The following is a 144,179-nucleotide window of genomic DNA, read 5'->3' as shown; positions in this document are numbered from 1 at the left end:
TAACCCATTTGTCAGATATCCCAGTTGTAAGATACCCCATTTGTCAGATACCCCAGTTGTTAGATACCCCAGTTGTCAGATACCCCAGTTGTTAGATACCCCAGTTGTTAGATACCCCAGTTGTCAGATACCCCAGTTGTCAGATACCCCAGTTGTCAGATACCCCAGTTGTTAGATACCCCAGTTGTCAGATACCCCAGTTGGTAGATACCCCAGTTGTCAGATACCCCAGTTGTCAGATATCCCAGTTGTCAGATACCCCAGTTGTCAGATACCCCAGTTGTTAGATACCCCAGTTGTTAGATACCCCAGTTGGTAGATACCCCAGTTGTTAGATACCCCAGTTGTCAGATACCCCAGTTGTTAGATACCCCAGTTGTCAGATACCCCAGTTGGTAGATACCCCAGTTGTCAGATACCCCAGTTGTCAGATACCCCAGTTGGTAGATACCCCATTTGTTAGATATCCCAGTTGTCAGATACCCCAGTTGTCAGATACCCCAGTTGTCAGATACCCCAGTTGTCAGATATCCCAGTTGATAGACAGTGGAGTTAAGATTGCTTGTCAGAACATATAAGATATACTTGTTGTGGTAATGGACCAGTCCTAATAGACTTAATCATCTGTACAATGTAGTAAAGTAATAAATAAAGTAAAGTAAATAACGTCGTTTAAAGTTAATGGGTAAAATAATTGATCTACTCAGATGCAATGGGATTATATATTGTTGTATCTTCCATTTAATTCGAAATAATGAAACATTTGATCAAGAAAACAACTTTTTAAGTTCTCACCTCAGCTTCTTATCAATTTACATTTTTTCACCAAATTGTGCTTGTATTGTCAGAGATATCTGAATTTGTCACAGACATAACAGAATAGTTTGCAGAAAGTTGACTTTGTTACATTGCAGAGAGGTACGGCTCAGGGGCTCTTCCAATATCAACGCTACAGCACGAACAAGAGGATGAAATTATGTGTTCACTGGAGATGTGTCATCAAAGCATTATAGAAATCGGGTTGACCAGTAATCGGTTCCAAACAGCCAAATGATGTATCTTGATGTATTAATACATTGCAACTTGTGGAATTATTTATATGATTATTGGAGCCTATGAAACACAATTAAGGTCTTTTTATCTATATAAGATATTAAAGTCTAGTTTACATGTAGTACTTTAACCCATGGGGTATTTTATCCATATGGATACGAAATTTAACAAAAACATGTTAATTGGACGAAATATACCCCCTGAGGGTACATTTTGCCCACTGGGGTAGATGTGTGCATGTAAACCATGCTTTATATTATCTGGACAAGTGTCTGGACAATGCCGTTAACCATTTTGGTAACAAGCACTGGATAGTGAGAGAGAGAGAGAGAGAGAGCATCATTCTGTGTTTAAACCAGGTGTTAAACCAAAACATCCATTATATGTGCCTAAAGACATATGTGTACTTTGTATGCGCCTGAAGCCTTTTACTGAACCTTTAATCAGTAGGTACGACCATTAGAAATAACATATCTCGTCATCACTTATCGAGTAGACAAGATATTTGGTGATGACACTTGTGATTGAATAGACCACAAGAGTACCAATTGCGCCCTACTAAATGAACATTAAATGCCGGATTAAGCAGCATGTTAAAACAAAATGTTGTTTATTGATACAGATTGTGACTTATATTAAGCATCAACAAAAGCACACTACTTAATCAATGTCTGACCGTTGTTATATTAATGGTCTTGTAGTTCATTGCAGCTATTCTGTGTCGTGTCGATGCTATGGGTCACTGAGCGTGACATTGAGCTGATGACTTTTTGATATTTGTGTTTAATCTTTTATTATCCATATACCTGTAGATCTAAGATAAGAGTAAGTACATGCATCAACGCTGGCGTAATGGTTGTGACGTCACACTATACGAGTGAGTGAGTGAGTGAGTAAGTGAGAGTAAGTGAGTGAGTGAGCGAGTTTGGTGTGAGTGCGTGGGTCTTTTCGGGTGAGTAAGTAAGTGAGTGGGGCAATGTAGCTTGACGCCGCGTACATCAAGGCGTATAAGGAAGGAAATTCCAAGGTACATCCGTGACTAATGATAAAAATGTAAACTAGGACTGATTATATGCAAATGTTTATTTATTCCTGACCTCGTTTCACAAAAGATCTAAGGCCTACATCCACATGTACATGTAATTTATTTTGATTAATCGTTTGCGGACAAATCAAGAACACACAATAATAGGTTTCTTGTGTGCAATAAGGGACGCAACTTTTGTCTCAGCCGTGTCGCTTTTATATACACACTGTGACACACTGTTAAACGTTTAAACAAACACATACAATATGATCACAGTTATGAGCTAGAATCATGTTTTTGGAACTTATAACCACGTACATGTACTGACCCTTCTCACACTTCGCCATCTTCGATTGAAAACGCGGTTTGGGGTGCATAGCTCTTAGGGTGAATATCCCACTCATATACAGTATACTGAACTCCGTGGCCGACCATTGTTTTATCACCTTAATGCCGCTCTACCACTAGATCACGGAGGCGGTCTCTGAAACACAATTCAACAAGTTTCTGCTCTCTTTTGGCCCCTTTTGCAGGATACGTTTTTACATCACCCGTACTTACTTTATAGATGTGATCCCAGTTGATAGAAGGTACATTTATAGTGCCATATTGTTGGTCATATTTGAACATCTGACGAAGGCTCTTATTGTCATCAAAGGAGAAGTCATGTCATAATATGACCAACAGGTCGGTAGCAATATGATGAGTCTTGGTAGTGACAAGTAGTGAAGTCCATGTTCTGCAACACCTTCCGATTATTGATCAACTTGGATGAGATGGTGTATAACGAAATGAAACTGTTGGTGATTCTTGAAATTTGAAATATTGTGAAACATTTAAGGAAACCGATTTTTTGTCTGAAAATGTTAAAAGTGTAAAAATAATGAATGCATACAATGCACGACTAAGCTGTGTAACATGGCAGTGTTGTGAAGCAGAGTTTGAGTTTTTACATGTTTTTAATACACTGAAACATATATGACGGCACCACGTTACTACTCAGTCCTTCTGTGCATCCTATATAGAAACCATCTATGACAGGATATGCGTGCCAACGTACATACCCTTTCTTATGATAAAACAATATTACAAATATTGAAACAGACGCTAATCTGTAATGCCATAATCGATATTACTGATAAGAGGAATTTAGGTCAAAATCCCTGCGCTGCAGATGTTGAAAGGCTCCGCGCCTTCAGGAGAAGATGGGATAGAGATAATTGGACTTGCTAACTTCTGAAGGATCCCTCGACGCATCATGTAAGATGTGCTAATGAGGTTACGGGAAAGCCGTCTAGCATGCCGTCCACTTATACCGGCCATTACTGCTTCAAATCATGTCAAGGCCAGTCATGATGTCGATGGTATTGCTTGTTGGAGATATACATTATGGAAATCGATTGATAGAGTAATATCTTACTCGTGCTTCCCTGCAGTTGCTTAGCTATGATAATGAAGGTGACTGGATGGGAAAGAACCTTATCTCAACAGGTGATATGACGATCAAAATGGATTCATAGATGCAACGTTGGCAAATATACTTCTTACCTATGATTTCGTAAAATTTGTAATCTTGTAAATCAAGCCACAAAGGATAGGGTTTGATACGGACATTTAGCTTGCATGGGGATATTTGCAATTGCCGGAAGACATTGCATTGTTAGGGCAAACAAACCTGCATCTTGCATAAACTCATCCATTAACTTTCTTGCCTTATGTACAGACTGTTTATTTCTTTGTCGCTTTACGCCCCAGACAACACTACGACAGCTATGTCACGTCGGCCTGTAAATCGAGACTGCATTCGACAAACCAGTGACTGGGAACGTGGGTATCGATCCACGCCAAACCAGTGGTTCATAGCAAGATCAACGTCCCCATCGGGGTACCATGATCGTTATTCTGAACTGGAATCCCAACAGGGTCGATACTGTCGGTCCGATATTGAAGTCTTCGGGATGATACCGAGTAAGAGTGAGTAAGTTTTGGTTTAACGGTTCTTCGAACAGTATTTTAGTGTCATGATCAGTTTGTCAGCTTGATAAAGGATGAAAGCCAACTGGTCCAGGTCTTAGACATTTACTATTGAATGAAAGAAAAATGAAATCCACAAGCATGGGTATGGCTCTGACAAACCTAGAAACATAACCAGGGTGATTCTGCGATTCGAACCCACGATCGATAAATATCTGACGCCCACCAGATGTCCCTGACCCAACTCTGCACAGTGAATTGCGCTCACTTAGAACCTTTGACAATTACCGTTATCAATTAGAAAAAAGAGTTATATATGAAATATATATATTCGGGAATGTTATTATTTTATTTAGTCAAATTGTATTTAGGAAATTGTATTTGCAATAGTAGCATGCACGCGACATCCGTATACTTTCTGCGTTGCTATTTGTATTTCCTGTAGTATACGGTTTGCAGATCCACTTTCTCCAGTTGTACAAGACACAGATCCCCGTAGAGATACTATGTCGTTTTCTTCTAGATAACCAAATACATACATATCGTCTACAAATACTGACAGGCCATCCAAAGGTTCTAGATGTGTTCTACCCAGATTTCCTTCCAAATAGCCTACCTTGGATATATCTGGTAGCAAGTTGTCTTCGTATGCATTCTCCACTAGTATATGTTGGAATAAAGACATTTCTGCGCGTATTTCCATGCTCTCCATAGTTGTATATTTCGCTTCTTCCATTTTTGTTTACTTAGGGACAAAATTATCAAAAGGAGAGAATTACCACAAGGTATATATTATATCAGTGATATCAAACCAACCAAATACGGTCATCAATTGTTTCTTTCCAATTACCAAGAAGAGTATATAGTCTGGTCTCCTAGTAAAATGAACGAAGAACTTAGTAAAAATGTTGAATATCACTTCATTAAAAATAATGGTATACGTATTAGTAAAAATAAAAGAGAATATTTTCATTACAATTTAGTTTAGTCTCATCATCGTTTTTGTACTAATGGAACCATTGATTGACCCCAGGTGGTGATGCGCTAGAGTCAATTTAGTTTAATCTTATGACGATCGTTTAATCGCATCATCATTTTTGCATAAAAAATTCCCCCTGTAGTGGTGGTATAGGTATATAAATCTGGCTCCAATGGAGTTGTGGCAGAATCACCATTACCTATACTACTTTTTGGGCATCAATGATCTGACTATACACCCGAAAGGTCGTGTCTCGGTGGGTATCGGGGACATGGGTAAGTAAATATCAAGGACATGGTGTTATGAATCTTTCAACTCATTACATAAACACCTTTTGTATTTTCTTGTGAAAAAGTAGATGATTGATAGACTTTCTCCATTAGCGGGGTCTCACACCGGAACGCACGACAAGAGTCGATTAAACTCACATCTATTTCCCAGAACTGAGGGCGTTTGGGCACAGATCATTTAAAGAATAAGAAAAAAAATATAATTAGTTACGTATCGGCTTTGCCTTGTTTAGATGGTAGGGCACATTACCCAATGTTACGTTTCTCAGCACTCCGTTGAATATATTATATTTTTTGTTCACCTGCTACTATAAATGTTGCCAGTGTGTCTAAAATGCGCGACATGCAAAACCTAAATGCCTACAAGTTTGTTTTTTCTTTCAAACTATAACATACAAAACAGTTTAATGAATATCGACATCACTTGAGGTTTTACCAAAGTCGCAAACGTCTGATACGTCTTAGAAGCAGGCATATCGCGACATAAGACAAATACTGTTCAAAACGGCGTTCCTCTCAATTGGCTCCTACAAACCTCAGTCATATGAGTCACACATATAGTTGTTGTTCTTATGTTGTCAACAAGGTAACGTGTACGCCGATGTGACGTCAAAATCGCCAAACTATTCCCCTGACGTCAAAAATGACCTTTGTTGTGTACATGAGCCTGCCAGTCATACTCTTCTGCCCTCTTCAATACATCACCCGGAGGAAAGCTGGGGATGAAGCTAAAGAATGGCGTGTACATTTAACTGTTGTTGCTCTTTGTTTTCTAGACAGGCATTTTATGCTGGAATAGTGTTTCATTATAATTGAATCAAGTGTCTCCTTATTAAGAAATGCCGTTTTGATATACTTATTTAAACTAAAACGCAAATACCGATGTTGAAAACGATGTGACGAGTAGCATGCCTTGTCAGGTTGCCGTGCAAATGCACTAAGGGGAATAATGCTTGTCTAGTTATAATGCAAGATGACAGTGGTGCTTGGGGTTCATCTTCTCCCTGATGAGGCAGACGCACTATGATAGGTAGAGTTTTATATCAGATTTCTCTTCGAAAAGGTTAGCTCACCTAACCAAACACGTTTGTACCAATCAGCGAATTTTATTTTTATCCACTTTACTTCGATCTCTGCACCAATAAACCCTTTGTCCTATATACTTCACTCAACACAAATACAACCATGTGAATAAACACAGTTTATAGTACAAATCTGAGGATTCTGATTTTCAATCCTATCGTTTTAGTTAGGTGCAGGCTAGCTTCAATAAACTTAAAATCATTTTACGAAGAACTGTGTCAATGCAGAGCAAGGAACAGGTGGCAAATTATCTACCAATTAGTAGTCTATCGGTCTCATCTAATGGACGCTGTACTCCGCCGGCATAGGAAACCTTAAGAGACAATCACGGTACATCCAGGTCACGTCCTTGGAAGTTCGCCTCGGGCTAAGCTTCTTGCCGACGAGGAGACATTAAGTAGGACTTTCCAAGATGGCGGAGGCTACAGACCCGACGCTCATCTTTTGTCGCAAAGGTCACGTGACCGTATTCGCTCATAAGCTTCCTGTTTCCCCCTAGCAATTTTCGATATCGATTGGAGAAGAAGAATGCTGACCGCATGCATACAGGTTCCGTCAAAGGTTTTCATACAGTCATTTTCCTTTCTCATTACGTGGGGTCGTATAAAGTACGATGTTCTTTTCGTAGGAAAATGACGTGGTTCGATATTCTTTGTTAGATGGTTGTAAGAGAAGAACCTATGCAAGAATATATGACCTTGACTTTTCAAGACGTGCATTAATTATTCTGACAGATTTGATCGAGATTTGCTTGTCTGATCATATAATTCTGTGATCACTAGAACGACTGTCCATTGTGAGCATTCCATTAAAAAATACTTTACACGTGAAATGAGCACTCTCTCCTTATCGAAATATACATCATTATCGACTCTCGTGCAGAGGGCAGCACGTTTTAACTTTCAGTTCTGTAACCAACGCTATATGTTTCAATTAGAGATAAAAATAACAGGATTCACAAAGTCAGCATGTATCGGATGTAAGATTTAAGTCGGTGTCAAATTTACCCCGAAGAAATAATCTGATAAGAAGACAAAAGGTAAATTATTCTATACAGTTAAACCATTTCTACACCGAGATAATATAAAATGAATATGTGACTTCGACTATCAGTATACTACCATCATTTTCTAGAGAAACATTTTTGACAATCTTCATCCGGTAGAAAGGTCAGGTGAGGTGAAATGGAGTTTAACGTCGCGTCGAAGATTATTGCACTTATAAAGGGTGTGTCTGTGGTTGTTTGTACCAGTCCGGACAAATGCCGATTTTATAGTGCTAGCCCAATGAGATAACCATGCCGCAGTTTAACATGACTAACCCACTCAGACCTGGTATACTGACACCGAGCCGACCAGTCCTTGTTAGAGGCCCCTTAATGCCGAGCGCCAGGCAAGGTAACAACAAGTTTCATATTTGAACGTCTTTTGGAATGACCCCGAGCTTCCGCATCCCGGACGTTCGCTCTACCACTAAGCCACGAAGGCGGTCTGTCTGATAGAAAGACATAACTTATACACTACACTTATACATTACAATACCATGTGAATAATAATGGAATGAATAATTTGCCATGGCGGTTGAAGTATCTGTATCGCATCTTAAATGAGTGAGTGAGTGAGTGAGTATAGTTTTAGGCCGATTTTAGTGGGAAACATCAGAAATGGGATTCACACATCGTAACATGTGGTGATATCGAACCCTGGCCATCGCCAAATCAATGTAGCCACTGGGCTACCCAACCGCTCACACAAACAAAATGTGCCAGTAAAGGTTACCTGAGAGCCCCCATGCCCTCGGGACAAAAGTTGCCTACACGGTTTGCAAGTGTTCATCTCTTGCCTGTGACCTTTTAACCTGAGATAGGTCCCTGATATTGAAAACACCTCCATCAAACACATACACCCACGATCCGGCTTTACAGAAGGTTCCCGTGCACATGAGATGATTTTTTTGGTCAAACGATGAGCTTAAGCATTCAATCCCTGTCGCTCGGCCTGCAATCAGTAATGCAGGCCGTCATTTTCTGGTTAAGTCAATCCCCCTCCTCCGCAATGAATATCCTCATCTACGTTGGCCATAAGCATCGGCCGCTGATAAGTACCGTCTTCACAAAATTGAGGGTGTCCTGTTCGAGATTGTGAAGCTTTTTGAACCGATTCACTGAACTGTATTTCCAACGTGAATGAACCACATGGAAGCGTGTTTCAGAAAGTAGTAGGAAGGCAACATACGTTCTTACTGCTTTTACCCTGATTGACCGTTTCATGTGTGTGATAATAATGACAGAATCCATCCTCATTTTACCCCCCGCCACGAAGAGGGGCAGGGGATATAGGAAATTAGAGAAATGAAATTTTACACACTGATGTGAATGGTCACGAGCTTAACTGAGTTAGAGAATTCTTAAATTACTTTTTTTCAGAGTTATGCTCCTTGCTCCATACTTTTCAATGTAGAGCATATTTTCAATAGAGAAAATTGGTGCCAAATATCATTTTTTCTAGAGAAGCACCCTTTTGTGTTGTAGATTTCACATTTAATCAGATTTAATCATGATCATAAAGCCACCCTAGTGCTTATCTCTTCTTGGGGAAATATTGGACTATTTTTATATAGTTAACATTGACTTCAATCGTATTCACTACTATATGGGGGGCACGGGGGGCCAGTTGTCTAAGGCGCCGCGATTCGCTATGCAGAGTTGCGTCCCTTGGGCACGCCAGAAACCTATGATTGTGGGTTCGAATCCCGGTTCGCCCCGATTATGTTTCTAATACCATACCCGTGCTCGTGGGTTTCACCGAATTGGTATACGTCTGAGACCTGCATCACTTCGGGCTTTCCTACCACATTAAGCTGACACGCCGTGATATAGCTGGAATAATGTTAAAAGCGGCGTTAAACCCAACTCACTCACTCACTCACTCACTCACTACTATATGAACACACACAATTCTAATGTGCCCCATTGCGGGGGATAGTGATAACGCTGTTTTCTTGTTCAACGTTATCATGGGTTTAAGGACATGTTGCCTGGTGGTTATTGCCAATATGCTAGAGCTGAACATCCCCGACCTTCTTCCAATAGATTAGTCAACCTTTGAAAGGTACCTAAACAATAATAAGAAGTACATTTGTATTGCGCCAAATTCCTCAATAGAGTTTATGCGCCTGACCCAAGATATGAAGAATACAATTCATGTTCTGTCATAGTATTTCTGGAACAGACGTTTCAGTTCAACGCATCACTATCAAATAGGTGTTCGCGCGAGAAGGAGGGCGTATCCTGTCACACCGGTGGCACACATCACAAACACATGAAAAGACAAGTCAAGTGTGAGTGACGTTGGTCGGCTTAGAGCATGATGAGTGACGTTTAAAGTCACACGTTGCGTCTATTACAGGATTCCCAAAGTGATGGGGTACCACTGGTTTGATGCTGTCAGATGCGTCTCTGCTCAACGAACGGACTCCGCGCCACCCGTGCAGACCTGATAATATGGGGACTAAAACATTAAAACCTCAGCTCTGTCTGAAACTACTGTATGGCCAAAGGCAACAAGCCTTTCATGTTCGTGATGGCAATTTCTTCTTGTAAACCCTGCATTCTTGGCGTTGTTCAAGGAACTCTATTACCATGAGATAGCAGAGGGCCTTTGTACAACATGCTTGTTATTTTTTATTGAAACTAGGCTATAAATATATACACAAAGCACCGGCCACACATGCCACGTGACACTACTCTTCCTGGAGTCAAAAGTATCACGTTGTCACACAAATACCAAAATTCTAGAATGAAACAAATGTACTATCGTGTTGATGATACAGAGACCCGAACAAACATGAAGTCATGTAAATTATACATCCATTACCATCGAGATTTGCGAAACTGAAGTTTAATCTGACATAGATATAAAGAACTTGCGATTATTAACTTCATGAATTTTTCTTGAATTTAGATATGCGTACATACCCTTTGGTCGATTAGGATTCATATAAAAGTGCCGGAATCGCTTTGTCTTTTAATTGAACATTGTCAACAGAACTTTGATCCTTCAATTACGATTTGTAAAAAGAGAGGACAGAATATGAAAAATGCGACAGTAGGTTTCAAAATGTGGATAAATGATCTTTGAAAACGAATCAAATCAGCATGATTGATGTATTGTCAAACGGTCTCAAACAGATTCATCCTACCCACTGGACAGTTTCGTACCATACATGACAACGAAGTTACGAATAAGTCAACAGCAGGAGAAAACAAAGACCTTTGCACGATTAAGAGGCTTTCTGTGTCTTGGGGAATAACAAGCTGCCAGTATGAATAAAACTGCACCTCTGTGATCCAAAGAAGAGGCGGTAAGCTTCGTTCACGTGCAGTAGAAGAAAAAATCTCCTATGACACGAAATTGATAGCCATTTTTACAACACGTTCAAAACTAAAAGGAAAGTGTAAGGCATTAGTGTGGATTGCGGATGCTCGCCAGGGGCTAGGCTAAAAGAAATAATGTAATTGCATAAGAAACTATAACATACTTCAAAGGCTCTTATTAATCGGGTTTTACGTCCCTCAGAGACGCGGCTGACTAGATGACCAAACCAGTTTCAGATAATTGGTAATAAGCTGATGATTAGTTTAGGAATCCCTGCCGGGAGTCTGAAGAAGTCTTGGAGATTCTTCGTTGTCTCTGGCCGCGACTTCCACCCAATACTCAATTCTGCGGAAGGCCTATCAGTGCACATATTACAAGTTTACATGCTGATGTCTGCCAGATGCCTCATTACATTCCTTATAAAGTCTTGGCTATAAAGCTATACACGCCAATCAGGACACGGGGGTGGGATGGGGTGGATGGGGCCGGGAGAGGGCAGTTGCGGAGTTCCCTGAAGGATTGACATATGTGTGGTTGATAATTCGGAAAGGAATAAAGATCAGGAACTCCGGATACAACGTATCCTCTTTGCGTCATGTTTGCTTGTTGTTTAAAGCCGCTCGGCAATATTCCAGCTATATGACGGTGGCCTGGTAATATGAATGACACAGGGCCAGACAAATCAGTGATTGATATTATAAGCAACGATCTACGTCGTCTGGGTGCGATGACACTCACTCAACCAACTCACCGAGCCTGACTACCTGATCTATTAAATCGCCAGTCAGGTTGGTCGGGACCTTTCCAAACCCGTACACCCTGTGGGGCCGGCATATCCTGGGTATCGATAAGGCCTAACAGTTTAAACTGACAAAAGGCACTAAAATATACACTTTTCTTTTCTATCGCGTTTAATGATTTGGTCGTATTCACAAAATATTACTACTTCGTTGTCATCTTCAGGTTTGGAGTTTTTGAGTCTTTACCATTCTAAAGGAACAATGTGTTACGACACGTCACAGTGTACTCTTTTGGGTGGCATCACACCATTTGGCAGCAATAGGTTATTGGATTACGGCCATGTCGCAAACATATTCATTCCTGACAAACAACTTGTTGGCAGAAACTACTTGTGTGTAGCGGATATATATAACCAGATTCGTTGTTTTGCCAATTAATCTGACTAAAGTTCCCTCAGTATAACTAACAACTGTTGCTGACGTGAATGATGCTACAAATATAGCAATATGTATGCCTTGGTCATTGAAAACTCCGAGAAAGTACAATATATCTAAGTATCTACCTCCGGGCTTGGCCCATTCCTAAGTGAAGCAGTTGACCTTTTCCCTGAGATATGCTTAGCCCTGACCGACACTGATGCCGACACTTCACTGTCCTTGCTGCTAATTGCTAATATACCCCTGTCCACAGTTTATTGCTTGATCTGCTTTCATTCCAATTTTGAACAAAACTGTCTTGGCTCTTTATTTAAAAGCAATAACATTTTCCCTACTTATAAAGCGATATTATTATTTCGTCCTTTTACAAAACGTTACATGATGATCCATGATAAATTTGTATCGTAATAAATTATGTGACAGTGGCACCGTTGAACGACCTTAAATACCGCGGTGAAATGAATACGTTTTAGAGCAGGATGCGCGGTGAAATGCGGCGCGTTAGACTATGCAAGGAAATAGCTAAACTGTATGGTTCATGTTAATCGACGTTAATAGTGAATGGATACTACTAATAGTCTGTGTTATAAGATGATAAAAAAAGTAAAGGCTCTGAATCAATTATTTAGTCGGGGAAAACAAGTTCCCCAAACCATGTTTGTATATCAGCTCAGCCAAAGGACATTGATCGTTGCTCATTATATCAACCACGGGTTTATCTGATGCGGATTCGATTCAGTCCACCGTAACCAAACTGTAATTGTGCCTGTGGCCCTAAAGTACAGTTACTCACTCATTCATATATTTAATTGGTGTTATCCAAACGCTTAGCGTTAATATGAAGGCCCGGTGATTCAGACTAAACCCTTTCCGTAATCTTAAAAAAAGAAGAGTTTACGATTCCGACTGTATCAAAGCATGTGCTAAAAAGTCACTATCAAATAGTGGCGATACCCGGTGTTCACGAAAATGTGAGCGAATTCTGCCCTACCGGTGGCAAGTCAAATGTTTACCTGAACAAACACGGGAACATATGGTACAAGTAAAGATTGGGTACTTTCTACTTTTGAATCATTGCTTCAAGCAATGGGAAACTGGGAAAATTGAACGTTTCCGTATATTTCTGAAGAGAGGGTGATTGAAAAGACTGGAAGAGTCAACTTCCAAGAATACGTCAGATATATAGTGATGCTGCTCGTCGTGCGACCTGTGAGACTCTAGCCATGTTGTTTCTCATGTTTCATGTTGAGAAGCATGCTGCAAACTAACATACTTTGGATGAAGATGACATCGTGTACACATATGTGGCAAACACTGTACACTTTAAAACGCAACCAATTTACAATGATGCGAGATATGATTCTTCATAAGAAACAGCGAGGCACCCTTCCAGATAGTTAATTGTAATACTTCAGAGATCTGTGCGAAAATTCTCGAGACACATTCCATATGTTGCATCTGTGTCAGGAGTTAATACAGGTTGGGTTTCGAAAGAAATGATGTCATATACATCTTCGCTTATACATGTGGCAATATCAGTGCCAAATAATGGATCTGCTGTTTCTGGTGCTGGAAGTTCTAGAATTGACGAGGGACTTGACAGAGATTTTGTCAGTAGTGTTCAAGACACTGCTGTGCACCTGAATATGTTCAACGACGATCTCAGAGACTGCGTCATACAACTGTCCATTAGCAAGATTATGTGTTTTTATGTGAACTTCAAATGTTGATGATCTTCAATACATTCAACATGCAGCATATGCTGAAGTGACATTTCACTTTTGAAACACATTAATACCTTCTCATGTTTATGACAGTTTGATAGTGGAAGTTTCTTGGTACCCTTCCTGAAAGTATTTTTTTAATAAAATAACTGATTATCGCTGAAACTATTGCTATTATGGAAATGCTGAAGTGTAAAATGTTACAACATGTGTTGAGACATTTAACATGGAAGGATTTCTCGTGTATTGTCATGTTACATGTCTAATTGCCCTCAGAACCGCGCCAAGACTTAAATATATTTGTTTGAAAACTCAGCCATTTAACTCTTGTTTACATATGTATATGTGTTTGAGCATGCTTTGTTGCATGGAAGTTAGCGCTTTAAAAGAATTATTATTATTATGCACTGATTAATTTTTTTTTAAATGCACCAAAGAGTGTTTGGGTGATCCTGGCACAGTCAGGATGGTTAGACTCATCACCAGCTGTATACGGGCCTATTCCTACGAATTTTGGATTTATTTTTAATTCTCCATGACGCCCTCTACATAAGCTGGGTCGCACTATGGATGGACCTCTGTGTCAAAACCACAAGTATGGTGAAGACGGTAATAAAATGAAACAGGCACTCCATCATGTCGCTTAAGATACTGTGTTTGTGCCAAAGCTGGGCATCCACTAACAATTTGTTGGACAGTCTCATTAAATTCATTACATAATCTACTTTTCATATTTACATTTTGATGCAAAATCACACACTGACGGTTTCGAGTGGGCAGTGACTGGCCCTAAGCAGCAAACAGAAAGCCTTCTGTTTCACCTTTCAGGTCAGACGACTTCATCAAAGCAAAGGACTCTGATTGCTGATCTTATCAACACTCTGCACATAAACTCGATGCAGTGGTCGTTCGGATAGCCTCTCCTTTAAAAACTGAGTCTCGTCGGACTTAATATGGCACTTGAATGACACTCATTTCTATACCGTTCAGCAGTACAGAACCATCAACAAAATCAACACCGACATTGAGATTATATCCCACATCTTTGGCTCGTTTTAGAAAACTGTGGAATGTCTTGTTTTCATCATGAGTTTTGACATGCTTCACAAGAGGATCATCACACAAATAAATGTGTGCAAAAGTACACCAAACAATTCTATAATGAAGAGCCCCAACGTTAATCAAACCACGTCTTCCCATAATGATTGGTAAATATAAGCGATTGAGGGAAGAGCGAGGGTGATAGGATCTATTGTCTGACATGATTCTTCGTGTGAGGGTGTCTGTCCCTGAATTTCTTGTTTCGTCCAATCAACAACACCAAAAGAATACGAAGGGCGGACACAGCAACAAGGACTGGCACAGCAACAAGGACGGGCACAAGTATTTGTGGCTTTGACTTTGATGCCAGCGTTCAGCTCTGAACTCCAGATTTTCTTAAGTCTACATTTGTACTCTGACCGAAGTTTTGCCTTGATATTGGCATTCTGGAGTTTGTCCCTAATCTGCACCCCTAAGTACGTATAGGCCTGACCTTCCACGAGATGGCCAATAACTCATCCTCCAAGTATTATTATTATTATTATTATTATTATTATTATTATTATTATTGCCAGGATACATTATTGATGTAATCGGAGTCACCTGATCTCTCATACCAATAAAGCACGTCTTCAACGAAGCATCTGAGTCAGAATCATAACAACACTTGGAGTCTGGTCAATGGAAAAAGAAAGGTGGACAAATCTACAACATTGTTATTTAACACGATATATGACACAATGCAGTCTTCAATGTTTGAAGGAAATACATAATATCATCGTCATTCTTTTATTACATTGGTATTTTATAAAAAGTCTTCATATTTCATATACAATTTCAACTTTAATGTCTAATGTCACGCTACCTTCAATGATTAAGAAAATAACAAACATGAAAAACCAGGTATCTCTTCTTAGAAAGAACGCCTATAAAGTTGAGCAGAAATTGATCATCTAATTTACTCATACAAAAATATCAATGATGCTCGTACAATCATAAGAGTGAATTATATTTGCAACGTATGTGTATGGTTTCTCATTGAATCAATGTTACTTTGTTTTCATTCTCAATTGACTGCAGTTTAAAATTTTGAATAGAAAATTGTCGCCACTCGAAACATAGCAGTAAACAATTATATAACTACGAGCGGACTCGTGTGTGATAAAAACACAATGGACCGAAAATATAATGTCAAGACTGCGCCTTTGATATTTGGAACGTACACGGTACTCGAGTAGAAACATAGTAATAAACCATGACAAGAAATGGCAGCACTACCATAATGCGCACTGAACCAAAGATTTATGTATTGGCCTGGGAAATGTCGGGTACAGATCCACAATGACACATTTATTAGATTGAATTACAGCGTAATCGAGTGGTCATCTTAGCTCAAAGATGAGACTCGATGCTCACTATTTCGACCACGCTGTTGTCCGATACTGATTCGATTCAGTAACTGTAACAGTACCTGTGGCGTTAAAATATATTTTTCACTCATATATTCAAGTGATAGTTGTAACATTGATCCATGGACAGTTAACACAAATTGGTGACATTTCTACCTTCCCTACCCAACCAAGGTCATCTGTTGAAACTAGTACCACCTCCAAAAGCGATCTTACTGCTGCGACAGTTATTTCCTAAAAACTCAACTATGGCACCTAAACTTTAAGAACATGTTACGTTTTTCACGAAGAAGAGAGAAATCAACCGAATGAGACAAAGGCCACAAATTGCTTTTGAAATATAACATCAATAATGGGCTTTTGTAAATGTGTGTCCATTCCGCATTCCTTTCATGATGGTCATCTGATTTTACTGCCGAAGGTGCAGATGTCCTCTACAACTTTCACCGGAAGATGATGAGAAGAAGCACTTGATGACCAACGGTCAAATTGTGCCGAGGGGAAGTCAGATTGACGCATATGAGGAGACAGTAAAGCAGTTGTACAAATTGTTGAGCGAGGACAAATTAAAGAGGATTTTGCGAGTAGCGACCGAATTTTGGGCGGGTTGGGTTATCGATCTTGCTCGGCTGGCGGCAGAGCCTTTGATGACAGCTCAAGCGCCACTGTCTCTGTAATTACTGGCTACCTGGCGGTGTTCGTGAGACGCAAGATCCACGTTCTTGCCATCAGACCTATAGGTGCAGCAGCTTGTTAGAATATGACTCATGTACAAGTCATTCACCACTGAAAGAGACTGCTGTTCTTCACATCAACAGTTCAAATTAAAAAATATAAAAATGGATAAACTGAAAATTTTTAACGACTTTTTCAATCGAAGCCGTCATATTACCATTGTGTTTCTTCCTTTATCTTACAACACGCACACGGCAACCAATTACGACTTGTGCAGCGGAATTATTAAGAGACTTCCCGCAAAATGTATCTCTATAAAACAACATTGTTTCTTCAAACTATCCACATGCAGATGGTTCGTGTTCGGCATCCAATCGTGGTTACCACACACATCCTGATATTTAACTGAAACACATATTAAGATCTATCATACCTAATAAACATTTACATTGTGCCTTTGGGATTAATTCTTATCTGGTGGTGCATTTTCCCGACATTTTAAAGATCATTGACAGTGAGTTCTTGTAACCTAATATTAACATTGTAATAATAATAATCATAATCATAATCATCATCATCATCATCATCACAATTAGTTTATGTAGTTTATGTGCAGTGTGTTGAGAAGTTCAGCAACCCTTCGCTTGGATGAAGTCGGCTGACCTAAAAAGTGAAACTGAAGGTTTTCTGTTTGCTACTCGGGACCATCAAAATGTAAATATAAAATGTTGATTGTGTAATGAATTTAAGTAGACTGTCCAACACATTGTCAGTGGATGCCCAGCTTTTGCACAAACACAGTATCTTAAGCGATATAATGGTGGTCTTGACACAGAGGTCAATCCAGGGTACGACTAAGAATATGTAGAGGGCGATATGAAAAATCCAGGCCAACAAACCTGATCTTGTCCTTTTTGATAAATCCAATGAAATCATTTATATCATGACTTTTCTGTCCCTTTTGACACTAATGTGAATGACAAGATTCAGGAAAAACATGGCAAATATGCGGACCTCGCTTTCGAATGTCACGCTTGCATCCAAAGTACAAGGTTGTCCGACTCCCCATTGTTCTCGGTGCCTTAGGTTTGGTACCTCCCAATCTGTTGACTGACACTGGGAGAGTACCCGGGTTTTCTACCAGGAATACAGCCCTTCTGACCATCTGGGTAATGCAGAAGGCTGCAGTGTTAAGGGGGTCTTCACATTCTCCGAAAAGTTCTGAGTGGGTTTGACTAGGCAGCGCTTCTTGGGGGAAGTCCCTTTCCCTGTCTGGGCTGCGTGTAGAGGGGCAAGGGCCCTGAGCTGATGATGAGCCTAACCAGACTGTGCCAGGATCACCCAAACCCTCTTTGCTGCATTGTTTATTCTAATATGTAAATAATAATAATAATCTCAACAACAAATAGAATACCTGAAGTTTAGAACCTTGAAGCTAATTATAATCTTTAAGTCACTGGTACATGTATTACAACAAATTGTTCTTTCATGTTTCTGGTTCATGCGGAATCTCCTGAACGTGTTGATGTCCTGTGTAAAGTGTGAGGACGAGTGTATCTCGACTCTAACCATGATCATGATCAAATCCAATCAGGATCAGCATCAGTAACTTCAGTTTCATGGACTATATTTCAAATATGTGAAATTACATTCTTTTCTAAATATCTCTATCCACACAAACTGTTTTCTTTTTCAATAATGTAAGGAGAGTTTAATATTGAAGGATGTCGTTCTGTTATATAATGTACTTGTTCCGTGGTCAAGTTCATCATGAGCTCACAAGCAACTCAATGAAGTCAGGATTTGTCTTGGTTCTATATACATGTAACCGCCTTAAAAGGCAACTCTAACCATGCGTACCAGCGCGAGGCTGGTGTAAGACTAGCAAAATGTGGCTCTCTCATTAGGTGTATTACAAGCAAGATATGTCCACAAGATGCAGCGGGAGCACGTCTCACTTTATGGGCTCAATGTTCCACATTCTAAGATGAAACTTTTATTCTTTGTATTGCAATAAATGATGATAAAAATAAAGTGAAATGTGTTGTGGACATTGATAGGCATGTGACCTATTAGTTGATGTAATAAATCTGAGAAGTAATGATCGGAGCCTGCGTTTACGTATGTATTCGACCTTGATAGACGAGCCATCTCAGTTCAAGTAAAGGAACCCCTTGGAAGCAATCTAAGCTTTACAATCCCATTGCCTTTGATTCATGAACACTTCTATCATAATTTAAAACGGGTTTCAAGGCCACTCCAGTCATATACTGAACACATTTACAACACACAACAGAATAAAAGACGGAAACCTTAATCTTCGCCCACTTATATTTCATTTGAAAGAAGTACATTATACTTTTGCAAACTTTCTAATCATTCCATTTGGCCACCTGCTTCTAAATAATAAACTGAGATATTCTTAACAGGCTTACGTTTGTCTCTTCTTGCGTATGAAGGACACATGTGTACTTAGCATTCATGTTGATATTTAGTTTCATTTTTGAAATGCGACAATGGCGAATATAAAGACCTTGAACTATCAATGGACGTATATGTGCTCGTGTTTCTTGGTAACCATACTTGCAAAAGAAATTTACAAAAAGACTCACAGTTGCTGATGAACTGGGCCAGCGACGATGGCTGATAGAAAATGTGTAACGGCAAAATAGCTTCTTTCTAGGAACATCTGCAAGATGAATCTGTGCACTGCTTAATGAATCCATATATAAATATGCTTGTCACTTTAAACTGCAAAACGGTGTGCTTTATTTACTATCTTAACTCGATAACAAATAAACTCGCCTATAAATGTAGTCGATTATCCTTATATAGCTAAATTATTAAACAAACATAGACGTTGTTTTTATTTAAACCATCAGTGAAATACCACGAGAATAATTTCAGGGACAACAAAAGCAAAGTAAGAAACACGATACATGGATTGTCCTAAACCTAAATCAGTACTTTCAAAATACACAAACACACCTCTCCTTTGGACATAATTTCATTACCTATTTTATTCATAATCCTCTTCTACAAGCCCCGTTTTAATCTCAATCAGAAACCATAAATGTCAGCAGATGTCAAAGACCAACAAACTCCCTTGTTAGTTATTGTATTGTACCAATGCTACGAGTGTAAAGGTGTTTGCCACTAAATTTGGATTCGTGAAATGTGGACTCGTATGCAACCTGAATAATTATCAAAGAATAGGTTCCCAGAATACTCAGTAGAACCAACAGTTCGGGTGAACATGGGTGATATGCCTACTTGTTTGTCACGGACCTTGATGTGGTGCATGGTTGTTTATACTGCCATTTGCAACATGGAATTTTCGGTTCGGAAAGTAGAATCCCTAGAACCAAATGCAAAATGGACAAACGTCTCACTGCTTCAAACAGATGACTGAATTAATGACATATTCGCACAACGAATTCATCATTCAGGACAAATCCTTTGACAAAGAATATGAACGCAGTCATCACAAAAGCTACTTCACAAGGAATCCATAAACATTTCTGTCAGAAAATGGACGTTTATTATGATGATCCCTGCGGCTATATCAGTACGATATATATGTATAGTTTAATGTATATTCCATGTATTTAACTCAACAGTTTCTATTCAATGAAGTTGAGGCAGAGTATGCCTAACAGTAAAATATATACACACTGGATTACGTGTTCGTGTCTTGCTTGTTGAAAATATAATCATTTACGTAAATGTCCCTTTGAATACAATGTACGTTACAGCGGCGGATGGAGGTTTCACGCCTAGAGCAAGAATCGAACACTGGCACCTCATTCAAGAACAGGGTTGAAGAGGCTTGTGTCAAGTCTTACGAAGCAGTGACTAGCCCTCCCAACACAAATCAAAGAAAGGACTGATCCAACGCACATTCATAAGGACATCATCTCTAGTGAAAACTCTTCCTCTTGTCTTGTAGCAATCGTTGACATATGAAGGCTAATTGATCCCCCAGGAATCTTAGAAAAGTTCAAGGATTCTGACGTGACACATGATGCTTCCCGAAGTCTAATTAATAGTCCTTTCTACCTAAATGAAAGTAACATCTGTGACTATAAAAAAATGAAAATATAAATTGAGTTGTGCGGTCTAGCCTTATAATTTCCTTACAACATGAACTTATAGCACTGGTTTTAAAATGTCATGCACACCATCATTTCCTGACAAGCGAGTTTGTTGGTCTTTCACTTCTACTGTCATTTATGGTTTGGGGGTTTGTTAGAGTTGCTTATGAATATATTAGGTAATGAAATTATGTCCAAAGGAGAGGTTTGTTTTCGGGTTTTTAAAAAAATACTTATTAAGGTTTAGGACAATCCATGGATCGTGTTTCTTATTTGGCTTTTGTTGTCCCTGAAACTATTCTCGTGATATTTCACTAATGATACAAATAAAGACAACGTTTAATAATATAGCTCTTTAAGGAGTATCGACTACATTTAAAGGTGTTTATTTTCGAGTTAGGATAGTAAATATTCTTATCATATGCACAGTTTCTTTTGGTGCCTACATTCGAATGAACATATAATTTAACTTTTTAATTTTTGCCTGTATATAATATAAGATTGCTATTCAGTGTTGTGTAATTATTCAACCTTGCTTTAATCAGCAATAGAGGTATTGTGATGCCCGCAAAAATCTCGTCGTCTTATAGGCTTCCTTTTTGGAGAAGAGTTAATGGCGCCACTCTCTGACGCTAAAAAAACAAAAACTCAATCCACACCAACATAGAGCCGTGTCGTGGTACCTACGCTGAAAACAGCGTGGACCTGGTATCATTGACAAGCACACCGTACACCTTTAATGCCAATGTAACATGCAACATGTTTGAAGTATATGAAGAAGAGTTCCCAAAAGTTAGTTCCGAGTGTCATTACAAACCGCAACAGGTCAATTTGTTAGATCGAACCGGTCATCTAACCAGCGCATGGGGACTGAGCCGATTTATCCCATTTTTTAGATATATTGATGACACACATTACCTGAATAGCAGACATCACTGACCATAATCAGGAATAGTTGCTGACAAAAGTTCCGAAGTAGGTTAATGACTTCCAAAGCGACCTCCTACGTAAGGCGGTCCATGCAAACAAGTTGACATAATTCAACAAAGTGTGACATTAAAAGACTAAAGTTATATAGAATTTCGGATAGTGATAATCGCAATATTCTGAACAGGAAGAAAATCCCCCGCCCAAATGGGTTAATTAGGTGAAGGAAGACCATTTCGCTGTGGCCTTGAGTATCGATCGATTTTACCTCCCGCGGAGCTGGATAAAATGCGATGGGAAGCGATGGTGATGATATCTCTCGCTGGCAATCAGTAGCCTGTCATTTCGCCTCCGGCTTCAGCGGACAGGTGAACTGCGCTAGTTATAACATGATCCCTTCATGGTGGAACTTTCCTTCCACTGAGTACAACGCGTCTAAGAAATTAATTCCTCTGCCAACATGACATATATCAAACAGATGCTGAGTCTTTCGCTAGTAAAGTCGCATAAGGTAAAAGTAGCTTGTTTTTGTGGTTCAAAGATACGCTACGTGTATGATCAGAAATTAATTAAAGCGTGCAGTTGGACAACGGTCCCATATAAACTAACATATACACACAAAACAACAGAAAGCTGATCACATTGTAATCAGTCTGCATGTATATGCAGTGTAAGATTGTTTGATCTTAATCATTTGTAACGATGTGCCCAAATGCTCACTTGCAAATAGAATTGTAATCTGATTGAGGGTATAACTTTAATCACTTATACCATGTTTCAGTTCAGATACAGTTTATATACTGGTTCATAAGTGAACATGCCTTTAACGTTTGTGACCAGCAATGGTTCATTCCCACTTATAACCACGAGGACGAGGTGACTTTATCGGAATACAGCTAGCACAGTATGGCTAAAATGTGGGAAGAAAGTATATTTATTTTTATTTCACGCTTGCAACGTCTATTCCTAGACACGCTGAAAACTCTAAACAACGAGTAAAGTAAACACACATGCTAGAATACAAAATAAATACCTTACTTTTTCAAAACTATTGACCCTAACGATTATTCTGCTGTATTATCTTTTTATAACTTTTTATAACTTTTATAACCAATTCTAATTATTCTTTGGTGTGGAGTGTTCGCACCTGACACGATATGTAGGTGTTGATCCGTTATTCTTTTTATATGGTTTCTGTTGAAATTGTTCCAGCATACATACGAATTTTGCAGAGCACTGATTGAACACTGTGAATGAGTGACGAAGTTGGGTTCAAAGCCTCTTTAAGAATATTTCGGTCAAATGATGGCGTGTCAGCTTGATGTGAGAATACTGGAAGTGTTGCAGGCCTTGGACGATGCCACTTTAATGTATCAAAAATTATGATCAGCACGAATCTTGGATTTGCGCCCGATCATAGGATCCTGCCACTTCTAGGATCCTGCCGCTACGAGGATCCTGCCACTTCTAGGATCCTGCCACTACGAGGATCCTGCCACTTCTAGGATCCTGCCACTTCTAGGATCCTGCCACTTCTAGGATCCCGCCACTTCTAGGATCCTGCCACTTCTAGGATCTGGCCACTTCTAGGATCCTGACACTACGAGGATCCTGTCACTTATAGGATCCGGCCACTTCTAGGATCATGTCACTTCTAGGATCCTGCCACTTCGAGGATCCTGCCACTTCTAGGATCCTGCCATTTCGAGGATCCTGCCACTCCCAGGATCCTGCCACTTCTAGGATCCTGCCACTTCGAGGTTCCTGCCACTTCTAGGATCCTGCTACTTCTAGGATCCTGCCACTATAAGGAACCTGCCACTACGAGGACCCTACCACTTCGAGGATACTGCCACTTCTAAGATCCTGCCACTTCTAGGATCTTGCCACTTCGAGGATCCTGCCACTACGAGGATCCTGCCACTACGAGAATCCTTCCACGTCTGGGCTCCTGCCACTACGAGGATCCTGCCACTTCTAGGATCCTGACACTACGAGGATCCTGTCACTTATAGGATCCGGCCACTTCTAGGATCATGTCACTTCTAGGATCCTGCCACTTCGAGGATCCTGCCACTCCCAGGATCCTGCCACTTCTAGGATCCTGCCACTTCGAGGTTCCTGCCACTTCTAGGATCCTGCTACTTCTAGGATCCTGCCACTACAAGGAACCTGCCACTACGAGGACCCTACCACTTCCAGGATACTGCCACTTCTAAGATCCTGCCACTTCTAGGATCTTGCCACTTCGAGGATCCTGCCACTACGAGGATCCTGCCACTACGAGAATCCTTCCACGTCTGGGCTCCTGCCACTACGAGGATCCTGCCACTTCGATGATCCTGCCACTTCTAGGATCCTGACACTACGAGGATCCTGCCACTTCTAGGATCCTGCCACTACGAGAATCCTGCCACTTCTAGGATCCTGACACTACGAGAATCCTTCCACGTCTGGGCTCCTGCCACTTCTAGAATCCTGCCACTACGAGGTTCCTGCCACTTCGATGATCCTGCCACTACGAGAATCCTGCCACTTCTAGGATCCTGCCACTACGAGAATCCTGCCACTTCTAGGATCCTGCCACTACGAGAATCCTGCCACTTCTAGGATCCTGCCACTACGAGGATCCTGCCCTTCTACAATCCTGCCAATACGAGGATCCTGCCAATACGAGGATCCTGCCACTACGAGAATCCTGCCACTTGTAGGATCCTGCCACTACGAGGATCCTGTCCTTCTAGGATACTGCCACTACGAGGATCCTGCCACTTCTAGGATCCTGCCATTTCTAGGATCCTTCCACTTCTAGGATACTGCCACTACGAGGATCCTGTCACTACGAGAATCCTGCCACTACGAGGATCCTGCCACTTCTAGGGTACTGCCACTACGAGAATCCTGCCACTACGAGAATCCTGCCACTACGAGAATCCTGCCACTACGAGGATCCTGCCACTACGAGAATCCTGCCACTATGGGGATCCTGCCACTACGAGAATCCTGCCACTACGAGTATCCAACAATTTCTAGGTCGTTAGGGAGTGTATATAGCTTTGTTATTTGGTTTAATTTGCTAGAACCTAGAAACATAATCAGGACCTCATTTAGTGAAGAAAGTACAAAAATCATTTTGTGCTAATTTTAAATTTTATCTATGTGAGCAATCGCACGTACTATTTCAAAAACGTGTGAAACGTATTCACACGTTTTAGTCTCATGGACTGCTTCGTAAGTTTGTTATAGTATACGAAGTGCTAATTTCAGAACAAACTGACAGGGACAACTCAGTGAGTCATTGTCACTGGTTATCAGACGCGTTGTTCAAACACATCTGTGGCGTCTTTCCATTGTTTGAACGCTCCATTATTTTTCAGGAATGGAGAGTTGCTTGTCAACTGTACAATATCTTGAAGCAACATTTGAATTAATTTCCTCTCGGAATAGACGGAACTATTTTTTATACTTATTAACAAGTGAATATTTTCATTCTTTTTCCGGAAACATGTGGCGCCATCGGGGTTCGAACCCGCATCGGGTATAGATTTGAAAACGTGTAATTGTCAGTCTCAGCTACTGCGGCACATGAAGTCATTATGTGAAATTAACTATTAAATGTTTTCATAATTTTGCATAATGCTTAAAAGCTCAAAATGATATGTATAAATTTTATGTTAGAGCAGGTTACCCACAAGAATGTTCATATTTATAGCAGTTAGATAAACCTTTGACGAGAAAACACAATTTAGGTCATATAAATATCGCTTGTTCGGGGCTCTATATTTCCTATTATACCCATCAGCATGTATTAACAATGTGCAAGCAATTGATAAATACTAGTTTAGGACCCAACGAAATTATGAAGAGCCGTGTACCATGCATTGTAAAAGTCAGCTCGCGACGGAGCTTGGCGCACGTGCAGCAGCGGCAGTGAACGCATTCCTCGTGCATCACCCAAGGGCAACTCACGAAGTAAAAATACAGACAACAAAGAGTTCAGGTTTATTTTTCAAATATTTTCAACTACAAAATAGTTTGTCAAAGTGTTAAAGTAGGGTTTTAAGCAGGGGAATATCCTCGTATCCCTGCGGGGCCTTTGTTCCATTATTTTTTTAAGGAATGGAGTGTTACTCGGACATTACCCTCTACTTCTATCTCTTACCAAGAATATATGTGCGAACAAAGAATCCGTTAGGACCTCAAAAATCTTGTACATTTATCCGTTTGGTTGGACCGTTGCTTAGGAAGACATTCGGATTAACAACTTTTCAATGATTTCTTCGTTTACCAGGTGTACGCTCATCTTCTCTGCCCAATGGGAAATAGAATTTTACAACTTTCAGGCTTGTTGAGCGCAGCGTTAAACCAGAAACACTCAATCATTCAATCATTTATTTAACCGACAGGAATGAAATAGTGTTGACAAACGATCTGTAGATCTGTAGATCCGAATAAGGATATATTGGCGCTCTAGACTCCTGGACACTCAAGACTTGGTAAAACCCGTGACGATCCGGGTCAGATTAGGTCATCAGCAACCCGTGCTTGCCGTAGGAAGCGACTAACGGGATTGGGTGGTCAGGCACGCTGACTTGGTTAATGCGTGTCGCCTTATCCAAATTGCGTGAATCGATGCTCATGATATCAATTACTGGATTGTCTGGTCCAGAGTCGATTGTGTACAGACTTCCGTCATACATGTAGACTATTGCTGAGTGCAGCGTTAAACAAACAAACAAGGCTCGGTAAGATTAAAGAGCTCAAAGGATATAAATGTTCCTATAAAATCATTTTGATCCATTTCCAGTTACTGATCGAAATGGGACAGGAGGGTAGATTAGTCTTTATAAAGTTCGATGGTTCGCCGTGACCCTTGGTTCGATTCTATACATTGCTACACCGCACGATATGAATAATGATGAAAACGAGGTAAAACAATACTCATTCGGTAAGTAGTGTTGGAACGGATAGTTTTAAACGTGAATATTGATATTTATAGTTATACTTATAATTATTCTGACCTACATTTAGGTTGTAGCAATGCATACAGACTGGTAATTGTACTTGTATGAGTCGTATGAATATTTAGTTTACAGTGCGCTGGCTGTGCTTACCAATACATAAACAGTCTGGGATGTTAACGTGTAGCATATGGGATGAATCAACCTTTAGTAAATCATGGCTTTGTATTTTCAGCATTTGCTCTATCATGGCAATAGATCACACATCAATGACGACAGCTAAGCCATCTGCTGGGTAAGTCGTAACTATAAATATATATAGACAGAACTTAGATTAAAAAGAAGAATGAATCTTCACCGTTCACAAATAAAGCAGCCACACAACCGCACGATTCCACTCAGTGAACATTTAGATACATGTGGAGGTGGCAACTTTTTAGTTTTCCCGCTATATAAGCTAAATTTTGATCTTGAACCTACATTGTTTCAAAAAGAGCAATATTTCATTCATAAATACGCGCCTAAGTTAAATGTAAAGGCGTAAATTATTTGTCCATTGTCACCTTGGTATTGTGACGTCATGGTTCTCCTAAATGTTATGACGTCACGTAATTATATAGTACTACTTCATGTCCATTATTCAGTTATGGCCTGATGAGACTCGTACGTGGTACAAGTTGAATTCGCTAGCCAATTAAAAATGTGTTCAATCTTACTCCACTTATTTAATTATTACAATAGTATTACTATATATCCCTCTCCCCCCCCCCCCCCCCCCCCCCCCCAACCCATCCCTCTCACCTTCCTTCTCACCCTCTCTCCCTCTCTCTATTGTTCCTTCTTTACTTTCCGAGGGTAGATATATATTCAACTTATTTATTCCACCGATGATGTGTAGGAAATTATTTCAATGCAAGTGATAAAGTTATCATTTTCTCTTACATAGTGTTTAATATCGAATGTGAGAAACTTACAAACCTGTAGATTTGATAAATACTTTTCCTCTAACGTTAATAAATCTTATTTCAATTTTATATAATATGCGACTGAATTCCAAATAATATACATTCCATTTTATCAAGAAAGCAAACTGATATGGTGCACAAGATAATAACGTGTCTATATACTGCGGCTCGGCCAGCATAGTACTTGCCACACATTAATATTCACTGTGCTTTATTCGGGAAACTGGCAGCTTGTAACCATGTGATTAAATACTGTTAGCATTAGATTATGTTTGACGCTTCAGTGACGTTTCTTGTCGTAGAATCTGATGGTTCGCATATTGTACCTGGGTGACTGTACTCCGACGGGCGAGGACACCCGTTTATTGGTTTGTCAGGTGTAGATTCGACAACTGTAACATAAACTTAGCGTAAATTCCATTCTCTTTATATGTTTCGTTTTCTTTTGAGCTTTCCTTCATGAATGGAATAGAACTGCATACAGATTGCTGTAAATGATCACGCTTCAGAGAGACAACTATAAACTACCATACCATGAACGTCCATACCATAGGACTTCAGAGAGAAAACTATAAACTACCATACCATGAACGTCCATACCATAGGACTTCAGAGAGAAAACTATAAACTACCATACCATGAACGTCCATACCATAGGACTTCAGAGAGAAAACTATAAACTACCATACCATGAACGTTTAGCATTGATTTTTTTATAGTTTTATTCACTGATAAGATGTGTCATAAAAAATGAATGCCAGTTCCCACAATTCATTTTCAAGATGTGACCATGTTTAAATGATTTACTTTCTGTGCTATCGGGAAAACCTTATATTGGTAGAGTTAATAGGGCAATGGAATGGCATTGAAGCATGACAGGGCATACATAATGAACCACGAAACCGATAGCCATTCATAGTGTCTGACGCGTACACGTGTCGTACAGCCGTATAAGTGGATGTACGGACAAATAGAAGAAAGGGTGTTTGGTTGTGGCTAACTGACCAAACGATGGCAGGCTGACTGACGATAATCGGATAGACAGGACGACGTACACGGCTATTAATGTAGATACATAAATAGACAAATATACCTAGGGAGATACTAGAGATGTAGTATGTGAGATAAGCAGAAGGACAAAGCATGCATATTGATTGATGGACAAAAAGTATAAACACAGATGTAGAGACAGCTTGTGGAACTACACTATAGGTAGAGTATAAAAGACAGATGCAGATCCAAATTACAGCGACAGGCGGATAGATAGATAGATAGATAGATAGATTTATCTCAGCTGCTATGTTCCATTCGAATATCTATCCGAATAACCGGCGTAACGGTGAACGCAAATCGGTATCATATCATATTTGAATTTCCATAACCTTGCCAATAAGTTCGTACGCAAAGCTTGGATACCGATCACAATAGTTGTCAATCGCGATCGTCCATTACGACCCGCTGCCATCGACACTGCCTCGTGACCTGTTATCAACACCGCCGGTAGGCTGCGTGCGCCTCTCCGCACGGCCAGTTAAGTGTGTCAGTGTGTCAGTATAACAGTGTGTCAGTGTTACAGCTAGGAAGTACAATCAGCCTCGGGCCAAGCCTCGTTGCAGTACTTGTCGGCTGGCCTACGCGATAGACGTGCATCCGTGCATTGTGCAGCCCTAGTCTTACAGCGACAGGGGACGTGGAACTCAGTCTCGCCGAGACACCCAAGGAAGACGGTCTAGCTTCACAGTAGTAGAAATCTAGGGAACCGTTATATAATACGACAGCAGTCTCTCTACTCACACCAGCTGATCGTACGGCAACCTGTGGATTTCTCCGTCTGACCACGGATTTCTCGGCTCGCGAACTTGTTCCGTGTAGCAGCTGATCTGTTCTCCTGACAAAAAGACTTATCTTCTATTTTTTCAAGATTCGGTCTATAAATGCTACTCCCAGAAGAAAACCCGTTGCAAACTTTGCCTCTGTCTAACCAGTACGGTAAGTTTTTACACTTTTTTAAAGGGGCATTGTCGATGTGTATTTTGGAGTGTTGGGATTCTCTTTTACATAAATGTCAGCCCAGTCCATGTAATGTAGCACTGATTGATGATGCATGTTGTATTTTGATGAACATTGTCATTTGTCAGAACAACTTGTTTCGTTGTCACACGGAGTGATAGATGTAATACTATCGCCTTGGGACAACTGTTATACTTTATGTTTAAGAGTGTTTCGTATTCCGTTTTAATAACTTGATTTCATTTATGCTTCATTTGATGCTTCCTCTACAGAGGCATTTTCTCAAACTGAGGTTGCGGCCACAAGTTTGTTTGTATTTAGATATTGAGGTAGTACCGAGTACACGATTAATTATGCCAGTTTTACTCTTCGTGTCCCTCAGTCCTGTATATTGTGCAAAAAACTGAAACTTGAACTATCTTGCTTTGAAGAAATCACTTTGTCAATAGCTGCGTTTGCTATTTTCTGTGAATGAATGTTACTGTCTGACCTATTTGACACCGCGGTGCCATGGCAACCACACTAACATGTCCATATCAAATAATTCGTTTAATTTTGATAAGATCTAGCATTTTTTTTATCACACGTATTTTAAAGAATATATCTAAGGAAAATATGTTGTTTCAAACATAAAATGCCTCATCTCATCATTAACTTAAGAATACTGACTAAACGAATGCCATTTCTATATCTAAATAAGTATATGCCAAAGTAGGTACCCCCCTTTTGTTTTAAAATAATTGAAAGAGTATATTAAATGACGTATTGTAAGAAAACGAAACAAATACAAAGAAGTAATTATGATATTTCTGTATGAGTCAGTAATATAATTCATTGGTGTAATATTCTTCATATTTTAAACATGGAATTATGTATTCATGCTCTGTCTGATATTAATATACAGTTAAGACGATGTGTTTAGGATTTCAAATTATCAAGTTAAATGCACTCGACTGCATCCTATTCAGTCGATAGTCATAGAGACGTCTGCATGCATTAATGATGTGACACATGTTCCTATCTCTATGTCTACTCCGGCTACATTGTTATCTGACCATAGCTATTTTGTCCATCGTTTATAAAGCTATGTTTTATAATGCTTGGAACATTTCATTTCATGTGAATATTTCGTTTGTGTCACCTGCGTGAGCAGATCCCTGCCGTAACATGGACACGAACTGAATTGAACTACACTTTAATGCTGTAACCAATAAAGGGAATATCCATTGATTTATCAGTCCTTCTGTGTCAATTCCAATTTGATTAAATTAAAACGCGGACTTTTACTTCTGACAACAAAACCTATATTGTAATTAATAAATCCGCTTAATTCACAAATAATATTTGCACAAAGAATTGCCAGATGACAAAAATAAAATAAAATCATATTTGGCCAAATGTTTTTAATGAAAGACTCTTTATAATAGAACAACATGAATGTGCCATACGTTACACGAGGAATGGAGGGAAGATTTGAATCTTGCTCGGTATTTTATTGGGTGGCACAAACACAGTGTTTCACACAGGTGATACGATGTGCGAATTGTGATAAAAACTGCACACCAGCTGTTAATAAAATACGTAAAACGTAGAATCTGACTTTGTGCGACACATTGTCTCAATCAATACAAACTACAATTAAAATGGCGGCGGCATGTGTTGGATTTGGCTTGATGTTATCCATGAGTAATAATTGTTTCTGTATGTCAATCTGTGCTCTGTTGCGTGCTGCTAAGTTTCACGTGTTTATGAGCACAATGACATTAATTACACTTTTTGTAAGTGTCACTGGTCCTGGTATTGACCCCTAGACACGGAGTTGCAGGTATACAACATTAATGAAACATGTCTCTCTCTCTCTCTCTCTCTCTCTCTCTCTCTCTCTCTCTCTCTCTCTCTCTCTCTCTCTCTCTCTCTCTCTCACACACACACATATCTGCATCATTTCACCTTGTCACCTTGTCCCACCGGCTTGCATGCATAGGTGTCACACTTGTTCAATGACCAGGAAGTATTGAGATCAATGGGAGAAGTTTAATCAACTCAAGGTATAAATATTGTTTTTCGTCTTTGCACAGTGTCATTGTAAATTTAGGGATATACTTCAAGTATACAAGAATGACATTAATATCCGTATCCTTCTTTTGTATACCGGAAATCCATCAAATGTGTTATTTTGTGTTTTGTTATCTTGGAGAGCTCATTCCGATCCCAATGGCGTTTGTCCACGCACCCTACCATAGATGCATTGGTTGACTGCCGCTCCGTGGAGCTCCCATTTCCCTTTCAACATTACATGTGAAAGCATGTTACCTTGGCTGTAATCATTATAACAACCAGGCAAAACATTGCAAGACGCTTTATATAATTCAGACTAGCTCAATGGGTTGTGCAGCATCTGTCAAGAGAGCTGGAGTTTGATGGTTCGATCCCCAATCTTGCCGCGCAATACCGAAAAGTTACCCTGTCTGGCGCTCGGGATTAACGGGATAAAACAAGGACTAGCCTGCTGGGAGTCAGTATAATGTGTCTGAGTGACATGTCCATGTTAAACTGTGGCGTGGTAGCTCAGTGCCACACACTCGTGCATGCACGTCGCTCTATACATGAAATAATGTTGAACGCGATGTTAACCCTCTCTTCACCTCACCTCAGACTAAAAATTTCTGTCATTGTCAACATATGCCGCCACCCTCTGATGCCTATTCAGATTATTTTTATGGACCAATATGTTAGCTAAGAGGTTGCTAGGTTTATATAACGCCTGCCATACGTTTTATAGTACGCGCAAAGAAAACCTTTCACTTCACACAATGCACATACCCAGACAAGCTATTTTCACAGAACAAGGTGTGTTCTATATGCCTTGTATGCCTGATCTGTAGACCCATATGCTTGAAAAAGGTACAGTTGTGTCTATTTATGATCAATCCCTTGTCATGCATACAAATTGTTGGTGACATTATGTACATACACTCATACAAAGTGAGTACAACAGCCCACTGGGGTATTATTATTACTAGGACTGCAAAACTATTACAAACCAAACCAACACAACTTGAAATAACGTTGAGAAGATGTATACTGGTAGATGAAATAGGTAGAATAAATGTTTTGTTTTGTTTTTGTTTCTTTTATCCTTAATGTGCAAATGTAAGTATGTTATGTTTATATGTGCTGTATTATCAATTATTTATTACTGTTACTGAGAGTGTTTACTTTCTTTGTTAACTGTCAATGAAATAATGTTTCGTTTACATTCGTGACTTCTTAGTGAGGTTATAACATAGTATTACAGACATTGCCAAGCCTTTGGGGTGATCTTCGTCGACCGTTTATTTCATTTTTATACATTTGCAATGGATCCGGGCACCACGATTTAGTTTCTCAATCCTTGACAACGTAAATTGCCATTCGAAGTAGCTCTCCTACAGCAGTAAGCGAGTTGCTTCCAGCAAGCCTTTAAAACCATTGTGCATCCAACATGTGCCTCTACAATGTATATTAATATTCTTATTATCATATACAGACGGTAAATCACGAAAAGAGATTTGTAGTCATTGTGGTATCATCATATATTAATAACTTTAGATACACGAGGTGTATCCATACCATGTGTGCAAATGTACAAGCTTATCTATTCCTTTACGTAATTATCATCATCATCATCATCATCATTATTATTATTATTTGAATTATTATTATTATTTGAATTATTATTATTATTATTATTTATTTTTGAATTATTATTTGAATTATTATTATTATTATTTGAATTTTAATGTATTGATTACTTCTGTAAGACATCATAAAAATGTCTTTAGTACTTTCCTGATACAGTGAAAGTGATACTGGCTCATGGAGAGGTACAGATGATGCGAAACAAATAAAGGTGCAAACACTAAGCGAAAACATGTACACTCCTCGACTGGTATGATTATGTAATCCACGAGCACATACTTTTTCTGGTAGATATGCCAAGGCGTGTTAATGTAGAAACTTAGAAACTTAGAAACTTAAACTAGTACTTATTTAATAAAGAAACATTTTTTGTCATTCATTTTGTTTTCCAATTGATATGAAAATGCTCTTTGTTATAATGTCATAATCTATGTGAGTGTCTTAGCAAAAAAGATATTTTAATCTTATGTTTGTATTATACTTAGTAAGGACTGTAGAGGGAAACCAAGAAAAGTCTTCCTAATGTAGTAATATTTTGTATGGTCCTATAATGAGAGACCCGCATAAATGTAAAAGCTTTGATTTGTTTTCTGGTTTATTTCATCATATTTTAAACACGCCCGTGTTAGGAGTTAGGAGCTGAATTCCAATGGGACTAAGATTCATATGAGTGTATAGAATAGTTTCAACATTTGAGAAGTATGTATACCATATATTTTAATCAGCTTAACTAACTAACGGATGCTATTCGTTAAAAAACGGACAAATTTCGCTTAACCTTGACTTTTGTCTGCATAGGAGACATACAATATTTCTCAAAATGTCATATCTTCCATGGGATCAGGTTATCAATTTGACAAAAAGATTATCATGAAAAATCATTTAACTTACAGAAAAGAGGTACCACAAGAAAATCTGATACTGTAGAGCATGTCTGTTAAATGTTCATAGTTGTTGCTAGTTTAGTATCAGAAGGTATACGCATTTAAACTCCTTTAATAAACTTTGCTTCTATTTCCTCGACCGATTCCACCGTTTGAGTCAATGGCATGTTGAATGCTTATGCTCAATGGATCAGGATTAATCCACGGTTCTACTTTTTTTAAACCAATCTGTTCTTAACGTAACCAACCTGCTTCGGATTGCGCGGAGGCTTCACAACTTCCTGCCAGAATCGGAGGAGTAAATCAGATTTTAGAACGTCAACAGCACATCACATCAAATATAAACTCTTCAGACAAAAATATCAGATGCTACAGCGGGTATAATATAGGAGCATCTGCGTGATACGCGGATATATCAAAGTTGTTCCTTTAAAATATTTAGCGAAATTAATGTAGGTCAAAGTTATTAAAAAAAGCTCATGGTTCCAATGACTTGATGGTAATTCAAGATCATTTTCCCGTTATTGGTACATCGGGATTTACAATTGATTTCCAAAGGCGATTAAGGTGCACACAGATATCAAGGTTTCGAATCATCGTGTAAATGACTGTAAACACTGTGATCATTTTACATGGTAATAAACAGGCTAGTAGTGATTGTTCATACTAGCAAGAACATATATTACTTGAAAAGGGTTGATCCACGTTAGGAATCATTTGTGAGAAGATCTTAATAGTTTTGTTTACTCCCACATGTATTTGGAAACAACCCCACACAATAGTTTTTGTAACGAAGTTTAAATTGAACAAAGGTAGTGACCTGATTTACTAGAGAGAACAAACGTACGGATATCCTAGAAACTAATGATTAATAGTTCCGTTGAATGAGGAGGTTATGCAGGAATAGGAAGTTGTGTACTATGATTCCGGTCCTGGAAATACAACTTCGTTTTTGTTTTTCGAATTTCCTTTTTAAGTTTTCTATATTTAACACATCCTCCTAATGTCGGTCCTACATTTAAAACATCATACGATGTGTGAATAATGATGTTTATGATGCTATCCGCAATGTAGATTTGTGATAAAGAGTAATAACGTGCATACATTTTTTTAGATGCATATTTTTACAGCCTGTCCTCCCGTATGGCATCTGTAATACTGCTTTATTTGTTTGTTTATTTGTTTGTTTGTTTGTTTGTTTGTTGTTTGACGCCGCATTCAGCAATATTCCAGCTATATGACGGCGGTCAGTAAATAATCGAGTCTGGAGCAGACAGCTTTAAGTCAGTGGTTGTTGAAATCTATGATCACACTGCGTGCGCCATATGTTATGTGGGCTTGAGACATCGTGTAGGGATTTAAGTAATGACTTAAGTTTAAGTGTTTCAAATTTTCAATGTCGGAATGTAAACTCAGTTAACAATCAATTTGAAACAACATCTTCTTGAATATGCTGCATTTCACGGTCTGGTGCTACCGTTGAAAATGTTTGTTGAAAATTTAGGAAATATTTCTTTTTAAATGCCTAAGAGTGTCCATAAGAATTGATTACAATGTTATTATTACTTATTATATTGCCAGAGATTTATTAATCACATTAGGACATTGTGCAGCTTTAATTAACAGACCAAAGTCCACGCATTTCATATTGGAGCGAATCTGAAAGGCTACACAGACAGAGTGTTATTCACCGAGGGGCGACTTCCATGCGCATTGAAACGATAGCTATATACATATGTAGCTCTCGCACCACTAAGGCGTTCCCAATTTACATACCTTTCTTTAATATCTACGGTATGTTAAAAGTATCAGAGCATGATCCACATAGTACAATATACAAAGGCGTAATACAAGCCTGGCCTAAACAACCCAGGTCGCTTCGTCCCTCGGTGCACGGATTCCAAACTGGAGGGTCTGTAATAGCTAAATATAGATTTGTTCTAGTTTCAGGTTAGGCCCAGTAGATCAGTAGGTCACCTGCGATCTCTTGCCAAGGTCGTGGCAAGTTGCCTACAAACTTTAATCATTCTTGACCTAAATTGAACCTGGCTGTATGCTCCATACACCGTAGAAAAGCATGGCGTTGAACAGGTTGTTGGTTCGAAGAGTAGTTCTGCAAGGTTTGACATTGGACGCAATCGACTTGATCTATATGAGGCGTAGATCGTGGCATTCTTTCGTGTGTACCGTTCCATTGCGACGTTCCAAGGTTAAACACGCGATATATTTCACTGTGTATAATAGTGTTAAACATAGATCGGCCTGCACCATTGCAGTTTATCTACATAATGCTCAACCATCAATGTGGTAGGTATTCAACATCAAGATAGATTCAGCAGGGGCTGTTATCGTGTTTATCAGATTACATAGTGATCAATCAGAGAAACGCATGGGCACAACGTGAGAACGAAATGTCTCCAACATGTAAACTTCGATCCCACATATTCTGGTCAATATTGCGCGTTGCTATGTATTTTCTAGTCGCAGTTCACGGTGATGTCTCGCTTTTCTTATTATGAAGCTCATTTTATGTTCATAATATGAAATAATATTTTGACTTTCATAATTATGCAATGTCAAAAGTTATATTTGAAAGGCAATAATACATTATATATTCAATTCATATCACAATATATTACCCCGATCAGACGCCAAGTCTTCTTGTTAAAGTACATTTGTATATGGTGAGTGTGGTTGCGAAGACAGATTTTCAAAGAGGGACGCGTGTCTCTCATACAAACGGAGATATTTATATCCTCAAGGTGCGTAGGTTATGAGGTAAGGTTACATTACTTTCAAATCGCAAACAAAAGTTACAGCAATATATTCTTGAAGTTGTGTGTCCGTCCAGTATGTGTGTGCTGGAGGAAGGGTAAATGAGTTAAGCTGCCTGTGAAATACTTCTTGAGATTCCAATTTGCTTTTTAGAAACACGTTTGCATTGTTTACTGTGCTAGTTGTTATGAATAACGTGGTACAGTATGAATTGTGCGACCAAGTGTTAGTTCGTGGCGTGAAGACGTATTGAGGTAGATTTATAGTGTTGTATCATGCCGTGTGAAGTTGGTAGTTTCATTTCAATCTTGTCATTTTTGAAAGATTTTGGGAAATGTGCCTTAAGTTCATAAAGGATGAGATAAAACGCCTATCATCTTGCAAAAATATGAAAGGAGATGCACCCATGATGTCTAGCGATAAAAACATATCATATATTGACAGATGTTACAGTGGTGTTTGACACGAACAACATTTCAATGAATAAACTAATACCATATATATATTCTAATAGCATGAGAATTATACCTTATAATAACGGATAGATTAAGAGTTAGTGGTCGGATTAATGTTTTTTTTACAAATCGAATGGAAGTACATTTCCTTTGAACAACGAGAACTCGACTCTCGACAATCTCAGTTTGTTATACACCAGCCTTGAATCAGACAGTCACGCACTTTTCTTCACACAGTAATTAATGTTCAACAACTCGGTTAGAATTTCGTAATATGCCCGGTGCTATTAGGTGGGTCTCGGCATTTACCGCGAAATCACGTGTAGGAAACGACCTTCCCCTTCGAATTGCTCATTAACGGACGCTAGATCTGGGGCAGACTGATCTTGATTGTGGATCGATATCTCTACGAACTGACCTAGTTTCTGCTGGGATAGTGGTACTGATGTCTTGTTAATATCGATTTGTGCTGCCGGCGATTTATCTAACGCTGATAAGGTAGAAGACCAGTCTAATGCTCTCAAAAAATGAGGTTACATCGTACAGAAAGATGGCTTGTCTTTGAAAATCATTTGTGAAATGAAAGATATGCCAGGCTTCATGTTGTGGTCGCGGAGTGGAACAGGCATATGCTGATTTCTTGGAAACGGGTAATATAACCAATAAAGATTGAATGAGTGAGTGGGTTGGGTTTTACCTTGCTTTTAGCAATATTCAACAAAATCGTGAAGGGGGACACCAGAAATTTGCTTCACGCATTGTACCCATGTACCCCGTGATACAAGACCGTAGTGAGAGGTGTGATGTATAAATACTATAGCCAAGCTGTATTGATTAGTTTGCACTCGCATACCTCTGGTTTGTTTCCTGATATGGTTGAGGTTTATGAATAATTCGTATCAGCCTGCTGTCAATACGACAGTTGTCTGTGGATCACTACATCAATTAAAAAAACTGGTATATATATATGGAAAACATTAACATCGTGTACGCTTCTATGTGGTAGTTAACATTTCCAATGCAGTATGAAACTGTTTTAACTGTTTTAACGTGTTTTAAAGTGTTTCCTCACCATTGTTCTTATTTGAACACTTTTGTGGAAATGACGAGCCTCACGGGGCATATAGGCATATTCTACATCACGCTAACAAATCAACGTATTTCGTGTATAAGGATATGACGAGGTTGATGAGTTATGCTATGACGTCTCAAGTACACAAAGCCAATGAGGGTGAGTTGAAATGTGGCCATTTTGCGATATCTCTTCTTTAAGTTGACATATAGCATCCCTCGTTTTTATGCACCATCAAATGAAAGCATCTTGTATATGAGGATAGAGGAGAGCGCTTGAGCTGCTTGTCGTATATGCGTATTTTGCCTCGCCTACAGTTTCTGAATAATGCATAGCTTCAATGTTGTATGTCAAGGCCATCGTGCAGCTTTACGACAGAAACCCGATAAGCTGCGGTCGAGCTAATGGTTTAACCATACACATACAGTCCAACCCACTGCAGCTGACCTAGTGATCTCTCATCAAAGTCTTCTTGCTTTGACCAGGAGATTCTGGCTTGACCCGAGAATTCGCCGCAGGTCATTGACTCAACTAAGAGAATCGGGTTAAAATATTCCGATGATAATGCCAGTATCTACATGGTATGCTTATGAGGAAATTCGAATTATTTAATCTTAATTATGAACCATAATACATGATGCTTCTTGATTCTTGCTATACGGCCTTTGAATAATATAACATCCATATGCGTTTACAAAATTAATGTCTGATTCTTGAAATTTAAGGCATTTTTTCTTGAGGCCAGTAATCATTTCATCCTTGGATAGGTTTAAGATGCTACAGTCTCATTACGTGGCTTGTTGCGCAGAGATTGCAGTGGCAAGATGCAAGATGATACACTATCTATGTATATAAATCAACGAAGACCCTTTCGAGAAAGCTCTCAGGGATGAGTTTATTCATTATTGAAACACTCAAATGAATTATCACAATGTGTTGCAGCCTTCGTCTTTTCACAATCTAGGTTGTTTGGATGAGGTGAAGGATATCTCGCAGATAATCATTTGATATCAGAGCAGATTATTTTTTCAGATCAGCTGTTGTTACGTTCAGCTTCATGTCATCGTTATGTTTTTGTTCTCAAATCAACTGAGCATATGTTGAACATCATTACGTCACGTATGCTACTATACATGGATGTTTATTCGATTTCATTGTAACAATGTGAAAGAGAAAAAACATTACATTGTTGATCTATGTTCTAAATTTTGTTTAAAAAGGTAACAGTTGCCGAAATACATGAAAATGTCGCATATTGTTCTAGGTTTGCAAAATGTACATAACATAAAACATTTTATGTTGCATTGTATGCATGTAACTGCATTATTCATTTACGATTCTTTGTCAACGCGCTGCTGACTGTTTCCTTTATGTTCTGTGCAAGATTTAATGACGGGAGCCAGTTTTATACAAAACTTATTTCTTTAAAATATGTTATATTGTTTGTGATATCATTCTAAATCAAAGAAAGAACTTTATGAATAAACGCATAACACTGTGCCAAACATATTGGTTATTCTACCGTTTTACATTTCCTGGATAGGTTTTAAGGTTTAAAACACCCCACATCATCCCCTGATCAGAACAGAGATTGATATATGATGAAGTCGTTTATGGAGAATAATCTCCGATTTATTAGTAATGTCCCCGCGGTAGAGAAATATTGTATTGTTCATATGCCATTCATGTATAACTATAGATCCCGATATAGCGAACTTTCGATATACCGAACGTATTCTAGTCCTTTCAACTGCGACATATCAAACTTCACTGCATTTAATCTATATTTACAGTGTTGAAAATTTTGAAATCCCAAGCAATTTTTAACAAAGTATACTTGGTTTTTTTTCAGATTTCCTTGCGGAACTGTATGACAGTTATTATGCCTACTCCGCGTGCCTGATGCCCCCCAATATGTGCGTTGAGGCCTACACCACCACAATGTCTGAGGGTAAGCACAATATGATGCCTTATGACGACTCCCTGCCGTATGGATCTTCATTTCACAGGCAACTCGTAATGTCGTCGCCTTTACCCAGAGAACACCCTTCCAGAAGCCCAAGCGTGTCTTCAGATGGAGGAAAGGTGAGTTGTCCCCCTTTATACTTGTTATTCCGGAGTTATCCCTCTTTGGTTGTATTGGAGTACACTTTACAGCATAGTAAGGATTATATTCATCAAGCTGGATGGGTGGTAGTCCTTGTTTCTCATCATGACAGTCGTTAAGTGAGACATCAAAGCCAATCTATGTGAAATGTCGTAAACTTGTCATGTTTAAGTGCGTATTGTATTATGACTTCATGTGTCAACGATGCCTACGGTTGAATGCTTTACAGCTTTAAAATGGCACATTAAGAAGTGAGGTCTTATGTATCTCACGTCAAAGTTAATCCACTTGTGATAATTTGTCACGATCGCACATCAGTAAACTTTACTCTCACAATGCCTTATAGATTCTGTTGGATAATACAGTTGAATTCAAGTGGTTCATATAAGACCAAAAGAAGAGCTGTGATGGAAATGTTATAGGTTGTTCGGTGTACCAGCAAGGAGACGCAATGAGAATACAATAACAACTTTGTATTGTGTTTAATTTTCAGGTCAGGCGGAAATTGTGTTTCATTTTTAATGTGAAAAGGATATGATACAAAAACATTGCTTTATTTCCCTGTAGGTGAAGCCTCAGTACACAGCTGAGCTGGATGTCCTCTGTCGGATTTGTGGAGACCGAGCCTCGGGCTTTCATTACGGCGTCCATTCATGTGAAGGATGCAAGGTACGCATTTTCAAATGACGCAATACATTGACGTTATCGTGCAAAGTTTTGCTAAAGTATTTTGTTACCATCTTGAATATACAAGATTATTTTAATATTAAAATAAAAAAATAAAAAAATGTGTATTTCCAAAACGTGTGTTGGTCACTAACCACATAAGTTATTTAATAAATAAGAATGCGATACACAATTCCAGTTTACCTATATTGGATGGGAGAAAGCATCACCAGGTATTACTTATTTCTCTTGCAGGGATTCTTCCGGCGAACCTTAAAAAAGCAACTGACATATCGACCGTGCCAGATGGGATCGCAATGCAAAATAGATCAAAACTCACGAAACAAGTGCCAGTACTGCCGCTACCAACGATGTCTCAACGCAGGCATGTCACAAGATGGTATGCATATCTGTTCATCGCAATCAGCTACTTGTTCGTCATTTAAAACTATTATGTGTAACACATTTCGCAAACATACATATATACACACAACACTTCACTCAGACATACCTACCCTCGCTTAACACACACACCTGTCACACAATACACAATGCACAAACACACAATAACGTGCATGATACAATTACGCACAAATTATGGTCAGGAAAGGATTAAACACTTGAAAACGGTAATTACGTTTATGATAATAGGACATTGAGCATTCATTAATACACATCTAATTGTTATATGTCCATGCACAGATGCAAAACTACCGAAGCGCATTACTATTTACTTATGGTGGAACATTTTAAGGAATTTGAGGGATCGTGAATAAACATGAACAAACGTTTAATTGACAAAAGACAATGGCATTTGTTCGCACCGAAACATTGTCTGAAGTAATACAATGTATCCAACTCCTTCAGCATTGAGCAGAATATACACGATGCTTTTTTAAAACCCTATAAAAACTACAAATTCCATTTCTCTTTTCTGTAAATTATTGAATGATATACAGAATAAGAAATTGTTCTTAATGCCTCAGACACAAGCATTTCAAAAACAAAACGAAGACATATATTCTTGAAATAACATGTCAAAAACGGCGGATCAGTTGCACTAATTCCTTTTCCCTTCCTTCCTAGCTGTTCGGTTTGGTCGCATGCCGAAGGCAGAGCGAGAGAAGCTAGTTGCTGACAAGGAGGTTCTATGTAATACCGACGGCAAAAGAATAGTGGAGCTGCGATCTCTGTCTGACCTCATCACAGCTGCTTTCAGAGAGATTTTTAGTGACACTATATTTTTCCAAAGGGAACACGGCCAACCACCTACCTCCATACATCTGGATGCTCATGTATGTTATAGTTTATAAATGGTATTTAGTTTCATTTCAAACATCGAATAAATTTTCCTCACAAGAATTAGTGTTTTTGTCAGTGTGCTGCCGATGTTTGTAGACGGTACCAATAAAAAGTCGCAGACTTTGCTTGTTGTTTTGGGGGGTAGATGAATATAATAGTATCGACATTTAGTATTTTAGTTCCTTACCATAACATTTGAATAATCTTAAAAATTATTTATATCAAAATCTTTAATGTTGACAAATTATAAAATAATGATGTTGGATATATGATGAAATGATTTTGATATTTCCATGGTAATAGCATTAATGTCATATTCACTACAATGAAAACTATAAGTTTCTAAAGGCCTGGAATGGATATGACCTCTCAAGAACTACTACATGTCACTTAAAATGGAATCATGTCCACGTCACCGAAACGTGTTATATTCTATTCCAGATGATGGACACAGAAGATCAGCAAACTATAATGGACGGCATGAGTTCCGAGGAGTTCCACGACAGACAGATTTTCGGCTTGTACCAGGAACTAATCCTACCCGTGATGGAGGCCAGTGTCAAGTTCGCCAAGAAGCTGCCTGGGTTCACCAACATCCCCATGCATGATCAGATAAACCTCATGAAGCGGAATGGATTCATGGTTGTCCAAGTCGCGGTAGGTTTGGGATTTGAGTGTTATGTGAGACAACTGAGGCTCCTTGTTGCGACTTTTCGTTTCGTTTCGAAATATTTGATGTGTTAATACATGATAGTTTCAATTGTTTTATTTACATGTAAGGGCTCCGTATTACGTCCGAAACAGTCAATTAACAAAGTTTGACAGAGATTAATGTAACTATGCGTGCCTTATGTCATTATCCTAAATTGAGAAACAAGTGCAGCGTAAGGGAGAACTATCATTACTATGGATTTTAAGCATGTTCAAATGCCTGAAAGACGAATGGACCGAACACAACATGAGATGTTTCGTGTTCTTGTATCAATTGTTTACTATTATTATCATTCGGACACTTTTCAAAATAATAACGATAGTTATTGTATTAATAATGACACGTTTATTTATAATATTGAACACGTTCCTAAATAGAATTGTTTTGCTTTTTTGCAGTTGCATTCAATTATAGACAGAGAATTCATCAATTTTTTCACCCAGCGAGGGTCTTTGCGGTTGAGTCGGATGTCCCCTATGTTATGTGAGGAGATTAAGTCACTTTTAGAGAGGACGATTCAATGTGCAGACAGAATCAACTCCATGCAGCTTCAAACGGCGGAGCTTGCCCTCTTCTGTGCCATACTTTTAACTCAAGGTACGCATCGCGTATTTATGCTATGATTTAAATTCATCAAGGAAAAACATACCAAGTAAACACATCGAGATATCGAGAGTTTTGAATATGATTATATCGTTAGTATATGATTGGTGGTTAAATCTGGAAGTAGGTCATTTCGAGATCTCCAGAGCTAGGAGATATAATATATTGGAAACACTCGAGACCCAGACCGAGTATTCGATATTCCCGGCGTTTGGCGATATGTGATATTATTTAAAACGTATCATAATGGTATGAATAGAAGATATATGTTCTTTAGCAACAAACATAATATGGGATATCCAGATAGGTGGGATTTTGCGACATGTGTACAGTTGAAGTTATTCGCAATATTCATTGTTTTCATATCAACCTTTTCAGACATACACATAATATTCTAGAAGCAAGGAATTAACTCTCTATCAACAATACTAATTATTTATGATATTTGTTTGAAGCATTTTCATGTGAAAATATATATGTTGATTATAGTGACATATCGAATAAAATTAAACGTTCAGACACTCCACTTCCCGGACGATCCATGTAATGGACGTCTACTTATATCCAAAAGGCTGACGTAGATTCATTTATCAGAGTGATTCACTAGGAAGGCACCGTCCGGATTAATAAGGTTTCTCTGATCCATCTTTTCACATAAAAAAACGTAGACTGACAATGGCGAATGATGCTGATCAAGTGACATTATTTTCCAGAATCTCCGAATCTGTTGAACCCTTCCTTGGTTGAGGACTTGCAAGCTGATCTTATAGAGGCCCTACGGATAGCGCTGAAACACAACCACCCCAAACAGACCGTTCTACTGCCCAAACTGTTGGTTCTAATCTCAGATCTTATTCAAATTGTGGAAGAGTTTCGAGACCATCTCAAGAAAGGACTATACGACAAATCCGGTGATTATTCAAATGTTAAACCTTTACTTCGGGAAATATTCGATTTAAGCTGAGCTGGAACAATTAACAATTCTGAACAATAGATTGTCCAAGATCCCCGTAACAGACCTTTCTTTGTATCTGTATGTTCAGATATTAATAGTATTGGTGGTATTTAATTATGTGGCATTTTGTCAAAGTAGAAATATGACTTTGTACTCAGCACCTTATCAGACTTCCATAGAATGTTGATTGTGCGGCCAGCTATGCGGTAATACGGTGAACGTACTTTGGCTCCGGTTTTATGATGCGAAGTATATTTCCATTTTATGACTTCAATCTCCTATTTGTTAACTGAAAATCGTATTCATCCTAAGCCTGCTGTTACACAGTGGGTTGCTGGATATATGGGGGAACTCGTTTGTCATCATACTTTGTACGTAACCTATCATTAACTTCGGTCTCACGGTCTAATGGGGGAAAGGTCTTTATTATCTTTTTGGCATAATTGGCTGTACGTACATTCTTATGGAAACGAATGTCATATTTTCAGACGCCTATATCAGAACCTCATACAAAATAAGTTTTATTAATTCAGCAGAAATGAGATAAGGTATAAAGAGAAGTGTGTAGCAGATGGTCAACTACTGTGTTAGAGGTAGAAACTGCAAGTAAATGCAGCAAGGTTGACTGATCAGTTCAAATGGACAGTCGCTACATATTTGTTCTTATTATCAAGCTGTGAACGTCAGTTTGAAACGTCACCAGATTAAGATATCATATTTTATCATTGTACAAGTTCAAAGCATAATATTGTCTCATATTCACAGAAGTCATCATAGCTCAAATTGTTATGAAATACAATATTTATTTTTTCACAATATATTTATGTATTTTAAATGTAATCAGAAGTATGTCCAATGTCAAAGATTTTTGACAGTGGATTGGAAACGCGGTCAAGATCAACTATTGGTTCATACGTTCGATAGTGCCTCCACGAAAGAGGTAATACAGGATTTTACAAGATGGGACAATTCATTTCTTGTGTTTGAAAAAACGGGAAATGGCAGCTACGGAGGAAGAAATATAACCATTCAGACTCACAAATGAAAACAGATATATTTATTCTCTATTCACGATATATGTTCATGTTGGATGCTCAATTTGTATAAAAGCAATGTCACAGTCCTCGAAATCCGTGTAGCTGTACCGTGTAGTGTTCAGTCAGCACATATCACATGTCATGTGTCCCAGAGTCTAACAGAGAGCAATATGGTAAAACGTCCTGTTGTTTCTACATGATGTTCGTCTATATACGAAATGTAGAATATTCTACTGAGCTGCTTTACACATAAGATTGTTATTATGTTGTTGGACAGTGCAATTTGAAGCATAATTATATGTTGTTTGTGCCATATAAGCGTATGAAATTTGTATTAGTACAGCAATGCGCTGTTAGTCAGGAATCTTCCTTTCCCCACTAATTCTCTGAGTGGCATCTATGTGAATACAAAGTACATTTATCAGAAAGAATGAGTCGTTAATCCGGACATTTGTCAATCTGGACGATTTAATACAGAACGAAACCATCTGGATTAACGGGGATTCGCTATATTTTGAAACGATTCTGGAACTACATGTATGTACTGTTCAATAAACTGAGAACAATGTCTTTTGTGTGGGCTTGTAACGCATATCCATAGGCTACTTCCCATGGTTATGAATCTATTTTCGTGTATAAGTTAATGTGGTCGTAGTTCATGCGTATATCATCATATAATCCTATATACATGGGTTATAAATACACATTGAGACACAGCAGTTACGGCCGTTCAAACATGACTGTGCAGTAATTGAATAATTGGCATTCAAAGCCCATGACGTTTAGTTTGACTATTGCGATTTTTGTTATCAGTCAAACACCAATCTTGGGAAATAAATTGGTTTAAAGTAAATGAATTATCATATGTCTGCAGATGTACGAAATATATTTTAGATGCCAGATACATTCTTTTCATTCTTGGTTATAACGTGAAGAATGAGACCTGTTACGAAAATACAAAAAAAAATTGTTGAGATTATATACTAGGTTAAAAATTAACTTGTTCTCCATTTAATGCTGGTATTGCCTTTAAGTATAGACATGTATAGGACGTGCTCATTACCACTAACACCAATGCCTATGTGTCAGTTGAGAACTATGTATTGAATCAACGACCTGTCTCAACATACCTGGTGATGTTTGACGCCAGTGACACTTTTACTGCCATGTGGTTGTCATCCACCAGAAATGCCCACCACCAGCCATCCCGGGTTGGTTTCCTGCGTGGAGAGGGGGACGGTTAGACACTACACTAATGTCGTTATATTAGTAACCATGGCATCCATTGCATCCATTTAGTCTTCGAGAGAATACCAAAGAACGCATACTTGATTGACGTTATATGTTTTTATCAGTTTGGGGCATATCTTGAGGTTAACAAAGGAGAATGGTTTGTCAATTATAAAATACTCAAATCTTTTCTGAGATATCTTCTTATCGAATGTGACGGTTTCCTGAAAACACAACCTATCGTTATGTGCTCCATCGGCGGGTGGTTTCTATGGCCCGGTGTAATGTATGAACTATGTGACTGAGTGTTCAGCAGTCGCTATTTCATGTGTATTGTGATAATTAATAACATACCAATTGTACATATTATATATTTTCTCATGTTTCCTAGCTCAGTGTCTCTTTGAGATTCTGGTAGTATGCGGATCCAGGTTTCTACACCTGTGTCAGCATGGAAGTGCTAACTGATTACCATGTACATGACAAAGTGCTACAGTATGACAGGCATCATACACATTGTGATATCCTATATATTGAATTAGGCGAGATTATTTTTGAATTTTAAAAACCAATGATCCAAACTTATATGAAAGGGTAATTCAAATAGAAGATTTTACCATTTGTCCCTACCACCTCAACCGCTTGGCCTTAGTCTCTACTGGTGGCGTAGGCGATGGTATCGTCAGTTCTGGGTTTAGAATTATAGGACTGAATAAGCAAATCCTACGCTATGTGGCGACTAATAACAAGAATAGACATGGTGTTGTTGAAGGACGATCAAACCAACTGGGCCCGTTCTTTCCATCTGGATTTCATTTTGTCAAGGCATATTAGTGTCTTCACAAAACCCAAATTATTTATAGCTGAACGCCATTCATCACAGAAGCAGTTTTTGTGCTAAATCTTTTTTGTTTTGTTTTGTTTCTTTTGTAATACTTTTAATAGCAACCAACGTTAGGATTACAAACTGTATACTGTTTTTTATGTTTCATAAGAAGATCGTATTTAAAGAACGTGGCCATGGGAAGTTATGGTCAGAGTCATATGTCCTCATGAATCTTCGTAAAGGACGATCTGATGTGTGGACGTTTGAGGTGTTCGTAACGTTAGTAGTTAACTGTAGCGTACTTCAAGTGTGCTTCTCAGGGCAAGATGATAGGGGTTGCATTCACTCTTGTTGTAACCGGTGGATAGAATTGAAGTACATCTCAGAGTTTTGGCCAGATCTGTTATTGGCCAGATTGTTACCAAAATACCAGCCGACAGCTGTGTACAAAACAGCATGTTATTTCAAGATTGACAAAAAATTGTTTAGCTGAACTGTTTGTTTTTATCATTTGTATAATGTTGAAATTCCGCCTATTTTCACAAACGATGTTTTCAAGAATGTTCATTGTCGTTGCATGACAACTAATGCATTTCTATATGTATCGCCTATTGGTCGTTCCTTGTTGTTAATGTTACATGTGTCCCCACGTCACATCAGTGTACAGACCATCGCTCATAATAGTTAATAACACTGGTCCATCGAATGTAGATATCAGAATATATTTATAACTATGTTGCTTCATAAATGTACGATTTGGAAGAGTATGTGTTACAAGATATGTTGAATAAATATGTGCCTTATTCGAATGACTGTGTTTGTGCTGTCCTTGCCTGAAGTCAGACTGCTGAGGGCTACTGCACGGCCGCTTTTGTTAAAGACTAAAATATGAGTGAGTGAAATGTTGTTATACGCCTCAGAGAACTTCCTGCTATGTACATGTATGCGAACTGTAGAAGAATTCCAGTCTGGTACAGGCAAACCAGACAACGGCTATGTCGTCGGGAAACGTGACACACACACACATTCAGATAACACTGTTATCATCCAATCCACAGTCGCATTTTACAACAAACGTAGCTAGCTGGGGTACTAGGGGCCTGTATTCAGTTGTCGCGTCTTACAACAAGCATAGGGTACTGAGGGCCTGTATTCAGTTGTCGCGTCTTACAACAAGCATAGGGTACTAGGGGCCTGTATTCAGTTGTCGCGTCTTACAACAAGCATAGAGTACTAGGGGCATGTATTCAGTTGTCGCGTCTTACAACAAGCATAGGGTACTGAGGGCCTGTATTCAGTTGTCGCGTCTTACAACAAGCATAGGGTACTAGGGGCATGTATTCAGTTGTCGCGTCTTACAACAAGCATAGGGTACTAGGGGCCTGTATTCAGTTGTCGCGTCTTACAACAAGCATAGGGTACTGAGGGCCTGTATTCAGTTGTCGCGTCTTACAACAAGCATAGGGTACTAGGGGCTGGGGCATGTATTCAGTTGTCGCGTCTTACAACAAGCATAGGGTACTAGGGGCATGTATTCAGTTGTCGCGTCTTACAACAAGCATAGGGTACTAGGGGCATGTATTCAGTTGTCGCGTCTTACAACAAGCATAGGGTACTAGGGCCATGTATTCAGTTGTCGCGTCTTACAACAAGCATAGGGTACTGAGGGCCTGTATTCAGTTGTCGCGTCTTACAACAAGCATAGGGTACTAGGGGCATGTATTCAGTTGTCGCGTCTTACAACAAGCATAGGGTACTGAGGGCCTGTATTCAGTTGTCGCGTCTTACAACAAGCATAGGGTACTAGGGGCTGGGGCATGTATTCAGTTGTCGCGTCTTACAACAAGCATAGGGTACTAGGGGCCTGTATTCAGTTGTCGCGTCTTACAACAAGCATAGGGTACAAGGGGCATATATTCAGTTGTCGCGTCTTACAACAAGCATAGGGCACTGAGGGCCTGTATTCAGTTGTCGCGTCTTACAACAAGCATAGGGTACTAGGGGCCTGTTCTGCTCGGGAATCCCAACGAGGAACGATCTGCGCCACCAGCAGGAAACGTCATTTTGGGGAGCAGGGATAGGTTTAATTATACTTGTGGAGATGGAGAAGTGAGATGTTACGGGTGTATAAGACACAAATAGTCATCCGTACCTATCAGGATCTTACGTAACAATATGAAACTTAAGTATTGACTTAAAATATCAACTTATTCAGCATCTTAAGCAACATTCCAGAAGGACGCAAAGCAAATCCAAATGTTGTCTTTCCAAAACGATGCAGTGTTTAAGTTTCAACTAGTCTGGGACAACTCATCCGCCATCCGCCTACTCTTTTGTCCTCGAAATACGAAAAACATAAAGTCAGCCGCATCACTGAGTGGATCATAAGACACGTGAAAATCCGGGTTAGAATTGGTCTTCAGCAACCCATGCTTGTCGTAAGAGGCGACTAACGGTATCGGGTGGTCAGGCTCGATGAATTGGTTTGATGCATGTCATTGTATCACAATTGCATGGATCGATGGTCATAATACCCATCACTTGATTGTCTGGTTCAGACTCGATTATTTACAGACCGCCGTCATAAGCTGGAATATTGCTGAGTGCGGCGTTAAACAACAAACAAACAAAACAAAGTAGATCCTGTAATCACAAAAGTAATACGCGGGTGAAGATTTAGAACCCTGGAACAGACGAGCAAGGGCTTTATCATCTTGGCTATGCCGTCGCTTCAGGCTTGAGGAGAACCCTTACACTTGATTACACTTCTATATCACTATTATATTTCACAAAGTAGCATTATGAATGCGCAGATCGAGCGAGAATAGAGTTGGTCCCGTTGTTTCCATGACGATGCATCAGCTTGAATAATCCTGTGTATTCACTGTATTTAATTTACATGACTTATACATGACGCGAATAATACGGACCACAAACCACAGTAACACATCTCTGCAACAAACCGGCGACCTGTAGTATTCCACCAACTACGCGACCTGGACATGTCAGTGTGTGTTTAAGGCCCAGTGTGCAGATGTCGCTGCAACCTCTGACTGAACGTGGCAGCATCATACACTGCCTGTTACATGTCATCTCCAGCTTTCGCCATTTTACTTGGCACCTACCACAGTTGCAGGCTACAGTTTACTTATTCTACCGTGGAATCCCCCATAGACAGAATTAAAACTTAATTAGGGTAGTATGATTAGATCTACGATAAAACCTTGCCACAAAACAGTTTTATTGACCGACATAAGTATCACTCTCTTCGACGCCATTTGACCATGTGACCGCGATAATGTATTCGCCCACATTGGCTTGCATCATTATCATGCTGTATGTCATGAACTCTTACATGCAGTTCATTAATTCCCTGGTATGGACGTGTTCATGTCTTGTATTTATAATATTAAAGGATACTATTACCTTCATCTATTTTATTATACACAGTAAAGGTTAGAACGACAATGCTACACTCCTAAAATTATCACAGCGAATCAGTCGCACTGATAAATATTTCTCAGACTTGCCATGACGCAAGACTGACGTTTTTACACTGCCTGTCTCACAAACAGAACTCGATGACCTTCCCGTAAAAAATATGTTTTTAGCAATTCATAACTGTCGGCTGGCATTTCCACGTATACACGAGATACAGATGTATTCAACAGGTGTTGGATAATATTTATGGACAAAAAATAGGATACAATTACTTTGATAACTTCGGTCATGGTGAACTTTATACTTGTCGAGCAGACATGCTTCGAGTTGATCAGGTCCACTGATATCACAGACACGCTCTCCATGTTCCAAGGGAGGTAACTCCCCGTAATGTCTCAGCCGCTTCACTCCAGGCTGAGCGTATGAGCGTACTGGCGTCTGATTATCTCTCATATTCTGGAACGAGGTGAGGTGAAATTGGGTTTAACGTCGTGTCCAAGATTATTACACTTATATAGCGACGTGCATGTACGTGTATGTGTTTGTGTGGCTGCTTGTACTAGTCCGGACTGATGCCGATTTATAGTGCTAGCTCACTGAGATACAATGCCGCAGTTTAACATGGATACCCCACTCAGACACAATATACTGACTCCGAGCAGACCAGTCCTTGTTTTAGCCCCTTAATGCCGGGCGCCAGACAGGGTAACAACAAGTACCATCTTTTAACGTCTTTTGGTATGACGCGGCAGGGGATCGAATCCCGGACCTTCCGCTCTACCACTAGACCACGGAGGCGGTCTATTCTGGAACGAAGGAAGACGATATGAATATACTTTTTCGGTAAAGTCATGCTTCTTATTGTGTTTATATGGGTTTAGTCAGGTTTAACGACGCGTTCCAAGTTTATCAGTTCAGTCACGGACTGTCAGTTTGATAATGGGGCAAGGTGAAAGTTTGTTTGTTGTTGACGCCGCACTCAGAAATATTCCAGCTACATGACGGCGGTCTGTAAATAATCGAGTCTTACCAGACAATCCAGTGATTGACATCACGAGCATCGATCCACGCAACTGGGATATGATGACATGCCAATTCATTGAGCCTGACCACCCGATCCCGTTAGTCGCCCTTAACGACAAGCATGGGTTGCTGAAAACCTATTCTGACCAGGATCTTCACGGGTTCAGTGGTGAGTGGCTGACAACACGAGCACAATACTCGGAGTCAATCTTTGATCGAATTCAAATGAATAACAACTTTACACAAGTCTGGACCAATTAGCCTTGGAATGAAAACCAGTCTAGTGATTCGTGGTCGGACATATCACATTTATAGTTCATTTTGTAATATACATGTCCCAACATCACACGATTTCACTGTCCACACTGGTTTCAGGAAATACAAGATAATAATACTTTAAACGGGCATATATGCTCTATGGCTGATGACATATGCTCTCTGAAACGTGTGGTTCATGAATTAATGTAATTCTAGATGAAATAAATAATGTCATATGCTGAAAGTGTCCACAGTGTTACCATATGACCAGTATGGGCAGTCTTTTCAGATAAATAATGTGCTACGTATATGTGCTTATTTGCATAATTACATACTTGTGATATGTTAAATTCATTGCACAGTATCACGTGGGCAGCGACGTCACCGCCTCCATCTCTTCACAGGAACGTCGCTCAGGCCAGGTGAGGTGAAATGGGGTTTAACGTCACGTCCAAGATTGTTGCACTTATGTAGCGACGCGAATGCATGTGTAGTATGTGTGGCTGCTTGTACTAGTCCGGAGTAATGCCGATTTATAGTGCTAGCCCACTGAGATACAATGCCGCAGTGTAACATGAATACCTCACTCAGACACAACATACTGACTCGGAGCCGAACAGACCTTGTTTTAGCCCATTAATGTCGAGCGCGGGGCAGGGCAACAACAAGTACCATCTTTTAACGTGGACACAATTTTATGGATAACAACTTCTTATCCATAAAATTGTGTCTACCTTGTCATCCGTCAACTTCTAAGTAATGCCAATCAAACAAATCATCTTTAAACGTCTTTTAGTATCATGCGGGCGGGAATGGGCGCTCTACCATTGAACCACGGAGGCAGTCGCTCAGACATTCTCTCACACGTGGGTGTTGCGGTATTCGAATTGAACTCAAAACGAAGCAATGGCGGCACAGACCGAATACGAATTCTTATCTCGTTTATCCCGCCCGGTATACACCCATGCTATGACATATGCTGAGCTGGATAAACGAGGATTATGCTTCGTATTTGGTCAGTGCTGCATTGATCTCGTCTGAACTTTGTTTGGTTGCCTTATGTCACAAACATCTACACAATGAAAAGCTCTTTCGCTTAAAACAGATAGGGTATTATCATAGAACATACGCTGTGAATGATGTTGCTATGGCGAGAGCTGTCGTGAATATATCCATTGATTGGTTTCAGAATCTCTTTGTATGACATTAAGAGTACATGACATATTAATGAACATGGTTATTCGAGCATTATTACTATTCCTGGCTGAGCATAACGAAGCGACGACTCTCAGTGGGTTGCCACGATCGAATATCCACATACTCAGCAGTATGACTATATAGCTGTCATGTCATCAAATAGGTCAATGAGCGTGGAATAGGGCTGCTGATATGTACGTATACAATTACATTATTATCAACCATAGTCTCTGTATACGTAAATACGCCAGAATAAAATGAATCTAGTCTTTCACATAGTGATGCTTAGGGGTTGGATAAAATGAATATAGCTCCAGCGTTTTCAGTTGAGAGCTTTGAAGCTAACAATCCAAACACTTACATTTCCTTGAACTGACAGTAGGTTGTTTTATGCACCATTAGTTAGATTTATTGCTTGTTCTTTAGCGTTGCGAGATCACGGGTGGCCGAGTCATCGAAGGCGCCACCATTCGCTGGCCAGAGTTGCGTCCATCAGGTGTGTCAGGAACTTATGATTCGCCGGTTCGGCATGATTATGTTTGTCAGCGCCATACCCGTGCACGTGGATTTTGCCAAAGTGATAAACACCCGTATCACCTGCATCACTTTCCTCCCACAACAAACTGATACGCTGAGATATTACTGAAACAGTGTTGAAGCGGCGTCAACGTAAACCTGCTACCGGGCACTCCGTCAGCAAACCTCAACATTAAGGTTTAGATATTATTACATTGTGGCCAAATTAATATACACAAAGAAAAAAGTTAAGCGCACTCCTATTACTGAACCATGACAAATGGCAAAAATCATGGCATGGGATGACTGACAATAGGAGCTGGGCGACACCAATGTCATCGGATAGAACAAGCATTTGACAACAAATAAAGAAGATATCTGTGGTGACTGAAATTTACTGACAAAAACATCAATGTAACACAGATACTGGGTTTTTTTACCTTAGACAATACCTAAAAAAAAGTATGGAGCTGCAGGATAAAGTAAGCGAGTTACGTATGATGTTTCATGTGAAAATGTTCCTTAAGGTCTCTACTTGACATGACACGTGAAAGAGATCAGTAGCCGTTATAACCGCCACGTGCCCGGATGACGCATTACACCCTACGTCTCATGCCTCAGGTCAGACGTTGGATCTGTTGATTGGTCAACAACAACCACTCCTGATGCAATGCTGCTTCCAATTGGCGTAAATCTACAGGTGGATCTCGTGCCTGTATGCGCCGCCTCAGAATATCCCAAACATGTTCAAGGGGGTTCGAATCTGGGCTCATTGCCGGCCGGGGTAGAGTCGTTATTGCATTGACCCTCATGTAACCCACGACTGCATGCGAACGATGAGGCCTGGCATTGTCATCCATGTACTGAGGTCGAGTAGCAAGAGGGTGGTTGTCAAATTAGGGAGGTGAGGTGAGGTGAAATGGGGTTTAACGTCACGACCAAGATTATTGCACTCATATAGCGACGTGCATGTACGTGTGCGTGTTTGTTTGGCTGCTTGTACTAGTCCGGACTGATGCCGATTTATGGTGCTAGCTCACTGAGATACCATGCCGCAGTTTAACATGAATACCCCACTCACACTCAGACTCCGTGCCGACCAGTTCTTGTTTTAGCCCCTTAATGCCGAGCGCCAGACAGGGTAACAATGTGTACCATCTTTTAACGACTTTTGGTATGACAACACCGGGAATCAAACCCCGGACCTTCCGCTCTCCGGGCGGACGCTCTACCACTAGACCACGGAGGCGGTCCGTCAAAATGAGGAACGACGACTGGCTTCAAAACGTTCCGGATGTACTGAGCCCCTGTTAAGTTGCCCCTAATGGTGATCAAATCCAACCTGCAATCATTAGATATACACCCCAAAAGCTCCCGCCGTATGCAACAGTCAGTTTAATGTTCCTGGGGGTGTAGGCCGTGATCCAGTGCCTCCAAACTCTCGTTCTTCCATCAGTGACGTGGAGCAAAACTTCGTCAGACCAATGGATCCTTCTCCAAGGTCTCAGATTCCAGTTCGCGCAGTACACCATGCCAAACGAGAAGCTTTTGGTGATCTCCCAACAAGGGACGCTTTATGACTCGTCTAGCCCTCAGTCCTGCTGCGTTCAGCCGGTTCCTGGTGGTTCTGGTGCTGAAACGACGATTGGGCAACTACAGCTTTTTTAGACGAATACTGGTTAAAAAGGGCTCTCGGCGTATGAGACGGAGAAGGTCCCTGTCTTCGCGATATGTCGTCACAGGAGGTCTTCCGGATCTGGGACGATCCTGTACATCACCGGTCTGAGCATGTTTCTCGACTCAACGGCTTACGACAGCGTGATGATACCCCAAATTCCGACCAATGGCATTACAAGACATTCCTAAGTTATGCATGCCGATTATTTGCCATCTTGTGGCGTTTGATCATCACCTTCGTGCCATGGTCACACAATGTCAGTGATTAAGTGTTTAAAACCGAGCTTAAGAACGCAATTTTAACGATTGGATATACTGCTTTTAGAGATACTCGAGGGTAGCATGCTGCACGGGAATACCATGCATGGCACGTGAGCTTTCGTCATGCATGACTGATTACATCATCTCGAAAAAACATAATTCTTCCCGTAATAATATCTTTTATAACTATTACAAATATTAGGACCAAACAATAATGAAATATATTAGGGTGTGCTTAACTTCTTTCTTTGTGTATATTTGTCTTGAATTAATGTAATGGGTGTAAGTAAAGCAAACATGTTATAAAAATGTGTGCGAAAACGTTCTTTAGAATGGTAACAACCCGCACGTTCTACAAGTTTCACTTCCTAGGCTTGTGAACGAAAGCACTGATGCTCGTCTCCAGTGAATAGCTTGACATACTAATAACCTGTACTCCCCCGATTAAAGCTGACACGGCGTGATGATTGTACAATGCGGCGTTAAGCAAACTCACTAACTCGTTGGACAAGACTGCTGTTGTGTAACCAGTAATGTTCCCTATCGGTGTACCTATGTCTATGTAATACACAAACTGTGTATTCACTAAATTTGTTTCGACAGTCACACGCGTGCGTGCGTGCGTGCGTGAGTGCGTGAGTGCTTGCGTGCACACGCTTCATCCACCTGGCTACCCCACAGCACTCGACTCCACTGAAATCCACCATCACCACCCAGGTGTTGACAAACCAAGAGGGTCATAATTGGGGCAAACTGTCAGCACTGTATCTCAAGAAAAAAATATAAAAAGGATATATTTTTATGTTGGTACGACGCCAGTTTGATTCAATATTTCACACTTCTATCAGGTTTGAGAATTTGAGCCACCGTCCCACCATAACTCGCCATATATACGCCGTCAAGGGATTGCAAACGAAAAGTCACCATAGGCATACGATATTCATTCATTGGTGAATCGAGCTCAAACGTAACCTGGTTGAAAGGGGATTCTAAAGTAAATTCAGACAAGAAATAGGAATACCGTCATCTATTTCTTCAGGAATTATTCACATACCACTTAAAATATACTTTCGTGTTTACATATTGTTTTAATTTATGTATGACATTGGAAAAAAATCCCAAGCAAAACGATGGCATTTAATTATATATTCTTTAAAAAGTCATCGAAATAATTCAACTGTAACAGTGCTAAACAAAAACTAATGTTAAAGGCTTCAAGACAGCGCGTGACAATATCGTTATGTTCTACACGAAGAACGATATATTACTGTGAGGAGCTTAGATGTTCTCTCATAAAAAATGACATCACTATCAGTGGCGCGCACCAATGACTCCTGAAGCATTTGCCTTTGTCCAATATGGGAAGGGACTTTCGCAATAGGTTATTTTTTCCTGATATTTGGATGCTTACTGTCACGTTGGCTACAGCCAGACACAGTAGGCGGGTGTCGTGTCTAAATCTGCACTCAGAAATAACAGGAATAATCAAACCGTTTTTAGCTCACCTTGCTGCAGGGGTATGCAATAGGTTATCGCATTGCGCGTTCACGATGTCGCTCGTTTACACCACACAGTAGGAACCTTCCCATAAAAAACAACATGTTCCTTTGTGTCATACATGTTGAATAACGATCAACACTGAATCCAAGAAACCATGTATATCACAAAATGTAATATATACGATACAAACGATTAAGAATTAATGTATTTCTCTGGGTACGCTTTGAGGACTTTTAGAAGTGCTTGCTTGATAACGGTTTTAGAACCTACACCGAAACGTCACTCCTAATGTAATAAAGACGTTGTTCATCCATATATCTTATGCATACTTAGTACCACAACTTGTAAATGCCTCGCATGGTCATTGTTATAGGCCAGAGTAAAGTCCTACCAGAGTTGACCAGCTTCTTGCGGAGACAGACTCACGTTTGCTGTGCATGTTCCACAAATCTTGCAAGTGAAATGGAGAAGATATTGATGGAAATTACACAGAACAATAATATTTACAGACACAATAATTTGATGCATTGTTTCAAAACTGTTGACAGATTTTGATAACTAAACTGACGTCCAAAAGAAACTTTACCAGAGTTTGAAATCACTCTTGCTCAAAAACAACAAAACATACATGCATGAAGTAAAGTGTATTGTGAAGATCAATATATCAACATAATCAACACTGAAAATGACAATCATACCGCGACCGAGAATGACGTCAGAGCCATCCAAAGTTGGGTGTGGTACAAAACTCGAGCTTTCAGAATCATGGACAATAGGCAGAGTACAGAAACAATCGCTCACGTTTAATAATAAGTCATTTGTAGCGTGTGTGACCACCAAGTGCCTCAATACACGCAAAAACTCTTCGACGCACAGAAAAAGTCAGTCGTCTGATGAGGTCACGTGGGATTTGACGCCATTCTTCTTGGAGGGCCAAGATCTGTTCTTGCCGGTTGGCTGGAGAGTGTGGTCGTTGCCAACACGACGATCCATCAAGTCCCAGAGGTGTTCTATGGGGGACATGTCGGGTGAGCATCCAGGCCACGACAGGGCGTTGACGTTGTTAGCTGCGAGGAAGTTAGTGACAATTCTGGCTGTATGGGCTCTAGCGTTGTCATGGTGATAAATGACACCACGTGGCTGCTGTTGGAGAAATGGTAGGACAACTGGACGAAGAATTTTATCTATGTAACGCTGAGCTGTCAAATTTCCGTCAACGATGACCAGCGGTGTCCTCTCCTGCCCACAGATCCCTCCCCATACCATGACACTCCCTCCACCATATGGTGCGACCTCCTGCACGCAACACGCCGCCGTTCGTTCACCCCTTCGGCGGTAAACAGGTTGACTTCCATCAGCCCTAAACATACAGAAGCGACTTTCGTCAGTGAAGACAACCCTCTGTCAGTCACGTTGTTGCCAACGTCGCACAGTTCGGGCCCATCTCAATCGCAGAAGACAATGTTGCGCTGTCAATAGCTGTCCTCTGTGTGGTCTAAAAGCCCTGATTACATGAGCCCTGAGTCTCCTCGCCACTGTCTGTCGACTAACCCTGTGACCTAAGGCATTTGTCGCCGATGACGTCACTGTCAGGAAGCAATTTCGGAGGTGCAAGGTACGCAAGTACCGATCATCACGGGGCGTGGTCACCCTGGGTCTGCCCGTTCTTGGCCTGTCAGCGGTCCGCCCTGTCTGTCTGTAACGTAACGGCAACACGGGAGCAACCGAAGGTTCGTGCAATGGTGGGTCCCATCTGTACCATACCCAAGGCTCGTTCACGTTGTTCGACTGTGAGTCGTGGCATTTCTTTTGTGAGTTTTATCACTGTGGATGTCTGTCTTGCCGTTGCAATCGTTTTATACCCTTACCCGCATGAAGCGAAACAGTCGCAACTCTAAATGATTGAGGTGAAGTACGCTGATATACATTGTGTATGACAGCATGTGCGTTATGTATCTCCATTTATTTAGCGTTGTACGCCTTGAGTGAGTGATTGAGTGAATTAGTGAGTTTTACGGCGCCTTTTGCAAAATTACATTCATATAAAACTGTCCAGTCAATCCCCATTTGTCGTCGGCTAAAGTAATATGCACCTGGTCCGGGGACATATTGGTTTGGTTTGGTTTGGTTTGTTGTTTAACGCCGCACTCAGCAATATTCCAGCTATATGACGGCGGTCTGTAAATAATCGAATCTGGACCAGACAATCCAGTGATTTATATCATGAGCATCGATCCGCGCAAGTGGGATCGATGACATGCCTTAACCAAGTCAGCGAACCTGACCACCCGATCCCGTTAGTCGCCTTTTACGACAAGCATAGTCACCTTTTACGGCAAGCATGGGTTGCTGAAGACCTATTCTACCCCGGAATCTTCACGGGTCCCGGGGACATATTCTGATCCTATTATGACACTGAAACAACGATAATACTAATCAAAATATTGTCCATGTGTCCGCCTCCGTGGTCTAGAAGATGGTGCGTCATCCCGGAGAGCGGTAGGTCGATGATTCGGTCCCGGGTTGTGTCATGCCAAAAGACATTAAAAGATGGTACTTGTTGTTACACTGTCTGGCGCTAGGTATTTAGGGACTAAAACAAGGACTGGTCGGCCGGGGGGTAAAAGTGTTCCCCCGGCATTATAAAAAATATGTCATCATAATTATACACAAAAATGGTCTTCTTGGTGGTTTCAGAGATGTCAAAAAATGGAGAAACAATTTATGGGATACGCGTTATAGTCAGAGGTCAGAGGTAAAGGTATGCCAAACAGAAGTATGAACATAACCTGTGTCGTTGCGTACACCATACGTCGGATGTGTATGGAGGGTCAGGCTGTGATCAGAACACTGTTTGGTTGAAAAAGTGTGTAGAAGAAGTGTGCTGAACTCTAAGACATCGTTATGAAAGTTATCAGCTCTCTTCATCGGAATGAGAACAAGACTGTTTTTTTTCAACCAAAAATAAAGAACCAGGTTTCAAAGGTGTCAGCAAATTGCTGGGGGTCTTGGTATTTTATATTTGAAGTATCCATGGGGACTCAACAGGAGACATGTTTCACAATACAAGCCCAAGAGAGACAGGGCATTTGGTTGTCAATGAGTGAGTGGCTTGCTCTCGTTGAGAACCGTGTTGCAGAACCACCCAGAAAACCCATACAAACAGTTGGGGTTTTGACACACCAAGGACAATGATGACACCCTTACTTATTTTTATCTGCCTCCGTAAAACAATGTGTGTGTTAAGTCCTGAACTATCCGCCGTCCGTGTGTATGTGTCAGCCGCTTCTTTAAAAAAGTATCAACTTTCCCAATGGCTTAAATACCACACTCGTCTTATAACTGATAGTAGGCGTATTTAAAGCGAACTGTGGAAACTTGGAATGGAAGCAACTCGCTGCTACTTTGTTTGTGTGTTGCGATATAGGACTTGCCTCCACTATAATTCATATATTAAGCGTGGAACTGTGTTGATGTTTGAGAAAGTACATGGCATGAAAACTTTCAACAATTGCAATCACACAGACGGGCATCTCTGTTATTTGTGAAGTTTGGGGTTGTTGCAACCTTGGTCGTTTAAGTAGACATAAGTTACTACTACTACTACTACTACTACTACTACTACTACTACTTCTACTACTACTACTACTACTACTACTACTACTACTACTACTACTACTACTACTTCTACTACTACTACTACTACTCCTTCTACTACTACTACTACTACTTCTACTACTGCTACTACTACTTCTACTACTACTACTACTACTACTACTACTACTACTACTACTACTACTACTACTACTACTCCTTCTACTACTTCTACTACTGCTACTACTTCTACTACTGCTACTACTACTACTACTTCTACTACTACTACCACTTCTACTACTACTACTACTTCTACTACTACTACTATTACTACTACTTCTACTACTACTACTACTACTACTTCTACTACTACTACTACTACTACCTCTACTACTACCACTACTACTACTTCTTCTACTACTACTACTACTACTACTACTACTACTCTAGAAAACCTCCTGACTACTACCTTCGGTGGTTCTCTCAGCGGTAAGAGAGTTAAAGTGACTGTGTACCAAAACTAGCTTGACTCCCACCGACATAGCCTGTTCAAGCTTCCATACATCAACCTTCACGCCTGGTTCACTTGCAGTGAGCAGATTTACAATGATTCCATCTACTCGTACGTATATTTTATCATTTCATACTTCATTCAAATATATACGAAACCGACAGGGTAGCCGAAACATACCGGTCAGTTACAATACACTAGTGTGATCTACGGTCTTATTTCAAGAAGATTCAAGACATTCTAATTCATATTTTCTTTTTGAAGTAACCTCAAGTTTAATCAATGCATAGATCTTTTTCCACAATGTGTTTAAATTCCGGTTTCGGGGTCAGCTTGCTCTCAGTGTGTTTAAATTGTCACATATTTGGTATGTGTCGTCTAAACCTTGAACAGGTATTCTGCAATAAGAAACATGTCATTTGATCTCTTTTCCCTATTTTCCGACCGACATTACTTGTCATTATAAAAAAATACTGTGACGTCAAGTTTTGATCTGTTGTGATGTGGATTTATGCCAAAATGTTTTTCGGATAAATCGGTAACTATATGATATTCACTGTGCCACAATGATATTCTGAAAGATTGACCATAATAAAAATTATTATTATTATTATTATTATTATTATTATTATTATTATTATTATTAATCAAATTAGTTGAAACAAGGCATCAGACGCTTAGGATATTTCCGGTAGGTCTGTTTTTGTGTAGCATGAAATGCCATAGCGTGATCCTCATAGACGTACTTAGATAACGAACAATGAATCAAGGTAGATGTCAAGAAACATCGTAAAGACGGCATTGAAAGATTACCCCACCAGCACTGAGTTGTGAAGGTGGAATCAATGCAGTTGATGGGCTAAAGTACAGTTAATTCCCTTTGACCTCAAATGGAATAGAATCGATTTAATTGTCTCCCTTTGACCGTGACATAAAATTCGTCACATCGCAGATTGTAGACCAAGATCAGGTCCATCTGTCATTCAAATTTAATAAATAGAAAACATATTTTAGAAACTATCTATATCTAAACCTGATTCGAACCTGTGTTTTATGTTTTATGATTTAAATAGGTCAATGGTAAGTGAGTAGGGATAAGAACTTATGGATGAACAACTTCTTTATTACAATTAACACCGTTATGAAGCAGCTTACACTGAAACGTCGCTCTTAATTGTAATAGAGAAGTTGTTCCCGAGATAAGAGTGTTAGACAAGTGAGGGCCCTGTTCGGCAATGGTGGACACTGTACTTTTACAGCAGTCAGTAAACTCAGCTGCCCGGGAAGATGTTTTCTTCCCACCACCCCCACCTCCTTCCTGAAAAGTATAGGGGATGACAGGCAAGAAAATAAGTAGGGACACCCAAAGCGGGCGCATCTTAGACGTGTGTTCCATACCAGTACATGTAGATATTGCTGCAGTGCATCAATTGTTCCCCGCCATATAATGTCATATACAGAGGAAGGAAGTACCCGCAATGGGGGGAGAGGATTGGTGTAAATTACAAATTTGTCGTTTAAGTCTTCGTTTAAGTAATCACAAACTAAAAATTGAAACATTACTGGTAGATATACAAAAATACCGACCCCACTAAAACAACGTCTCTGTGAAACATGTGATGTCTTAGAAGATGAGCAACTCTTTGTACTGGCTTGTGTAAAATACAACCAAGAAAGAGACTCACTTCTACAAATAATCTTCAATCGTGATAAAGAATTTGGTACACTCTGTTGAAAGGAACAATTCTTTATAATTTTACAAACAGTCATCCAGAAACAATTTCCAATTTGAGTTTTGCCCAATTCTCATATTGTTTCCATGTCATTATAATACATTTGCTTTACAATACAGTTATAATGTACCCCCTTTGTATGTTCAATGTACCTGTGTTTTGCACTTACTGTGCATATATTTTGTAGTTTGTGATTGTGTAATATTGCCACTGTTTCTTCATGGAATGTTACACAATTAATATCTTCTCTAAAACATCTTTGTTGTTTGTTACAGTTGTGTACGGGGGCACGGCTGGCCCAATTACCTAAGGCGCTGCAGTTCGCATTGCAAGGTTGTGTCCCTTGGGAACGCCAGAAGTGAGTGAGTGAGTATGGTTTTATCCCGCTTTTAGCAATATTCCAGCAATATGACGGCGGGGGACGCCAGAAACCCATGACAGTGTGTCAGCATCATACCCGTGCTCGTGGGTTTCACCAAAGTGGTGAACGTCTAAGACCATCACTTCGGACTTTCCTCCCACATCAAGCTGACACGCCGTGATATAAGTGGAATACTATTCAAAGCGGCCTTAAACCCAACTCACTCACTCACTCTTGTGTACGGTTCCCTTTGGTTAGCTGGATTTGTGTTGTGATTCCTGCCGGTTTTGAGTATGTTTAGAAGAATGTTACTATGTTCAACCCAGACATCGTGAAGGTATGCCACCGTATTATGTTTTAGGAAAATAATTGCCAACTACAGACCAACCTGTTGATTTCCTATGTATCCAGAAGCAAAGAACTTATACAGGTGTATAATCTCTGCCGGAAGTTATAACAACTGTCAAAACAATAAACCATGCAGAACCATAAACCACCGCATAAACGGTTTGAATCATACACTATAATACACACAGTGAACCACTTGAAACAATACTGTGCTCAACTATCCCCAGGAAGCACCATACATGTGATTATGAAGACAACTAATTACAAATTTCTCATATCAAACCTCTTGTTTTACATGTGTTGTTTATTGAACAGAGTCATACAAGATTGAGTGAGGGTTATACGTTTGTCGTAAGAGGCGACTAACTGGATCGGGTGGACAGGCTCGCTGACTTGGTTGATGCATGGATCGATGCTGATGATGTCAATCACTGGATTGCCTGATCCAGCCTCGATTATTTACAGACCGTCGTCATATTGCTGGAATATTGCTAAGTGCGCGTTAAACAACAAACAAACAAATACATGCTTGACCTTAATACCCCATGGGGCCTTTGTCACTGGCTGCCTGAATAACATACAAGGATCCGGTTCGATTCCTCACGTAGGCCAAATATGTGTCTTGCGTTCGCCGCAGCGATATTACTGGAATATTGCTACATGCGCCGTAAAATCGTCTTCACCGGCTCACAAAACCATGTCGTTAAAATCCCAGAAAGACAGATATTGAAAATCGTTGTTCCCATAAAGTCGATCATAAAGTTAACGCTTTCACAATGCGGGCACCGCTGAACAGGGTTAGGGGTATTCAACATTGGGGATAGGTCATGGCAGCGATTCACTGTCGTTCACCAATTCAGTAAATCATTTGCTCCAACAGTTTGACTTTCTCATTCGAGCTCCTTCTATCAGGGTATTAGCCAACACCTCTCAAGTCTGATACATTGAAATTGTACAGAAACATTTCTTTGGTCATATTGACTCGAGTAGCACGTAGTTCGCTTCACTGGAGTCGGTATCTGCGGCTTTACCACGCTCCAGTTGATTATGTCAACAGTATTGACAATTAGCAATGACATTTACATTATAGATAGAGGCAGCGCTTGGTCGGCCATAGGCGATGCATGTACAAGTTGCAGTGTCCTGGTAGACCTATTCGATTAGGTGAGAGAGTGACATTATAACACGCCTCCGTCACCAACATCCCAGCAGTAACATGGCTCATTCCTCCATGAAACAGAAATAGACATTAAACATTAAACAAGCTGTGAACAAAAGGCGGAAGCACATGCCCTACCATAAGCATTAATCTGGAAACAACAGTAGCTGCGTCGTGTTTGTTTTCAGTACTAATTTAGTAAATGGCAGACTTTTCCATTACGTTCAGGTCAAATGTGATTTCATTGATATGTTATCCTGATCAAAACTAAACAATGGCAGCTTATCGAACTGGGTTCCGTCTTGTCGACATGGAGTAGCCGCATCCAATGCTACTCTTACGTCGAGTCTTGGAAAGACGGTTTACTCGGGACCTAAAGTCCCCACGTCATTGGATTGTGTATGGCTGTCAGCTGCTTCACTCCAATAATATCACTGGAACGTGAAGAATAGGCTCCTCGCACTATACCCATGTAGGAAATCGGACGCGGGTCTTTAGCATGGTGAGTGAATCACTAGAGCTTCATCCACTCTCGACTCGAGCGCCCCTATGGATATTACGCCTTAATTATTTCAGGGCCACATAATGACCACATCTCAGTTATTTCTCAAGACATTTCCACCAGTAGACACAAGTACACAACATACGTCAGTATCACATATTTTGTTTATTATTTAATCTTTGATAGAATCCAAAATATATTTCCCTATGTCAGCAAACATTCCAGATCCATTTTTCAGTGTTGTCTCGTTGGCATACTCTTCCGGATCTGGGTGAGTAAAGTGTATTGCCAGGGCATCCGTTCTCCAATTGAAAGGTTGGGACTGTTGGAAGTCTTTGTACTGTGGGTGAAATATGGGATGGCACAGGAGTCTAAAGCACATCACCTGCAGTCGTGGTTCTATTTTAACCAAATTCGGATGCCTCTCATATATTTTATATGGAACTTCGATTGGATTATAATAAAAATCATTACTCCTGTACTTTCTGTAAGTCTTTCTCCATATGTCAATAAATTTTGATCTTGGTTTTGAGAGTACGACTCCCATATTGATCGAATCTGGAAACGGTTCACGAGGAAGGTGATCTATATCAACAACTACGTCATATCCGGCGGATATGATGTCATCGACAGGTCTCAACCACAAAGCATCCCAGTCAACATAGATGCCACCGTACTTGTATAAAATATCTCCTCTAAGAACGTCACTTTTGTGGTGTCGGAATAATACTTGGTTTCCGAAGATTTCCTTTGGGACTTCTCTGTAAACCGACCTTACCCTCGGATTGACCTTGACCTTGTCCCAATAAAAACCTTCTAGTGCATTGTTACCGTGAATGAAAACTTTGTCCGCTTTTACGACATATAGTGAACTCATGATGCTCAAGTACATAATAAAAGTCATATTTGCCTTGTTATACCAAACATAATGCACGATTTTGGGAATTGTTGACGAAGGGTCAGTAGATGGGTATATGGGTTCCCTCTGCCCATATGCAACATACCGTAGATCGGCACCAAAAGGACTCTCCAGTGATATTATATGTTTTGGATATGATTTGCGAACAATGAAGGCACAGTGGGTGGGTTGAGGGAGTTCACTGTCAGAAATTGACAGGACTTTCTGACACGATTTGATAACATTGTTGTCAAGTTCAGACTGTTTATAAAATATCGTACTTTTGAAACATGGCAGCCCATTTAACTTGTCATTCCCCGGTGAGCTGATTAGAACTTTTGGAACGTTATTGTCCGCTACATATGCTGATAAGTGTTCCTTTCTAAAATTTGGCAGTGGCTTCAATATAACTGTGTCTTCGGAGACAAAAACACCGCCAATGTCGTGCAACAATTCCCGGCCGAATTCATGCGAATTTTCACAATTCGCCCAATCAGGCATTTTTCTCAGAACAAGATTGGCAATGGAGGCTTTAAGTGAATCAAGCCAGTCGTTATATTTGTCTTGTTGAGGTGGGCTCTTATAATGAATCTCTAAAAGATCAGGTTCCATATGTGTCCAGACACTGCGTACACTTAAATAGTGAATATACTCGAATGTTCTGTTCCCACACCAAACGTAGAATACAGTATTGGGAACTACCTGTTGCCCGAGGTCGTTAAAACTGCGCGGTGGTAACTCGCCAGGTAGATCTATTCTTCTTATCGACATCCTGTTCACTGGTCCACTTTCTTTAACAGATTCATGAAGGGTCGGCAGATTCATCTTTAGAAGCGATCGGTTTTCAATAAGTGATGAGAAGTCTCTGACTAGTGGTTGTTGCACCATCCGGTTGAGATCTCCACTGTGTCGGTGCAGGCGAGAGGCAGCCTCCTTCAACAGATCGCTGTCGTTGAAATACTGCAGACCCACCACAATGCACAATATAATTGTTACACACAACCCCACTGTCTTCTTCTTTAACCGAGGCATGTTGATAGGCTTGTCTGAGTGATCAAATACAGAGGTCCTCTAGTCAGCTACTGCAAAATTGATTCCAAATTAGGTACAATTCTTCTTCCATGGGAGGGTCGGTTACCGGACGCTCCACGAATAGACAATAGCAGACGCAGGGGAGGGGTCCAAACCTGTGGGACAGAAGGCAAGTAGTTAGAATCGGACAATTCCTGTCACGTAAGTCACTATTACAGTGTTGTACAGGACATAAGATCTACAATGTGTTGCCATTTGATGTGAGCTCGGTGAGGGGTAGGGTGGGGTGGTGTGTGGATGGGGGATAGGGTGGGGGTGTGTAGGGATAGTGTTCCAGAATAATAAACAAAAAACATATGTTCGCGTGACAAGCTGGAAATCCTGGGAACAAAAAATGTGTCGTGAATAAAAATTAAATATTCTGTTCCTCTCAATCACTACGGACATTGCGTGTTCGTATGAAGGCGTGTCTTCCTGAAGGTGGATACTTGATGAAATGATGCGAACATTGAGGGACATAGGTAGCTCGGAGGCCTAAGGCTTCCCTGTATCCAATGCTAGTGGGTTCGCGTCCCGCACTAACAACGACTATGATCCTCGTAAGCAAGCTTACTGTGCTGGCTGGATTCAGCCAAGGGTAAACATCTACGTTGGGTCTCTTTCAGCTTTCTCGCTTTGGGCTGACACATAGTGCTAGAACTGAAATTCTGTTCTGAGCGGCGTTATAACCACTGTAATCACTCCCAAACTACTGATATCGAGATGTCTCAACCGAAGGACGTTGTCCACCCATCTTCCCGAGGCAAGGGATTTAACTGACTATTAATGTCTAGTTTCCACCCTTACCGAACTAGGCTGGTATTATGGAGTTAGATTTTGGCTGGACTAACGAGTCTATGCATAGTCTAATCAAAATCGCGCACCGAAATCGAAATCCGGTTCGTAAAGTGTCATGCAGATTTCGTTTGACTGCAGGATTTGCAAAGCATGTGCACCGCTAGCTCGTTGTCAACAGATTTTTTCTGAATCTTTTCATGTTTTTAATCAAGGTGTTCACGTGATTTGATGCACTTCGCGATGTAAGACTCGTTTTATCACAATATACATCTTGATTATCGATCAGATCGTCTTGACTTGGCGCCACCGTTTTGTTTGAAGCAAATGCAAGTGATACGAGAGGTGGAATCTGATTGGTCCATAGGAGAGGCATAGAAGGGACATCACTCTTAATAGCCACTGGTGGCGCTACGATCGAGCCCAGGAATTCCAGCCTAGTTCGGCAAGGGTGGAAACTGGACTTTTAAAGTCAGTTAACTCCCTTGCCTCGGGAAGATGTTGTCCACCAAGAAAAACAGTAGATCCTATTGCGTAATTAGAATATGAGACAGCGAATATATTAAGCGATGGTATGATGTTGAATAACCTGCTCCAAACTAAATTTCTTCGTTATCCAGCTGTTAGTTTGGAATGCGGTTCCTGTGTGTTCGGAGTGTGCACCCCATTTGAAGTGTCCAATTACCTCCCTATTGTAAGCGTGGCGTCACGTGTGAGAGGGGCTTACTCCAGATGCGCAATACACCTGCTGGTCACAGTGTGACACGTGGCAGGTTTCAGTCATATAAGACGTAAACAACAATGTAATGAACACAATATGATACTACATGTCAGTTTCAACAGACATGTATTTATGACATACTTCAGTTGCGAACAAGTAGCTTTCAAACATGACTCTCCAGCGGAACTTTTCTCAAATTGGAATGTCCTTTTTTTCTTGGCAGGACTGGAGCGGAAAGTGAAGACGTAAAACACATAGGACACGCTGAAACCCAATACATCGCAGCTACAATACAGGCAAACAATTTAGGTTGTACGAGCCATTAAACGAAACCCCCGGCTCTATATTTACCACGCTTGGTTAGCCAAGACGATCACAAATGAAATGAACGTAATATCCTCTCACGACAGATCCAAATGTTCAAGCCGTTGTCTAGAGTCAGCATCACAGCTCTCTCAGACCCATTGCCACTGACTCTTAAGGAGCAGCGGCTATATTCAGACACTTAGTCGCGTCTGTGGACCGTGTGCGGCGTTTATCGGACAATGCAAGTGACACATGGAGATACTTTACGATGTCCACGCAAGATGAGAAACCGACATATGACTAGGGGTGGATGTCGTGGCCTGACACCAAAGGTGAAACGATAGATGAACTGTTCTGTCCAGTAAAATGAACTCCATTTCTTCATGTCAGTCACGAGGCAATGTTTTCACAGATGTCAGTCAAAAAGAGAATTCGTAAAGATTATAATTATTTAGTCCGATGCATCACTGTAGGAAAGATAAACCCCATAATATTATAGATGTATGTGATGATGAGATTAGAATACTATTCTTCGTAGTCCGGGTAAATATGGGTCAAGCCTATGAACAAACAATACGGCCTTGACAAAATCAACAAACGATCGCATGAATCATAATATATGTGTAAGTAAACAGGAGAGGAATCCTTTCTGCATACACAGTGACACTAATGCTGGACAATCACCATCACGGTGCCACACCAGCACACTGCCAACCACTGTATGTCTCTAACGTCTCAACGGTGTAGGAGTGAATGTTGTTGATCGACATGTCAATGATCAAATCAGGGTCAGTCGAACCAGTGGTTGATAGCATGAGGGACGATCCACTCCGTCAGGGTGTGATGACAACAAAATACACTCACTGGGTTATGAGTAAATCATATATATCAGAAAGGTTAGTTTTCGCGAGTTCTTATGTCATGTCAACGATCTGAATACTATTTTCATAACGCCCGCTTCCTTTGAAATTCGTCTATTTCAGAGTCCAGAGAACTAGTGTAACCCGTATTTCACTTGTCCTCGGAGTTTGGAGCCGTTTGTTACTATGTTTACATTTTCTGTCTTTTCTAATTTATAGCCAGATGAATTCTGGTTCAGGGTCCGTTCCACAAAGCGATGATAGCGAATGGGAGTTACATCACCTTAGCGCTGCGCTTTGTGGGACGGACACCTGAATGATGGCACTGAAGTGCTACCTGTTCGTCAGAACTATCGCCATTGGAGGTTGAGGTGTTCTCACTACAATGTAGTTGTCTCGGGCTAGCGTCTGTGCACGACGATATGATGTGAGTATATATATATATGACTATATACAGTATAGGACGAAACAGTTCTTATATCTGACTGTCAGTCTCAGTAGTCCCGTTAAGTTGCTGAAATCATGCAACGCACAAGTCAACATGAGTTAATCAACTCCAAGGATATCAGCCAATTACACAAAAGATACATACATGATCAATAATGAAAACATTGGCTGCTGTCCTGTCGATTACCTGAAAGAAAGACTTACTTCGTCCCTCGTGTCCTCGCCTCACTGACCTGTACGCCCCATAGATTACTATCGATAATATCCTGTTGAACCCACAACCCCTTATGGTACTGCGTTATCGTCTTAAGCGTCGGAAACCTGTCCGACTGGTATATGCAATAAAACGTTATTGTATTAGTGTGATCAATTCAAGGCAAAAGCCACAATGTAGAATGTATGAATTAGTCCGCGCTGAGTATTGTTGGGGAAATATTTTCACCATTGTCAAAAGTTAGGCCTCCAATAGCACTGGTGATGTTTATTCCACTGTGAGTGATTGTACTATCTGACACATGTGTCAGAGTCATATATAAAGATTACAACCATCGTGGATAACGCAATACCAATGGACGTTGTTAAAATAAACAACTTAGAACTTGTGCTAGTAAACACCACCTTTACCTTTAACACACGGCGATAGATCCAACGCTCGACAGAACACACCACGTCTCCAGGATAAACCCACAGAACACTGTACATCGATATTATTCCAAAATCGATAAAACCTCTTAAATCAGATATACTAAGGAATGAAAGTAAATTGCGTGCATACACTGGAATACTAATGATGTGGTTGAATGATGCGGAGATCCCTCTTTCAGACATCTTACCTGTCAATTAGCACGTGCTTTCATTCACTACACGCCTTGGGTAAAATCTGAACCCCTAACTTTTTTTCAAGCTCGTGGATCCACCTCTATCACACGTTATATAAACGTCCTTAGAGTGGGAAACTATCAATATAACCAGTGTCAAACTTCCAAACATTTAGTTGTTTAACATGAATATCGGATTACACATTCCGGTTGATAAAACACAAAAACATCGCATGACAACATTAACACGTGTGTAATTCATATTACATATTGTTATTGAGAGCTATGTATGGTGCCCTTACCTCTCCTCCTTGTGTTCAGGGTGTGTCACTTCGTGTGATCTCGGAGCAGGATCAGTGCCCAATAGCCACTGGGAGAGTAACAGATACAATACGGTGGTATTCACGATTTTATCACCCTACCATTTAAGCTGGTTGGAGTTTCGCCTCTCGCACAAAGTCGGGCTAATGCTCATGCGCATTCTTGTGTACTTGAGTGTGTCGGGGAAGTAGAAGCAGACGATCTGACTCGACAGGGCGTTGTATAATAGACTTGCTTGGGCTTCGGTTTGCTTTTAAGCCAACGGTTACCAACTTTATTAAAAATATGAAAAGTCTTTAAAGATACATGTACGTGTGTTTACTAACTGACCTGTATTAGCAATTTCAGTTGTTTGAGCTTCAGAAAAATGGTTAGGTTGCGGTGTCTTTTCCCATGTGCTATTTTAGAACGGAAGGAACACGTGATTTCAATTTGTTAGCTAACGCGTATGAGTAATGACCCTAGCTTCGAAACTTAAGCTTGAGCAAGAACCTCAACACGTACACACCCCTACATCACTCCTTTTCTGTGATATAAAATCTTTTCCTCCCTTGTATTCAAGTATAAATATACGATCAATGACATCCCGCGACTTAGATATTGAATGACATCAAGGCATACTGTACTTATTCTGATATTGACGCCCGCTTTCCTGGGTAAATATAATAAATATAGCCTCCCGGTAGAACAAATGTCACACAATGAGAGGGGCCTAACTCCGCCCTGAGCAGTATTTCTGTAATATCGGGGGTGACAGTTTGATAGGAGTGGCTTGGTACGGCTATTATGTTTGTTGTTTAACGCCCCGCTCAGTAATATTACCTAAATACACGGCCTGTAAATGGTCGAGTTTGGAATAGACAATCCAGTGATTGATATTGTGAGCAAAGATCAGCGCCGCGGTTTAAGATGACGCATAATCAACCAAGTCACCGAGTCTGAGCGGTCGATTCATTTGGTCACCTCTTACAACCATCATAGACTGCTTGGGATCTTTCCTGACGCGGAGGCCTTTTCAGGTTTTGTTTTATAATATAATACAGCACTTACAAAGAAGCCCGGTGGCTTTATCCGGGCCATTGCATACATCCCACTGAATCCTAAGCCCTACAATGCGACTCTTGTAGTAGGTGAAGGCAATTTAAGCTGTTTAAGATGACCGTCAAAGTTTCCGTTCACTAACCAGTGATGTAAAGCATGAACACAATGCCGTTTGTGACGATTCTAGAGCACGTCCTCGTACACATGTCCATGAGTTGTTTGCTTTGTTCATATCACCTACCTCTTGAAGTTTAAAAAACTTAAACACTCTGTGATTTAGTTCGTATGAACACGGTAATCATAATATTTTATGGATGATAGACATATTTTAATGTTGCCACACTGAAGTAATTATTAAACATATTTGTGTTGAGGGACTGGGGATCTGAGGTCAGTTTTGCGTTATATTTGGACACGGGTATAAAGCTGAAAACCACAGAAGGATTATCAGGCCGAACCGGAAGTCGATCCCACCATCACAGATTTCTGACACGCCTAAGGGACGCAACTCTGTACAGCGAATTTGGTCGCCTTAGAAGATTTAACCACCCGCACCCCACCATTCACGGCGAACAGATGGCATGACTATTATTCGTCTCTGCACTGGTGAACCTATTCGGTGTGATGCTCTTGTGATGTGGTGCACTTCTGTGTCCTGTGGTCTCCCCAATGCGAGAAGAATGATTCATAATACTGGTGGGTCACGCCTAAAGAGTGCAAATAAGATGCTACTACGTGGTTCTGCACCGTGAATATATAATGTTTAAGGGGCGTAAGCGCAAATAATTTCTAACAGTGACCTAGGATTTCATCCACACATTTTCCCAAATATTACGTTGCTGTCATCAGTTACAAAAACAAACTAATATGGGAATAGAAATGTCATGCAGAAGGACGTTCGCGGCTTTAAACAATACACTGCCCACTATCTGACGTTATTTCCTCAACTTCACAGTCAATTGGCGGGTCAAGGCTTTAAGCAGCGAGTAAATTGTGACTTTTTATAAACTCCCTAAGGTAAGTACACTACATAAAATGTGTTTAGATCCTTAACACAAACCTAAACTATCCCCATGTCTTTAAGGGTCTAAACGTGTTTAGGATCTAAACATGTTTAAGATTGTGTTTAACCGCCAAACATGTTTAGGGACTACACGTTGGAAAGACCCGGGGATATAGAAGCATGGGGAGGTGGGGTAACGTAAAAAGGTACCGCAGAACACAGATACACTTTCATTATAAAGACACTATGAGTCATACAGCAACAACACATTATGAACTCAACACTTTTAAAAACCCGGCGGGATACGAACCTGCCAACTCTTGAGTTGTAGTTCTTCTCGCTACCACCTGCTCTTCTTCCATTTCCCTCCTTACCATTTACTTATCTCGGTTTGTCGCACATTGTGATTGTTACATTGTAAGTTCGCTGTAAGTCCTGGGCCAACTTGCGCAAAACGATCTTTGGGCTAAGATTATTGGAAGCCTATGTTAAAGTATTGGAGATAAGATCATCTTAGCGCTAAGATCGATTTGTGCAAGTGGACCCTGGTGGTATATGTGTTTTGCAAGTGCCTGTGAATTTGATTTGCTCATCAAATTTCAATATATATTATACGTCTTATCCATATTTTGCCTCAAACCCCAATGACACGCACTTTATTTATAATATTAGGATGATACACACCGGCGTGTATTTTGTCTAAACATGTTTAGATAATGGGGATGTTGTGCATAGGTGGCGTTTAGACTCATTTCGTGAGTTCAGACCCTAAACGTGTTTAGATAGAACACGCCAATTGTTTCCGTTTAGGATTTAAACACATTACTGAACATATATTTACAATGTAAGTTTAAAATATCTATCTAAATAGCCACAGCGTAGTCAATTCAAACCAGGTAACATCAGCTGGGCTATTAGACCATGGGTCAGCTGCCTGTGATTGATGTTAAAGAATGACATTATGGATGAGGCGCGGGATGCAGGTAGACCGATAACGTAACGTGATACCTGGCAGTCTGCACAGTGGCTGGCAGTTAAAGTTGTAGATCAGCATATCGTCTACGAAAACATCCACACAGTCTACACAAAACTTTTAACTTCTCTATGCTTTCATGATGCTGCATTCTGTTGGCGACAAGCTGGCTGAACTTGCCTTTTTGGGTTTTGTTTTATAATATAATACAGCACTTACAAAGGAACCCGCTGTTTTATCCCACATTGCATACATCCCACTGAATCCTTTAAAATAGCCCTACAGTGCGACTGTTGCTTATTGCATGCACGCAGTATGAAGATTACATAGTTAGAAGCATTCACCCGTGTGAAGGGTGTGTTTTTTCATACATGACTGCATCACTGTGTTATTGTAAAGGTCGTCTATGAAGTGCAGGTGTGTGTGTGTGTGTGTGTGTGTGTGTGTGTGTGAGGAGAGAGGTTGCATTGCACACATGAAGTTATGAGTGATGGTATTCAATTGTTTCGACATGCTTTTCGGAAAGAAAAACGACATGGTATTTTTGTTACAAATTATTAGTCAGCGTCTCAAGACGTCCATTGTGTCTCCGAAAGTAGGAGCAACACCGCTTTGTATTTCACAACACCCGGAGTGCCCAGTGAACAATGCTTTCTAAAAAGCTCAGAACAAATATTTTTTTCTAATAAATCCCACGAAATCTTATTGGAAAAAATATTTTATGTCACCTCTTCATGCGGGGTCAAACGATTTTGGACCCACAATTATGTGTTTTTAGTTTCGGCAAATTCCTCGGTAATCATTTTCATCAACCACCACCCCCAAGGACAATAAACGGGTTAGTGTTTAACATATAGACATCTTTCTAGCTTTAATGTAATGTATGCATGGTGAATAGTTTTATACTTTACAGACGAGGGGCGGCTGAAATGTCTTGACCCTAACTATATTTTACTGCAGTAAGTGGTTGCTAATTGTGTTGTCCATTCACATTTTTTCCACTTCTGCTTTCCCTTATACAACCTGTGTCGGCGGGTAACCGAGACTGGTTATTCTCTGGGGTTGACGTTTTCCATTCCTCAAAAGACTAAGATATACAAAAATATTACCTATGTGACGTGTGGTGAATCTTCGATCATCCATAATCATATCATGTATTTTATCTACATTTTCCTTTGTGGTTAAAGTTGAAGGTCTTCCTGATCTTGGGTTGTCTTCGAGGCTGTTTCTTCCCCTCTTACCCCCGCTGCATACCTCTAAACAGTGGCAACGGAAGGAGCATCACTCCCTAAAGTTGACACCACGTCCGCATTCATGGCGTTTGGAGTAAGTCCTTTCATGGGATACTTGATGACAGCGCGGTGAGGTGAGGTGAAATGGGGTTTAAAGTCGCGTCCAAGATTATTGCACTTATTTAGCGACGTGCATGTACGTGTATGTGTTTGTGTGGCTGCTTGTACTAGTCCAGACTGATGCACATTTATAGTGCTAGCTCACTGAGATACAATGCCGCAGTTTAACATGAATATCCCACTCAGACACAGTATACTGACTCCGAGCCGACCAGTCCTTGTTTTAGCCCCTTAATGCCGAGCACCAGACAGGGTACCACAAGTATCATCTTTTAACGTCTTTTGCTGTGACGCGGCCAGGGATCGAACCCGGACCTTCTGCTCTCCGGGCGGACGCTCTACCATTAGACCACGGAGGTTGTCCGTTTTCATCAACAGAGAATACCCAGTCACTTTTCTGCCTGCAGCTATATGCTGCCTTGTTGTGTCTTTGGTTCAGTGCAGCCTGTAAGCATGGTACGTGTTGTACATAAAATATGTGTGAAGCTCTGGTCTTTACATTGTAAAGCAAAATGTGAAGAACTTTTGAACTATACGAGGCACTAGAGAAAAGAAACTGATGATTTGTGTGCACAGTTTCGTTAGTTTAAAGCATATATGCATCATTAGGCACCAAAAGAAAATATCATAATGTACACAGTTACTTTTGGTGCTTAGTATATCACAATTTCAGTTTTTGTTTAGGATAATCATTAATATGTCACTGTCAAACATGATTAAACATTGCTTTTCACCACAAGGATTTGACATATTTAATATAGATGGTATTACTTATGCATAGGCAATTCATGTCAGAATATCTAAATGTCACACCTCACTACACCCAGCCTCAACACCTGACAAGTTTTGTTTATATGTAACTACGTGTGGTGACAGCATGCATTATACAATGGAAATCAATTTCTGGGCTGCGTTTTGGGAGTTGTGCGTTTGGGGAGTTGTGCGTTTCGGGGTTGAACTTGCGACGTCAAAACAAAATTAGATCTGCAAGATACAGACCAAACTCTTTAAATGGCTGTCGGGTATTTAAGAGAGTTTTCAATGAAACAGGCAAAATAGCTTTGTTCAAAGATATACATACCTTATGTATCTTTCTGTTAGAGATGAGATACATCTTATGAATTGATAAATGTGATTTGTACATTTGATTGTACTCAGATTTACCAATGTCATGTACTGCTTTTTGTCGTATACCAGTATCTGGATGAAGCGATAATATCAGAGATGGATTGAAAAACCTGTTGAAAAAGCTAAGTTTTGACGGACTGTTGATGAATTACTAAGGATCAGTGGGAAGTAGCCACAACATGATATACAAAATAGACACAGTACATTCCATTCATTGAGCGTTAACATTGAGAGGCAGACTTTCATTGCCGAACATCCAGCAAACATGATTAGCTTTCAGTGTGGCTGTATGTTACTATTACGGGTATACGTCAAGCAAATATATGTTGATATTGATTTCCGCTTGCTTGCTTGTTCTTAACACAACGCAACCAAAAGGTTGGGGTGACAGAACGCAGATGAACATATCGCGAGAGCGAGACTCTCGTGCTTGGCTGACTTCCAAATATGTCTGATGTGAATTTCACAAAAGATTCAGATGGACGAAAGTCATTAATTTTCATAACCTGTCGAGCAAGTACCCTTGTATTTTTAGACCAGTCTTGTTGTTTTGAGATGAGAACAAGTGCATAAAGTTTACACGCACACACCTTAGGCTTGGTGTCATTGAAATAATATACCCAATAATGATTCATGATGCAATATTTCAGTCACAGCCACGTACAGCCGCAGTGTCGCTCCCTTCATGCACTCGGGTGGTTTTCTATTTAATTAATTAACTACAATATATATGAGCTTATTTCCATATTAGGAGAAGAAAACAATGTGAAAATATATAAAAAAATAATTAAATCGGCGGACCCCAAAGAAATTAAGAAGGGTGACATGGGTTCGAAGCCTCATTTAACCATTGTACACGTGCTAAATGTGACAAGCGTAGCCACCCAAGCTTCAACCTGTTTAACGTGTTTATTGAATGTGTATGGGTGTACACTCTTACTTCTAAGCTGTACACTAATAGATCCTAATAGGATTTGTTAAATAATAGTTTCCTGGCCTGAGCGGTGAAGATGACATTGGTCTATTCACCATGGCGAGGCTTTCCAGCGGGGTCACAATGTTTGTGAATTGGTCATGTCTTGGTGTTGGCACAATGGCTTTTCTTTGTTGAGAGTTCGTATTTCGAGCAGATTACAGTGGGTATTTGCATGCATTCGCCCTAACACTGAATGGCCCTGGGGGTCTCGTGTTTGTGTTTGGTGTGAATGTTCAACCTTTGATAACCCAATTCATGCATGACATCTGTGCCGTACAAACATCAAGTAGGTACAAAAGACGTGTATTATAGCGATGACATTAAATAAACGGTGGAAGGCTCCAGAACATAACGTCTGCGTGACACAGCACGATGTACATCACCTTCAGCTCCATTCTTGTTAACGGCACTATTTCAATTCGCTGAAAGAAATTCGCTCCTTGCCATTTCTACGACTGCTTCTGTCGTCCTTTATACATGTTGGTATCTGCTAGTAACTGTTCAATGTGTAAATTTCATTCCCACTCCCCTCTGCCATCTGTCAGGATAACACTGGTCTATAGTTGACATCTTCTAAGTTTAAAGCTGGTCTATATTTGACTTCTGTCAGTATAAAACTGGTCTATAGTTGACATCTGTCAGGATAACACTGGTCTATAGTTGACATCTTCTAAGTTTAAAGCTGGTCTATATTTGACTTCTGTCAGTATAAAACTGGTCTATAGTTGACATCTATCAGTATAAAACTGGTCTATAGTTGACATATATCAGGATAACGCTGGTGTATAGTTGACATCTGTCAGGATAACACGGGTGTATAGTTGACATCTGTCAGTATAAAACTGGTCTACAGTTGACATCTGTCAGGATAACACTGGTCTATAGTTGATATATGTCAGTTTAAAGCTGGTCTATAGTTGACATCTGTCAGTATAAAACTGGTCTAGAGTTGACATCTGTCAGTATAAAAATGGTCTATAGATGACATCTGTCAGTATAAATATGGTCTATAGTTGACATCTGTCAGGATAACACTGGTCTATAGTTGACATCTGTCAGTATAAAACTGGTGTAAAGTTGACATCTGTCAGGATAACTTTGGTCTATAGTTGACATCTGTCAGTATAAAACTGGTCTACAGTTGAAATATGTCAGTATAAAACTGGTCTATAGTTCACATCTGTCAGTATAAAACTGGTCTATAGTTGACATCTGTCAGTATAAAACTGGTCTACAGTTGACATCTGTCAGGATAACTCTGGTCTATAGTTGACATCTGTCAGAATAAAACTGGTGTATAGTTGACATCTGTCAGTAAAAAACTGGTCTATAGTTGACATCTGTCAGGATAACATTGGTGTATAGTTGACATCTGTCAGTATAAAACTGGTCTACAGTTGACATCTGTCAGGATAACACTGGTCTATAGTTGACATCTGTCAGTTTAAAGCTGGTCTATAGTTGACATCTGTCAGTATAAAACTGGTCTATAGTTGACATCTGTCAGTATACAACTGGTCTATAGTTGACATGTCAGTATAAAACTTGTCTATAGTTGACATCTGTCAGTATAAAAGTGGTGTATAGTTGACATCTGTCAGTATAAAACTGGTCTACAGTTGACATCTGTCAGTATGAAACTGGTATACAGTTGACATCTGTCAGTATAAAACTGGTGCATAGTTGCATACTGACAGATGTCAACTACAGACCAGTGTTATACTGACAGATGTCAACTATACACCACTTTTATACTGACAGATGTCAACTATAGACAAGTTTTATACTGACATGTCAACTATAGACCAGTTTTATACTGACAGATGTCAGCTACAGACCAGTTGAATATTGACAGATTATAGACCAAATATTTTCTGACATAAGTATCACCCATTGACCTATTCCTCAAAGAAGCTAATTCTGAGTTAAAAACAATAAAACAACAGTATGTCTTGTGATTTTCCAGTTTATTGTCAATGTCATCAGGGTGAAATGCAACAGAGTAACAAATAAATTAAGTATTTATACAACATTGTACAGATTAAGCATTATCTATTTCATATCATGCTGATGTCAGCACTGATCAGCTGAGTCACGTTATCTAGTGAATATATAGTGCCATAAATCATTTATTTTCAATTAGGGGCGTATAGCACAAGATTCCAGCATGATATGAACAACTGATATCGACAAGAATACATGCATTATTGATTTCCCAGTAGAGTGGAAGTTCCCACCAGTGTAATATACAAGCTTGTGCTTGATATGTACATTATTACAAGTGTGTGTATCAAAGCAGGGCTAACGGATATAGGAGCAATACCGGGTGAAACAGGATCATCAACAAAGTGCACCAATGTTACACATATTTTCATCAAATATGTTTCAGGACAGATATTGATCACATTTTCTGCAAACAGAATAGGTAATCTGCAAACAGAATAGGTAATTGAGGTTGTCATTAGCATAAGGATTATTTTCATAAGAAATGGCTTGTTGGATGTCTATATATAACTGAACATGATAGCATTTGTATTTTTCTCTAGCCTAACTGGAAGCTATGCAACTGTCTTGAGGATCATGTAGAATAAACACAAATAAACTCTGAATATAAACAAGTACTTCTAATCAAGTAAATGATAACTTACCAAACGAAATCATTAAAATAAATGATAATATATGTCATAGAAGCAAACCAAATAAAATAATATGTGGAGCATAGTCCAAACACAAATCAAATGGCATGCATTTTTAGTTAGTCACTGTTAAAAACCAGCAAGGCAAACAGTGTCCTTAGTTTCTTGTGGAGCTGATAACCCTCACTCAACAGGGTTAACTCTGAAATCATGACCTGGCTGAATGACATGAATCACAATCACTAAAGGAATGCTAAATGAGAAGAAAAAACATCTCAGGGAGCAGTTCAAAAGTTTGATGTAATATTGTAATACCTTAACTTTTGGAGGGAATGTGGGAGTTGAGGTTTTATAAGTTCAGCAAGTTTTCCATCTGACAAAATCAATTTTTCATGGTTTCATACAGTATAAGTAAATAAATAACAGCTGTAATCATGATATATTTGCCCAGAAAATGAACAATATTACTATCTATGAAAGCTACACAGAATGAAAGTCAATGATAATTGTTTCCATTGAAAAAAACAACTTGCAAGATGTTTTAATGTTGGCGGTGCTCCCTAACTTCTGCAATGGTACTATTCTTTACTGTTAGATTGATACTACAGTATAGAGTTGATTGCAGTCTCATCCCTACATGTGAGGACAAGGATGTGCTTCTTGATGTTTTGTGTCATGTCTTAATAAAAGAACTATGCAATGGTACTATGACTTGTGTTTTGGGGATGGAAGGGTTGGATGGGGGTTAGGTGGGTGTATGTCTGAGAACTATGTAATGGTACTATGACTTGTGTTTTGGGGATGGATGGGTTGGATGGGGGTTAGGTGGGTGTATGTCAGAGAACTATGCAATGGTACTATGACATGTGTTTTGGGGATGGAAGGGTTGGATGGGGGTTAGGTGGGTGTATGTCAGAGAACTATGTATTGGTTATATGACTTGTGTTTTTTGGGGATGGAAGGTTTGGATGGGGGTTAGGTGGATGTATGTCAGAGAACTATGTATTGGTTATATGACTTGTGTTTTGGGGATGGAAGGGTTGGTTGGGGGTTGGGTGGGTGAATGTCTGAAAACAAACATCAAACCTTCGAACTACTCCCTCAATGAAAGTTCTTTTATCTTGCTTACAGTAAGAGTATGATTGTATCCCACTAGGGTTTGAAGGCATCTCCTCAAGGACAGCATAATAAAAAGCATGCAAATATAAAACAGGTTCCTACCTGCTAAACTAATACATTACAACTTTCCTGTGTATAAGCTAGCATTTTGATTTTAACAAGTGTTTGCAAGAATTAATTAATATCATTAACAATGGATAGTTACCTTGAAGTGATTTACTTCACATTAATGGAGGAAAGGTACATTTTTGAGAAACATATAGATATATCACCTGAAGTGACTTTCATCTGGCCAGTAATTACAAAAACTTCCTGCCATTACACAATACAGTAATATGAATGAAATGCATCCACATGTTGACTAGTTTGAGCCAGTTAGTTTCATTTTGAATGAAGACGATGTCTATAAATATCATCAAACTTAGATCATGTATATGAAGACAGTGTCCATTAATATAATCAAACTTAGTTTATTTAATGATAATATTTCCCACACCTGTATGAATGACCAATGTTTCAGTTCTATCACAACAGGTCAGCTGAACGTGGGAGAAAACTCGAACTGATGCAGGTACAACTTTGGTGAAACCCACAAGCACTGACATGGTGCTGACAAACCAAGGTTCATAATCAGGGGACTCCTGGATATGAATCCATGACCATAGGATCCTAGTGTGTCTAAGGGACATCACTCTGCACAACAAACTGTGATGCTTAAGATGACCCTTAGCGACCCACTGCCTGGTAGAACACTTGTTTTGAAGAAAATCATCATAAGAAAACAATAATGAAGATACACCACGCAAACCCATGACTTGCAATTCATATTTCTAACAAAAAGAAATTATGCTATCAAGTCTTTGATCATAACATAAAGGAATATCACATCAATAACCAGCATACCATTAACAAACAGGTTACACAACATACCATCCATATTTTATCCAGAGAAAGCTTGCATCGTCCTGCAATTATCTGCACAGAGAATTCATTTATGCTGTGGAAGACAAACGCATCCAGCACAGGTCTTCCAAACCTTGTAAATTACAAATCCTGCTTACATGATGCTCTGTGAGAGAGACTGTGTTGCTGACATGACAATGCATGGGTGTCCCAAGCTTGTCCCATTGTGCACTATTTAACATTTCAAAGTATACTGCTCAAGCTTCACTGTGAGTTTACCCAAGTTTATGTGTACACCAAACACATTTGTGTGAACGACTTAAGCTTCTGAGTACATCATTTACATTTGTGTGCCATTACATAAGCTTGTGTGTGTACAAAAACATGTATGTGACTTACTAAGGCTTATACATATATCAAACACATTTCTTCTATTACTCAAGCTTGGGTGTACACCAATGATATGAACAAATCACATACCTATAACAAATATGTGATACTAATCCAGGTGTATCATTGATTTAAATAATAGTAATGATATTAGTATTGACATATTGACTCAACATAACAATATATCAATCATTTATCAAACTAATTATTCTGTATGTGTATGGATAAAAATGACATGTAGAGATGGAATTAATATGAACTAGGATCATCCCTGAAATGTTTAAATTTGAATTTTCCATCTTAAAGGGGCACTGATCTAACGCAATTCCCCGGACTAGTTGTTGCCTTTGTTATTGTTTTTTTCCCCGTGAGTACCCGGATGATACGCAACGCAACTGAGCGTGACAAGAGACTGGGCTACCGTCTGCAAGGACAGCTAAATAAACTTGGAGGCTGGAGGCAATATTTGTTTTATGCATTTTTGCATTAACACTGATTGGTTAACTGTGATCTATAAAGATTTCGACAAAGGGCGCATGTTAATTAATTTCTTCAGCCTAAACAAACAGACAAAAAGAACAGCGGAGCTCATCTGATGTCGTCATTTGGAAATACCCAAGATGGTTATAGTTTGATAATAAAAAACGTATCCATGCAGTGAAAGCATTTTCGGATTTCGGATTGCGTTGATAATACGATTACTACTCCCTTGTTGTCATCCACGTTTTGTCGTATAACCCTACACTTGTGTATTTGTCGTCTTTCACTTGATGCTCAGTTAATGAATTTATTACTGGTACAATTAGCGGTAGCACCACTTAGATTACCTGACAAAGGTTCCCATTTGGCATTTATTGAGTCTGGGGTAATATGTGTTAAGTAATATGCAGACCAGCAAGAGGTGAATGATCAGTTGATTTACTTTTTTTGTAAATCAACAGATCGTTCCTAGTCATCAAAGGATTAACAGAAAATATGCCGATCGATTAATCACTGTTATCTTGCACAGTGGATATTCAAAAGTGAGTGTTTACATGTCTAGGTTTACTAAAACAAAGGGAATACACTCATATCATGACGCGAAGTGCCGATGTAAAAACATCTTTTTCAAAGGGTTAACTGATAATACGTTGATTGATTGATCATTATAATCTATCACTCAATGGATTTTTTAGGAACCGTGGACGTTATGAAAGTAGTTGTCACGTGGGCTTTCTCAGCCGACCCTTGAGACTTGACACCTATGTGAAACACCTGAAACAATCCAAGTTATCTGTTGTGAAACGAACACGGGTTATAATATCCCGAAACGATATATATCTTTTAAAATATTTGATTGTTACAGAGACTAGTGACATCGAATAAGTTTCTTTGTACAGCTGCAGACGAGTGGGATATTGTTCCTTTGTGTGGATATTCACGGATACATTCCTCGAACAAGGAAGATGCCTAAAATTTATACACATAAATTTGGTAGGTTGTAATCATGGAATTTGCATTTTGTTTTCCTTCATTTGCTGTAGCATTGAACCGATTCGTTCTTGTTTCTCTACGTCTTGGTTGGGAAATTCTTCAATCCACGATAGACGTTGTTTTCACAGGTCTTTTCCTTTGTAAGCGTGTATATTATTACCGTCAATTTTTAAAATGTGATTCTCTTAGGCAATTTATAAAATGTGTAAATATTTCAGTCATTTTAACTAAAAAATCTGTCCAGATTGATTAAAACGATCAAAGGGGCCTACAAACATTACAACAGATTATTATGTAGGATTAGAAGCCAAACAACATAGAAATGTACTTTTCAACCTAACATTTTCAGTCTCTTGGTGATGACATTAAACATCAAAATGTTTGGAATTCGTTATCATAATAATACAGATGGAAATGTTTTTCAGTCACTTTGTAAAATAATTGAATATTTAGACGTTTGATAAATTTGAAAATGTTACACATTTTGACAGTTAAAAAAATATACACACTATAAAAAAAGCAATGCTCAGGTGAAATATTTACTTTGTGTTGCCAGTCAAAATAGAGTAAACGAAAATCACAAAATTACCAAGCAAGTGACTTATCAAAACTTTGTCACCATTACCGATGATACCTACATTTCCTTATTATCTCGAAAACTGTATTTCATTTTGTTGATCAATGTGACCCTACGCCCTTATTACTACCCATAATAGTGACTAATGCGCTTACGAACAGCGCAGCAGAGGTCGCGAACTAGTCTAGATTTCTGCTATACATCCGGGTACTCACTGTGAAAAAACAATAACAAAGGCAACAACCAGTCCCGGGGAATTGCGTTAGATCAGTGCCCCTTTAAACCACAGTAATCGTAATAATCCAATGCCACAGAAATGTTTATATACATTAATCTAATAATAATTTTAATATTTGTATCGTTACAGCATTGACATTAAAACATAGAGTGACATCACAATAAAAAGACATCCCTACCATGTACACAAGAAGGTGTTGTGGGATGATTCTCAGTAACAATTATTGGCTTCATGTTTTGTAGGATTTGCTCAAACATTTATCTCAACACTTTTGAAGCCAGCGTGATCTTCCATAACATTTGCAGCTATTACCCTAGTACATGGTGTAACAAAGACACATTGTCCTGAGTGGTTAGACCTGTACACCACACCGTCATTATGTAGTACAGAGGGGAGGCTAATTTGTTTAAACCCTAGAATTCAATCAAACATGTTAAACTGTGATTTTCTGTGTTTGTAGTACATGATAAAATAAATTTGTTTCTGCAAAACGTATTCTAAAGTTTCACCAAGTTTTGAAAGATACAATCTGTCCTATAGGTCTCTAAAATCAGGAGCAGGTCAGTCAAACAACGATGTGTCGAAGTTGAAGGGACGTTAAATACTTCCAGTTATCTGAGGATTGACACAAAGAAGGAATATGCAGGGATCAATCTTTTACGTCAAGAAAACCTTAAGTTTGACACATCAATGTTTGACACATCAAAGTTTGACACATCAAAGTTTAACACATCAAAGTTTGACACATCAAAGTTTGACACATCATTGTTTAACTGCAGTAGTAGGATCAGTTGAAATAATAATTCTAAAAACATTACAAACTCTCATCTGTTTTTACCTGACTTTGGCAAAACATTTGGTGGAAAGCTGAAACAAATTAGTTGTTGTATCCTTAATAAATGCTATCAGTCCTTGGGGTGGTAAGTATGGTGTGAGCATGTGGTTACACCCTCAAAGCTGATGATACATATCATAAAGGGCCCAGAGTCACAATGAAACACTATGTAATAAATCATACATTAAAGTGAATTCTTTACAATCATCAGAATCTATCACATATAAGACCTCCACTTGATAGACAGTCCAAGAAGGGTTTAATGACTAGTGTAAAACCACTAAAACACAATCAGTCTAAAGTTTAATGTAACATGAAGCACTGTTTAATGTGAAATAGAGATTTATTGCCTGTTGTAAAAATATGAAAAATAAAAACAGGTGTTTAAAACTGCATTGTTATTTATAACTTAGACACAGTAGTCCATTCAAGCTGTTTGGTAAAACACAAATTCCATGAGACATAGCACCATTGAACCTGCACATTACTGCTTACTGATCAATGCCCAGCCATTGAGGACACTACTGATGGCCAATTTCCTCCTGATTTCTAAGCTCACATTTTAATTAACATTGATGACTAATCACAACACAGAAACATCCACTGTCACAGCTGTGATGTGTGTTCTGAGATACTGTGGTAGACTTAAGTTTCATTTTTATAAGTAAGTGGCCCTTAAAATGTTTATTTAATGTACAAGCTCCTGATACCTGGATACAATACCAGATGTTTTCACTGATGTGTAAAATGAATATTACTTGGCTGATTTCAGAAACAAATAAAATACTTGAGAAATAAAGTTAGTAAAAAAAGGTAAATGCTGAATGCAGATTACTAGGTGATGGAAGATCTGTTAACCATTTCTTAAATGTCTTAATAATACCACATATACCATGTATGCCAACTTGTAATATGACACCCTTTATTCTACCAACAACAAAGGTATTATTACTTTTTCATCCGTTTTTGTGAAAACTGACCCTAAAATTCCAATAATTGTGGATTGTACTTACAAAGCCTGGGTCCAGGTAAGGCTATTACTTATTAGTTTATGTAAGCTATACAAGTATTTCACCCCAAACAACCTACACGTCAGTCAAAGGAAACAATCATACACTAACAAAGGCATGTCCCACCTCATACAGTAAAGCATAATTCTACAACATCCTGATGTGACATTTTGACACAATGGTCAATCGTTTTACAACATTGACCTCCCTAACCAATCATAACCATTTGTCAAAACAGGACACTGACACTGAACATCACAAACGGATCTCTTTCAGCAACTGTATCAAACACACTGACGCAACTGTCAGAAAGATTTCTCACCAGAAATTCAGTCCAGTTCAGTCTGGGAAACTGTAAATACATGGCTCTGGAAATACATGGTTAGACACTGCCCTTGTCTGCCACTTTGACAAGTAAAAAGTTTGAACACTTGTTTTTCCCCATAAATCTAGTATGTTACATTAACCAAGCTCTGTGATAACCCCCGGGCTAGTTCAATATTAACATCGACATACTCTGAAAGACAGACCGTAAAATATATGCCTTTCTAAGAGTCTGATGCATCAGCTGTAATAAGTCCTGCCACAACCATGATATATAGAATTTCTTTCTATTATAACAATAAATATTGACTATATATAAACACTTCAAACGTCTGACAAATCGTAATTACAGTCAGACACCAAACATGTTTTGGAGTAAGCATGGTAAGTACTTTTAGATTAGATATGAATATAATCAATTCATTGCTTAAAATATAAAGCAAAACCAAAGTTGCCACAAATCTGTAGACAACTTTGAGGTCTGAGTAATACAGAATTTCAATTGTTATTGTTGATCTCCTCTTTGTGGTAGCCATGTTCACTGAATAAACCTTCAAGGTCACACGTCTGCCAAGCAACATTTCATGACATATTACACAATGCACAACAAACCTTCATTATTCCCACCTAAAGAGTCAGCATTAACCAGTGTATCATATCTCTATTCTAATATAATCAATTCCCTGGAAACAATCACCACCAAAGTTTGGTTCAGGAAGTGATGTCACTATCTCCACTCCATAAATAACTCCATAGCACAGAATTTGTCTCGCTCAAGAGTGTAATTTGATTGCATTGCTATTTTTTAGTGTTGCATATATTTAGAGTCGAAAACAAAGACATGAGTACATATTTATCATAACAGAATGGAGAGATATAATGTTTGTTTGTTTGTTTGTTGTTTAATGCCACTCTCAGCAACATTCCAGCTATATGATGGCGGTCTGTAAATAATCTAGTCTGGACCAGACAATCCAGTGATTGACATCATGAGCATTGATCCACGCAATTGGGATTGATGACATGCATCAACCAAGTCAGCGTGCCTGACCTACCGATCCCGTTAGTCACATCTTTCAAGATATCATGAAAAATGCAGACTCTCAAATGAAACAGCAATATTTGTCTAGCACCAGAAAGACTATGCACTAGTTTGCTTGCACCTTTTGACAAAGAAGGTCCTGATTTGCTTGTGAAGGCAGTAAAAGCACTATGTCAGTATATCCTTATAAAGATGACACCTCTTCTTCACACTCTGAAAAAATAGCCATAAATGCAAATCTCATGAAATGTTGCCTTACTACAGTGTCAGACACTTAGTGGGTCTTGAGTCCTTGAGGTGCTTTGATACAACATCCGAATCTAAGGAGCCATTCTAAAGGTGATTAAGACACCTTAACTTTCATCCTTCATTTCAAACACTGGCCAATATCACGATGCATTCATCACAATGTCAAGGTCACACACGGAAACTTCCAGTCCAGAACACCAATTATTTTTCTTTTGCAATTGTCCACAAGGGATCCAGTGAACTTAACGGATCATCAGGTCTGTTCAAATTTTCCTTTATTCCTGCTGGCTTTCCAGCAAAACTTGCCTTCGTTATTTTCTTCTTCTCTGGAGTTGCAGTCCCAAGGGTGAATGTGCTAGGGTTCTGTAAATCGACGAGAGAATTTGGAACAGGTTTGCCTTCGGCCTTATGCTGTGGGGAGCCCTTCAAAGATGTCGTACTGACAGAACTTCCACTCTTGATGGACGTATTGGAACCTGATCGGCTTCGTACCTGCGGACTGCCACTTCCGCTCGAAATATCTGTCTGTGGCATGCTCTGACCTTGCCCCTGACCTGAAATGCCCACATTTTCATTTCTTGAAGGTTGTTGGATTAAGTCTGGCAAACATCCAATGGAGTTATCCTCCCTTGAAATACTTGCTTCAAAAATTGTCTGCCCTTGTTGTACGTCTCCATTTGAGGAAGCAACATGCACATCACTGCTGTGTTTTTCACCAAGTTTGCCAACATTTTTCTTGATAATTTCAAGATTGACAGATCCCAGAACAATGTCATCTTTGTCCGGGTGGTAGACATGGGAATCCGTTGACTTCTTCCGTCCACTGAAGTGTGGGGTTTTCACCAAAATATCCTCTGAAAACAAAAATTTCTTTTTCAAACCCAATCACATGACTTTAAACTGACACTGATGTATATCAAACTGCTACATAATATTATATTTGTCAGTATAATGTTAACTTGCAAGTGTTTACAAACAGCAGCACAAGTTTTAGATTGATTTCATTGCCGCTGGATAAAGGAACCCATTACCAGATTGGTCAAGTATCACAAAAATATTATCGGTGGTGAATCTATGTTGGATTTTCATGAGTCAATGGCCCTATGACTATCTCATTAGTTTGTTGTTTAATGCCGCACTCAGCAATATTCCAGGTATATGCCATAGGCCTGTATGTAAATAAATGAGTCTGGACTAAACAGTAGTGATTGATATCATGAACAATGATCTCCATTGCTGGGGTACAATAAAAACCAATCAACCAGGTCACTGAGAATGACCATCTGATCCATCGCGTTGCCTATTACAACCAGAATAGATACCTGGAGAACAAATTCTTCACTGGAATTTCCACGGAGGACCAATTCTATCCCAGAATCCCCGTGGACGATCAATTCTATGACAGATTCCTAAGTGGGGACTAATTGTATCCCAGAATCCCCGTGGACGATCAATTCTATGACAGATTCCTAAGTGGGGACTAATTGTATCCCAGAATCCCCGTGGACGATCAATTCTATGACAGATTCCTAAGTGGGGACTAATTGTATCCCAGAATCCCCGTGGACGATCAATTCTATGACAGATTCCTAAGTGGGGACTAATTGTATCCCAGAATCCCCGTGGACGATCAATTCTATGACAGATTCCTAAGTGGGGACTAATTGTATCCCAGAATCCCCGTGGACGATCAATTCTATGACAGATTCCTAAGTGGGGACTAATTGTATCCCAGAATCCCCGTGGACGATCAATTCTATGACAGATTCCTAAGTGGGGACTAATTGTATCCCAGAATCCCCGTGGACGATCAATTCTATGACAGATTCCTAAGTGGGGACCAATTGTATCCCAGAATCCCCGTGGACGATCAATTCTATGACAGATTCCTAAGTGGGGACCAATTCTGTCCCCAAATCCCCACAGGGTACCAATTCTATCATGTAATTCCATGTGGGACTGACTATCAGAAGCTATTTAAGTACTGCAGGAAGACATTGAACTTACTCTTTCTGAGAAATTCCTCTGCAAAGAAGAGGATGCTGTCATAGGCAAACTTGACCTGCTCCTTGTTTTGTATCATACTCTTACGCTTCTGCAACAGCCGACCTGCCATCACCAGAATGTCAAGTAAACCGTTGCCATGGAGAATCTCCTGCATGCCAGTGTATATAAGCAGGAAGGCACCACTCCGACCAATGCCGTTCCTGAATAGGAAACAATAAAACAGATGAAGAACTCACCAGTCCAAAATATTTGTTTCAGTCCATTACTTTTGGACAGATTATAAAATAATTTTTTAATTTGAAGTTAACACGATATACGGCTTTTCCATTGGACTAGAGGTCGGTCACATGACAGCTAAATTGACGTTCATAAGTGTATGAACGACACAATTTGACGTTCATACGTTTTTCACGAGATTGTGTTCTAGAAATGATGTCAACACTGTCAGACTACTTCCACATTCCTGGGGAAACCCCTGGGAATTCCCTAGCACGAAAACATACATAAGAGTTCTTTCTGATCATTTAGAACCTTTATTCTTGGTCTCAGCGTTTCAGTATACAGTGAGAAATTTCAGAGAGCATGACTGCATGATTATTCACGAATATCCTCGCTGCAGCCTATCCAAATGAACAAACAAGGAAATGCATATCTAAACTATCGTAGTATCCACTCAATCCATGCCTTGGCTGACAATGACCGTCTCCAGCAATCTATGAATTTACCTTAATGTCTGTTTGACGCATCTTTAATCACCTTTCAATGATCGGCCAGTTGATCAATGATGACTAACACATGTAACCGCCACAGGTTCATTAACAACTTCGGAAATCTCTCCCGTCACGTTTATCGTGTCGGCCATTTTGACGTCTTGTACTTGATGTAAATGTATTCTTTACAGACCTTTCTCATCTAATGAGGATATGATTTGAATACATGTGCTGCTTAAGATGTTTCTGAAGAGCAAGTTGTGCATCTAAATGCCCATGTCACCTCTCTTTTTGAGGAACTATTTTACTCTGTGATATAGCTGGTTGTTGTATGGCTGTCAGTGTAAACATGAAGTCACGCGTACTAAAAAAATTGTGTTTAGATCTTGGCCTACATCCTTAGAGGTAAGAAATTGTGATAAAAAAATCATAAGAATTGACTTTCACTTTGTGTGAGTTCATAGGAGTATGAACCTTCCTAGAGTGAGGGCCAAACATTGTATGAACGTTGTCGCAAGCTCCGACGTTCATACAGTTTGGCCCTCAATCTAGACAGTTAAATATTTCTTGGCAACATGTAACATGCTTTTAAACAAATGACCCAAATCAAGCACCAAGTTACCTAATCTCTACGAAGTGAAAGAACTTTCATGTCCCATGTTTACTATCTGTACAAAATAGCATATACTTCTCTGACTGGTCCTTGCTACATCTCTTTTGTGAGATTTAGAAGGGAAACATATTGGGCAGGTTAGCTTTGCCTACAAACAATTGTTTATAATATCATCTGTATTACAAATTCTACTTGTGAAACTTGTAAAACGGACATACATAATTGGGGACCCCTAAAGTTGCCTAAACTTACCCACAATGCACCATGACAGGTTTCATTAAGCTCCGTTGTTGTCGGTAGAAACTGTGGACTTCTTCGATGAACTTGACAATGTGTGACACATCATCAGGAAAGCCACTGTAAAATAGGCACAGATGAAGTAGTGACTGTTAAGTATGTGGAAATTGTGACCTGTGCAAAGTCAGAAACTATCACTGATTTATGTCGATCATTCTCGACAAGAACAAGTTTTAACTCTGAAAAGTCCTAAGTTCACTCTTTTTCTCAACATAAGGTGCATGGTAGACTCTCTTCTGATTTGAAAGGAAACCTGACACAAACATGTCTTCCCCTTATCACTGAGGTCCATCTTTGTTTATGTTTACTTATCTCTGATTTTTAGCAAACATAATTTGGCAGAGACTGATACTACCACTGTGAAGACTGGGCCCAGTACACATGTAGGCCAGCACACCAATCTACTGAACATACCACAGAAAGACAAGTTGAGGCTAGGACTCCAAACTTTCAAACTGCTATACATTTTGTGATGTTTGAAAGGGGAAGTCTTGAATGGGAACACACACAACAGAAACTGGCACCTGAGAATTTATTTGGAGTTTTTTAGAAAATACATAATCATTATGATGTAATAAGCTGAGCAGTTTGTAGGCACTTCACTAATACACACCGTGCACATCAGAGCTCCAAGAATGAACCTAGTTCTGAGGCAGGTAGTACCTGGTTATGTGCCAGGGCCTATGCATTAGCATTATGACTGTCACAAGTCGATGTGAATGCACAAGTGCTGAGACTATAGTAGCCTTACAATCACTTTCTAAACTTACAATCACTTTCTTAAGTGCCTCAAAATTCACTGAAAACTTCAACTGGGGAGTCATCTCAAATTCTAGGACATTCCATACATTTCTGACTATTCTACATGATAACACACGCAGCCATAGTGCCGCTTTGAGTCACTCACCTGACCGGCCAGTTCTTGTATTGCAGGTGTACCACAGTGCGCCCTTGTTTAGTCTGTGGAGGAACAGCATGTCAGAATGAGATGTACAGGACACATCATACATTATGTCAGTATGCACAGCATCAACTGTAGGATCACATGCCTATAGTAACTATTATAATACTTACTGTCTTGTAAGAATTTCGTCACCCGACAGCATTTCCCTAAATATTTCAACAACTTCCTGAACATTTCCAGTGGTATTCTCTGTAATTCAGCATTTTTGTTATCATTGTTGGATACCAGAGTCCGTTTGACTCCAAATGAGAACGATGAATTGCAAAATAACTCGAAATCCAGAAAAGTGTATGAAACATCAATATAGTACTTGACCATGAATACCCTGTACCCAACAAAATCTGAATTTTGTTTATTTTAAGACCCATGAAGGATGAAGTTCTTTAAGAAACTATCATGTAATTTTGTATAGAAATGTGTACATGACACGTAGGGGGGAAAGACCGTGGAAGGCACAGCGCAAGCAAGCATGCACTGCACGTTCTGTGGTAGGGGAAATGACAGAGCGTTAGAGGGGCTGTCTCATGATAATTTCAGTCGCAATCTGACTCGCTCATGCCATAGATCTCGTCGTCGTAACTGCTGGTGCCTGAACCGACTGCCACTATTATAGGTTGGACTGTTGCTGGCCGTAGTCCATCTCGTGACCAATAACGTGGCTCTATCTCGTCAACAACTGTGGCCACACAACGCCTCCATGTTTCTACTGTTAACCGTCCAAGGGATTCCTTTACGAGTTGTTCAACATCTCATAATTTGAACGTTGTGCTTGATCGTCCAATGTCACCCTTGACGATGCCCCATACCAACTCGATTGGATTCAGGTCGCAGTGATAAGGTGGCAGTCGTAAGACAGCGTGACCCTGACCCTTGATGTAACTGTCAACTTTATACACGGGGTCAGGTTTCATAGTTTTTATGATTTCATAGAGCTCTGGTTTCGTCGCTCACGAAGGAAGGGTAATGTTCCTCCGTTGCAGCCAAGTAACCATGTCTCCTTTACGGTTATTTGAGGTTGGAGTCTTGCTTTCTGGATCCTGCACACTGTGATACGGTGCATTGTCCATGACAATGAGAGACTTGGTAGGCAAAGCAGGGACTACTTTATCTTTCACCCACTCCAGAAATACATTGCAGTTCATTTCTGTGTGGTAGTCCCTGTTGTCTTTGGCCTTGGCTCTAAAGAAGAGATCACAGTCTGGGAGAAAACCCTGACTAGCAGAACCAGCATGGAGATCTATGAGTCTTTCACCCTTTCCCATTGGTAACTTTCTACCAGACTCCTTACAGTCACCACTGGGTACCCACTGACTGTTTGCTGTGTGTGACGCATTTACTCATGTCTCATCTAAGAAGACGGGCTCATATCCTTCTTCACGTTTCTGCTTGATGGTACGAAGGTAATGATTTCGGAGATGAACAATGTCAGACCGTTCACACAACACAGCCCTATTTTCTCCAGTTATCTTTTTGTATTTGTAACCAAATGTATGCAACAGCTGCCATAGTTTGTACTTTGTAACACGTAAATCATGGTCAGTTTCAAGGTGTTTCTTCAAAATTCTTAGGGACAGGTACTTATTTTCTGAGTGCAGTTTGACAATTGCACCCTGACTTGATCCCTCTGAAAACTGTCTAATTTATCAACCTTGTGTGATTTTGACATGTTCCCTACCAACCTTGGCATGACTATTTGTATCTCGTCGACTAACAACATTTTTAAGTTTCTGAGGGGACATACCAAGAGCTTTTGAAGCTCGTTTCAAGAATTTATTAACTGCATAAAAAGGCTTTGCTCTTTCTGCTTCACTTCTAAAGAAATCATACACATTCAACATCAACTGTTTAACATCTGTTGAGTAGCGCATCTTGTCATTGAATGAACACGGTCACTGTGTAGCACGTGCAGACCGTGCAGACCGTGCTTGTGCTGTTCCTTCCACGGTTTGTTCCCCTACGTGTCATGTACACATTTCTATACAAAATTACATGATAGTTTCTTAAAGAACTTCATCCTTCATGGGTCTTAAAATAAACAAAATTCAGATTTTGTTGGGTACAGGGTATTCATGGTCAAGTACCGTATTTATGTTTCATACACTTTTCTAGATTTCGAGTTATTTTGCAATTCATCGTTCTCATTTGGAGTCAAACGGACTCTGGTATCCAACAATGATAACAAAAATGCTGAATTACAGAGAATACCACTGGAAATGTTCAGGAAGTTGTTGAAATATTTAGGGAAATGCTGTATTGTTACTATCATTCTAACACCGGCATTTATTCATAGGCATTTATTCCAGGCTGATAATCTCTCACTAGTGTTTGGTTGGGCCTGAGGTCCTTCAGATCTGCTCCCATGGTACTTTCTATGGAAACTTCAATCTCTAACATTCAACATTAGAGGTGTGACAAGGACCCCTTCACTTTCATGTTATATTTCAAACACTGCTCACTCACTAGAACTGATACCCAGTTCAAAAACACAGCTGACACTCACTTTTCACTTGAAACCCATCCACTCACCCACCTACCCATCCACCCAAACTCACTCACTGAGAACAACACTCCCTCTAAGATGTCAGTCCTACCTCGGAATGTTTGATGTGGATGATTCTCTCGGTCCAGAACTCCCTGTACTTGACGCTCTGCATGTTGAGTATCACATGGCCATGTTCCACCTGCTTGCCTTTCTCCGTCGGCCAGTAGCAGGGGAATTTCTGAGAAGAGACATAATTCAATATATTCTAAAAGACCCATAGCTACATTCTGATACATATTTCTTTAAAGTATTCTGGTAGTGTGGCTGACACATCCTGTTGTGGTATAATCTTCTCCTGAAGCAGCTTATAGACCCATAGCTACATTCTGATATGTGGATGTGTAAAGTATTCTGGTAGTGTGGCTGACACATCCTATTGTGGAATAATCTTCTCCTGAAGCAGCTCATAGACCCATAGCTACATTCTGATATATAGATGTGTAAAGTATTCTGGTAGTTTGTCTGACACATCCTATTGTGGTATAATCTTCTCCTGAAGCAGCTTATAGACCCATAGCTACATTCTGATATGTGGATGTGTAAAGTATTTTGGTAGTGTGGCTGACACATCCTGTTGTGGTATAATCTTCTCCTGAAGCAGCTTATAGGCCCATAGCTACATTCTGATATATAGATGCGTAAAGTATTCTGGTAGTGTGGCTGACACATCCTATTGTGGTATAATCTTCTCCTGAAGCAGCTTATAGACCCATAGCTACATTCTGATATGTGGATGTGTAAAGTATTCTGGTAGTGTGGCTGACACATCCTATTGTGGTATAATCTTCTCCTGAAGCAGCTCATAGGCCCATTGCTACATTCTGATATGTGGATGTGTAAAGTATTCTGGTAGTGTGGCTGACACATCCTGTTGTGGTATAATCTTCTCCTGAAGCAGCTTATAGGCCCATAGCTACATTCTGATATATAGATGCGTAAAGTATTCTGGTAGTGTGGCTGACACATCCTATTGTGGTATAATCTTCTCCTGAAGCAGCTTATAGACCCATAGCTACATTCTGATATGTGGATGTGTAAAGTATTCTGGTAGTGTGGCTGACACATCCTATTGTGGTATAATCTTCTCCTGAAGCAGCTCATAGGCCCATTGCTACATTCTGATATGTGGATGTGTAAAGTATTCTGGTAGTGTGGCTGACACATCCTGTTGTGGTATAATCTTCTCCTGAAGCAGCTTATAGACCCATAGCTACATTCTGATATGTGGATGTGTAAAGTATTCTGGCAGTGTGTCTGACACATCCTATTGTGGTATAATCTTCTCCTGAAGCAGCTTATAGACCCATAGCTACATTCTGATATGTGGATGTGTAAAGTATTCTGGTAGTGTGGCTGACACATCCTATTGTGGTATAATCTTCTCCTGAAGCAGCTTATAGGCCCATTGCTACATTCTGATATGTGGACGTGTAAAGTATTCTGGTAGTGTGGCTGACACATCCTATTGTGGTATAATCTTCTCCTGAAGCAGCTTATAGACCCATAGCTACATTCTGATATGCGGATGTGTAAAGTATTCTGGTAGTGTGTCTGACTCATCCTATTGTGGTATAATCTTCTGAAGCAGCTTATAGACCCATAGCTACATTCTGATATATAGATGCGTAAAGTATTCTGGTAGTGTGGCTGACACATCCTATTGTGGTATAATCTTCTCCTGAAGCAGCTTATAGACCCATAGCTACATTCTGATATGTGGATGTGTAAAGTATTCTGGTAGTGTAGCTGACACATCCTATTGTGGTATAATCTTCTCCTGAAGCAGCTCATAGGCCCATTGCTACATTCTGATATGTGGATGTGTAAAGTATTCTGGTAGTGTGGCTGACACATCCTGTTGTGGTATAATCTTCTCCTGAAGCAGCTTATAGACCCATAGCTACATTCTGATATGTGGATGTGTAAAGTATTCTGGTAGTGTGTCTGACTCATCCTATTGTGGTATAATCTTCTCCTGAAGCAGCTTCTAGGCCCATAGCTACATTCTGATATGTGGATGTGTAAAGTATTCTGGTAGTGTGGCTGACACATCCTATTGTGGTATAATCTTCTCTTGAAGCAGCTTATAGACCCAAAGCTACATTCTGATATGTGGATGTGTAAAGTATTCTGGTAGTGTGGCTGACACATCCTATTGTGGTATAATCTTCTCCTGAAGCAGCTTATAGACCCATAGCTACATTCTGATATGTGGATGTGTAAAGTATTCTGGTAGTGTGGCTGACACATCCTATTGTGGTATAATCTTCTCCTGAAGCAGCTCATAGGCCCATTGCTACATTCTGATATGTGGATGTGTAAAGTATTCTGGTAGTGTGGCTGACACATCCTGTTGTGGTATAATCTTCTCCTGAAGCAGCTTATAGACCCATAGCTACATTCTGATATGTGGATGTGTAAAGTATTCTGGTAGTGTGTCTGACTCATCCTATTGTGGTATAATCTTCTCCTGAAGCAGCTTATAGACCCATAGCTACATTCTGATATGTGGATGTGTAAAGTATTCTGGTAGTGTGGCTGACACATCCTATTGTGGTATAATCTTCTCTTGAAGCAGCTTATAGACCCAAAGCTACATTCTGATATGTGGATGTGTAAAGTATTCTGGTAGTGTGGCTGACACATCCTATTGTGGTATAATCTTCTCCTGAAGCAGCTTATAGACCCATAGCTACATTCTGATATGTGGATGTGTAAAGTATTCTGGTAGTGTGGCTGACACATCCTATTGTGGTATAATCTTCTCCTGAAGCAGCTTATAGACCCATAGCTACATTCTGATATGTGGATGTGTAAAGTATTCTGGTAGTGTGGCTGACACATCCTATTGTGGTATAATCTTCTCCTGAAGCAGCTTATAGACCCATAGCTACAATCTGATATGTGGATGTGTAAAGTATTCTGGTAGTGTGGCTGACACATCCTATTGTGGTATAATCTTCTCCAAAACAAAGTGTATGTGGGGTACAAATATGGGCACTGTGCATTTCATGCTATTTCATTAAAGTCTACATCACAGCAAATATGGACCTTGGACATCTAATGAGCATACAGGTGATACAATGTCCCCACATGGCTTACAGTATCACATGCCTTTTGAAAGAGTTGGCTGAGGTGTAACACATTTAATGATGTGCATGTGCATGTGCATGTGTGTGTGGTATAACATGGTCTCAGATCAAATCCTGGATCTTTTGCTCTCCAAATGGATGCTCTACCACCAAAACACAGAGGCAATCCAAGAGCCGACCGAAAATGTTCATGTTGTCAAGCTCTATAGCCTTAAGTGTTCCTGTAGTTTTTCTAAGTAGGATCAAGACCAGTTTTGCATTTGTTAAAAGCTGACTGAACAAAGGTCCAGTGGTCAGGATCAATGACATCAAGTGTCCTGTAGAGTCAAGCATTACAATCAAACAGCTCTGAGCAGCCAGTAGGTTAGGACTTAATGACTCACTTTCCCAGTCTCATATTCACTGGTGATCATGACGACGACCTCGATGCCCTGCTCGTACACCATCACCCAGAAGTCATTGACAGTCACTGGAATCGGGGCCTGAGTGGCGATGAACTTGGGACAAGATGGAGTCAGGTCCTTAGGAAAGCCAAGTAAGTTTTGTAATAATATCAACAATGTGTTCAACAAAAGCAGACACAAATAGAGATTAACCTTCAAAATAATTTGCACAATGTGAACACCTTCCATGTGTACAACCCTCTGTGAACCACTTACACTAACTATGCAGAGTATTACTGGATACAAAATACACCATCCAATACACATAAAACTTGAGAATGGATGCATTCAATCTGCCCTTTGACCTTTTAGAGGTGCAAAAAGGCATGGTTGTTTGAATCATTAAAAGTTATTCCAATGTTACATTCAATCCATAATAAATTTCAACATTACAAGTCTGATAAGAAATATAGCTTAAGTTTAAACTACCCATTTTTGCTTATCTCCTCTCAATAATCAAGGTTTCTTTCAATCAAGAAAATCCCCATAAATAATAAGAACAGGGCCTCGGAGCATGTGCCATGTTATGACATAAATAATTCTTGGAAGTGAACAAGCCAATAGATGTGAAGTAGGTCACAGTGGTCATCCCCTGTTCCTGAGTGTCCTGGGACTTACAGATTGACCAAGGGAAATAACAAATAGAATACTGTAAATCTTCAGATTAACGCAAGTGTGAATAAAATGTTAAAAATGCGAGTGGTCTTTGTTTGCATTAATGAAACTTTGCATTTATGTCTCCAAAATGACTATCAACAATAAGACGGCCTCATTGCACACTTCTGATAGCGGAAATACAAACTTGAATATCAACACAAACACGGTTTATTGAGCAGTTGTAATAAGTATAAGTATACGCGATTCCATGACACCAATGCAAGACTTGTTTGTACACTGTCCATTGTAGACTTACATTCAGCCAGCTGGCGTTTATGTAGTCATCCTTCAGGGTTGAGAGCATCACTCTTGTGTCATCATCTGAAATTAGTGATACTGGGTTACACAAACAGAAGACACAGATTAAAGCTTCATAGAAAAATAATCCATGTAAGAGCCCCAACCATTTCAATGTACCTTGATATACAATCAGGGTTCGACAGTAGAAAAAAATCAGATGTGCCCAAGGTCACTGGACTTGTTTTTCAGGTGTGTCTTGTTTATATTACCCAATATTCAAAACAAAAGGAAGGTCATCCATCAGATAAAACATTTGAATGACATAAATGTTATGTTGTATAGTATGGAGATTCACCTGTTTTTGTGAAACGTGCATATCGAACACCTAAAGTATTTATATTTCAATATTTTTTAAAATGTTTTTCAAGTATGGTTGAACTGGTTGACCATACTCTTTACAAATATTGCAAAATATCAAATGTTTATCCCTGTCACATATCAACAATGACTTGTACTTTGGAAGAAGCCAGTTTTGGGGAATACCTCGCGTTGATGTATTGTTAGGTATTTTGTGGCTTTGGTTCATCTGTACTCTCACACATGTCAGTCATGTCTGCATTCAACTTTCACTCGTCGTCTGCAGTAACGTAAGAAAGCAGTAGGCTTGAAGACATAAAAATAGTGGAGTTTTTCTTTTTCAACTGTTTCATTTTCGACAAATAGCGCTCGTCTGTTAGTCTTTTCACAACAGTCAACAAGAATAACCACTTCTGTTTTAAAGAAGAAGATGAAAACCACCTTCATGAAAACATTTATAACTGGCAAATTACAGATACAGATCCATCATCACGATTATCATCCCAATATAGCCATTTAATGAATGTTATGTTCATAATCTGGAAAAATGATACAATAACCAATGTGCAGTCTACTAACAGGCCTCTACTTACATGGCATAATATCTGGGTCTCTATTTTTCATGGGGTAACATCGAGCTATTGCGATGGAATGTTTTTTGCCTTCTTGTTCCTGGTGGTCTGACAGCTCCTAAAACGTGAGAACACAAAATAATAAATAGAATCCCAGCAGAATTGACAAGAACCTTGACACTGCATAAAGACAAAGCAAGTGTGCATGGCCAAGTGAATGAGAGTTAAGGAACTGTAATACATTAAGGATTCACGGGATTATTAAATGATAGTGATATTCAATATAAATAAATCCAGGTACCAAAAAACCCAATGACTAAACTATCTTTACAAACAATCAACATGCATAAATTCAGGAATACTATAGCTCATTGATTAATGTGGAGAATAAGAAAACATTTTGATAAAACAAAATCCATTACCTTCCATATGGAATCCAGTTTGGTTTGACCCATCACATTTGCCATTGTAAGTTCATCAACAAGTTTTCCAAATGCTTCCACATCCGACACAAACTTATTGAGTTCACAACCAGAAGAATAAGGCTCTTTAGGAGGCTCGAAAATGTCTTTATTTTTCCTAGCTTCTTCCTTCTGCTGCTGAATCTCCTGGGCAGTCAACACTTTGGGAGCAATCACAGGTGCAGGAATAGAGGAGTCTTTGGCACTCTCTGGACTGGACGAGAGAATCTCATCCAGAGATGAGCTCTGTCTGGACAGGTTTGGAGGATTGACTAGACCTTGGTTCTGTTGCTGACCAGGATGGAGGGAAGGAGTTTGTGCAGGAGCACCTTGAGAAGATTGAGTAGGATGCAGGGGAACAGGATGAGACGTTACCGGAGACTGGGGAGCTGGCTGGGAACTGCCTGCTACTTGATTGGGCAGAGCTGCTGCTTGTGTTGGTTGAAGAACAGGCTGGTATTGCATTGGCGGTTGTGGTTGTGCTCTGGACATTTGGTTGGTTTGTCCTGTCTGTGGAATAATCTGTTGGTTGAAGCCTTGAGGACCTGGTGCTCCCTGACCCACTGGGTAGGTCATCGGAGGCTGGGTAGCTGGTTGAGTGTAGCCTCCAGAAGGTCTCACTGGTTGTTGCTGTGGGTATGGTCCTTGGCTCATCTGTGGAGCTTGTTGCCCAGGTACACCCTGCTGGGAGGAATATGTGTTGGGTAAAGTCTGTCCTTGTTGGTTATACTGATACTGACCAACAGAAGTCTGTGGCTGCTGGAAACGCATCTGTTGATTCATCTGTTGCTGGGGTTGCTGATTTACTGATGGCTGCATTCTGTAGCCTTGACTCGGTTGGACTTGTCCTAATGCAGACTGAGCTGGCTGGACATTTGGGTAGTTGGCTTGAGGCCTAATAGGAACAGGTTGAGGACCTCTTGGTTGAGTTTGGTACTGCTGTGGGGCTTGATTTGTAGACTGAGGATACACCTGTGTCTGTGATGGCATTCTTGTCTGTTGGGTTTGCTGGGTTTGGAATGATGGATTATAAGAGTTCATAGGCTGCTTCTGCTGCTGCTGAGAGTAATACCCAGATGTGGCTGCAACTCCAGGTTGCTGAGGTGGAACGAATGTTTGTGAACTGGCAATAGTTGGCTGTTGCTGTTGCATGTTGTACCCTGCCTGGGTATAAGGGGTAGAAGCCTGTCCTGGGTAATGTTGATATACTTGCTGCTGGGCTGCAACAGGTTGCTGTTGCTGTTGCATCTGACCTTGACTCTGTGGCCATTTGGCTTGTGGAGTATTTGGCATCTGTCCAGCATAATTAACATTAGGCTGTGTCTTTGTCTGTGATACAGGTGGTTGGCCTGGCTGGCCCTGCCAAGATTGCACATTACTTTGACCTGCCTGTACATTGGATTGCTGTGGCACACTAGGCATTTGATACTGCTGTGCTAATACTGTTTGAGAAGGTCCAACATTTGCTGGACCTTGTGTCATGGGCGCCTGCATCCTGAGTTGAGAACCAGTCTGGGTTTGATTAACTGGGTATGTTTGGTTTGGAGGAAAGGACTGACCCCCAGGGGTTTGTGAAGTCTGAGCACTACTGACTTGGGATCCATAATGAGCCTGGGATGAAACAGGGTACTGCTGACTACCAAATCCAGTTTGTGATGGAGCAGCCTGGTTAGTAGGAATGGTCCCTGTTTGACTACGGTTGGCTGTTCCTTGTCCAGGTGTCTGATAGTATTGACTTGCAGCTGGCTGCTGGAACTGTTGATAGCCTTGTTGAAACTGGGTCCCAGGTAGCTGCTGATATTGATATTGTGATGGTGTTTGCTGTGGACCACTCTGTGGAACTGTGGCTGAATACTGACTAGGCTGAGGAGTAGAGGCTGGGGCAGGCCTCTGTAAAATATTAGGCTGCTGTGGCTGCTGTTGAGGAGCCACAGGCTGTTGAGATTGTTGCTGTGGGAGGCCATGATGCTGTGCCTGATGCTGCATTCCTGGATGTGATTGGGAAACTGGTTGTGCGGTGTTCCTTGATTGACCCACCTGTCCAATATTGTGATGTGACATAGGACTTGGTTCACAGCCAACAGATGGTAACATCTGGTCTGCAGAATACTCACTTTGAAAGTTTCGATTTTGATAGTGTGCTATCATGTGATGGTGAGGCTGTCCTTGAGCTTGTCCTACAGAAAACTCTCCCCCTTGTCCACCATGATGGCTGTGTTGGTGAACATTGGGATCACCTTGTGGGCCTTTTGTAGGGGAGATAACTGGTGTTTCCACAGATGACACAGTGCTAGTGCTATCAAACCTTCTTGTTGTTGGATGCTGGGGAAGCTGAGTCATGTTGGGCAAAGAACCATGATAATTCTGACCCATGTTTCCTGCTGCTCCATACCCAGACACCGGTAGGTGTGGGAGGGAAGAAGGCTGGTTATCACTAACACCTCCAGAACCATGACTGCCCTTCATCTGACTGAAGAACCCTTTAGGAAGCTTGGCCAACTGGGCCTGAATCTCAGGAGGGAGGTTGGGATCTATGCCAGTATCAGGAACACTGGGGACACTAGGGACACTGGGTTGCTGCTGGCTTCGAAGACCATCAGAGGCATCAATACCACCTCCATCTTTCAGCTTGTTGAAGAAGCCTGCGGGAAGTTTCGATAGCTGAGCCGCCACTTCTGGAGGAAGACTGGAGTAGTCTATTCCTGCTGGACCTCCACCAGTAGGAACTTGTCTTGCAGGACTACTCCGAGGAGATCCCCCTCTCTGGTGTACTGGAGATCCGGACAGGCTGGATGGTAGAGATCCACCTGGGACAAGATCTCCTGGAGAGTCTGGAGGACCTCGGTCTGTAGATTTGGGTCCAAATGTTGCTGGTTTCATGAATGGGAGATAATCTCGGAGTTTGGGACCTTCAAATGAAGGCAAGGTTGTTTCACCAGGTATTGCAGGGATGGGAGCTGGGCCAGGAGCTTGAGTTGATGCTGGTTTTGGTGCTGCTGGCCTAGAGGGTGCCTCTGGGAAAGAAAACTTAGTTTCAAGACACACAAAACATACATCCTAAAAAGAAATAGACACCGAATCCTTGTTTTGTCCTCAAATGTTGATTTAATTGTTGTTCTGGACAAGTTGAGTGCCAGTATTAGACCATATTGCCAATAATGACTGTAGCAGCTGTTTAATAATCTTTATTGATATACATAAGGGGTTGAGTTAATGTACTGATACAATTCATAGATATAACGTAAACTCATTCTAAAGATTTATTGTTTCAAAGCCAAACATAATGACTTCTTAACATATACTGATTCTATATCAATACATTTTCTTTGATATCTGAACCAGGCCACACTACACGCTCATGACCAAATAAAGTGGTCACATTATGAGCATGAATATATATGATAAGTGCACACAGTTGTACTCCACAGACAGCAATACTTCAGCTACATCTGGGTCTGTGAAACCTGGAGCCAAAGATATGATCCACATTATTTGGGTATGAATACACACACTCCTCATTAGAATGGTTCTTTCAACAAAGACTCATACTACAGACCTTTGGCAGCAAACCTCTTATTGATCTGATCTCTCTCCTCCTGCTGAACCTTGCACACAGATCGACACCGAGTCAGAATTCGACCGACTGTTTCCTCCAGTTTCTTGTAATACTCCAGGCCTTTCTGCGACTTCCCCATCAGATCCTCATACACCTCATAGGACTTGATGAGTTCACTGATCCGGGCATCCCGTCTGTGGAGACAGCATAGGTCATTATGGCCTTAACTGAGGTGCTGGGATGAGTGACTGCCAGTCAGCAGTATGCAATTAGGTGGATTAGATGGAGCTGGGCCGAACACAGCCTTGGACATAATATTAACCATGTCATCACATGTCTGTGGGAAGGACACCCGAAACGATGCATGCTAAAGACAATGATCACTTCAGTGAATGGTGTCCACCAGACAAAGGATCACAACAAATGTTCAGTGGATTCTTGATGGTGGCTTATTTGGTGTCATGATAGACTTACCTGGCAATAGATTCACTAGTGGCCTTCCTGATAGTGGCGTATCTAGCGTTGGTATCGGTGAGGGCTCGGAGGATGTTGTCCTGGGCCCCAAGGTTCTGTTGCATAAGGGTCACCAGCTTGTCATGTTTCTTCAACTGCTCCTCAAAGATGCTCTGCAGCAAGAAGCCAGTATTTGATTTTTGCCAGGTATGTATCTGTAGTTTCTTATTATTCTTCACAATCCCAATCAAATTGTAAGTAGGGAAATAACTAACCCTCTCTTCACTCATTTATACATTATTCCCTTCAGAACTAACACATAGCTAACCAGGATCCCTCACAGTAATCAGAACTGACACACAGCTACCCTGGAACACTTGCAGTAATCAGAACTAATATAAAGCTATCCTGGAACAATTGCAGTAATCAGACATAACACACATCTACCCTGGAACCCTTGCAGTAATCAGAACAAACACACAGCTAACCAGGATCTCTTGCAGTAATCAGAAATAACATAAAGCTACCCTCGAACACTTGCAGTAATCAGAACTAACATTAAGCTAGCCTGGAACACTTGCAGTAATCAGAACTAACACACAGCTACCCTGGAACACTTGCAGTAATCAGAACTAACATAAAGCTACCCTGGAACACTTGCAGTAATCAGAACTAACATAAGCTACCCTGGAACACTTGCAGTAATCAGAAATAACACACAGCTACCCTGGAACACTTGCAGTAATCAGAACTAACATAAAGCTACCCTGGAACCCTTGCTGTAATCAGAAATAACACACAGCTAACCAGGATCTCTTGCAGTAATCAGAAATAACACACAGCTACCCTAGAACCCTTGCAGTAATCAGAAATAACACACAGCTAACCAGGATCTCTTGCAGTAATCAGAAATAACACACAGCTAACCAGGATCTCTTGCAGTAATCAGAAATAACACACAGCTACCCTGGAACACTTGCAGTAATCAGAAATAACATAAAGCTACCCTGGAACACTTGCAGTAATCAGAACTAACATAAAGCTACCCTGGAACACTTGCAGTAATCAGAAATAACATAAAGCTACCCTGGAACCCTTGCAGTAATCAGAAATAACACACAGCTACCCTGGAACACTTGCAGTGGTCAGAAATAACACACAGCTAACCAGGATCTCTTGCAGTAATCAGAACTAACACACAGCTACCCTGGACCACTTTCAGTAATCAGAAATAACATAAAGCTACCCTGGAACACTTGCAGTAATCAGAAATAACATAAAGCTACCCTGGAACACTTGCAGTAATCAGAAATAACACACAGCTAACCAGGATCTCTTGCAGTAATCAGAAATAACATAAAGCTACCCTGGAACACTTGCAGTAATCAGAACTAACATAAAGCTACCCTGGAACACTTGCAGTAATCAGAACTAACATAAAGCTACCCTGGAACACTTGCAGTAATCAGAAATAACCTTACAGTAATCAGAACTAACACAAAGCTATCCTGGAACACTTGCAGTAATCAGAACTAACATAAAGCTACCCTGGAACACTTGCAGTAATCAGAACTAACACACAGCTACCCTGGAACACTTGCAGTGGTCAGAAATAGCACACAGCTAACCAGTATCTCTTGCAGTAATCAGAACTAACATAAAGCTACCCTGGAACACTTGCAGTAATCAGAAATAACATAAAGCTACCCTAGAACACTTGCAGTAATCAGAAATAACATAAAGCTACCCTGGAACACTTGCAGTAATCAGAAATAACATAAAGCTATCCTGGAACACTTGCAGTAATCAGAACTAACATAAAGCTACCCTGGAACACTTGCAGTAATCAGAACTAACACACAGCTACCCTGGAACACTTGCAGTGGTCAGAAATAGCACACAGCTAACCAGTATCTCTTGCAGTAATCAGAACTAACATAAAGCTACCCTGGAACACTTGCAGTAATCAGAAATAACACACAGCTACCCTAGAACACTTGCAGTAATCAGAAATAACATAAAGCTACCCTGGAACACTTGCAGTAATCAGAACTAACATAAAGCTACCCTGGAACACTTGCAGTAATCAGAAATAACATAAAGCTACCCTGGAACACTTGCAGTAATCAGAAATAACACACAGCTAACCAGGATCTCTTGCAGTAATCAGAAATAACACACAGCTATCCTGAAACACCTGCAGTAATCAGAACTAACATAAAGCTAACCTGGAACACTTGCAGTAATCAGAAATAACATAAAGCTACCCTGGAACACTTGCAGTAATCAGAACTAACACACAGCTACCCTGGAACACTTGCAGTGGTCAAAAATAGCACACAGCTAACCAGTATCTCTTGCAGTAATCAGAACTAACATAAAGCTACCCTGGAACACTTGCAGTAATCAGAAATAACATAAAGCTACCCTAGAACACTTGCAGTAATCAGAAATAACATAAAGCTACCCTGGAACACTTGCAGTAATCAGAAATAACATAAAGCTATCCTGGAACACTTGCAGTAATCAGAACTAACATAAAGCTACCCTGGAACACTTGCAGTAATCAGAACTAACACACAGCTACCCTGGAACACTTGCAGTGGTCAGAAATAGCACACAGCTAACCAGTATCTCTTGCAGTAATCAGAACTAACATAAAGCTACCCTGGAACACTTGCAGTAATCAGAAATAACACACAGCTACCCTAGAACACTTGCAGTAATCAGAACTAACATAAAGCTACCCTGGAACACTTGCAGTAATCAGAACTAACATAAAGCTACCCTGGAACACTTGCAGTAATCAGAAATAACATAAAGCTACCCTGGAACACTTGCAGTAATCAGAAATAACACACAGCTAACCAGGATCTCTTGCAGTAATCAGAAATAACACACAGCTACCCTGAAACACCTGCAGCAATCAGAACTAACATAAAGCTACCCTGGAACACTTGCAGTAATCAGAACTAACATAAAGCTACCCTGGAACACTTGCAGTAATCAGAAATAACACACAGCTAACCAGGATCTCTTGCAGTAATCAGAAATAACACACAGCTACCCTGGAACACTTGCAGTAATCAGAACTAACATAAAGCTACCTTGGAACACTTGCAGTAATCAGAACTAACAGAAAGCTATCCTGGAACACTTGCAGTAATCAGAAATAACACACAGCTAACCAGGATCTCTTGCAGTAATCAGAAATAACACACAGCTACCCTGGAACACTTGCAGTAATCAGAACTAACATAAAGCTACCTTGGAACACTTGCAGTAATCAGAACTAACAGAAAGCTATCCTGGAACACTTGCAGTAATCAGAAATAACATAAAGCTACCCTGGAACCCTTGCAGTAATCAGAAATAACACACAGCTACCCTGGAACACTTGCAGTGGTCAGAAATAACACACAGCTAACCAGGATCTCTTGCAGTAATCAGAACTAACACACAGCTACCCTGGAACACTTTCAGTAATCAGAAATAACATAAAGCTACCCTGGAACACTTGCAGTAATCAGAACTAACATAAAGCTACCCTGGAACACTTGCAGTAATCAGAAATAACATAAAGCTACCCTGGAACACTTGCAGTAATCAGAAATAACCTTACAGTAATCAGAACTAACACAAAGCTATCCTGGAACACTTGCAGTAATCAGAACTAACATAAAGCTACCCTGGAACACTTGCAGTAATCAGAACTAACACACAGCTACCCTGGAACACTTGCAGTGGTCAGAAATAGCACACAGCTAACCAGTATCTCTTGCAGTAATCAGAACTAACATAAAGCTACCCTGGAACACTTGCAGTAATCAGAAATAACATAAAGCTACCCTAGAACACTTGCAGTTATCAGAAATAACATAAAGCTACCCTGGAACACTTGCAGTAATCAGAAATAACATAAAGCTATCCTGGAACACTTGCAGTAATCAGAACTAACATAAAGCTACCCTGGAACACTTGCAGTAATCAGAAATAACACACAGCTACCCTGGAACACTTTCAGTAATCAGAACTAACACACAGCTACCCTGGAACACTTGCAGTAATCAGAAATAACAAAAAGCTATCCTGGAACACTTGCAGTAATCAGAACTAACATAAAGCTACCCTGGAACCCTTACAGTAATCAGAACTAACACAAAGCTATCCTGGAACACTTGCAGTAATCAGAACTAACATAAAGCTACCCTGGAACACTTGCAGTAATCAGAAAAAACACACAGCTACCCAGGATCCCTTGTGGTAATCAGAACTAACACACAGCTAACCAGACTTGCAGTAATCAGAACTAGCACACAGCTAACCAGGATCCCTTGCAGTAATCAGAACTAGCACACAGCTAACCAGGATCCCTTGCAGTAATCAGAACTAGCACACAGCTAACCAGGATCCCTTGCAGTAATCAGAAATAACACACAAACTTCACAAACTTACATCTTTACTGCCACTATCTTGAGTGACCAGTACGTTTGTGATGTCATCATTCTGGACCTGTGCACGAAGCTCTTCCATCAAATTCTGACGTTGTTTTTTCATCTCATCAACCTTTGACAGAAGTCGCTGAAGTTCCTGTACAAGGGCTTCATCCTCTGGTGCTGAAACAGGTGATGGATGTAAAGGATGGTTAGCAGGTTTTCACTCATAAGCCATTATTATTAATTCAGACTTCGGATTCCTGTGCCTATGTCAGTTGATCAACATTCTGATCACATCCACAAGTCCAGAAAAGGTGATAAACATCCAAATGGATGAAGCATCGTACTACATCAATAATCCGTATTACGTGAGTGACTGAATATTGTCTTCTTCCACAGTCAGCAATACTTCCTGGCCACATGAAATTTACACTTTCAAATGTTGAAGTAATGACCCCAAACAAAACTGAATGATTATGAGATTCCATTGTAACAGAAACATGTCACAGCCTCAGTGGACTCACTGCACTTACAGTTGGTCAACTCTTGTTTGGGCAGTGTGGCCTGGAGGTCATCCGGTGCTCCGGCCAGCAGGCGGAGGTTGGCAATGTGGACATTCATGGCCTTGTGGAGGTTTTCATTCGACTGGCTGCCCTGTTTGTGTTTCTCACGCTGCATCTCCGTGTCTTTGCGGATCTCAGACAACACAATATTGGGGGCTCGGCTGCCAAATGTTTTCTGTAACAAAAAGATTATTCTCATCAGAAAACATCTATTTCAGGAAAAGTTATACATGCCTAATATCTAAACTTCTCTGGCATATGTATACAGCATCTTGGTCCCTTGATGCCATCACAACACTGACTGTTATTTAAAAACACTTGACCACAAGACCCGCCTTATCTCACTGATAATTGGAAATCCTGCACCATTTGATATTAATTTTATATTCATAAAGTTTGCAAAGTCATTCTCAAAGGCAATCTATAAAATTTAACAATTGATAGTTTCATGACAAATACTTAATACAGAGAGTAAAATGGTGTTGCCAATGAGAGTTCTAGCCATTAAGTCACATGCGGCTGTCTGTCCATTGATATTTATCATTTAAAATCAATTCAATATTTCTAATAAGTAATGCAAACATCATTTGTTCTGTAAGTGATTTCTGATTGGTTGTTGAACAGGCCACAGAACTGAGTGCTCACACTGGTTTTATTTCTCTTGCATGATTTGCAAACATTTCTCCATGTCGTCCCCCAAGTAACAATATTCCCCCAATATTCTTGATCACTCACCTGGAAGTGTTCATCCTGTTTCCTCTCCTCATCCAACAAACCAAAGATTTCTTTCAAGTTGAGCTCCACCTCAGTAGCAGTACCAGCAACAGCTGCAACACAAGGCACACATCTTCACAGTGTTTTGTTGTGCTAACCAACTGAGTTACCATGCTGCAGTTTAACATGGACACCCCTCTCAAACACAGTATATGAACACGGAGCTGACCAGTCCTTGTTTTATACCTGTAATGCTAGCAGGGTAACAACAAGTACTATCTTTTAACTTATTTTGGTTTGACACAGCCAGCGAATCAAACCACCAAGCTTCCACTCTCCGGGTAGACGTTGCATCCACTAGACCACAGAGGTGGTCCTATTTGTGAAGATGAGATTATAGTTCACAAATTTCTGGACAAAGTCTGACCTGGCCATCATCGCAGCCTGTTGTCTGGATGCTATTGACCAGATGAGCTAATTTACAGACCACCGCGATATAGATTTAATAGTGTGGCATAACCTGACCTGCCATGGACTCTATCAGGCTTTGGATGGCGCCAGTTTTGACACTCATGGCTGCACATTTCTCCAGTAGTTCTTGTGGCAGGGGCTCCATCCTCGGCATCAACTTGTGGGGGTCAAGTTGCAGTGATGACATGTATTGTCTGCAAGAAACCAGCATGCTCATATTATCCTGCACTACCACTCTTAACATGATTAAGCGACACATCAAAATAATATTTCTAAAAATTCAAATTATACACTAAACAAATAATTCCTGCATGATAATACCCTAAGGTGAGTACTTGACCAATTAGAGTTTGCAATGTTGTCCAAAGTTTTCTTACTCAAGTTCCATGGATTTCTCCTCCACCTCTCCACTGACCTTCCTCAAAAGTTTCGCCTTCTCCTCACTGAAACATGACAACATGCACAGACTGTTACATCAATGTCAGCCATGTATACCATGTAAAGTATGTATACCAAGACACAACAATTTAATTCAACATACACAATTACTTTTTCAACTGTCACATACTTATATTATGAGCATGGTGAGTGAGTTTGCAAATGTACTTAAGATATAGCTAGTCACATCGGCTGGACTCACTAGGACATTGGCCTCACAGGCAGGAATCCATAATGGCACTGTGACAATCACATGACACAACAAAACCTGGTGGCAGTGGGCAATTTATATAAATATCCAAATTGTTTTCTTCTGTCTTCAAAACATAGTTTACAGATAACTTCTGTTGAACTCAGAATAACATGTATTTTAAAGCGGTCATCATATTATGCAATGTTAAAAGATGGTACTTGTTGTCACCCTGGATGGCACTCGGCTTGGTAGGCTTGGAGTCAGTACACTGTTCCTGAGTGGGGCATACAGTTAAACTGCAGCATGGTATCTCAGTGAGCTAGCACTATAAAATTGTCATAAGTCCAGACTAGTACAAGCAGATAGACACAGACACAGACACACCACACCACACCCCACCCCACCCCACCCCACCCCACCCCACCCCACCACACCACACCCCACCACACCACACCACACCACACCACACCACACCACACCACACCACACCACACCACACACCACACTACACATCACTACACCACACCACACCACACCACACCACACCACACATCGCTACAGGAGTGCAATAATCTTGAATGCAACGTTAAACCCCATATCAAACCGGACTGATCAAAGTAATGGTTATCACTGTTGTCATGAGGACAGCTGAGAGTTGGTCCTTGTGGCAGTGACACCAAACTACTTTCATACACCGCAGACAATTGTGACCATGTGGTTCCCATTTGAGTAAACTCTCAGGCTATCTGGGATCTGCTGCAGACACTATACACCTCCATCTGCATTACCTGTACACTGAGGATGCTTCATGCGCTTCCATTGGCACAAGTTTTTGGAAAATATCCGGACCAGAAATCTCTGGATCTGTTGGGTTGAATGGGATCCCCTTCACCAGTGATGCCCCTGGAAATATGGAAATTTGGAAACTATGAAGTACCACTGTCTGGAAACTGTACCAAATGTCCTCAAGACAAACAATGCATAGAAACTGAATCAAATGTCCTCAAGACAAACAATGCATAGAAACTGTACCAAATATCCTAAAGACAAATGATGCATAGAAACTGAATCAAATGTCCTCAAGACAAACGATGCATAGAAACTGAATCAAATGTCCTCAAGACAAATGATGCACAGAAACTGAATCAAATGTCCTAAAGATAAACAATGCATAATCTTGAAATGGAAAACTTCGGTTCTTGAAGCTAATTTTTCATAGCTAAAACAAAATACTTTCAACCATGTTCATTGTGTTGAGGAGCATGTTCCAAACAAAGCCAATTTAATATGTTTACAAACAAATGCACTTACCTTTTATTTCTGGCAGACTGTCTAATGCAGGAACTTTTTCATGGTACACAAAATCATTGTCTTTTTTGGCCGAGTTGAATCTGAAAATTAGAACAACATCCAATTCACATGTAAATACAGATATAGTTTTCTACATTATGATTGCTTTCCTGATTGGTTTCCTGATCACTAACTGGTCAACTCCTACCCGTGAATACATCAACACTGATTGACAAAATTACAAAACATCCTTGAAATTTTGTTTTGATAATACAGTTCATATGTTACTCAAATGTTACTCATGGTCAGTCCTGTGAGATTGTCTCCGTCTTCCAGTTTCTAACACAAACCAAAGTCCTGAATCAATTTAATTAGTTGAAATTGGGTTTTAAACACAGCTTTAAACAGTATCTCAGTTATCATAGACAGTTATCACCAAGGTGAGGATGCCAAGCACTAATAAGATGTTTATAACGTTCATAGACAAAGAATTGGGGAAAGACTGTGAATCGTGATTCATCCTGCTGTGTAGTCTGGGGCTACTTGGCCACCAAGGCCCTCTCTGTGTAGACAATCTCTGTATGTTACTATTGTTACCGGTTACTTACTTTCCTCCAACTACATCTTGAGCAAATTTCAGAGCATCTTGGACTTCAGGAACCTCATTCTGTGAACACAAGGTATTGATATGTCAGCATTAGAAGGTAGTCTTACAAGTAGAAGATCAGATGTTATATTATAACTACACTATTATAATATACTTCTGATTAGTTTTTCAAGAACATAAACATATAAATAAATAATAAAAAAGACCACATTCACACCATGTTTTCTAGACTTCAATCAGAGCCATTTACAATACAAAGATCAAACATTTACACAAATACAGCAAACAGACAAACAATAACACCCAAAGCCAGGACAGAAGCAGTAAATATGATTACTCGTCTTATTTCAATATTTCCACAGCAACTCATTACTGACATTCAAATGTCAATGCGATAGTGAACAGCTGATGATTGATTTTGTGAGGGAAATGAATGATATTTGAAAGTATTGGATCTGTGTTGGTGGGCTTAACAACAAAAACATGATTTAATTAACAAACAGGCCGAAAAAAAGAAACTATCAAAAACAGTATGAGTGTAAAAAAAAAGAAAACAAACTGTGCAAGATGCACGGTGGAGCGAGTTTGAATGAATGGTGATGAATGTAGATGGCAGGGATTTTGTACATTTTGCCATAAGTTACAACTGAGAACATAAAACTTGATGAAATTTAACAGGGCAAGTGTAAATATTGCAGGACAAGTACAAATATCATCTACTTGCCCTGCTGGACAAGTTGGTTTTATGAAATTTTTGAAGCCCTCCCATTGTCTACTGACTGATGTTGGAAGATTTTCAGAATCTTGAATGACCCTGACCTTGGCTAGTTTCATGCTCTCGTTGAGTTTGTCATGACTGGCCTGGAAGTATGCCAGTCTCTCTCCCATTTTCTGCTGGTCCTCTGACTGCCGCCCCATGTAGTAGAACGTGATGCACTGGTAGAAACACACCTTTAACTCCATACGCTTCCTCCAGTCCTGGGACAGAGAAACACTCATGGTCAAGATCATCCCAGTCAGTCAGACACAACACACTACAACTCCATACACTTGTCCTGGGACAGAGAAACACTCATGGTCAAGATCATCCCAGTCAGTCAGACACAACAAACTACAACTCCATACACTAGTCCTGGGACAGAGAAACACTCATGGTCAAGATCATCCCAGTCAGTCAGTAACAACAAACTACAACTCCATACACTAGTCCTGGGACAGAGAAACACTCATGGTCAAGATCATCCCAGTCAGTCAAACACAACAAACTACAACTCTATACACTAGTCCTGTGACAGAGAAACACTCATGGTCAAGTTCATCCCAGTCAGTCAGACACAACAAACTACAACTCCATACACTTCCCCCAGTCCTGGGACAGAGAAACACTCATGGTCAAGATTATCCCAGTCAGTCAAACACAACACACAACAACTCCATACACTTCCCCCAGTCCTGGGACAGAGAAACACTCATGGTCAAGATTATCCCAGTCAGTCAGACACAACACACAACAACTCCATACACTTCCCCCAGTCCTGGGACAGAGAAACACTCATGGTCAAGATCATCCCAGTCAGTCAGACACAACAAACTGCAACTCAATACACTAGTCCTGTGACAGAGAAACACTCATGGTCAAGATCATCCCAGTCAGTCAGACACAACAAACTACAACTCCATACACTAGTCCTGGGACAGAGAAACACTCATGATCAAGATCATCCCAGTCAGTCAGACACAACACACTACAACTCCATACACTTCCCCCAGTCCTGGGACAGAGAAACACTCATGGTCAAGATCCTCCCAGTCAGTCAGACACAACACACAACAACTCCATACACTAGTCCTGTGACAGAGAAACACTCATGGTCAAGATCATCCCAGTCAGTCAGACACAACAAACTACAACTCCATACACTAGTCCTGGGACAGAGAAACACTCATGGTCAAGATCATCCCGGTCAGTCAGACACAACAAACTACAACTTTTACAAACCTGTAGAGGTTATGAATTCTCTGATGAAATCCTCCTTGGGGCACTTATTGCATTTTCCAGGCTACAGAAAATCTACATGACATGTTGTAACTATTTTGTTCATAATAAAATATTACCACACTAAAAAACAAACGTTTTTTTGAGTATGATGAATGTTGCCTTCCCGTCTACCTGACATCACCGCCACAAGAAACGCCGCCTTCCAGCTCAACAGCTGAAGGGAGAGAGACGATAGATCCCGAAAGGAAGGCCGGACAGCCAATCAAGAACGATTGACAAGTCCCATGCGGCCAAGCCGTTGTCTAGTCGCGACTGGAGGAACTCCAGGACAGCTACTAGATCTGCAGAAAAGGGATCTGGGACCCCCCTATCGACACACCATCGCGCATAGCAGGCCCATCTATCCTCATACTGAACGTTTGTCGAATCCGTCCAGTATTGTGTCTGCAACTCGTGCAGGAATACTGCTCTTCTGGAGGCGATTCCTGACAGTGGCCAAGCCACCCACTGAATCCTGGGATTCGGGTGGAGGGCCCCGTTCTGGGATAGGAAGTGTTGGAACACCAACCTGACCGCTCTCAGTTCGAGCACATTGATGTGCAGTGAGATCTCTTACTGGGACCATAGTCCCGATGCTGTGTGATCGTTCAGAACACCTCCCCAGCCGGAGAGTGACGCGTCTGTTTGAACTGTGAGAGACAGAACGGGAGTGTCGAGGGGGAGCCCCCGGGACAGATTCCCGTCCTCGGTCCACCACTGAAGGTGTGTAATGAGCCATGTCGGGGTCTCGAGTATCGTCTCGAGGTCCTCCGAGTTCGCCAATGATGTGGCCAAGCCACCCACTGAATCCTGGGAATCGGGTGGAGGGCCCCGTTCTGGGATAGGAAGTGTTGGAACACCAACCTGACCGCTCTCAGTTCGAGCACATTGATGTGCAGTGAGATCTCTTACTGGGACCATAGTCCCGATGCTGTGTGATCGTTCAGAACACCTCCCCAGCCGGAGAGTGACGCGTCTGTTTGAACTGTGAGAGACGGAACGGGAGTGTCGAGGGGGAGCCCCCGGGACAGATTCCCGTCCTCGGTCCACCACTGAAGGTGTGTAATGAGCCATGTCGGGGTCTCGAGTATCGTCTCGAGGTCCTCCGAGTTCGCCCATAGCTGGCGCAACGCTTGTTGAATGGGTCGCATTCTTAAGCGCGCTCGCCAAACCACATCTACTGTCGCTGCCAAGTTGCCTAGCAACTGGAGCCAAGTACGAGCAGTGTGCCTGTTGGAGGTAAGGAACTGTAAGGTTACGCTCCTGACCTTGGCAATGCAGTCTTGAGTTAGGGAGACAATCCCTCTCTCTCTGTTGAAATTCGCCTCCAAGAAAGTCAGATTCTGAGCTGGGGTCAGATCCGAGTTCTTTAAATTGACTATCCACCCGAGCGTATTTAGAATGTCTAACACCTCTTGTGTAGCCATCTGCCTCATGTGGTGAGATAATGCACGTAGTAACCAGTCGTCGAGGTACAGGTGACATAACCGCCCTTTTGATCTGGCCACTTGGGCAGGAATCAACATCAGTTTGGTGAACACCCTCGGGGCCGTAGAGATCCCCAAGGGTAGAACCCGGAACTGATAACACTCCCCGTCGAAAGAAAACCTTAGGTATTTCTTGAATTCGTGGTGTATGGGTACGTGGAGGTAGGCGTCTTTGAGGTCTATTGACGTCAGCCATTCCCCTGTCTCTACAGTGGAGATCACTACGCGCAGTGTCTCCATCTTGAAGGACGGTACCTCTATTAATTTGTATAGCCTTCTCAAGTTGAGAATGGGTCTGAACCCTCCGCCTTTTTTGGTGACAAGGAAATACGTCAAGTAATAACCGTCTTTTTCCTGTCCCAAGGGTACTGGTTCTATAGCCGCCTTCTGTAGAAGCGCTACGACCTCGGCCCTTAGTATTTCTGCCTTCTCTCGGGTAGCGGGCACTGGGGTGTGCCTTATCCCGGAGAAGGGTGGCGGAGGCAGTCTCCATTGAGGCAAGTGGCCCTCCCTGAGTGTGGACAGGACCCAGGGGTTGGATGTTACCTTCTCCCATTCCGACAGGAATAGAGTAAGGCGGCCGCCTACGGGGACTGCTGGCTTGAGGGAGTGCATGCCGACAGTAGACAGTTCTGCGACTGGTCTTTGTGGGTTCACCCGGGGCGTCCCGAGGGTTACTGGGAACCCTGCACCTGTGGGTTCCCTGCATCTCGAAAAGGCTGCTGGGATTTACCCGCGCCTCTGCCCGTGCCTTTGCCTTTCTTGCCCCTCCCCGAGCCCCTGCCTGATGGAAGTGGCTGCTTCTAGGAAGGCTTGGGTTGCCGAGCCGGCATCTCGACATGGGAGGAGTCAAGTGGGGATGGCCGTTTGCGGGGCTTACTAGGCACTTCCAACAAGGCTTTTGAATCCTTGATGGAGGCGTAGAGCTCCGCGGCCTCCCGAACTACCTGCTGCACCCCCGAACCCATCCGAAAGGGGAGCGCCAGTAGCTCTTGGCGTGTGGATGCTGAATACTTAGACACAGACATCCATAACCTGCGCATTCCCATGATTGCGCACATCATTTGGGAGGCACAACTACGTATAGCGTCCCTCGCCAAATGACTGTGGACCTCAGTGAGTTGCCTGGCTAACTCCGATGAGTCGCTCTGGCCATCCCCCACCAGCTCCCTCTGCACCGCAGAAAGGTACGCTGAGTGGACCGTAATCCGAAGCTGTCGGCCGGCATTACGAAACTGCTCCTCCTCCCCTTCAGCTCGGTGCCAAAGAGGGGGTCGAAGACCGCCCCAGGGTCGCCGAGGTCCAGACACATTCGTCAACCGAAGGCACCTCGAAATCCCGGTCCTCTGCCATAGGATACCGTTTACTAAGTTCGGGTAGGTCGAACTTTTTTCGGTTACCCGATAACAGAGGATCGATGACCTCGTGCGCCAACGATGACAGAATACGCACCTTGGGGCGGCTTGCAAGGAGCAAACGCGTCCCCCGGAAGGCGGAACTCAGACAAGTCCGACTCGGGAGCGGGGGCAGCCACCTGCGGCAGTACCTGGACGACCTCCGATCCCCCGGCTGTCCCCGGCCCGAAGCCGAATCCCAGTCCCGAGGTGCTGGGGGTTCGAAAGAACCCACCTGACCACTGGGCGCGGAACCACAGGTTGAAGCCTCGGCCTCCGAGAAGGCTTCCGGCTCCGCCTGGGAAATAGGCGCGGAGGAAGTAAACTGGCCGGCGCCCGTCACCCCTCCGCTGGAGAGCAATCTCGATCCCGAGCCTAAGCCTGGTCTCGAGTCATCCCTGAGGCAAAGCGGCCTGCCACGGCCGACGCCGGGCATTCCACAAGGCCCCGAGGCCGCTTCCGACACCCGATATTCGGGAAGCCCCGCCCGTAACTCCTCGCGGAGCTGGGACTTGACCTCATCGAACATGTATGTCATCTGCGACCTCAAGATGGCAGAAATATCCGCCAGATTAACAGAAGGTGCTGGTGTAGGTGACTGTTCTACGGGAACACTACTAGACTGATACCCCGACTTCTTAGGCTCCTTATTGCTGGAGACCGAGGAAGAAGATGCGAGACCTTTACCCTTATTTCCCCTACCCTTACCCCCTTTACTTTTGGAAGGGGGGGGGGGGACTGACTTATCCCTTATGTCTGCCCCCGCCTCGAGAAGTCTCTTGTAGTGCAAAAGATCAGCATGGCGATTCTTGGACGCCTTGGGGGTGAAGCTGAGACAGACGGGGCAAGTTTGGTCATCGTGACCTAGTTCCGCTAGACAGCGAATACACGTGTCATGATTGTCCTGAGTGGGGATACTGGCCTCACAGCCGGAACACAATTTGAAGGCCTGTAAGAGACCGTAATTTATTTGAGCCGGTGTGGATGTATGTTTCATGTATAAGTGCAAGAGATATAACAGAAACAAACATTAAGGTGCCGTGCAAAAACGTAATGTAATATACGATATAATATATATACATTATTAAGGAGCTAGTAATTTAAAATACAAGCTTCTGACGTCCGATATACGGAGAAAGCCTGAGTTAATTCATTGAGACGTTAAGGGTCTCCTTTATATATTTAGAACTTCAGGTTATAATAGGAAATACGTAGTTTACATTGCAATGATAATGAACAACCATGTCGTTTTTATAAATGATCATGAGTTAGAGTATCAAAAAACAATGATGACTACCAAGCGTCGGCCATTACTTGAATGGACGTGCCACGTACGCATGGACGCCGAATTTACAACATCAAACTTAAAGGAAATGCGAGGTGTTACGCCTTTCCAAAAGAAAAGGGAATTTACCACACATACAGTTTGTTCAGCCATGTCTTCAACTCATGTGATCGTTCAATCGATTTGTTGACAGAAGAAAATTATCTGAGCTCTCTCATGTACGTCTTGATTGACAGATGACATGTGGAAAGTGAATTGGGTGTGAGTTGCTTCCCTTGGCGTTTGGCGCCAAAACGGGGAGCGGCCCTGTTTGGGTGGTCGTACATCATACACAAAAAAACGTTGTTTTTTAGTGTGGTAATATTTTATTAGGAACAAAATAGTTACAACATATCATTTAGATTTTCTGTAGCCTGGAAAATGCAATAAGTGCCCCAAGGAGGATTTAATCAGAAAGAGAATCCATACACTAGTCCTGGGACAGAGAAACACTCATGGTCAAGATCATCCCAGTCAGTCAGACACAACACACAACAACTCCATACACTTCCCCCAGTCCTGGGACAGAGAAATACTCATGGTCAAGATCATCCCAGTCAGTCAGACACAACACACAACAACTCCATACACTTCCCCCAGTCCTGGGACAGAGAAACACTCATGGTCAAGATCATTCCAGTCAGTCAATCAGACACAGCACACAACAACTCCATACACTAGTCCTGGGACAGAGAAACACTCATGGTCAAGATCATCCCAGTCAGTCAGACACAACAAACTACAACTCCATACACTTCCTCCAGTCCTGGGACAGAGAAACACTCATGGTCAAGATCATCCCAGTCAGTCAGACACAACACACTACAACTCCATGCACTTCCTCCAGTCCTGGGACAGAGAAACACTCATGGTCAAGATCATCCCAGTCAGTCAGACACAACAAACTACAACTCCATACACTAGTCCTGTGACAGAGAAACACTCATGGTCAAGATCATCCCAGTCAGTCAGACACAACAAACTACAACTCCATACACTTCCTCCAGTCCTGGGACAGAGAAACACTCATGGTCAAGATCATCCCAGTCAGTCAGACACAACACACAATAACTCCATACACTTCCCCCAGTCCTGGGACAGAGAAACACTCATGGTCAAGATCATCCCAGTCAGTCAGACACAACACACAACAACTCTGATGGAGTATACATGATATACAGTACCCTGAGCTACTGATGGTGTATACATGATGTACACTACCCTGTCAGCCTCTGACTGCAACTGAGGTCAGAGTAGAGAGATCAAAAGTTTCTTTCCCATCAGACAACTGTGCCCCTGGAGGTCAGCTTGTAACACCTTCAGCTCACCTTGTAGCACCTGGAGCTAACGATGCCCTCTTGGTTGCATGTCTCGAGATTCTTGATGGCTGTCCTGTAGAAGTCTACCACCTGGGCAGAAACCTTGGCTGTGATGGTGTTCTTCCGACTGTCAATCATCGACTTTTCCAGAATGCATTCTTGACCTTGAGCCTGTGGTTTTTTTAAGATTTTTTAATAAATATGAAAATTATTCTATAGCACAATCCAAAGCAAGGGTGACAACATATTTTGAAAACCTGAAAATTCTTCACTTAAAGAGTCATAAAGTAACACTTGAGAGCCAGACACTTTAACATGCACTGTGACAACGATTTAGCTACTTGTCTGATTGTAAGATTAAAATCAATTGTTTAACTTTCTGAGTTCTGTGAAAGGAGTGCTATCATGGTTAGTACACAGTTTTGTCCTAATATTATGCACCACATCACAGAAGAAAGCCCTGTTTGATTGTGTGTTTCCTAGCCTGGGTGCTAGCTGTGCAGATCATGGTGCGTTCATCATGACAACTTACCAGCATGAGACTGACATGAAATGTAAGCAGCTCATGTGACATGTCTGTGCTCATTGCCGAACTCCCGAAATAGTCTCGAAGATGTTCAAATGCCCACGCTGCACACTGGAAATGTGTGCATGACACTTTCATACCCTGAAAAGATTTTGTTTTGTAAACTTACAAAAAGAAAGCTTTGACATTAAACATATTAAATATGTTTCACGTGCTAACAAAAGAATAAAAATATCACCTCAACATGCTCAAATTATCTGTTCACATAAATGACTTAGGCATCTCAGTTAATTATAATGTTTTGGGAATGTGAAAGGTTGGTTATGGATCTGGTATGGAATGGGTGGGTTTGGGAATGTGAGGGGTGGGTTTGGGTATGTGAGAGATGGGATAGACATGTGAGGGGTGAGTTTGGGTATGTGAGAGATGGGTTAGGCATGTGAGGGAGGGTTGGGGAATGTGAGGAGGGGTTTGGGAATGTGAGAGATGGGTTAGGCATGTGAGGGGGGTTTGGGAATGTGAGGGGTGGGTTTGGGTATGTGAGGGGTGGGTTAGGCATGTGAGGGACGGTTTGGGAATGTGAGGGGTGGGTTTGGGAATGTGAGGGGGGGTTTTGGAATGTGAGGGGTGGGTTAGGCATGTGATGGGTGGGTTTTGGAATGTGAGGGGTGGGTTTTGGAATGTGAGGGGTGGGTTTGGGAATGTGAGGGGTGGGTTAGGCATGTGAGGGATGGGTTAGGCATGTGAAGGAGGGTTTTTTCTGATGAGTTTGCGGAACAATAAATTTTAAGGAAATCATGAAGTGTTGGAATCAAGCTTTAATCAGCGACCGGTATCAGTAGTCAACTGCCGTTGGGATTGTCATGTTATGAAGACATGATGAAACAACAACCAAACCTTGATCATGTTGATACCTTCTTTACATGATATATATACACCCATGGTGAAAATCCAAATCAATTTCAAATTACAAAGCTGTGTTGTCATAGACTGTTATCGGACTGATCAGCCATAGTCACACGCAAGTAAATATTCAGAACCTCCCGAGAGCAAATTCACAACGAAATCTAAGTTTTGAGGTATATTGCACATGCATTAACAAGCTAAGTTGTACACTTCTGTGTATGTTTTTTGGAAAAGTTTCACAAATAGAACTTGTGCAATCACAAGGATATCGTTTTAATCAAATAATATAATAAACAAAGGAATGACTTTTTCTTCAGTCAACAGTTTTTCAACTTTCTTTGGCGCCATATTCCATATGTGTTGCACATGTTCCCCAGCCGGAAGCCATCGCTATGCGGAGTAGCCAAGTTTGAACTATTTCTGAATCTATATAACACAGAGAAAACGACCACTAGTAAAGCCTTCAGAATGCCTTTTTATTCTTTCGGAGTGTAGGAGCAGATAACCGAACCTACCTCCTTTGTTAACAACTGTGAATTGAGATAAGCAAACCAAGTACAAATTATAAAGTTTGAAGACCCAGATTATAACAAATCATTTGAATGTGCCACTTCATATTTCAGAGCATGTCTGGCCCAAGGGCATGGCCCAAAATGATCCCTGGGGATGGCTGGGTTTGGGTATTAGGTATTAGGGGCGTCTTTGTGTATTTGAGGCAGGGGTGGGTATGGGATGGGTGGGTCAAGTAATTGATGTTGATAGAATTATGAGAATTTTGGTCTCACTACCCAGTTTTAGCCAGATACTGAAAAACTGTAGCTGTTAGTTGTGAAGTTTGGTTGTTGCGGATCAGCATGATGAGAATGCCATGTGAGGAGAGGGTTTGGGTATGGAACTGATTGGTTTGGGTATGTGAGGGGTGGGTATGCATTCTGATTAAAATCAGATCTTAGTGATCACTATCTCTACATGGGATTGGAGGACATCTTTCTTAAGCTTTGTGTCAATAGTTTCAAAACAGAGATTTCCATTCCATATATTTTGACAAAGTCCTCGATTCAACTGAACAAAAGAAAATTCTGGAAAGTCTAATAGATGGTCGAGATTGTATGGCAGTAATTCCCGGAGGCTACAATTATGATCATGACTATTGAAAGTTTCTTCTGTTCCAAATGTTTAACCCATTGAAGTGAGAGATTGATGACAATTTTGATAAAATCAGTCGCACAGCCTGGAACTGTTGTTCAGAATGGACCATGTATGGTTGCATGATCGTGATTTCAAAAGTGAAGCTCTGATTGGTCGGATGAGGTTGTTCTGGTGTGACGGAAAATGTGATGTCATCAGATCTTACCTCGGCACTATGCCTTGTATCAACTGCTCCCAGGATGGAATGCAGGGCGCCGATATTGTACAAGATGCAGGCTTGTTCGAACTTGATGTCGCCGAGGATATACTCCCTTCCTGTCTGAATGTCCTCCCTGGAACACAGAGGAGGGTTGGAGTCAATCAGTTTGGTACAAGACAGCTACTCACCAAGTGAAGGCTATGGCTGCCTCTTCCCCTTCCCCCATGGGGAATCTACCCTGCAGGAACTGGTGGTAGTACTACCTCCCTAATACAGACAGCTACTCACCAAGTGAAGGCTATGGCTGCCTCTCCCCCTTCCCCCATGGGGAATCTACCCTGCAGGAACTGGTGGTAGTACTACCTCCCCCCTCCCCTATACAGACAGCTACACAACAAGTGAAGGCTATGGCTGCCTCTCCCCCTTCCCCCATGGGGAATCTACCCTGCAGGAACTGGTGGTAGTACTACCTCCCCCCTCCCCCATACAGACAGCTACTCACCATGTGAAGGCTATGGCTGCCTCTCCCCCTTCCCCCATGGGGAATCTACCCTGCAGGAACTGCAGCTGGGCATAGTATTTCTTCAGGGTGCTGCAGCCCATGAAGTCCCGTGTCACGTGGATGGCACCCTGAAATGACATCAAGGCACAAGGTAAACTTCACCAACAGTAAATCTCACTGTGTATATTTCATACAAGAAAACAAGACTCATCTTAAAAGAAGCATGAGCATAGATTCATTTGTGTAAACAACATGAACAGATGACACATTATCTATGCTTACCATGTCTGTTACGTTATTTAGGTACAATGGCTACATTATTAATTAATAATTAAAAGAACAATTAAACCAAGCCTTAACAAAAATCATTTGATAAAATTTTAAAAATCCTAAAATACTTGTAAAACATATAAAATAATGACTGTTAATATTGTACTCACAGGACTTGTATAAATTATCATACTTACTATTTCATAACAGCCAGAATGTTGATCTAGCCCTTACTAAGGATAATACTCTGCCCCAGTCCTACCTGTCTCAGCTGTTCCAGGTCAGTGCAAGGCTTGTTGTACAGAGCTGGGTCCTCCCCATAGTGTTCTCGAATGTACTGAAAACATCAACATGATAAATATCAAAACTATGAAATGCATTTTAAGAGGGTTTGATTCTATGTAAGGTCAGTTGGTGTTTTACCACGGAACCCCAGGTGCTGTCACAGGTAACTAGTGAACCAAAATGAAATGTTGCACATCATGCACATGATATTGAAAGAATTGAAACCTGGTAAATTTTTGTTTTTAGTTGTTTGTTCAACGACAAAAGTTGGAGGGGGACTGAGTGTCAGTGCTATTCAAATGCCAGCAGGAACACTGATCAGTAGCCAACTTTCTCAGTGAAAATTAGAACTTGACAAAGATTACAAGAGTTCAGATAGCTAACTAAGACTCTCAACTAACCCAAAGGATTGTAAATGGGTGTCTAGTCCTAAGGATCGAACAGGGCTGTTTGACTGGCAAGGGCTGCCCAACCCTAAAGATTTCAGAGGAATGTTTGATCGTATGGGGGTACCTAACCCAAATTATCATTTAGGGGTGCTTGATCAGAAAGGACATGCAAGGGTTAAGGATAAAGTTGAAGATAACAAAAACAAACATACTCCAACATGAACACAACCAACTCTAAGGATCCAAGAGGCACACTCAGAGAAGCAGGAGCCACAATCGGCAGCCGGGATCCAATTAGCAGTCTTAGCAACAATAGAACTAGGGAGGAGTGCACTTAACCGGGCTCACTCTTTTGCATTTCAATTTGCAACGGAGAGGATCGTACTCACAATGCTAGCTTGATGCTAAGCTGGACTAATGAGCATGATGAATTAATCCATTTTGTCAACACATCACCACAAGTCCATGGGTGCTATCACAAATAATCAGTGCTGTCTACCCAATGATCAGATCTTTATTGTTCACCATAATGCATAATGCTGTTGCCATTTCTTACATGAAACCAGAATCTTGATAAACGTTGGATTTTCCTCAAATAACAACACATTGGATAAGCTACCCCACACCATACCTCAAAGGGGATCCAAGGGCTAAGGCTAGAGCTGGGGTAACCTTCCATAACCCTAACGAAACTAACCCTAAGGATAAAAAAGTGGTACCTAACCCTAATGATCATTTATTGTTTGATCAGTAAAAGGATCCAAGGACTAAGAATAGAGTTGTCGGCAACTTGCTGCAACCCTAACACAACCAACCCTATGGATTGAAGAGGCACGCAAGATCTGTGAAGCAAAAGCCACATCCTGCAGTCTAAAATGCTGAATAATTGGCAGCCGCTGTATTCATGGTATGAGTGGCACCCGGTACCACATTGTTACCGAGAACTATAGAAGGCATATCCTTGAGTAGGATGGTACGCTATATTATCACATTAGTTAATTTACAATGGCTCCTAATGGTGAACACTTACTGACCTATTAATTATTTTATACGCATAATGGTTCTTGTTCTTTGTTCACCTTTTATGACACATCAGTTAGGATTGATCGATGATGATTTTGTTTACAGAGTTTGGTAGACAAAGTACCTCACTCAACATGCTCAAAGGCGGGCAACTCTTAATAATCGAAGTATCACTATTTTGTGGTGTGTTATATGTGTGGATTATGTGGTTTTACATCATTTCCTGTTTTGGATTATGCATAATTGGTATGCATACAACCTAGGTTGAGTCAAGGGACATTGTCCAAATAAACTGGTTCTTTAATAACCAATTTCAAATGGAGGTAGGAGTAATTCCACTTCAAATACGTGTATACTTACGAGTAGACGTGACATACCACAACGAGTCCAATATTTGATCAAGCTATGAAATATCATGCTTAGATTCCAAAGTTGACAGTCAACAGAGGTGTGTGCATTACGAGATATATCGATACCACAATAATGTAGAGCCCGCAATAATATTGGGTCATACGATACATATCGTCGGATCACAGATTTTTTTACGTTATATGTTTTCGGACGGACATGTTTATAGCGATTGCTCGTCCATAACGGGTGAAGTAGCATCACATTGACATTTTTTTGTAAATACACAAATGATGGCTTGTTTTTAAGAGAAAATGGTCTTTTAACATGTTTACACGTGAAAGCATTTTTTTACAGTTGTTAACGTGATTAAAGAGAAAACTATGAATGTGTCTTAATCGTCCGAAAAACCATACCACGGGGATACAGTCATACTGACATGTGTCATCTGCGGTTCTAAAGGTTATTTTATGTCACGTCATCCTCGGTGCCCAAAATAATTGATCATCTAATCTTTTCAATCCTATTTCATAATGTAAGAACACAACATCACAATTATATGTAACTAGTGTGGATCACATGATGTCCAAAGTTTCCATATCCAAACAAAAACAGTAACAAAACAAACGTGCGATTGTCAAAATGAATGCGGAAATGTCAATCAGTGTTTTGATTACCAATGCAGGCCGACTGATAAAGTGATCGTGGCACAAATGACAATACATCGAAAAGATATTGTATGCACTGTTTTTTCACAAATGGAAATTTACCTGTTTAAGTGATGGTCCAAATTCTACGTATTCTGGACTATGTTTTAACTCGAAGGATAACATCGGCAGTCTCGGCACTGCCTCCATCTTGATATTCGCTTAGACTACTTCCCTTACGCAAACCTTTATATTCCATTCTACCACTGATTTGGGGGTGTATGACGCTTAGGAAATCAACAACAATACATTTACCTCAAACTGTTCATGTGAGAATTTGTCGATTGAATTGTGACATAACACTGTTATTGTAACAGATGTGCACTGGTAAATATATGAGTGCAAGTCTAATCAAGATATAGGGGTACACAAATTGATTGGGTGGTGCTGTAAACAATGTCAATTTTGGGAGAATTACCTGACAAAAATATATAAAGATATTTATTTTGGGGGTGGATGTCAATAAAGATTTTACTTGTAATTATACACGTATATTTACCAGAGCCGTTATCAGAATGTACTGTACGATTCTTTGTAATTCATATTTATCGTAATTTACTAGATGTGCCAAGTCATAGTTTCTGTTGATCTCAAACAGAATTCTTTACATGGCGTGCACTTGTCCCCGTTCGTTATATACTATTTGTCCAACACTGACAGGTTTTCATATATTGCCAGCAGATGTCACCATGTACAAATTTTATTAGTTGTGTGGAAAATCATATATGAAATCAACAATTTACGAAAGCGCACGTGATTGTCTAACCCGGAAATGTTCTTGCCCAATAATAGGTCAAAACGGGGAGCAACTCTAGTTTGTTTACATCAGGATCGATTCCTGAAAAAATGAGCCAAAATGAAAACTCGTTATTCCCAGTCAACCCCTGATAAGTCATCACGTGTATAACACGCCATGACATCATCACCCATCACTGACCACCACGATATGGCCGCGCGGCATATTTTACTGAGGCATAGATCTATGACATACTACATGAAAAAAACAACTTTGATGCGAAATTCATTCACGTTGAAAGCGTTCAATAAAACGCTTAATCAGCAAATATCATACATTGCATATTTTGGAGTATCTTAATTTGTCCCACTTCCAGTGATTCAAGTCGCAAAATAACCTAATTTAACCGTGTAGCCTCCGGGATGCGATCGTGTGTTGGACTATCCACGACCGACGAACATGGTGCTGACGTTGTACTCAAAGCGACGCGTTGTGCTTGATGGCTACGGAGATTCTCCCTTTTTCATATATTAATACCGATAACAGCCCTTTTTGCTTGAAGGATCAAGGACTAACACGGAAATTTATGCGTTCGACTACGAGATTTTTTAAATATTATTATGTAGCCTGTATGATGTACAACAGGATGGCCGAGAAAAACAGTGTGAAAATGTAGCTCTGTTGTGCGTATAATCGGTTGGCGAGGAGTCAAAAACAAGATTTTCGTTCCCGCTTATTCCCGTATACCTACAACCTTTTCTATTGGAGGTACCCAATTTTCATTGGGTTGTAAGCTTGCAAGTGTGTGCGAGAGTTTTCAGGAGGTCAAAATTGCATAGATAGAATGTTAAGGACATAATTTGACACAATTCGCTGCAAGTCTTTTATTAAGTCATTAAACTATCCAAATTATGTCTTGAATTTTCATGTTTGGTTATATGAAATTGGCAAACATTTTGTTTCATTATCCTAATTCACAGATAATTAATAATATAAAGCGACAAAACCCATTGCATATCCAATAGAAATCTCTGTTCGATTCCGACTATATCATGAGAATGTGTTTATGAATCACTATCAAATAGTCATGAAACCAGGTGTTCGCGAAAATGTGTGCGTATCCAGCACCTCCAGTGGCACCTATCACAAACACATGCAAAGGCAAGCCAAGTGTTCACCTGAAAAAAAACATGGGGTCATATGGTCAAAAAATCAAAACAGGGAATTGCATCGGGATCATTTTTGTTACTATTGCGTCACATTTGGAAATGTCCTCCACATTTCTACCATAAAACGTTTTGAAAGCTTTACTGAGGCCTTGAATGTTGTAACCTTGATCAAACAACCTCTGAAATCTAAGTAGAAGGAGCATGCTCGATTGTATCTCAAAAGTTGTGAAATGTAAACACCAAAGGCTGGAGCTGCTGGAATATTGCTCGATATGAAGGGAAAGTTGACTATTGGACAGTTGAAGTCACCCCTCTTGTCATACAGACTTGTGGAGAGTGTTTTGTCACCTGAATCCTTATGCATAGATCTAAATATGAAACAAATGAGGCGGTCTCTCCGGTCTTCTATATTTTTAGTTCAGGTGGGTAAATCAGTGGAAATGAATTGGCTATTTGATGGTTATTGAACGATATCAGATCATGGATATATCTGAAGCTTAAGTTAAACCTCTTCGCCATATTACCTTCTTTTGACTTTGCAAATCCGAACAGAAATTCCGATTCAAGTGCAGATCAGCAAGAAGGGAGCACAGTTGGTGCTCATGGGGATGTCTGCTTCTTGTCTAAATGTCTTACCCCTAAATTGTACGTAGATGTTATCAATGAGGAAGTCCATCATTTCACATAGTGTTTTCTCAGTAAACCTCGGATGGCATTTGCTTTAAATTGTCACAAATTGTCCTGAACCTCTGAATGTAGATACGTAGCTGTATCTGTTTACACCACGATTTGTTACAAATGTCCAATGGATCAAGGAATGGAGTTTTTCCTTATGTTTGATCATAAGTTTGGAATAGTGGTGTACGAAGTTGAAAAATCAAATATTTTCACGGACTGGAACATGGTTGTTTACTAAATTTTCAAATCCTCTGAGTAGGTAAAACAAGAATAATGAATCTGACAAAAAACACCACTATAACTGTGTATCAAAGCTGTCCCGAACCATTGTGCTATCCTATACAGAAAACAAAATGTATGACATAGCAGCTGTGATATTGTATTTATAGAATAACCCACGAGGTACGAGTGATTACGGAAAATATGTCACGAGTGAAATTAATGTTTTAAGTTCCGAGCTTTAGCGAGGAACTTAAAACATTAATTTCACGAGTGACATATTTTCCGTAATCACTCGTACCTCGTGGGTTATTCTATTTATTACCCATATTCATATTAAAGACATGTTTCAAGAAAAAAACAATCAACTGTCGCCGATCAAGAATCAGCTGTTTTGTATCAATCCGCGTGTGAAAAAACACTGTCCACTCATTCCAACCGCATTACTCAATTAACGTGTTGTTACGCGTGAAAAATACAGTTCTGTTAAAAAATTGTAAAGATCACATTATTGCAGTTATATTTCTGTCCGATTTACACAGCGTACACTATCTAGCATTGATAAAGAAGACAGGTTTCCAAAAAGGTTCATCAGGTTTTTCAATCAAAGCTTGTTTTGACAAGATCTCGTCACTGACAGACAGCCCCCGTCGTTCATCGGCAGATACATGCATTTCACATTGAGAAGAGGAAACACGGAAAACCTGTCAATTTTTTTATGTGTCATTTGACAAAAATGCCAAAACCTATAACAACAACATAGATGTAATGTACAGAAGTCTTGTTTGTTATAGAAAAGTTACGAAAAGAAGCTAAACTTTGAAAAGTACGATTGCTGTCGCAGTGTCGGAATGAATGACCCGACTTGACCCAGATATGAGACAGCCGAAACCAGGAATGACAAGAGAACCGGTTACAGTTTAATCCGGACAACAAGTTTAATTAACATCGTGTGTGATTTGAGACAAGTGTCACTGATGGGAAACATGTGCATGTGGGATTTCAGGAGGATTTGTCAAACGCGGAGTGGACACAGTCAGATGACGGGAGTTTGTTGATATTTTGATGTGATTCATAATGGTCGAATACCTGTTGATAGACAAACACGGTATCTGGAGATTTGGTGCTAAGCTGTCCGCATTCACGGAGTTCATTTAGTTCAATATCGGACACAGGATCAGCTCGCTGGGGTAAGTTTTCATTTCCTTGTATTTTTAATTATTTTTGTTTTGATTTCAAAACCTCCGAGTTCAGCAAAGTGCGTCGATTTTGCAACCAGATGCTGGTAATCATGTCGCTAAGGTAACACTCTAGGCTACCCTTGATCTCCTTCAAAGTAGACAGTTCGAATTCTTAACTGTCTGATGTGCATGCCGAAATGATAAATTTGCAAATAATAATGTTGCACCTTTCCTGTGTCATTAACCCTCATAGTCATAATTATGGTCAGCGGACGTCAGTCAGAATGCATACCGCTCAGCGCCGTACTTTGCAGACGTCTGTTGTGCCTCATGGTGCCTGGACGTCAGTCAGCCTGCAAACCGCTTAGTGCCGCACTGTGCTGACGTCGCGGTTACAAAAACGTATACATTGTATCAAAAGTGTTGCAACGTCTTTATTTCTTCACACAATGTAACCAAATTGTATAACATGCAACTCGAGTTGATTGTCTTTCCAACAGTATCTAAAATCACAAAATCCCAAAGATCTATGCACTGCCCAGCCATCGATAAATGTGCTGGTATTATAAGTTTCCTACTTTTCCACATTAATCGTAATATGGACGCTCCCGAATACGGCAAGCAAAGTCAAGTAAGCGCCCTTGTTTGAAATCTGAGTGACCAATAATTCATATCATTGGCAAGTACATGTCCTAACAGTGATAGACATATCATATTTATGTTGAAGTACACATTCACTGAGAATTTTCCGTGAGTTATATTTACCGATAAAAAAACCCGATGAAATTGTGCGTGTTTTTGACGTCAAAACAAAATTGACGGAAGTGGTCGTGATTAATTCATACGCAGACTGTTTCAAAGATTATGTCACAAAACGAATGATAGTTTGGAATGTATATCGTGAAGAAATCCCGGTTACGTCCATGTATGTTTCAATGACCGTGCTCTTTTATTAGTGATAAAAACAACTTCCGGGTAATTGACATCGTACATTTTCTAAGGACAAAATGTGAAAGATCGCTAAACAGCCCTGACAATACTCAAATTGACATCGCTCAATATCGGGCATCATTGTTATTTCTTAATAATTAACAAGATTATACTTACGTAATACCACCCAAGAGTAAGTACATGTAGATTCAATCAAATTTGTTGAAACGTTTTCATGGGCAGCAAATCTATTCAACAAACCTATTTTCGATCACTCGCAACTCGGGCGCCGCCGCGCCATATGTCATTGTTTCACTATGAACACCAGAAAACATACATCCTCGTATCAGCTCGTATTTCGCACTTGGCTGCCTAACTTAGACCTTTGCTCAAAATATACTTGTATGGCCAGTCCATGAAATACCACTTTTTCTTTCATTTATTCATTTGATTTATAAATACGACTTTAGAAGTGTATTTACACCTATAGCTAGGTATGTACATGTACATTTAAGGACATACGTGATAGTTTATTTCCACTAGTTTCCCATTCCATTCCATTCTACTGAAGGAAAAGTTTGAAATAGATAATGATCGTAGGTAAATGTAAGTAATGGAATCATTTGTCATAAAAGGAAAAATATATTCTTGGTATTGAACTCCGAAAATTTAACCAGCAAAATCTTACATAAAAATGGTGTATTATGTCTTTCCTTTTTTTCTTAATTTTGGCCTAGCTAAACAACAGGAGGGAAGATATACAAATTAAAATGGTGAAAAAAAACCACAAGAATGTATTGATTTTGCTCTTAGACAAATATTTATTTAAAAAGAAAATCTATTTCATACCTAGGATAAAAAAACAAAGTAGAATCTAATTACTACTATATGTCACTGATCGAAGTATTTGGTAATTTAGATAATGCAGAGTGAAAAAAGACATACATATAACTATATAAAACATCAAAACGAAGTCACATTTACACTAAAAACTTTTTGTCTTTCAGAAATTGATTATCTATATATTGTGAGAAGATCTAATTACTTTTACTGTTTATGTTATAAATTGAACCATTCGAGATTCCAATAGATGAAGCTAAAATATTAAAAATCTAGGTGGTTTAATATTGGATCCATTTTGACAGCTTTCTCGCTGTACTCAACTAAATGCATATTACTTTTTTGGAATATCAAGCCTTCAAACAGATATGAAAAGCACATGTCAACATACCAAAATTAGAAAACTGCGCCAAATATTCTAACACCGTTAGTCAAATGATAAGCGGTCTCATTCACTCGTCGGTCGCCGTAGACATTTTCCAATCGTGATGTACTAGATATGCTTTCTAGTTCAGTCAAAGAGAATATTGTTATTTGGAAAATGAAACCACGTGTTTCCATTATACTACCACAACATTAGATCAGCTGTTTCATGTGACGTCATCCACGTCACAACACGCGAGGTCAAATCACGCGCACCTGTCCAGACGACAAATTCACAGCGGCGGGAAATCACCGACCGTCTATTAGCCTATTTGAATAAAAATTGCAGATTGTAGTGAAATAAAATTAATTGTACTCATTGCTGACATTTCAGATGACATATCAAATAAGAGTTGAAGACTTGCAATAGATTATCATACGTTAATCGAGAGTACAGTGTACATAAATAATTTGTAAATCTAATATCATTTTTTGATCTAATATCCATAGCAGAATGTTTGAAAACGAGCTATAATATATTCCATTTTCTGAAGAGATTAGTAATGTGTATTTGATGATATATATGCATACACAATTGGTTATCAATTATCTTCTACAATCACAACATGTACCATGTACATTAGACTCATGGAAAATACTATTTCAGCAAACCAATCACACCGCCATTATCACAGTTTCAATGAAAGGAAAAACAAATCGAAATTGAACTTAAAAGCACATCGTATCCATAAGCGGTTAATCCAAATACAAAAAGGTATTGATGTCATCATTGTAGAAGTTATGTTGATGTTTTCAGTAGTTACATTATGTTTGTATCGCGTGTACTATCGACAGAAATGGGGCCCGAGCTACCACATGTGGAACCGACCTTGACACAATTTGTTTACAATATGGCGTCGACTCACGTTAGATGTCGTGGCCACACTTCTGAAATCTCCATTTGCGACAAAATGTGAAACAGTTAGGGCAAGTCACTCACACGGTCAGGTAGTTTGAGCAATCACACATGACTCTTAGTCATTTCATATGAAAAAAGTAACAGTTATTTGTCTGAACGGGCAAGTATGTAGGACAACCCGTAAACAAGAAATCGCGGCACAGATATGAGGCGAACGTGCCCTGTCGATCACTTCGGGCTTGGCCATTCAATGTTTAGGTTTTGATCATGAACCTCCTGCCCATAAATATACACAATACCAACTTAATATTAACGATTATAGCTATCTTTCCATATCTTTGATTTGAATATTTTCTGTAATTCAGCATCATAAACAAAAAAACAATCTGCACTGTCGGTTGGTATGCATCGCCGTGCTAAATCGCCATGACACACAGTCGATAAACATATGCAATACTTGAACAAAAAACTTCCGTGGCCGACTAAACGTTAGTACTCTTACGCCAATAACTGTTCAGTGGGGACAAGTAAATCTTTCTGATCAGTCCGATCAGATTTCTTTTTCAAATTGGCTGTCTGATGTAATAATAGTTACGTGTATGTGACATGGGTGCATAATAAACATTGCCTTCATTCGCTTGGTGTTCAAACATGGCAGAAAAAGATTGAGAAGCGCGGTAACCACATTACTAATCTCGCCATATTTCGCAATCCGTAGCACTGCATAAAATATGCGTTACACGATATTAAAGTTGAGATGATTAGGGTGATGATGGTTATAAATTCATTCAATGTACGTCATAAATGTAATGGAAATATACACTGTCGTTTTCTCATGTGTACCGACCATTCCGCCATTACCGATAGTCGATAAAAATATACAAAACGTGTAAATAAACTTGTTCATAAGGAGTGAACAGAATTGTATTTACGTGAATAAGTATACAGTTGGGAAAAATATGTCTTTCTGATCACTCAGGTCATATTTTTTCTTATGAACATGTGGCAGTGTCATTTCAATAATTTATCTGTATATATATATGGTATTGGTTTTAGACAGTGTAATTAGTGTATTTTATTAGATCATGTACGGTACGAGTTTCCAGCCTGATTGCTCCAAGCTGAACTTGGGCTGGCAAGTTCTTTTGTTTATTGTGAGGGGCGAGAGTATTCTTTTGTCTTGCTTTTAGAGGGCAAGCTTCTATACTAACACAAGCACTAAGTCAGTCTACTATATACAGCTCTCTCTGGACAGTCACAACATGAGAGTCATATTTTGACATGTATTGTGCCCAGGACTTTCACAGCTTCATATTTACTATAAATCTCCAAAGGTTAGTTTTAATACTAGATTATAAACATTATGTAGGATGTAATATTTGTTTTAGTACAGCATGTATAATTTAAACATTATTTTAGTGTAGATATACTTGTGTGATTTGAGTGTATGAATGTAATTTATGTCATAAGTACAGTAACGATAATAAACACTCCATTCATGGTTATGATTCTCTGATGTAATGTACTATAATATGTTTTTATGATAAAGGCGACAGATATAAGTATTTGTGTCCGCCATATTGTTTGCCATGAGAAATGTGTGTTGTTTATAATCATGAGCATATTACAGCACAGGTAATGTGTATATTTATGTAGGTTTATCTATGACATTCTATTTGAGATAATGTTGGTAGTAGGTTTAGATTGAATTAATATGGCAGTAGATTACTATGTATATTATTTTATGATATTTATATTAAAGTTAGAATGACATTTGTATGTTATTTATAGATGGATCTGAGTGACGAGTGATTTGGCCTACTATCACCTGAGTGCCATACATTCGGTAGGCATAATAATTTAGTTATTCATTGTTTATATTTCATGTATGTATTATATACATCTTGTATATTCAAGTGCATTGATGCAGTTGAAGTAATATGGAAACCATCATATAATATTGTGGTGAATGCATTTTAATTATTATATAAATAACGGTGATAAGTGCAATGTTTTAATGAGTATAATTATTTATTTATTATTTGTTCAATTATGTTCCAGGGTGAATATTGGTATGGAAAATAAACTTGTGACTTTTTGGTCGCAACTCACCCCCAGCAGGCGTTGGTCTTAACTGTAATATTTGCACCACCCTAACCTGCTACAAAATGGAGCCCCCAGTGAGGAATACTGACTAAAGAGGAGGGTGAGGTACCACATCAGTGAGATATCAGCTGTACTCGCATACGTATTAGTAGTATATAGTAGAGATCTACTTGTAATTTACTGTGACACTATGTAATCTTGGCCGCGTACGCGTCTGACATTGTACGTCAGCTTTCAGTGACTTTGGATCACTTTGTTATATCTTTCTCGTGATCATGTGATCACAGTTTATATATATTAATTGCATATTTGTCATGGACTAGTGTAACTTGCTACTTATATATTTGTAAATCACCAGTTATATACCCATAAAGTAATCATATTGTGCTAAATTTGTCTGATAATATGTAATTTATATTTGATATATTGGGATATCTTGTCATTGTTAGACAAGATGTGATACTATTTCATCAACTATAAGTATTTGTGTTTTGTAAATTAAACTTAACCATTTCTTAGTTGTGTTCATAATTAAGATGTGATTGAATGCAGCTATTAGTTTTTCACATGTGAAATAGAATTTGATGTCTTAGTTTAGAGTTGAGTTTTGTTAGTTACTTTAGTTAGTTACTTTAGTTACATTAGTTACCTTTGTCATTAAGGGTACCCTACTAGTTGGTGATCACCATATTACCTATCTGTCATGCCTTAGTTACTTTACTTAGTTTTATTACCTTGCAATGCGTGTTTGGTTGAAGTGAGTTTGTGTGACTGTGTAATAAAAGTGAGTAAGTTTAAGCTTATCTATAATAAGGTGTTAAACTTTTGTAATTATGTAGGTATAAGTAGCTTGTGTTGTCTCTCTTTCTGACTGACAGACTTGACTGATTACCTTAGTCGCACTCAGTATAAGCACGTTGCACCATGTAACCATATATCTATTTTTTTATTTACTCAGTGGAACCTTTCAACAGATGAGTTTATAAATCTGAAGTGTTCTGTTATATTGTGAAGTTCATTATGGAACAGTTTGTGTTTTGTCATTGATCCTCAGTGAGTTGTATCACCCTCACTGAGTGGGAGTACTGGACTCTTTTCATTGGTTTGGTATTGTTTGTGTGTTGTAGTTTGAACATGGACTAGGTTTGATCATGTGAGGTTGCTTGGTTTCTTGACATCTTGTGCGATTTCTTGGAATTTGTGGGTTCTTCCTGCATGGTATGAGTTTGTGATTTTGGAATTCTTGGATTATTACGTTCTGTGCTCACACTTCGTTTAATCATGGAGTTTTCTCAGACAGATATTGACAATATTCTGGAAGCATTTAAGCGTGGAAAGGAGAAACCCAAGGCTAATTCTCCTGAGGATTTCCAATCTTGGCTACAGAATGTAATGTCAGTTAAGACCGAGGTTAAACCAGTTGTGGAACAGGAATCAAACTCTTCTGACACAGGAAATGTAGCTCAGGCTAGTGCTATGAAGCATCATAGGTTTCCTAGAATTCCCCCATTCAGTGGAGACAGGACAGGGAAGGAAACACCTTATGACGTCTGGAGGTATCGTGTTGATGGGCTTTTGGAATCTTCATCTTATACACAGGATATTAAGGAACAGGCAATCAAGGATTCCTTGAAGGGAGAGGCTGCTAAGATCGCCGTCAACATGAGGCCGGGGACCAGTATTTCATCCCTGCTAAGGAAGCTCAGTATTGTTTTTGGAGTAGTCGAGAGGAGGGAATCAAGGATGGCACAGTTTTATAGCGCTAGACAGAAGGAAGAGGAGGATGTGTCACAGTGGGCTTGTCGTTTGGAGGAACTTCTTTCCCATGCCCTGAAGGATAAGCCGACCAGCAATGAGGATTCTGATGAGATGCTTAGGAGTATGCTTTGGACAGGACTCAAGTCAGACCTCAAGAACATCTCAGGACACAAGTTTGATACCATCAATAACTTTGATGACCTGTTAGAAGCCCTCCGGGAGATAGAGAACGATCAGTTGAGCACAGTCCCATCTGCTAAGACAAAGACACCAGGAACAGCAAAGAGTGCCACTGCACAGGAGCCTGAGTGGAAGAAGGAGATGAAGGAAATGAAAGCTATGATCAACAAGCTTACTTCTGAAGTTGCTGGGATGAGATTAGCAAGTGCAACAGAGCAAGAGTTTCCTTATCCTGCCCCGGATCAGAGGTCAAGGTCATCAAGTGGACGCCCTAACTGGAACAGACAGCAGTCGAGAGAGGATCAAGGTCACACTAGCTACGATTCCTATAGGCCACCATGAAATGAAGGATCAGCTGGTTGCCAAGCCTCATATGGACAAGCTCAAGACATGGAGTACAGACCACAGAGGTTAATGGGGCCCACCTGTTGGAGATGTGGACTGGTTGGACATACTCAACACACATGCACAGTAAGACTGGACCATTCTAGACGTGGAAGAGCTTTAAACTTGCGCAGGCCTATGGGCAGGGGCCACCTGTAGGTTTTTACAAGCGCCCCAGAGATAGGGAAAAAGGAATCCCAGATGGACTTGTGGGTAACGTTAATGAAGTGGACATTCATATTGAAGGGGTAAAGGCAAGAGCACTTCTAGACACAGGAGCTACAGTGTCTATATTATCACAGACCTTCTATGATTCCTACTTAAAGCATGTACCTTTGGAGCCACTTGATAACATTTTGAACATCGAATGTGCTGGAGGAGAGTCACTACCTTATACAGGATATGTGGATGTCAAGTTGGAAACATCGGGGATAGCATCAGCCAAACTGGTTTCTTGTTTGTTTCTGGTATCGACAGACACCCAGTATAATTCTAAAGTGCCAGTGTTACTTGGGACCAACATCTTATGCCATCTACTGGAAGGATGCAAGAACACACATGGTGTCCAGTTTCTACAGAAGGCTGCACTGCATACACCCTGGTACTTGGCTTTCCGCAGTATGGTGTTGAGGAAGAAGGAACTTGTCAGGAATGGATGGAAACTTGGACTAGTCAAGAGTGCAGAAGTTGGAAATGTTATTATTCCTGCCAACAGTCAAGTAGTCATCAGAGGCAATGTAGTGAAGAATGTGAACTTTCCTAAAGTATGTGCACTGATCCAACCGACTGACAACGCTGCGATTCCAAGTGACCTTGACATTGCTCCCTCCATCGTAGACTACAACTGTGACCACCCTGGCGAAGTTTATGTGTACGTAGCCAACGTCACTACACAGACAGTTGTTGTACGGCCAAGAGCACTGCTATGCGAGCTTCAACCCATCACGTTTAAAGGACTGATGCCATTGGAGTCAGAAGATGAGAAGCGCTTGCTTGAACAAGTTGAAGTAGAGCAGAAGAGCATATCTCAAGAGGAACTGGACTTAGGACTTTGAGTCATCCTCAAGTTCAAGGACATATTTTTCAAAGGAGATGATGACTTGGGACACAGTTCTGCTGTAAGACATCGCATCGACTTGACCAACGACATTCCATTTAAGCAACGCCATAGAAGAATACCTCCTGCCATGTATGAAGTGAGTGAGTGAGTGAGTGAGTATGGTTTTACGCCGCTTTTAGCAATATTCCAGCAATATCACGGCGGGGGACACCAGAAATGGGCTTCACACATTGTACCCATGTCGGGAATCGAACCCGGGTCTTCGGCGTGACGAGCGAACGCTTTAACCACTAGGCTACCCGACCGCCCCCCATGTATGAAGAAGTTCATAGCCACCTTCAACAACTGTTGTCATCTGGAGTGATAAGGAAATCACATAGCCCATGGTCATCCAACGTTGTTCTTGTGCGCAAGTCTGATGGAAAACTAAGGATGTGCGTGGATTATCGCCAGCTGAATAATCGTTCATTGAAGGACTCGTATGCGCTTCCCCGAGTTGAAGAGATGTTGGATTGTCTCGGCGGCATGAAATATTTCTCTGTCCTTGACATGAAGTCCGGTTACCATCAAGTTGAACTCCAAGAAGAACACAAACAACGAACAGCATTCACCGTTGGACCACTAGGTTTTTATGAGTTTAATCGAATGCCGTTTGGCTTATGTAATGCGCCAGCCACCTACCAGAGATTGATGGAAAACTGCCTGTCAGGATTACATCTCAAGATATGTCTTGTTTATATTGACGACCTCATAATCTTCTCCAAGACCTATGAAGAACATCTTGAACGCCTGGAGCTTGTGTTTCAACGTCTCAGGGAATGCAGCTTGAAATTGGCACCCAAGAAATGCAAGTTCTTCAAGAATAAAGTCAAGTATGTTGGTTACATCGTTTCTGAAAATGGAATCGAAGCAGACCCAGAGAAGATCAACAAGATTAGAGACTGGCCTACACCGACAAGTCCTGAAGAAGTTAGAAAGTTCCTTGGCTTCGCAGGATATTATAGAAAATTTGTACAGGACTTCTCCAAGATTGCGAAACCCCTCTCAGAGCTGATGCCTAAGACGAAAGGCAAGAAACATCGATCACGACAGGATCAGATGACTGTACAGTGGACTTGGGGACCCAACCAGGAAAAGGCTTTCACGGACTTGAAGAACAGATTAACATCACCACCTGTTCTAGGATATGCAAACTATTCCCAGCCTTTTGAATTGCATACAGATGCCAGCACACGAGGTCTTGGTGCCGTGTTATATCAGACACATGAAGGACATCAGCAAGTTATTGCATATGCCAGCAGGAGCCTAAACAAGTCGGAAAGAAATTACTCTGCTCACAAATTGGAATTTTTGTGTTTGAAATGGGCCATCACGGAAAAGTTTCATGACTATCTTTACGGACATGACTTTACAGTGCTAACGGACAACAATCCTCAGACATATGTGCTCACCAGTGCAAAGTTGGACGCAACAGGGCATAGATGGTTGGCAGCACTCTCAGCCTATAACTTCACTATATCATACCGGCCTGGGAAGAACAATGCTGATGCTGATGTGTTGATGTGTTGTCCCGAGGATCAGTCAACTATAAGACAGATTTCATCACATTCCATCAATGCTATCTGCAACATGACATCGACCCTTAGTCTCGTGGAGAGTGTATCTGTTTCATCAGCCATTATTCAGGAGCAGGAAGTAGAAATAAGTGATGAGAAGTGTGATGCCAATGCCCGAGACTGGAGAAGAGCCCAAGCCAGAGACACAGCCTTGGATACTGTTATGGCCCATCTGAGGAATGGAACTAAGCCAAGACCAAGTGATCGTCGAGCAGATCCTGAGATGAGTGGTCTCATGAAGAACTTTTCAAGCTTCAAACTTCGAAGAGGAGTCCTTTACCGAGTTATAACAGTGGATGGTGAAACCTGCGAGCAACTTGTTCTGCCAAGTAGATGTCGCCAGTCAGTCCTGCGCTGCCTCCATGATCAAGTTGGACATCCCGGACGTGATAGAACTAATTCTCTTATTCGGGATCGCTTCTTCTGGCCTGGAATGACTAAGGACATAGAGAACCATGTCAGCCAGTGTGAAAGATGCATTAGGAGAAAGAGCGGTACAACAGTGAAAGCACCTTTAGTGAGTATCAAGACCACCCAGCCCTTGGAGTTAGTCTGTATGGATTTTCTGACATTAGAACCATCCAAGGGAGGACAACAGTGTATACTAGTTATCACAGATCATTTCACTCGCTACGCCCAGGCTTATCCCACTAAGAATATGACTGCTCGGACAACAGCCGAGGTATTCTTCAAGAACTTTGTGGTCAACTATGGACTACCTAAGAGGATCCACTCGGACCAAGGAGCGAAATTTCAGGGAAAGCTTATGAAGGAGTTGTGCAGTCTCACACAGATCGACAAGTCGAGAACTACTCCTTACCATGCTATGGACAACGGTCA

General features: G+C 40.4%; 3 protein-coding genes across 3 annotated transcripts; 1 reads left to right on the top strand and 2 right to left on the bottom strand.

Moving 5' to 3' along the window:
• The first annotated feature begins 29,474 nt into the window (after positions 1 to 29,474).
• On the top strand, positions 29,475 to 45,160 carry LOC139473455 (peroxisome proliferator-activated receptor delta-like). Its single transcript, XM_071256038.1, has 8 exons — positions 29,475 to 29,745; positions 40,486 to 40,718; positions 41,308 to 41,409; positions 41,662 to 41,806; positions 42,493 to 42,701; positions 43,150 to 43,365; positions 43,819 to 44,017; positions 44,737 to 45,160. Exons 1-8 carry the CDS (start codon positions 29,691 to 29,693, stop codon positions 44,985 to 44,987), a joined length of 1,410 nt encoding a protein of 469 aa, XP_071112139.1. The 5' UTR covers positions 29,475 to 29,690; the 3' UTR covers positions 44,988 to 45,160.
• A 19,617-nt stretch (positions 45,161 to 64,777) lies between these two features.
• Positions 64,778 to 72,158, bottom strand: LOC139473454 (uncharacterized). Its single transcript, XM_071256037.1, has 2 exons — positions 72,084 to 72,158; positions 64,778 to 68,237 (listed from the first exon to the last, which is right to left on the bottom strand). The coding sequence occupies exon 2, from the start codon at positions 68,080 to 68,082 to the stop codon at positions 66,325 to 66,327; it is 1,758 nt and encodes a 585-aa protein (XP_071112138.1). The 5' UTR covers positions 68,083 to 68,237; positions 72,084 to 72,158; the 3' UTR covers positions 64,778 to 66,324.
• Positions 72,159 to 80,822: 8,664 nt separating this feature from the next.
• LOC139473516 (tyrosine-protein phosphatase non-receptor type 23-like) lies at positions 80,823 to 129,350 on the bottom strand. The gene is made up of 26 exons (XM_071256135.1): positions 129,264 to 129,350; positions 126,711 to 126,785; positions 126,179 to 126,306; positions 125,683 to 125,809; positions 123,429 to 123,563; positions 122,906 to 123,067; positions 116,154 to 116,312; positions 115,336 to 115,394; positions 114,749 to 114,828; positions 114,226 to 114,340; positions 113,184 to 113,249; positions 112,861 to 113,000; positions 112,357 to 112,448; positions 111,592 to 111,796; positions 111,078 to 111,238; positions 106,644 to 106,795; positions 106,170 to 106,363; positions 102,575 to 105,627; positions 102,174 to 102,270; positions 101,240 to 101,304; positions 100,267 to 100,404; positions 96,841 to 96,969; positions 94,193 to 94,245; positions 93,241 to 93,345; positions 91,666 to 91,865; positions 80,823 to 90,512 (listed from the first exon to the last, which is right to left on the bottom strand). Exons 1-26 carry the CDS (start codon positions 129,348 to 129,350, stop codon positions 89,860 to 89,862), a joined length of 6,630 nt encoding a protein of 2,209 aa, XP_071112236.1. The 3' UTR covers positions 80,823 to 89,859.
• Between the last annotated feature and the right edge of the window lie 14,829 nt (positions 129,351 to 144,179).

The sequence above is a fragment of the Haliotis cracherodii genome, unplaced genomic scaffold (genome assembly GCF_022045235.1).
Source record: "Haliotis cracherodii isolate W230 unplaced genomic scaffold, xgHalCrac1.p SCAF_29, whole genome shotgun sequence".
In the NCBI taxonomy this organism is placed as follows: domain Eukaryota; kingdom Metazoa; phylum Mollusca; class Gastropoda; order Lepetellida; family Haliotidae; genus Haliotis; species Haliotis cracherodii.
Note: the sequence above shows the minus strand (reverse complement) of the source record. Positions and strands in the feature narration are given on the sequence as shown.

What these genes read in the sequence shown, in the direction of transcription:
- LOC139473455 (XM_071256038.1), top strand. Translation starts at nt 29,691, where the DNA reads ATGCTACTCCCAGAAGAAAACCCGTTGCAAACTTTGCCTCTGTCTAAC. An exon ending in ATTCATGTGAAGGATGCAAG is followed by an intron (nt 41,410 to 41,661) that starts GTACGCATTTTC and finishes TTTCTCTTGCAG; the next exon opens with GGATTCTTCCGGCGAACCTT. An exon ending in CGCAGGCATGTCACAAGATG is followed by an intron (nt 41,807 to 42,492) that starts GTATGCATATCT and finishes CTTCCTTCCTAG; the next exon opens with CTGTTCGGTTTGGTCGCATG.
- LOC139473454 (XM_071256037.1), bottom strand. Translation starts at nt 68,082, where the DNA reads ATGCCTCGGTTAAAGAAGAAGACAGTGGGGTTGTGTGTAACAATTATA.
- LOC139473516 (XM_071256135.1), bottom strand. Translation starts at nt 129,350, where the DNA reads ATGGAGGCAGTGCCGAGACTGCCGATGTTATCCTTCGAGTTAAAACAT. An exon ending in CAGTCTGCCAGAAATAAAAG is followed by an intron (nt 114,341 to 114,748) that starts GTAAGTGCATTT and finishes CCATATTTCCAG; the next exon opens with GGGCATCACTGGTGAAGGGG. An exon ending in AGAGGAATTTCTCAGAAAGA is followed by an intron (nt 90,513 to 91,665) that starts GTAAGTTCAATG and finishes TTTTGTTTTCAG; the next exon opens with AGGATATTTTGGTGAAAACC.